Source organism: Apis mellifera, linkage group LG3 (genome assembly GCF_003254395.2).
Source record: "Apis mellifera strain DH4 linkage group LG3, Amel_HAv3.1, whole genome shotgun sequence".
Lineage (NCBI taxonomy): Eukaryota > Metazoa > Arthropoda > Insecta > Hymenoptera > Apidae > Apis > Apis mellifera.
Window position 1 is genome coordinate 1,386,077 of NC_037640.1, and position 144,179 is coordinate 1,530,255.

The window sequence follows — 144,179 nt, forward strand, 5'->3', positions numbered from 1 at the left end:
ATAGGGTTATTTTATTCTAATATTTCTATTTCTAGTTGTTTAAATATAAAGGATAAAATATGAATATAGCATATCCATTTTATTTTTTAATCAAGAGATAAATAGAAAAATCGAAAAGTTGAAGAATTTTACATGAAATATATTGCATAAATATAAATATTATGAATCTTGTTAAAACTTTTTTACAAAGATAAAATCAGATTAGTACAAATTGTTTTTTGAAGAAAATAAGTTATAAAACAATGTTAAACATTATTTAATGGAAAAGTTTTATTAAACACAAACTTGTACAAGTGTAATAGATAATATCAGATAAAACAATGACAAATAATTTATTTGTTTTGCAATAATCGTATATATAAATTGTGCTTTCTGGAACTATATAATAATGATGCATAATTAATGCATAAACATATCCATAAAGTCTTTAAAAAAAAATCTTCAAGAAATTTTAGTTAAAAATCAAATACCTTATATTTCTCTTATTTAATTTAATTTATCATTTCTCTTATTATATTATTATCAAAAATAGAAATAAAATCTTTATTAATATATTAAATCTTCAAATTTTCATTTTTAATAATAGTAATAATTATATAATTTAACATTTTTATTTTTTAAAAATCATAAAATAAATTTCACTTTAATAAAAAATAGAAATTTTCTAAAAACTTTAAAACTATTAAAATTGAAGTATAAAAAGTCTATTAAATAAAAAAAAAACAGAATTATCAATAATAATTGCTACAAGAGAATCATCATAATTAAAATATCAATCATTATCAAAATATTATATACAAAAAACGTAAAAATATATTTGTTTTTATGAAAATTAAAGAAAAATAATATTATTTTATAAAATAAATATATTTATTAATATATAATTAAATCATGTATCAGAATTACAATGTGCAAGAATTACTTTCCAATTAAAAATATTAATTTTAAATGAAAAATAATAAAATAAATTAATTAAATTTCAGTATTTGATTCTTTTTGGAAATATTTTCTTCATTTCTGAACACAAGAATTCATTACATTCACTCTATTTAAAAAATTTCTTTTTTTCGAAATGTTCATGAAAATTTCGATTGTTCTTTAATATTCGAATTAATTTACAATTTACTATTATAAGATCGATTAATTATATCATAAATGTTCAAAATATTCTGTGATAAAGAAAAAGTTGGTAAAAATTTGTCATGCCAAAATACGATTTTTCTTTTAGAAAACAAAAGAGAAATCGTGTCTTTCTTTTCTTCTTCGTTTTTCCTTTCGTCCTGCTTATACTTTTCTCATTTTTTTTCTTGTTTTTCTTCTTCACAGTTGTTTCGAGAGCAACCCTTGGAAATTCACACGGGATGTAAACGTGGAGTATCGTCTTCGCAGTAGTTCTATCTTTAGATACTTGCGAGGACAAAGTACGCGTGTGTCTCGCAAGAATTATTTATGCAGAACATATGCAACCAAAAAGAATCAAGCATTCCTCTATGTGAGCTGTCGCTTCGTTATTTTGGCTAATATTATCTTGCTTGGGGGATGCTAATTTTGTTAACTTGGACCAAAAGATAAACGTTGTATCTGTCTTATTGGAAATCATAAATTTAACATCGCATAATTTATTATAATTTACGTGGCAAGCTGTAATAAATGAAACATGTCGTTCATTTGTTTCATTTGTTTGAGCTCGATAGTAATGACACTAGCTATATTGTCACCAACTCAATATTCAATTTATTTCTTATCTGTATGTACTGTACCATAATGATACGAATCTATTTTTCTATTTGTATTACGTTGAAAGTACAGATACTCGACAAAAATAAATAAGTAATGGATAAGAAAATGTTTTCTAAAAGAGGTGGGATTTAAGACTAAAATTTTAATTTTAACTATTATTAATTTTATTAATTTCTGAAATATTAATTAACAACTTTTGTACTGTATGTATGATGTTATATCTAGTTATATAATCTTCTTAATAATCATCAAATAATAAATAATATCTAATTAATTTCATATTTATAAGTTATAAGTATAATTCATCTGATTATTCACTCTCAAGAAATTAAATATATTTGACTTACAAATAAACAAATAAATCAATGATATCAAGTATAAAAGAGAATAAAAAAAATAATAATTTGGAGATAGAAGTATTTGATGTGTAGATATAATGATTGATTTTCTGTATTGTATTATGTTAAAATTTAAAAACAATTTTTGTAAGCAACAATTTTTAGTCAATCATATTAATGATTTTTTAATGATTTTTTTGGAAGCAATTGAAGAAATACTTCATAGATAAGATTATATTTTTACAAACTTCAATAGAATGTGATCAATTAAGAAATATGAGAACGTTCGTTTGGATTTGTTTGGAAAATTGATTCTAGAAATTAAAATAAAAGTTGGTTGATATACAAAAAGATATATAAAAATTAATAATAAAATAATAAAATAAAATGCATGTTTTTTTAATTCAAAAACGATAATCAGCTTTTAATGGCTTGAATTTCAATAATTTTTAACATAATTGTACTACATTTATAAGTAATAATAAATTTAATGAATCATTCATTTTGATCGTAAATTCATAATGTATTACGTATCGAAATTATACGGTAATATTGAAGTAACATAACACTAATATTAAAAACGATATTATTTAAAATTATTAAAATGAAAATTGACAAAAATAAAAAGTTTTTTATAACATTATCTCATTTATTTAATTTGCAAAATATTAAATTAAAAAAAGACCATTTCTCAGTTTAAGATATTCCTTTTAATTCTTCTATTATTCATTAATTCTTCGTATTTCGATAAATTATTGCAATACCCCGTTAATAATTTACAAACATATTAGTAACACACTTAGTAAATCATAAAATTGGATATAAAATACTCGGAAAAGGAGAATATCTGAAGGAACGCCCATTATCGAAAGTGGTGCTCAATTACGGTCTCACGTTTTGGAAAATCGTATCAGAAGGGATGAAGGAATTTCGAGGGATGCAACGACAAGTCATTCCGTTTCTCGAGAGGATCGAGGTGATATGGGGGATGGCACAAAAACCACCACCCTAACGAACCTATTTACATTCGATAATTAAACGAATGCCCACGCAGCGAAGCGTGCACGAGCAAACTCGAAAACAAATCTGCACCCCAAACTCGACTCGTAGCTTTGACGTCTATCTCGACTAATAATGCAACTTTAAAACCCTCGCCCCCGTTTTCGTTGTCTAAGAAGTTTGAATGGACGAGTATGACTCAGGACCCATTGGTGGAGCGTACGAAATACAAGCTGTATTGTCCTGACACCCCGCTCGATTACTGTGAGCGACGTAAGCGCGAGAAGAATAAAAGAAAGAGATAAAAAAAAAAAATACGCACAAGTTTGTTTGAACATGTCTCTTCTTCCTCTTCTTTTCGCTATTGATCTTGGTGATGATTTAAGTATACAGTTTGATTTATTTTTCATCGATATTATGATATTTAATTTTTCTTTAATTTTTTTAAGGAAATATTTATATAATTTTCACTATTAAATATGTTAAATTTTTTCAGAAAATAAATAAGGAAATGACAGTGTTAGAAAATTAACAAATTATAAATTGTTCTGTTACACGTCAAATGAGTTGATGATTATCTATAAGAAAATTTATTTTTTCGATAATATTAAAAATCTAGAATATCATTCAAATATCATTTTGGAAAAGTAGAATAATAAATATTTTATCAGTAAAATAATATTAAAATATGACTTGCTATTCTAAAAAAATGAAATCATGATAATTTCAAAAAATCTAAAATTAGATTTTTCTTTTAACATTCATAAATATCTTTAAAAGATTGATTCTAAAAGGCATAATAAACACAAAAGTTGAAAAGATAATATTTGTTGAAATTTACTTATTAAATTATTAAGTAATTGAAACTTTTGAATGAAGTGAGATAGAACAAGACTATTCTATATTCCTCTTATTCTATTTCCGCTTCATCGAATACAAACTTAAATTAAATTGTTCATATAATTCAACAGATAAGCTTTAATTAACATTTTTATATATGTACAGTAGCTTCTGGTCTCTAAAATTGATCATTGAAAAATAATCCAATATACAGGATGCAAATCTGCAAACAAACAAAAATAAAAGAAGAAGAAAAAAAAACAGAGTAGGTAAATAAAAAATTGTTTAGAAAAAGAATACATTATGTACAGTTTTTTTTGCAAATTGGTGCATAAAATCATATGAATGTGAATTTTAATTTTTTAAACAAAATTATATAATTTTTAATATTAATCGATGCAACACATTATAGTTTATAAAGAATAATATTAATCTATTTACGTCAAAAAATTAATTTAAAATACATTTTAATTTGAAGTTTATAAAACTTATTGTAATATAAAAGGCAAGGAAAGCTTTATCCTCGTGTTTCATATGATAAATTTTAAATAAATTTATTGCTTTTTTATTGCTCATCATTTATTATTTCATTGAAGTAATTAATTATTCTTTTTATTTGTTTCTCCATTTCAGATAAAAAAAAGTCTTTAATCCTGTAGGAGAGACATGGGATAAACTCCAGATAAACATTTGACTAATGACCAACAGCAGTCAATTATTCCATACTAAGCCTTCCAAAATACCAACAGGAATTTACGACAGGATTAAATACTTTTTATTTAAATGAAAATAAGAAATAAAAATCCGAATTATTTTAAATGAAATAAAAAATCAATCAATTTTTATTTAAAATAAAAATATTTGTAAATGAATTTTAATATCTATTTAACAAATATATTATTTTGAATGATTTATTAAATTTGACTATTTCAAATAATAATATAAAATAAAAAATAATAAATAATAAAATTCTTTGCAAATATGTACATATATATGTATATATCAAAAATTATAGATTAAAAAAAAATTATTGAAAAATAAAAATACTATAAAAAAAATATATGCTTTATATTTTTCTAATAAAATCAAATTAATAAATTAATAATAAATGCTAAATAAAATAATAAATATTAAAATTAAATTTATTCATTATGTGCATTATTATTCAAATATTATTATAAATAAAATAAGAATTTTATTTCAATAATTATTTAAATAATAGTTTATTTCAACAGTGCTTTATTATGTTTATAATATATTTACATTATTTAAAATGATGTATCGATCATTTTCCACTTGATTAGCCCGTTGCTTGCTAATTATCACAGAAATGTCTCCAAATTCACTCTGCCAGCGAACACCGTTCGCAAACTGCCGCGAGCAATTCGTAAGCAATAGTATGGATCTGTTTTCTATAAACGAACTGTTTGCAAGATCGTCAATTAGTTGTAAACTGTATTCTGTGGACATTTGTGCGAACACTGCACAACTAGATCCACATTCATTGGATTTTCTATCCATATAATAAAAAATGGCGGATCAGATTGGATTGAAAATTATTGTCGAGATTTCTTAAAAATTCAACGAAATCCTTAAAAATTTCGAAAATTAAAATATTTCTGAACTACATTCGTAACTTTTGATTAAAAATCGAAGGAACGCTCAATTTTATTAAAATTTAATAAAAAAAAAATAATCAATGAATTATTCATAGTAATTATTCAACTTCGTATATTTAATTATTATTTTGTTTTATAATATTCCATCTCTAATGATCTTATCGATTATAACTCTCAAGAATCTTCTGAAATTCACAAGAATCTCGAAATTCTTGAAAATTCCAACATTCTCGAATTTTCTAAGATATTTTCGGATCTCGACTCGACCTGATTCCATCTTTCTACTATTGAATTTCCAATATTTTCGGATTCTCGTATATCTCCACTGTATTTTAATTTTATTCGCAACAACGAACTAACAATATGAATATTCTTTGCGTATACGACAAATTGATCAGCGAATAACCTTTGCACATATTGTTCGCCTGTGAATCTTATACCATTTTTAGACTGCTATTCGAGTGAACAGCTTGCGAACTATTCATGAAACAGCTCGTAGGTAGCGTAGATACTTCAGCAAATTGCAACTGGTAATAAATTCGCCTGGAAAACAAAAACAATTTTTACTCGAGAGAATAAGCAATGCGCAAGAAATATACAGAGAATCAAATAATCATTATCCAATTGTGTGCGAAACAATTCATACGTTATTTCATTCATTCTTTTACGAAATATCGTGAATAACGAATTAACCAATAAATAATGTTTGCCAACAATCTTCGTGAACTGTTTTCGTTAATGAATAGATGCTTCATCTATACACGTTGCAACAGCTTGCAAATAGTTCGTAAGCAGCTTTAGCCAATGCATACGCAACATTACAGAGAGATAATCGGTAAACAACGAACTGGTTCGCGACTGGCCAGTGTAGATCTGATCCATAAATCACGAAAATTAAATTTTTAAAGAGCAAAAATAGTCTATCTATTTATATACCCTTTCCTTATATTCTTTCCATCTTGTTGATTAGTGAAATCGAGAGGGAGGGACAAACTGGAGATAGAACAATATCCCTTCTATACGATAAGAATCAAAAATCGGAAATTGGATACGCGAAAGTTTCGGATTATAGGAGGAGAAGACGGTATAGCCGTTTCCATTGGTTCGAACATTCGAGATTCGGACGCGCTTAACGACGAAACTTTTCGTAGGGATAGGCGAGCTTCGCGAGAAACCCGCTCGAGAAAAGGAAAAGTGGAAGGAAGACGGAGAACGATGAGCCACGAGAAAAAGAAAGAGAGAAAGAGGACGAGGAGGAGGAGGATAGGGCAGAGTTGTTTCAGGGCCGCTTGTAACTCGTTGCATTGGCAAACGAATAAACGAGAAAATAGGCAGGAAGAAATGAAAAGAATATAAAGTCAGGCAGAAGCGATGTAACGCGATGGAACAGCATTGGCCGTGTTCCAGATTTCCCTAAAATCCCCACGGGAAAGCTATTTGCTGAAGTTATGGGGGAAAGGGGGGAAGAGGGAGGGGGAGAGGGGGAGGGGCAGGGTCGATACTCGGTTTCGCCGAGGATATAAGCGGATTTTTTTACACGCGCGATAATTGAAGCGCGCTCATTGTTTCCCTCGGCCGTGAGACCCTTTCCCGAGACCCCTCTTTATCCGCGCCCACCTTTCATCCGTGCCGGTCATTTTTCCTAAACAACGGCCACCGTTAATGGATAAACAGTCGACATAATGGTGTCTGGCGATTTCGAGCATTGTTTCAATTTATAGGTGCGTATTATACGTTCTCAAAGCTCGGACGACAAGCAATTTCGCTGTTCGATAGACCGGACGTAACTCGAACGATGCCCCTACTGATTAATAAAATACACTCGTTTTCTCTCCTCTTGCGATGCGTCGACGCACGTTCTACATTATACCGTGCGCAAGTTTTGTATCACTCTGCGAATGATCTGATAGTACGTTCGAATACGATATCGGTGTATAGAGATAGTTTAACGTTAGAACAATCGTATCTAGTTATTTCACGTGTAAATCATTGTAATAAAAGCGATGTTAGGAAGATATGTAATCACATTTTTAAGTTAGAATAATTTATTAATTAATTTTCGAAAGAACGTTTTCACGTTCTTAGGAATTGTAAAAGAAAAAATGTGAAATCCATTATTTTTGATGGGTTTGATTATTCAGAGATGATTGGCAGTCAATGTACGTGTCTTTAATACGAAATTTTTCTGGAGAATGTTATTTGATATGAAAAAAATGAAGGGAAAGAAGAATTCAAAATATAAAATTTTAGTTTTGGGAATATATGTGTTCATAAGATGTGTAAGATCCTTTTTCACGAATAAAGTAGTAAATAGAAAATTTAAGAGATCCTAGAAACTAATGCAGAAAATTGGTATGCAAAAATGTCCCTTGAAACTCGTATTCCAAGTTATATGCAATTTAATTTTACACTAGATGAAGCGAGACAAAGATGGAGTATAATGGAAATAGAAATGTCTCACCATTGTGTCATTTCATTCAATGTGAAATTAAATTGAAAATAAATTTTAACGGATATTTTTGCACAGTAATTTTTATGCTTCTTTTTACAATTAAATTCTAGAATCACTTTTTTAAATTTTCTACTTTGTCCAAAAATCTTAAACACGTTTATATTTAATAATGATCATTGCGTTAGATCAGATTTTATCTTTATAAAATTTGAAAAATTTTTCAAATATAGAAAATATATAAAATAAATATTTAAATATTGTAAATGTTATTTTTAATATAAAAAATCGATACTTTTGGTATTAACTTTACAATAATAAATCAAAATATGCATATACTTTTTTTTCATTTTTTTATTTTATATAATATATATTTTATAAAATTTCATATTTATGAATATTTAAAATAGCATAAAATAGATAATACTTTATCGCTTTACAAATATATAGTACGTGAAATACTTTTGGAGATTAAAATAAAAATAAAAATTGACTTTTAAAAATATTGATATTAATTTATTAAGTTATAAATAGTTATAAATATTATATACAAAACTTAGAGAATACATGTGACATACAAACGAATATAAAAAATTCAAAATATAGTGCCTATCATTATATTTAAATAACGAAACAAATTTCTATTTAAATTCCAATTTTATGTTCAAAATTTCATAAGCAATCATTAAAATTTTTATCAAGCCTCTCTCGTTCAATCTAACTCAAACTTCAATCGCCTGTAACTCAATAAGTCGACATTTTTGCATACGAAGTTTTCTCTTTGCTTTAGAACCTTTCAAAAACATCTCACAAACACATTTAACGTCTCGCAGAATTCTCACTTTTCCATCTATAAAAATATAAAAACATATATCTCCCGTATACACAAATTATTCTAAAAATTCTCTATTTTGAGCCTCTATTCTTCATCGTCGCTTCGTCTAAGTTTTATCAAATTTCGAATCGACCGCCAATGCTGTTCGCCCCAACGTTTCAAGGGTAACGAAGGAAGGAACAGAGTTAAGAACATTGCTCAATCGAAAATTCGATTCGGTATCTTTGGAAAGCGACCGGTCATTGTTTCGTTATTAGGTTTTCCTTGGCTTCGAAGGGGTCGAATCCGCGGTCGCGCTCAGCTCGATTCGCGTAATTGAATTTCAACCGTTCGCTTAGGGTCGACCAGTTACGTCTTATTGGGTCAGGCGTAAGAAGGATCCTCCTTCCTCCTGCATTATCCATGTAAATTGCGCGCCTAGAGGATGATTACGCTTCTCAACTGTTTCCTACTACTTCCATTTTCCGATACGCCTCTGTCCATCGATTGCATTGCGTCGTGACTGCATCGTGAGATCTTATATCAACGTCCATAATTTGAAAAGTAACTGGTTTTATTTCTTTATACCGGCTTTTTTGGATACCGTGCTTATCCATTGTTTATTGTAATATTTTGTAGATCGTGTAATCATGCAATTTGTTTTTAGATATAAAGGTTATAATGATTGAGATTGTACAGTAGAATCTTGATTATTCGAATATTTATTATGAATTTGTACTGAATATTAAACATAGAATAATTTTTTGAAAAAATAAAATATAGTGAAAATAGACGAAATTAAATTTTGATAATGGTTTAACTTGAGGATTATGATAAAAAATGAAACTGATAAAAAAATCAACAGAAATAATCTTTAATGATAATATGAAACATAAAAAGAGAAAATAATCTTACAGGAATAATTTTAAAAAAGATTTTTATTTTAGGAAAAAAAATTAAAAAAATAATTATATATTATACATAAATATTATATAATAATACGATAATAAATTTTCATATTTCAATCGTTCCATTATTCAAAAAAATTCGATCATCCAATTTTTTTACACGTATTAATTAAGTTAATTGAGTATGTTTCTATATTTTCTCATGAAAATATAATCAGAAAACTAAGGGAGTTATTTTATACTGCACAATAATGTACTTGCCTATCAGACCATGACTCTGAATTTTCATCTGAAAACAAGTATCATAGAATCTCAGATTATCAAAATTAATTGATGAACAAATTATTTTCTTGATGTTCATCTTATAAATGTTATTAATAGCAATGATGAAATATGAATTAATTAAATGATTTTGTTAAAGATTTATGAGTTTCAAATTTTTTTATCTATATATTAAAATACTTTTCAATTTAAAGATTAAATTTAATTCGGCAAAGTGCCTTACATCTTTCACTTCAAATATTGAAGTATGTCATATTTATCATAATTTTCATGATTCAATTCATTATTCGAAGCAAACTTAATATTACTATCTCGATCGAAGTAATGAAGTTTCATCGTATTGAAGGCAATCTGTAATATTAGTGTAATTGCTTTTATCACGTTCTACAATTATTTCTTCGCTCTTATAATTGATATATACTTGTTATAATGTGGTGTAAATAATTATAGTGTTAGATTAAATTCTAAATGAATAATAAGTCACATATCGTTTCAAATAAAATTGTTCACATGCAAATAATGTAGTTTTCAACAATATTCAACAGGATAATAAAAAAGAAAAAAGGAGATAATAAAAATTCTACTGAACTCAGCTGCTATATTTGATTTCGTTCACTGTAATTATTTTTTATTTCTAAAACTAAAATTAAAAAGTAGGAAAAAGACTTATTATAATGATATTTCAATCATCAAGTAATTATAATAAAAATATTCAAAATAATTTCGACTTTCATTAATTCTGTAATGTTTGTCTATGATCATGTTTAACGATTTAAGAAGTATATCTATTTTATGAATATAAATAAATAGATACACATATTTTTATATTGAATTTAATTGTATTTTCAATTTTGATAATTGAAAAATTTTGAATAATATGAAGAACCTATTCTATCTTGCGATTTTTTTGTTTCAATAATTTAATCAATAATAACAAAAAATTATTTTTACATAATATTATTAAATTTTAATGCATGTACAAATATTATTAGTTTTATTTTCTTACATTTAATCGAATATTTAACCTTTAGTCAATCAACAATATTAAACTAAATCTTTAAATTTACATTTAAATAAAGAGTAAATTACATTCACTTTCATCCTTTTATTTTTTTCACATTTAGACAAAAAGAAAATTTTCACAACATGCAGATAACACACGTTGAACACAACTATTCGGACGAAACGCGTAAACGCTCCCTCCCCCCTCCCTCTCACCCCGTCCCTTCTTCGAAGTATTCTCAGTTCCCATTTTCATTTCTAGTTCGAGACGGAAAGGAACAGCCGCTCGAGCGTTACACGTTTGTTTCGAAACTTTGGACAAGCGGAAAAAGTGACGGTAAAAAGGAGAAGGCGAATTCCGGTGCCGTCAAGTTTCGCGATTCGAGAAACCCCTCTTGGCGGTAGCCCCGTTCGGGATTACGAGTCGTCGAGAGAAAGTTTGCAAGAGCCGAATCGAACAAAGCTTCGAAAGCGAGCCCCGGTATTAACGGTGGTCGTAGCTTCGCGTTAACTCGCCCCACATTCTCTCCTCTCTTCCTCCGCCGAGGATACACACGCGGTGGTCTGGAATTTCCAGATTCTCGGATGTCGGGCTGTTCAGAGCTTTGCGCGCGATTTACCTTTCGCTTCTCCTACCCATCCCATAACATCATCCCATCATCCACCTCGTCCCCCCCACTCGACACGATCCCCTCCCAAGCTTCCCTTCCCCCCGAAACCTCGAAAACGTCATCGACTTATCCGCGCGCTGTTCACTGGCTGCGAGCAGATTTCCAGATTTCCAGGACAATCGCCGTTTCGGTGCAAAATACCTTCGGTATTCGCCGCTGTATAAAAGTGTGCGGACGAGGCGGGGTTGTATTTACGCGGCGGGGCGGATCGGGGAATCGGCGATAACGATACTTCACTCGACCGGAATCGGCAGAGACGTCGCTCGACTAAATTCGAAGCTGCCTCGTAAGCTCCCTTTATTCCCTGCTTCGCAACTCCGTCCAACCGTTCTATTCCACGCGCGATTTATTGATCCACGCACAATTCTACCTCGACCGCCGACTCAAACTCGATTCCGACCAGTGGCGCTCAGTTACGCGGTGATGGTCTCGACCGTCTCTCTTCTTCTCTCCCCCCTTTCTTTCTTTCCTCGATCAGAGAATTCGAAATTGTTTGCATCCGTCCGCCGCAGCTCGTGTCGCGTACGAGCTTGTCTGTCGGGAAATGGCAAAGGATGATTGAAGAATGTTGGCGGGGAATTCGGGGGAAAAAAAAAACGGTGAAAATTCGGCCGTTTCCCGTAATTGCAGCCAGACGTTTCCATTACGAATTTAAATATTGATTCCTCTGCCTCCGCCCGCGGCGCCGTAATGGAATCTCAAAAGGTTGGAAACTGGGCTTTGGAGAGTATCGGTTGGCCGGAGCTCCGAACTCTAACCGAGAGCTCCCTTCTGCCCGTGTGTCGGAACCATCCACTTTCTGCCTCTTCCAACACATTTCGAATGGTAGATCAAAGTTGGCGGTAACTAAGCGGGAGTCGAGAGCTGTGAATCGGTTAATCTACGCTCTGTCGTTCGAATCGATTGGATTCGTTATTATTTTCAAATCGACTGGATGCGTGTCTCCGCGAGTTTCTTTGTTTTCTTTATTCTTTTTTTTTTTTTTTTTTTTACGGTTTCTCTTGCTTTGAATGGGGAAAACAAGGAAAGAGAACAAAAAAAGAAAAGGGGGAGGAATGTGTATCGATCGAAACGAGCATCCAGATTTCGTGTCCGTGAAAATCATCTTTTTTTCTCTCTTATTGACATTCGATATTTGGGTTAAACCAATGCATACAAGTGAGAGAAAGAAGGAGAGAAAGGGAGAGAGAGAGAAAAATAGCGATATGCGGATAAGTTATTTAAGTTTCTCGATATTTTTTTCCTATGTAAAATTAAAGTAATAATTTGTTAGAAATTGAGAAATATCGATTATCCGAATTTACAATGAGTCATGAATGTGTAAAATTGTGTATATTTACATTTTGAAATATGCTTCAAATGCTCGAGTTTAATATCTCATGTTAATTTAATGTTAATAATAATTTAATGTAAAAATTTTTATATCGTGATTAAAAAGAAGAATAATAAATTGAAAGATAAATTAAATATTATTAAAAAAAAATAATAAAAGTGTATTTAATTTAATAATAACAAAGTATAATATTGAAAAGTCTATATTAGTGAAAATAATAAATCAAAATTATTAGAATTTCAAAAAAATAATGAAAGCAATTTTCATTTCTGTAAAACTTTGAAAACAGTAAATAATGATAAGAAAAATGGAATGGAATCAAATGGATTTTACATTTAAATTTATTTAAAAAAATTGATATATATCAGTATCAAATTCATTAATTCAAAATATTTACTGAATAAGTAAATATACTTTTAAGTGTATTACTTTTAAGTGTATTTATTTTATGTCATATCAAACATATATCATAAACATTTAGAAATTGTAATTTAATTTCATATTTGATTCATATTCCTTCAGATTGATTATCTAAAAAACTGTTCATTTAAATGGATTATGATTTTTCTGAAATATTTTAGTATTTTTATATTATACGTATGTTTTGCATATTTTCATGTACAATATAAACAATAAAAAATTTTAAATTGTAATTGACATTGTAATAATTACAATTTGTCTAAAATATTATAATATTTTTATATTACGTTTTGCATATTTTAATGTACAATATACATAATAAAAATTCTAACTGATTATTAAAAGATATAAAAGTTTTAATTCAAGAACTAAAAAAATCCAAATACAATATCCAAGAGAATTTGAATATACAAGGTATTAATATATTTGTGAAATACTTTTGGAAAATTGATTCTTGATAGCTTGAAATAAACACAAATGTTAGTTGACTTGATTTATTAAATTACAAATTTATATAAAAAACATGGAAATAAAATATAACAATAGTTTTTACGCAAATAACAAACAAATGTAATAAATTGACATTTGTCATTTTATCATAAAATCCTGTAGAATATTATTTTATATTATGCTTCATTTAAAATATTGCGTGTAAAATAATTTTTTATGAATACTGAAATTTCATTTATTCTATCCTTAAATATAAATAATTTAGAACAAGTAAATTAATCTAGATCTCTATAAAATATGTAGACCTTTTAATATTATTTAAAAGAAATATCGAATATTTTAACAAAATATTTTAAAAATGAGAAAATTCTAGAATGAAGAATTTTAATTGAGAATAGTATTGCAATGCAAATTAAGATAAATGTAAATTCATAATACAATTCTACTGATATTTCTTTTACATAAAATATATAACGTAACATATATTTCTACCCATTAATTATTCTTTTATTGAATATCTAAATATTTTAATTTCTTAAGAATTAAAATATAGTGTAGATTTTTAAAATCCTTTTGTTTAAAGATAGTGTAAATCTCTTTTTGTTTAAAAGATATTATATTATTCTTTCCCAAAGTATTTATTAAATATTTTATTATAATGTCGTTAAATTGTAAATTAATAAAGAGATAATGAAGAAATTGCATTTGAATATCTTGTAAAGAAAAAATTTTAAATCTTTGATAGTGAAACAAAGTTTTAAGAGGAATTCCAAATGATGAAATCGATATCGAATATCGATTGAAACTTATTTATCAAGTTATAAAGCTTAAATTCACGTTAAATAAAACGAAACGAGAACTGTTTCATTCTGTTCCAATCTTATTTCTAATGCATACTTTAATTGTTTGTAACTTAATAAATAAACCGATTCTTTTCTATATTAAATCTTAGATAATAGAGAATGATAGAATAATAGAAATAAATAATATTGATATGTCCAAACAAGCTTATCAATTAATTCATATGCAAAAATGTATCGATATTTTTAAATATATTCTTAAATAAAATATATTCTTAAATATCAAATATATTTTTCTTAGATCTCAATTAGATTTTAACAATTCTAACCTATCCTAACCTGTAAATTACAAAGAATTTTTCTTTATTTTGAAATCAATTAGATATAGAAATATCAATTATTCATCAATTAATTCAACTTTTGCTATACCATTATATTTATTTTATTTTTTTTTTTTTTTATTCTAAGATTGTTATTTCTCCACCGAAAAAATCGCAAGTTTTTCATTTGCACTGAACTATCACAGAAAAGAGACAAAAATTCCGATCGCTTTGATACCATGCTACTTGTAGTACAGAAATCCCCAACACAGTTAAAAAGAAAAATAAGGCTGCAACATTGCTATATCTTCCAATTCAAAATTCGAAAGGATTTTCTACAGCTTATTCCCGCGACAATCGGATCACACCACCGCATCAATGTTTATTCGTTCGTATTCGATGAACGACTGCAAAATCGCGAGATTCATTGATACCTGTTTCCAATTCGCTTTCCGGACTTATTGAAATCTTCCCCTGCCTTCGATACCTGGAACTGTTCGTGAAATCATCTCGATCTCGTAATTTTTCCTCTCCGATCATATTGAATTCTAAACCGCGCAAACTCTGCAACCTTCGATTTCCGGCCAACTGGTAATCCTTTCCACCGATCCCTCGTATATTCTTAATATTCTGATAGCCGATAGAGAAGTGGTCATGCTTTTGTGGCGTCGTTTTTTTTTTTTTGTTCGTGTATGAGTATTTCATACGAATCAAAAGTTTTTGGTATGGAAACTTGTCGAATTATGTGAATGCAGTGATAATCCAAGAAAATCAAAACGAATCGATATCCGTTCCCATTTCATTATCAAATATTCATGAATATTTTGATTCTTGTAATATATAATAATAATAATAATAAAAATAATATTTAAATTTGATTAAAGTGTATAAAATAAATGGATTAAAAAGTATAAGAAATTTTTAAAAAATAAATTTTTGAATAATGGGTTATATGGAGCAATTTTTTTTTCTAGTAAAAAATTATTTTAAAAAGATTAGATTAAAAAGATAGAATCAATCGCAAGTTTTAATGAATTTAAGTTTTAATTCTTAAATTGTTAAACTATTCAAAATTGATTTTATTTCTTTAGATTTGCTATCGAAAAATTGTATATATTCATAAATTTTCATTCAAAGTTAAATTCTTCTTATAGCGTTCATTTTTGCGAGCTAGTGTATATCAAATAATTTTCCAGAGGATCAAAATAAGTTCAGTGATATACTAAACTTGTAACTGGATATCACTTTTTTTTACTTAAGATTGAAAATAAATTTTTTGTTTTCTTTATTTTAAAAATTTTTTAAATTCAAATATATCTTAATAATAAAAATCTGCTATTGACTTGATTTTTTTTTTAAACTTCAAACTTACTGCATTATTAAATAATTATTATAATCAAAAATTGAATGATATGAACAATTTTTGATATAAACAAAAGAGTTGATTGTAATCTCTTGACTTCGATACTAAATTTGTCAAAATTTTAGTTGGAATTATAAACAATAGGAAATAATTTATTATAATATATTAATATATCTTTGAAAATTCTAAAAAGAATGAAAAAATAAACGTAGAAGCTCTCGTAATCGAGAGCAACGCTTTACATAGTAAACAGACATTTCCATGCCAAACGCGTTCCCTGTGGAATCATTCGCGTGCACCGAGATCAGAAAAATTGCAAGTTCGCGTCGGATGAATTGAATCTACTATCCTCCCTCTAACTGATCGATCACGATCAGTCGACTTGTTTCCAAACTTTCTCATTTCTCATCGTGAACGCCAAGAGTTATACGATTATGCGGGTTACCAATGAGCCACGTCCTTATCCTTTCGTTTCCGATATATCGCTATATCAATCTCTATAAACGGAACTTTTCTTACTTATAAAAAAATCAATACTAAATAATCATCATTTTTAGGTTTCATTTGAATACTTAGAAATTAATGATTATTTTACATTCTACACGTTAGACAATATGGACCAATGGAATTCAATTCGGATATTAATATATTTGACAACAAGTATCATTTATCCACATATGCGTTTATGAATCATTGATCATGGCGAATGTTGAAACGATAGCAACCTCTGCATTACACAATAGAACCTTCATTAATCAATTCGCGATTATCGGACATCTTCTGTTTATTAAAGATACGAATACGTTAAAAGAATTATTACTTTATAACAAAGAATTTTATTTACAATTATTCGATAACAACCTTCAGATAATCTCAATATATTATTTACAAAAAATAATTTTCAAGAGTTATAATTCGAATTTTAATATAAGAGTTAATATAAACATTAATATAAATTTTTTATTTCTCTTTTAAACTTCTATTTTTCTTTCTACACTTATTTTCATAATTACTCTTTTTCCATCAGACTTGTCATCGTTACTTTTTAAGATTGTAACTGTTAACCAATATAACTGATACATTACAATTAATTGGGAATATTCAAAATATAAAAATCAATTATAAAAAAAAGTAGAAACATACAGCTTGGGAACAACGAGTATTGTTCGTTTTCTTTTTCTACCTCCTCATGTATATTATGTATTTCATTAATATTTATAATTTCTACACTCTTATATGTTGTCTTACATATTATGATTTTTTTTCATACATTGAATATTATAAATTTCGTTAAAAAAATATATTGCACAATGCGATATTATTTAAATCAATTAAATCTGCAAATCTTATTACTTTTTGAATCATTTCAGTGTTCCACAATTTAAGAATAAAGGAACTATTTCTAGAGAGATCTCTAGAAATCGAATTTTTTTTCCTTCTCATGTATTTTATCAATATTTATTAATTTTTATCATTTTCTATGCTGTCTCATACATTGTAAATTCTTTTTCATTCCTTGAATTATACAAATTTCATTAAAAAAATATATTGTACAATAATATTATTGAAATCGATGCGATTGCTTGTAAATCTTATTCCTTTTCCAATACTTTAATGTTCCACAACTTAACAATAAAAGAAGTATTTCTAGAGAGAGATAAGTTAAACAATCGCCAACGACCATACCACGTAGGAACTACTGGTTCTCGTTCGATCACCAAAGTCAAGCTACGTCGGGCACGGTTAGTACTTGGATGGGTGACCGCTTGGGAACACCGTGTGTTGTTGGTTTCTTTTTTTTTATCTTCTCATGTATTTTATCAATATATATTTATTTTTATCATTTTCTATGCTGTCTCATATATTGTAAATTCTTTTTCATTCCTTGAATTTTACAAATTTCGTTATAAAAATATATTGTACAATAATATTATTGAAATCGATGCGATTGCTTGTAAATCTTATTATTATTCCAAACATTTTAGTGTTCCACAAGTTAACAGTAAAAGAAATATTTCTAGAGAGAGATAAGTTAAACAATCGCCAACGACCATACCACGTAGGAACTACTGGTTCTCGTTCGATCACCAAAGTCAAGCTACGTCGGGCACGGTTAGTACTTGGATGGGTGACCGCTTGGGAACACCGTGTGTTGTTGGTTTCTTTTTTTTTCTTCTCATGTATTTTATCATTATTTATTAATTTTTATGCTATCTCGTATATTGTGAATTTTTTTTCATTCCTTGAATTTTACAAATTTCGTTAAAAAAGTATATTGTACAATAATATTATTGAAATCGATGCGATTGCTTGTAAATCTTATTCCTTTTCCAATACTTTAATGTTCCACAACTTAACAATAAAAGAAGTATTTCTAGAGAGAGATAAGTTAAACAATCGCCAACGACCATACCACGTAGGAAGTACTGGTTCTCGTTCGATCACCAAAGTCAAGCTACGTCGGGCACGGTTAGTACTTGGATGGGTGACCGCTTGGGAACACCGTGTGTTGTTGGCTTCTTTTTTTTTCTTCTCATGTATTTTATCAATATTTATTAATTTTTATCATTTTCTATGCTGTCTCATACATTGTAAATTCTTTTTCATTCCTTGAATTATACAAATTTCATTAAAAAAATATATTGTACAATAATATTATTGAAATCGATGCGATTGCTTGTAAATCTTATTCCTTTTCCAATACTTTAATGTTCCACAACTTAACAATAAAAGAAGTATTTCTAGAGAGAGATAAGTTAAACAATCGCCAACGACCATACCACGTAGGAACTACTGGTTCTCGTTCGATCACCAAAGTCAAGCTACGTCGGGCACGGTTAGTACTTGGATGGGTGACCGCTTGGGAACACCGTGTGTTTGTTGGTTTCTTTTTTTTTATCTTCTCATGTATTTTATCAATATATATTTATTTTTATCATTTTCTATGCTGTCTCATATATTGTAAATTCTTTTTCATTCCTTGAATTTTACAAATTTCGTTATAAAAATATATTGTACAATAATATTATTGAAATCGATGCGATTGCTTGTAAATCTTATTATTATTCCAAACATTTTAGTGTTCCACAAGTTAACAGTAAAAGAAATATTTCTAGAGAGAGATAAGTTAAACAATCGCCAACGACCATACCACGTAGGAACTACTGGTTCTCGTTCGATCACCAAAGTCAAGCTACGTCGGGCACGGTTAGTACTTGGATGGGTGACCGCTTGGGAACACCGTGTGTTGTTGGTTTCTTTTTTTTTATCTTCTCATGTATTTTATCAATATATATTTATTTTTATCATTTTCTATGCTGTCTTATACATTGTAAATTCTTTTTCATTCTTTGAATTATACAAATTTCGTTAAAAAAATATATTGTAAAATGTGATATTTTTCAAATCGATGCGATTGCTTGTAAATCTTATTACTTTTACAAACATTTTAATGTTTCACAACTTAAGAATAAAAGAAGTATTTCTAGAGAGAGATAAGTTAAAGAATCGCCAACGACCATACCACGTAGGAACTACTGGTTCTCGTTCGATCACCAAAGTCAAGCTACGTCGGGCACGGTTAGTACTTGGATGGGTGACCGCTTGGGAACACCGTGTGTTGTTGGTTTCTTTTTTTTTATCTTCTCATGTATTTTATCAATATATATTTATTTTTATCATTTTCTATGCTGTCTCATACATTGTAAATTCTTTTTCATTCCTTGAATTTTACAAATTTCATTAAAAAAATATATTGTACAATAATATTATTGAAATCGATGCGACTGCTTGTAAATCTTATTCCTTTTCCAATACTTTAATGTTCCACAACTTAACAATAAAAGAAGTATTTCTAGAGAGAGATAAGTTAAACAATCGCCAACGACCATACCACGTAGGAACTACTGGTTCTCGTTCGATCACCAAAGTCAAGCTACGTCGGGCACGGTTAGTACTTGGATGGGTGACCGCTTGGGAACACCGTGTGTTGTTGATTTCTTTTTTTTTTCTTCTCATGTATTTTATCAATATTTATTAATAATTTTTATTATTTCACTATTATTCTTCTTTTTTTTTAATAATGTGTAATTAATAATTTTTTTATAAATTTTGCATTAATTTATTTCATTATTCACGTACTAACCTATTGCCATCTATTGTCATCTATGATATATGTATATATATATATATGTATATATATATTTATATATATATAATATATATTATATGTATATAATATTATATATATGTATATATATATGTATATATATATATATATATATATATATATATATATATATATATATATATATATATATATAATATATATTATATGTATATAATATTATATATATGTATATATATTTCTGAACATCGTATAGAGCAGAAAACAGCTGTTAGAATTTGTGATGGAAAATATTTTATATATGGAATAATCGGTGAAAATAATAATAAAAATTAGTAGGAATTTTATAACTCATGGTAGATAACCATATTAGTTAGTTTATATCAGATTTAATAATAAGAATATATTTAAAAATTTTAAAAATGTGAAACGAAAAATTATTTATATAAAAAGGAAATTATTCGTTGTCTTATTGTATCTTCTTATAATTTTTATTTATTACGCTCGAATATAATATATTTGCGTATTAATTCAACGTCCTTCGATTCAAGAAATGAAAATCGATAGCAAGGCAAATTGTGGCTAACATTGGCCAGTACTGATAAATTACATATCTATTCTTTGGCGTTGGCATACATTCGAGCACATTAATCTAATATATAGAATAATATTAAAAGTAAATCATGCGATATCTGCATAATAAAAAAGTAAAAATGCGTACTCATATTTCGATTATTAATTCGAATCTTGAAGGAAAAAGCTAAAATCTTTGTGTTATTAATATTTCGATTTATCAAAATTTTCAAATAAAAGAGCTTTAACAAAAGAAAATTTTACTTATAGAAGTTTTATATAAAAGTTAATATTTTTTATTAAATATAAACTGTAAACATATGGTAAAATATGAAATAATAAAAAACTGTAAGATTAAAACAGAAAATTTTCAATAGTTAAAAATTATATTTGTGATTTTTGCAAATTAACAAAAATATTTTAAAGTTTATTCTAAATCAGTTATTTTATTTTAAAATATTATTTTAATTTTCTTTATAAAAAATATTTATATAAGATACTTTAAATATTGAGAGTAAATTAGAAATAGATGCGACTTTAAGGTATTTTTTTTAAACTATCTTTTTTCTTTTTCATAAATTAATACTTTTCTGTAATATTTACAATTTTTAGATAATTAATCAAAAAATTTTTTCCATTAAAAATTTCATTTTAACATTAACTTTAAGAAAACTATACAAAAAAAAATCAATTGGAAATTCAATTTTAATTATTTATATTTTTTAAATATTTTTTGTGGAGTTTTTTCTTTTATTTTTCTTTCAGTATAAACTTTTATATTTTTTTATATTTTATAAAAAATGAGAAATATTTTTTAATATTTACAAAATTTTAAGTTTTTTCAACAATACTTGCTAAATTAATTCTTCTAACTTTTCAATCTAGTCGTATATCATAATCGTCTATTTTTTTTAACATGTTCCATTGATTAATAACGTGTTAATTCCTTCTGATGCATCGTGGTAATTTATCATGGATAGATATAGAAATGGAATAGTGAAAATTTTAATACTATTAGATATGCAAAAAAAAATTAAATTATATCTATGTAAAATATTCTCAATTAAATTGTATAAATAATTTATAATAATTTTGAAAATTTTTAATTTATATTAATTTTAATGATAATTTTGAGCGAATAATTTTTAATAATTTGTATTCAATTACTTAAATAGTAATATAAGTAATGTTTAATATAATGGTAATATAAATAGAATAATAATAAATATAAATATAAATATAAATTAGTTTGTTGAAGATTCATAGATATTTTTACATATATTATACTGAAAAAGATAGGCGAAATATTTTGATTTTACATCTGTCAACAAGGACTTTTTAAGAAAAGTGTAAATAATTATATTTTTAATTCGTACTAATCTTTTTTTAATTTTTCTACATAAAGTATAAAAATTTTTTACTAAATTTACTTGTGAAAAAGGTGTTTTTTTTTTCAATTCTTATTATTCATAATACATTATATTATATTTCTAATATTTAAGCATATTATTATAAATTGTTTTAATACAAGGTTTTCATGGTGGATTACAGATGTTTTTGCATGATAAATATGCAAAAAGCATATAATATTTGTGCATGAAAAATATGCAAATATGCATGAAAAATAATATGAATATGAAAAAAAAAATATATAATATATTACAATATAAAATACGGTATATCAATACATTGATATCTATGTAATCAATATATTTTTTTTATTTTTTTCTACTATTTATTTTTTTAACTAATAATACATAATTCATTGAAAATCTGTAATTTATAATTATTAGAATAATTAGAATTATTAGAATAATTCTTATATAGCAATATTCAATTGCAACAATATTTTGTTTCTTAAAAATTTGAATTATTTATAATTAACTACTTGAATATCTTTAAATATATAAAATAAAATAGATATAGATTTATTCAATTTAAAATAAGTTCATCTTATTAATATGTGAAATAAACTCTATAAATCTTTTTAATTTTTTGAAAATTTTCAAAATAAAAAAATATTGCACTAAAAGGATTCTTTTTAAATATTTTTTGACAATTTTTAATGCAAAATAAAACAAATCTTTTTTATTAATACAATATTATTAATACAAACAATATTAATATATCGACAGTACATTAAATATTAATAAGTTATTATTAGATGTTATTCGATATATTTTCATATATGTATAAACATGCCATATATTGTTATAAAAAATAATATAAAATAAAATAAAAAATATATTCTTAGAATTTTTCAATTATAAAAATATATTCTATTCATTTATTTATTTATTCTCTCTTACTTTAGTTATTTCTTATAATATTGTAAAAATATACATTTATACAATTTGTATATTTGGACATTTTATTAATAATCATTAATTTATTTTTATTTTCATTTGATCTTTATTATCTTTACATATTTTATATCTTTATATGTATAATTTTCTAATTCAAGAAATATCGATTACATAATATATTATCGAAATTGAAAAGTCGAAAATAAATTTTATTAACAAAAACGCAATAAAAATTGTGATGCTTTTTTTATGAATAAAACTATATATATATATAGTTATTTGTATTCCAAAGATATGATTGCGATTCAATAATTTATGACATTTTATACTTTAAACGTGTATGATATAAAAAAACAACGAGATCAATATTTTTGACATGTTAGTATTTATTTCAGAATTTAATTTGATTATAAAATATTCATCATTGAAGTTCAAAATAAAAAAATAATATTTATTTTACATACTTATTCAAACAGAGAATTTATATATTCGTGCCTCTGGTATAAATTTTATGTGATGTTTCATATATATAATTTTATTCATAGAAAAGAGTCAATTGTAATCTTTATTGTAATCTTATTATTGATAAAATTTATTTTCAAAGATTAAACGTATTTATTTACTTAATAAATGTATTTTACTTACTTAAAAATTCGTTTTAGCTTTTCGTTTAAATCTTATCACAACCCTTCTCTGCTCATCGAATATCTTTGGCAAACCGTAGGTTGACTTCGACAAACGACTAGACGATAACTCAGCGCTGACATTGGCACTGACACTTGGAACACTTATCGTGTATGCGACCACTAAAGCTATTGTCTATTCAACAACTAAAGGCCATATTATTCTTATTCCTCTATTGTGTGTATTGTTGGGTTAAAACGAAAATTAAAATTGTATAATCATTTATTGTTTAACATTAATTATTAATAAAAAAAATTTATTTCTTATTTTCAAAATTTAATGTGCAAAAGATAGTTTCTATAAAATTAATTTTTAAAATTCCATAAGAATTTTGAAATTTTTATTTTTTTTCTTAAATATATTTTTTAATTTTTTAATTCTAATCTTTATTATATTATTAGTCATAATATTCTTCCATCTCCAATCCTATATTAAAATAAATACATGAAATGATATACACAACAAATTAAAAATATTTGCGAAATAATTTATATTAATATAAAGATAATTTTATTAATATAAATATATTATAAATATATTTATAAATATATATTTATAATATATATTTATAAATATAATATATATTTATATATATTATAAATATAAATATATTATTAATATTAATATAAAGATAATTTTCTCTAATCTTTTTCAAATCGTTTCGTATATAGAAAGAAAAATTATTTCCTGAAAACAAAAATTAAATTATAAATTATCAAAGAAAAATATGATATAATCAATTTTTCAAATAATTTTGAAGTTTGTTGATCAAATTTTAACAGCAATTATAAAAAAAAAATCTTTCCTATTTTGTCCCATTTCATCTATTTCTTTCGTGAATCACAATGTTTGCATTCCCTTCTATCAAAGCAGAAAATCATTCTTCGATCTTTACATTTCCCTCCTCTCCTCCATCCCTCGAAATTATATTGGCTTTCGAATAATCCCTCGACCCTCGTTAATAATCGTTCAGATCAGATTAACAAGAAGATCGTATTAGATTATTAATGGAGTAATCGTATCTACGAGATCGTAGCGATCGCTGTGAAAGACAATTTAGACAGACGTTAACAGACTGAACTAGTCAGGCAAACTGGAAACGAAGGATTCGAACGAGGATTCAAATATTATGTATACGTAGAAAAACCGGGAATCGGTTTCTGACAAATAGAATAAATTTGAAAAGTCTCGGTATTAGACTGAGACGATTTTATCTGAGAGAAGTCGTATAATACGATCCTCGTTCGAGGAAGGGGCAGAGGGAAAGTTTGAGAACGGATCGAATGAAATTTGAATAAAAATACCGTCTTTCCATGGCCTCCCCAAGAAGGCAAAATAAAGCACGGTCTTAGCCCCCCGAGGGGTCAGCCGAGTCTATTCCTGAGAGGAGGACGCGACGCGACGCGACGCGATGCATCGTATAATAGCTAGATTTTCCAATAGGTGATACGTACTAGGTTCCGGATCACGTACTTCCTCTCTGCCTAGCTATTTCCTCGGCTATCTATCCTCCCCCCTCCCCTCCTCTTGACCACGATTCACAGGAATCTCGTGAAAACGCGTTCTCAACCCTTTATCGATTATTCCCCTTCACCCAACTTCCCTTTTATCTATCGCTTCTTTTCTTTTTCGTTTGCCTCCCTCCTTCGCCTCCCCCCCCTCCTCCCCTTTTGTTTGCCTCTTCGTTTATTTCAGCATTTAGAAAGGTAACGATTCTCCCGTTAGTCGATTACACACCTCTTATCGTTAAGCTTTTATCTGGCACTTCAACGTTTCTCTAACTTTTACGAGTTCACAGGTAATCGCGTTAACGATTTTAGTATTGGGTTTGGTTGTTGTTGATTGTTACACGGTGGGATGAAAATATTCTTGATAAGACTTTATTTAACATTTTTTTTTAGCTTCATTTATGAAATATGTAACGTTGATCGAAAATTGATTCGATAAATTCAATAGATTTTATTGGTCGGAAAGCAGAGTTAAAATTATTAGGATCAAGATCTTTCTTTGCCAAATTTGTTTCAATATTACAGAAGCCAAATATATTCTTTATACGAAACTTAAATTAAACTTCTTTCATTATTTCATCAAATTTTTAATAATTTGATGTTAAATTAATTAATTTTATTAATTTATTATATCGTTTAATATTTAGTTCCATATATAAACTATATTAGTTCATATGCAAAAATGGTGATTTATATATGATAATAGAAAAAAAGAAAATAGCAGTCATCATCATGATCCTTATACTATTCAACAACAGCTTGATCATTCAATTTAAAATGGTATTTCTGAAATCGATCACTCTAATATGTGATAATTTAATAATAAAAAATTGAAAAAAGATAATTTCTAAAGGTGAAATTTTATATTACATCTAATGATTTTCACTTTAACCATCAATAAATATATTCCAAAAACCAGTAAGCTTATAATAAATAACATTTGAATAATTTTAAATAATTTTGCAAAAAATTCTCTAATTTTGCAAAAATTTTTATTTCAGTTTTGTTAATGTGAATTATTAACAAATAACATTGGCCAATCGCAGAACACGTAGACTTGTCGCGCTATTATTTGATATGAACGTTTTGTGTTTGGCTAATGTTTTTCATTGATAACTCGTTAATAAAACAAAAATGAAAATCTTCGAAGGAAAAAGTTGCTTGAAATCATCTCACAAATTACCAATTAAGTCGATTAATTTTTAGGACATTCTATATAATCGTTTGTCATATCTTTGTGAGAAAGTTCTTTTGATATACATATATATGTGTATATTATGGAAATGATAGTGAGACTATAAATTTTACTGATTAGACAAGAAGAAGGATGGAGACTTTAAAAAACATTTGGCTATCTTTGGATATTCCTGAAGATTTACGAAGCTAGAAACGATTTCGGTCGAATACCAGGTGATAGCAAGCTCACAAATCTCTTTTGTTCTTTCTTTTTCCTTCTACTTTCGTAGTGGTTTACTTTCTTCTCGTTATTCCTTTACTCTCGCTATCCTTATTACCTCAGTTTTACCGCTCGTTTCGTTCTTTCGTGCTCCTAGAAAGCTTTGAGGAAATTTTTTTCCCTTTCGATATAAGTTAAGCGATTCCCTATAAAACGAAAGATCGAATTTTCTATGAATTTTATTGCAGTATGCAAATTGAATTTCTCGAGAATTTTTATCCTGATATTACCACGTTTAGTTTCATTTATATTTTAAAAGGGTATTAAGTCACACACATTTCGCATGTAATTAACTTGTATTTATAAATATTGAAATTAATTATTTTGTCGAAATTAAAGGAAACCAATCAAGAAATTAGTATTGCAATAAATTCAATTTTTAATTTATTCCTTCGGTATCGAACAAAAAATCAATCCATTGTTATTTTATATTTTTATTTTTAAAAGGAACTCATATATTTATATAAAATTTTGTTGTATTTTTATTCACAGATATATTCATAAAGTTTTTCAAAAAAATTTAAATCTTCCTACATATATATTTCAAAAAATAAAACAAGAAAATATCAAATCATTATTTTAAGAATCTTTTAAGAATTTTTTAAAAATTATTTTAAAAAGCGCACATCAATAATTTTGTCAATATTGATCAATAGTATGTTAATATACATGATTTATAATATTATCAATAATATCATTGTGTGCAATTTTAAAAAAGTTAAAAAAATTTAAAACTGTACTGACAATATTATTATTAATATTTTTAATTATATTGCAGATTTTAAAATGTATATTTGCAGTTTTTAAATTATCAAAAAGAAAAAATTATTATTACTTATATCTTTACAGATAGAATGTAATTGTAAACTTGATTCTTAATTGTGAACTTTAATTTGATATCTTGATACTTTGATATCTTCTTATATAGACCCAATGACATTACAATAGATTGAACAATTGATCTATTGAATGATGTGACGATTGATTGATTGAATGATTGATTGAACGCATTATGTCACTGATTACGCACCCGAATTGCTCTTGCACAGAATCTGCGCGTGCAGAGAACGATGAAATACGTCAGCAACGAAATATATTAGAAATTACGATTAATTTTATATTATAATAAATTCTGAGCAAATTTTAATAAGATTTGCTTTTTCATTTATTTCAATTTTTATAAAAAAAATAGAATCTGTTCAACATTTAACATTTAAAATGATAAAGTCATTTGAAAGTTTTTAAATAATTAGAAGATATTTGATGATACTTTTTAAAACTATTAGTCGATAATTTAATATTTGTCTCCTCATTAAACAAACAAAACATATTGTTTTAATTAGACTCAAATACAATGTTGGGATATATTCGTGGGATATTTTTGGAGAATCAATTTTAAAAGTCAAAACAAATATTAAAGTTGATATTAAAGTTGCAAGAATATGGATTGAAACTTATTTATTAAGTTATTGAATTAAAGTTTTTGTTAAATGAAAGGAAATAGAGAAAAATTGTTCTATTATCATATATTATCCATTTTCAGCTAATGCAAACTTCAATAGTCTGGTTATCCAATAATTTAACATTGGATAACCAAACTTATTAAAATAAAGGATTTCAAATTTTTTGTTTTATGATTAAAACAATAAAATGTTTTTAATAAAATTAATATTGTATTTTATTAAAGATAGAAATATAATTTATTAATTACATATATATATCTATTTATTTTCATGATATAACTTTAATTATAATCATTTATATTTAAAATAAATATTTAAGAATTATATGTCTACTTCTAATGTTAATAAATAAATTTCAATCAATATTTTTATATCAACATCCATGTTTATTTTGATCTCTTTCAAAATTGATCTATCAAACATATTGGTCTTTCCACAAATATATCAATAGAAATATTTTGTACAAATAACATTTTACATAAATCACAATATATTTTGATTTTTTATTATAATATATTGTTTATGTAAGATACACTTTTAATATTAAATTGGAATAAATATATCATAAATATAATACAATAATGTGTGTGTGTGTGTGTGTGTGTGTATTTGACTGTCACAAAATTTCAATTTTTAAGATACACACATGTTTTCAGAATGTTTTACACATCGTATTGTACCAAAATAAGATCTTGGATGACTGTTTTACGGATGTTTTACAAGCTATGTTTTCTAGATCAATCACGTTTTTACTCTTCGCTTTTCTACAATCAAGTAAATATTGAAAAATTGCGTTAAAACACGATGTATAACAAATGGTGTGTAAAATATTGATCCTTGACCTAAAATACGCGTTAACAAAACAAAACGGATTTTTCTATTTCGCTCATAAAAAAAATGTTCCTCTCCCATTTTCCAATAGCCAGTGAACGAAATCGAGAGAAAAGCCGTTAGCTTATTCTCAGAACGTTTTTATCTCCCAGGATAACTGATGCGTTCCATTCCCGATCGTGTGACCATTAACCGGACACTGTATTGTACACATAATACCTCGAGGACAAAAGAGTCAATGTCATTCAATACGATTACTCAAAGAATCATTCGTGGAGAATGGATCACGTTTCTTTCCATTTGTAATGCATTTTCCATCAATGACTAATTCCAATTGGACTTTATCTTCTGTTTTCTTAACTATTGAATCATCATCTTTATTATTCTTCTTCGATCAGCATATCCTCGTCCTAAGTATTTTTTATAATTTTGAAAACTTAATTAATCATTATAAGAAAAATTTAGCTTGTATGATATGATATTTCAAGGATCTTTTATAAATAATTATCAATTTTTTAATCGGTTATTCAAAGTCATGTTCCCTTATTTCAAGATCATCAAAATCGATGAAGAGGATCCTTTCGTAAATAATTATTTTTTAATCTCTCTCCAAAGCTTGAAAACTTGCAACTTCTCCCGACAAACAAGATTCTCCCTTTTGATCTGTCCATCTATAGTAATAATCAACGCATCAATTATCAACATGTAAACATTAAAATAAAAATTTCTTATAACAATCGATCTTTCTATTATATGTATTGAAACAAATGTAGAAATAAGCAAATCGGCCCTGGCAACGGATTCGAAGAGATTACGAGGTTATCTCATAAATACATTAGCCGCGCTAATTGACGAATCGTTAATCTTGCTACGTGTTACATCCGGAATGGTAACGGATGCGAACAATAATGTCTCGGAGGACCGCAAAATCGGTTCGGACACGCTTCGCTCTCCCACGCTCGAAATTGCATCGACCTATACGCGCAACGAGTTCCTACTAAATCCTCCCCTACGATGGTCACAATATACCAGGCAGTTCGCCAAACGACCGCGTTTCTCTACCTTTCTCTGCTTTCTTTGGTTTCTTTAGTTTCTACCCTCATCCCTACTGTTACCACACTTTTGCTTATTTACTCTTTATTCTATTTTACGTTCTATTTTAGTAGAAATAGTGTTACGTTCGACAACGACGAGGAAAACAATCTATTCAAATTTTCATCACTTTAATATATACTATTTTTTCTCAGTTTCATTTTTTACTTTCCTCGATTATTTTTTTATTATGTATTTACGATTTTTCTTCACTCATGATATATACGCATTTATATCACATACAAAGATAATGTGCAGGATGTTCATATTGCATGCATTCGAGTAATCAATCGATTGATAAATAAAGTAATTTTAATGGTTATATTTCGATTTGACCTGTTCTACATTGATAGATAAATCGGCGAAATTCGTTCGAATTCGACATATAGTGTGTGTAAATGCACGTCCAATGTCCATACATCAGGGAACGAATGTACATCGAATAAATAAATAACGTCATATGAACACATGATATATATATCTGAGTTATGAATGATTAACTCTTTCACAACTGCAGATGAGATATATATCCATGATGTAATATAATGCAATAGACCAAGAATTTTGACATCGTATAGTTACAAATTGCAATTTTTATTCGACTTTGTTTGTATCGTTTTATGGTATTATGAATTTTACAAATCCTTCATATATAACGAAAAATTATAACTTCGAAAAAAAATCCAATTTATTTTCATTTTCCTTTTTAGACATCTTATTTTTTTTTGTATCTTCTTTTTTTGAGAAACATTGTATATTATACCATTGCATACATACATCATATTCACAAATAACAAAAAATAAAACAAAAACAAATTATAAAAAAATTCTAGAACAAATAAAATACATTTTTTATTGATGTAAAAAACTTGAATAAAAAAAAGAATATCGATCAAACATAATATTAGAGAATATAGAATATTCTATGTCAATATAACTAAAAAATTATACAGGTTACAAAACAATATATAAAACGGAAGAAATTAATAAATATTGATAAAATATATGAGAAAATGAAAAAAAAAAGAAACCAACAACACACGGTGTTCCCAAGCGGTCACCCATCCAAGTACTAACCATGCCCGACGTAGCTTGACTTTGGTGATCGAACGAGAACCAGTAGTTCCTACGTGGTATGGTCGTTGGCGATTGTTTAACTTATCTCTCTCTAGAAATATTTCTTTTACTGTTAACTTGTGGAACACTAAAATGTTTGGAATAATAATAAGATTTACAAGCAATCGCATCGATATCAATAATATTATTGTACAATATATTTTTATAACGAAATTTGTAAAATTCAAGGAATGAAAAAGAATTTACAATATATGAGACAGCATAGAAAATGATAAAAATTAATAAATATTGATAAAATACATGAGAAGAAAAAAAAAAAAGAAACCAACAACACACGGTGTTCCCAAGCGGTCACCCATCCAAGTACTAACCGTGCCCGACGTAGCTTGACTTTGGTGATCGAACGAGAACCAGTAGTTCCTACGTGGTATGGTCGTTGGCGATTGTTTAACTTATCTCTCTCTAGAAATACTTCTTTTATTCTTAAGTTGTGAAACATTAAAATGTTTGTAAAAGTAATAAGATTTACAAGCAATCGCATCGATTTGAAAAATATCGCATTTTACAATATATTTTTTTAACGAAATTTGTATAATTCAAAGAATGAAAAAGAATTTACAATGTATAAGACAGCATAGAAAATGATAAAAATAAATATATATTGATAAAATACATGAGAAGATAAAAAAAAAGAAACCAACAACACACGGTGTTCCCAAGCGGTCACCCATCCAAGTACTAACCGTGCCCGACGTAGCTTGACTTTGGTGATCGAACGAGAACCAGTAGTTCCTACGTGGTATGGTCGTTGGCGATTGTTTAACTTATCTCTCTCTAGAAATATTTCTTTTACTGTTAACTTGTGGAACACTAAAATGTTTGGAATAATAATAAGATTTACAAGCAATCGCATCGATATCAATAATATTATTGTACAATATATTTTTATAACGAAATTTTTAAAATTCAAGGAATGAAAAAGAATTTACAATGTATGAGACAGCATAGAAAGTAATAAAAATTAATAAATATTGATAAAATACATGAGAAAAAAAAAAAAGAAACCAACAACACACGGTGTTCCCAAGCGGTCACCCATTCAAGTATTAACCGTGCCCGACGTAGCTTGATTTTGGTGATCGAACGAGAACCAGTAGTTCCTACGTGGTATGGTCGTTGGCGATTGTTCAACTTATCTCTCTCTAGAAATACTTCTTTTATTCTTAAGTTGTGAAACATTAAAATGTTTGTAAAAGTAATAAGATTTACAAGCAATCGCATCGATTTGAAAAATATCGCATTTTACAATATATTTTTTTAACGAAATTTGTATAATTCAAAGAATGAAAAAGAATTTACAATGTATAAGACAGCATAGAAAATGATAAAAATAAATATATATTGATAAAATACATGAGAAGATAAAAAAAAAGAAACCAACAACACACGGTGTTCCCAAGCGGTCACCCATCAAAGTACTAACCGTGCCCGACGTAGCTTGACTTTGGTGATCGAACGAGAACCAGTAGTTCCTACGTGGTATGGTCGTTGGCGATTGTTTAACTTATCTCTCTCTAGAAATACTTCTTTTATTCTTAAGTTGTGAAACACTGAAATATTTGGAACAATAATAAGATTTACAAGCAATCGCATCGATTTCAATAATATTATTGTACAATATATTTTTTTGACGAAATTTTTAAAATTCAAGGAATGAAAAAGAATTTACAATGTATGAGACAGCATAGAAAGTAATAAAAATTAATAAATATTGATAAAATACATGAGAAAAAAAAAAAAGAAACCAACAACACACGGTGTTCCCAAGCGGTCACCCATCCAAGTACTAACCGTGCCCGACGTAGCTTGATTTTGGTGATCGAACGAGAACCAGTAGTTCCTACGTGGTATGGTCGTTGGCGATTGTTTAACTTATCTCTCTCTAGAAATACTTCTTTTATTCTTAAGTTGTGAAACATTAAAATGTTTGTAAAAGTAATAAGATTTACAAGCAATCGCATCGATTTGAAAAATATCGCATTTTACAATATATTTTTTTAACGAAATTTGTATAATTCAAAGAATGAAAAAGAATTTACAATGTATAAGACAGCATAGAAAATGATAAAAATAAATATATATTGATAAAATACATGAGAAGATAAAAAAAAAGAAACCAACAACACACGGTGTTCCCAAGCGGTCACCCATCCAAGTACTAACCGTGCCCGACGTAGCTTGACTTTGGTGATCGAACGAGAACCAGTAGTTCCTACGTGGTATGGTCGTTGGCGATTGTTTAACTTATCTCTCTCTAGAAATATTTCTTTTACTGTTAACTTGTGGAACACTAAAATGTTTGGAATAATAATAAGATTTACAAGCAATCGCATCGATTTCAATAATATTATTGTACAATATATTTTTATAACGAAATTTGTAAAATTCAAGGAATGAAAAAGAATTTACAATATATGAGACAGCATAGAAAATGATAAAAATAAATATATATTGATAAAATACATGAGAAGATAAAAAAAAAGAAACCAACAACACACGGTGTTCCCAAGCGGTCACCCATCCAAGTACTAACCGTGCCCGACGTAGCTTGACTTTGGTGATCGAACGAGAACCAGTAGTTCCTACGTGGTATGGTCGTTGGCGATTGTTTAACTTATCTCTCTCTAGAAATATTTCTTTTACTGTTAACTTGTGGAACACTAAAATGTTTGGAATAATAATAAGATTTACAAGCAATCGCATCGATTTCAATAATATTATTGTACAATATATTTTATAACGAAATTTGTAAAATTCAAGGAATGAAAAAGAATTTACAATATATGAGACAGCATAGAAAATGATAAAAATAAATATATATTGATAAAATACATGAGAAGATAAAAAAAAAGAAACCAACAACACACGGTGTTCCCAAGCGGTCACCCATCCAAGTACTAACCGTGCCCGACGTAGCTTGACTTTGGTGATCGAACGAGAACCAGTAGTTCCTACGTGGTATGGTCGTTGGCGATTGTTTAACTTATCTCTCTCTAGAAATATTTCTTTTACTGTTAACTTGTGGATCACTAAAATGTTTGGAATAATAATAAGATTTGCAAGCAATCGCATCGATATCAATAATATTATTGTACAATATATTTTTATAACGAAATTTGTAAAATTCAAGGAATGAAAAAGAATTTACAATATATGAGACAGCATAGAAAATGATAAAAATTAATAAATATTGATAAAATACATGAGAAGAAAAAAAAAAAGAAACCAACAACACACGGTGTTCCCAAGCGGTCACCCATCCAAGTACTACTAACCGTGCCCGACGTAGCTTGACTTTGGTGATCGAACGAGAACCAGTAGTTCCTACGTGGTATGGTCGTTGGCGATTGTTTAACTTATCTCTCTCTAGAAATATTTCTTTTACTGTTAACTTGTGGATCACTAAAATGTTTGGAATAATAATAAGATTTGCAAGCAATCGCATCGATTTCAATAATATTATTGTACAATATATTTTTATAACGAAATTTGTAAAATTCAAGGAATGAAAAAGAATTTACAATATATAAGACAGCATAGAAAATGATAAAAATAAATATATATTGATAAAATACATGAGAAGATAAAAAAAAAGAAACCAACAACACACGGTGTTCCCAAGCGGTCACCCATCCAAGTACTAACCGTGCCCGACGTAGCTTGACTTTGGTGATCGAACGAGAACCAGTAGTTCCTACGTGGTATGGTCGTTGGCGATTGTTTAACTTATCTCTCTCTAGAAATACTTCTTTTCTTGTTAAATTGTGAAACATTAAAGTATTGGAAAAGGAATAAGATTTACAAACAATAGTATCGATTTGAATAATATCACATTGTGCAGTGTGTTTGTAGCGAAATCTATCTAATTTAAAGAATGAGGAAATATTCAATAAAACATCGATTTATCGGGAAATACTTAGCTCAAATAAATCCAACAGAAAATTATTAGAATTGTATTTTTTTATTCAAATTTCTTTCTTACTTTCCTTTAGAACTAATTTTTACGTTTCACTTTTATTTTATACATATATCTATCATGTTATTAATAATATTATCATCAATTGATTACGTATAAAATTCTGATAATTGGCGGAGTAAAAGTTCGAAAGCAAAGTATGATTTTTATGAAATTGTGAATACATTTAAGATTAAATTTTTTGAAAATTATTATCAAATTACATTGTATTAATGACATTGAAATTGAAAATTATTATCAAAAATCACTCTGAACACAGTCTTTTCTAATGAATAGATAACTTTTGATAATAATTCTCGAGTATTTGATTTTTAAATATATTTGTATCCTTAATAAATAAGAAACGTCACGTAATCAAAATTTTGAATGATGAAATGTAGATATTAACAAATCGATTAATCAAGGTTTCATTGTACATTTTTTTCTTATGTACATGCTCTTTAAGATTTTATAATTTTTCTATAATTACAAATATTTCAAATACATAGTATATTCTTTATCTATTTCTTTTAAAATATCTTATAAATAAATTTTTTATTTTAAATTGTTAGAAATATTTTTATATTCTAAAAAATTTTTATATTCTCAAAATATTTTATATTCTAAGAGAGATATATAAAATAACTTTGATAATGAAATGGAATTGAAAAAATGTTAGCATAATCTTCTGATTCTCAATTATTATAAGGTTTCTAATTTTGGAAATTAAAATTGTATATTTGCATATTTTTTTTGTGCTGAATATGTAAAAAAGAAAAATAAATTAAAAATGAATTTAAGATTATTAGAAAAATACATGTCTATGTATTTATTTTTTGATATTTTCAAATAAAAAGTGGAAAATTTAATACTAATATATATAATAACACAATTAAAACACGTAAAGATATTTCAAATATTTTCTTTTATTATTGATTATTATTTAAAAATTAGAAAAAAGATATATGGAAAATATATTTATATGACATTTTTTTTATTTTAATAAAAAAAAAATAAAAATTTTAATGTAAATATGTAAATATTTAAATGTATTATTTTACAACTATTTTATTCATTAAAATACTTTTAAATAATTTTAAGTGAAAAAAAGAATGAATTTTTAAAAAAATGATTTGTTCTAATTTTTTTCTATAATTATTTGAATAATCGATAAAATTTTAATCATTTGGTAAATTTAATTTAAAAATGAAACTTTTATGTAAAAATTTCTTTTCTACCTTTCATACTTTACGAGTTACAAAATAAAATTTTTAAAGATCAATTTCAACGTGTCTTAAAATTTCCTCACTGAAAGGAATTAATATAATATAATATCTAAAATTTTATAAAGTATTTAAATTTCCGGCTTGAAGATCTTCCCTCATAAATCGCGCGTTATAATAAAACTAATAACATTTTCAGAGACAATAATTTGGAAAATAAATGTATATAATGATAATTCCACGGTAAATAATGATAATTTCACGCCAACTGCAAAAGTCTAGAATGGCAAAATAACTTGAAATGGGGCAAGAAAGCGAAAGAAAACGTTGAAACAGCGAGGGATAGAACAAGCCGCGAGCATTCATTGCGACAGTAGTTGCAGCACGAGGAGAGTTGCTAATGATTCGCTAACGAGATACGTGCTCGGTCTGTTTCATACCGAAACGAAAGAAAAACCGACTACCTTAGAAATAAGAGAGAAGATCTCTTCCTCTCGAGATTTCCTCTCTACTTCCCCCTTCACCGCTATATCGCCCTGACGAGCTTCGTCTTTGTCTTTATTTTGTCGTCTCCTCCTACGATGTCTTTTCTCTCGTCCTCTTCTTGTTTTATCGCACTATCTGTAGTTTCGTGCTCCTTTCGTCGCTGTGAATTCTAAATCTCGCTGCTCCTTAATAGATAAAATGTATTAAAATCAATAAAAACCATTTCGCGTTTCTGTTTATCTGACTTTAGTGCAACGATTTTCAATTGGTCCTAATGGCATATTTCCGTGTCATAAAAAGTTGGAACATAATTTTGTAATTGTAATTATTATACGTTAAATTAAAAGAAAGTAATAAATAATTTTGAGTTTTATTTTCGTTTTTTTTTTTTTTTTTTTAGAATATGAAGATATATTACAAAGAAAGTTGGACAAAATTTTCTTTGTATTTAAATATCATTTAATGTAGAAGAGATAGTAAAAGAAATAATTATTTTATTGCCACTTTGAAACGAAAATGAACAAAATTATTGAAAGACTCTAAAACTCAATTGATAGATTATATTTATTATCAATTGATAGATAATATTTCTAATAATAAGAAAATGGTCGAAAGTTGTAATATATTGACATTCTAATACTGACAGTAGCTATTTATTTTATTATATTCAAAAATATAGTTTTGAGAAATTTTTTTCTTCTTTTTCTCTATCTATATTTCTAAAAAAATTAAACTTTTTAGATGCCTATTTGATACATTCTCTTGAGAATATATGCTTTCAGTCCAAATTACAAAGCTTATAATAATATAATATTATATGTTACTATTTATTTATTTTTTGAACTTTAATGATAATCAAAAATCTTTAATAAATTTATTTCTTATGAAATTTCTTTTCTGAATCTACACTTAACTCATATATTAATGAATTTTTTTTTTTTATATATACTTAATAAGTAAAAATTATCAAAAAATTATTATTTGTTACAAGATTCTTAATTTATAATAAATACTAAAATTGTGAAAAAATGTAATTATGGAAAGAAATATATATTTACCATATCGAAAATTTTATTGTTTGAAGCAAGAGATTTCAAGGATGGCAAGTGATTCAAATCTTGAATAATTAGAATATAATTTCTATGAGAATTTGATCACATATCAAATATCCCAAAATTAGGACGCATGTGCATATAACACATCATCGATCATCGTTCATTCGTTACACATTGAATTTTTAATATTTTTAGTAATATTTGCCTGTTCATATTGATACATAATATACGAGAATATATATATATAATAATACATTAAAAATGGATACGGATCTTTATAATTGTACGCGTCATTGAATGATTAAAATTTTATATCCTGATAAAAAAAAATATTTTCAACGTGTCAATTGTTCTCCCCTTCAAACCCACCGCACCCTAATCTAGGCTAGTTCTATTTCCAACCGCTTTACCTTCGAACTTTTATTTACGTGTCACCGGAAAAGCGTTCTCGTGTCTCGACATCGTCGATACCCATCCCTGACTCCGCATCTGCACGGATATTCCAATGCTTGAAATTTTTCCAAGTGTCGCGATTCCAATAAAATTTTTCACCAACCGAAGAATCTATCGACTTGGTTTTCGTTTGCAAATAACGTATCCACGTTCGATAAATCACCATCTTTCTTTCATTACAGGTTACGATATCTTTTCGAATAGATCAACATTTAACATTCACGACATTTTTCATCATCGCTATAAATAGTTTTAACTGATAATTGGTTTTCTTTTTTTTTTTTTTTTTTTTTTGTAAAAAAACGGATGGACGCGAAACTTTTCGTAGAATCTCTGACATCTCTTAAATTTACGCTCCTCCGGGATAAATGACAAATGTGTCGATGAACGATCAGCAATCATTCATATATTCGCCAATATCGTTCGATGGATATTCGTATTCATTTGTCATACCGTGCAGTAAAAATGATTTTCATTCGACGTTACGACCGAATTGCATTGCTCCGTGATTTTACTATCTTCAATTATTCAATTATTCAATTATATTTCAAATTGAAATTCGTCGCTCGTTAATTAGCAAAATAAGTATTCTTTTCTTTTTCTATTTTTTTATCTTTTTGTCTATGCATGTTTTATTGAAACTATCGTTCAAACCATAAGATGTATTTAAGATAAAAATTATTTTTAGTATATAGTATAGTTGAAAAAAACATTGTTATTGTTTCAACAATGCAAACTTGTTTCTCTTATTGTATTTTATAACGTGAAATTGTAAAAGTAAATTTTATAACAATTCTGAATAAAATGATAATTTATTTTGATTTTGAATATTCATACACTATGATTTTCGATATTTTTCGAAGCTTTTTGCATTACTTTGTGCATCTACTTTTTCAATCCTTTAATATCGTCCTCTATGCATCCTATATACATAGGATATACATAGTTTATCGTTTTTTTACACTCCGTCGTTCTCTGTACACAGTATGAATTTAATTTCTTTTATTATATCTCTTCATTAAATTAATATCAACAAGTATATATATATATATATATATATATATGTATATATATATATGTATATATATATATATATATATATATATATATATATATATATATGTATATATATATATATATCAGAAGTAAATTGTACGAAAAATCTTCTATTTCAAGATAAATTTTTGTTTAAAAAAAAATCTTAATATACTGTGCAAAGCTGGAAAGATGATTACTAGGATCTATCTAGTTAACTCAGAGTAACTAGATAGTACGTAAAGAGATGGTAATTTGTACGATGTATATAAAGACTGACGACATGTGAAATGACAGTCTATACGATATATATCTGTACGTCCTAGTGATTCTAAGCAAAAAAAAAAAAAAAAAAGAGTTTCATACAGTTGCGTAAAATCTTTTCATGAAAAGAAAATTCCAATTTAATCTGCGATATTAAAGGATTAAAGGATTAATGTTATTAATGTTATTAATTTTTTAATATTGATTGAGATGGAATTTTCTTTGCAAATAATATAAAATTTGTAGATTAAAATTTTTTTCTATAAATTTGATCTTTTTCAATAAAAAATAGATATGATGAAATGATAGCACAAATATTATAAAACTCATAAAAATCAACGAATTTTTATTATTTAAAAATGAAAAAATTTCTTATATATTTCTGTAAAATAGAAAAAAAGATATCAATTTTTGATAAATTTATGGATATTATATATAATATATAATATTTCAAAGAAAGTAATTTTTTTTAATATTTTTTTCAACTATATCCTTTCTGATACTATTTTTCTTCTGTAACATCAATTTTGATTTATCGCTTCAAAACGATTTATTTTGACAAAAAAAAAATCCTATGATAATAAATTAAAGTTGATTTTACAGAGGAACGATAACACTGTATGATTGAATTGATAAAAATGTTAAAAAATATTTTTTTTTAAATATATTTATAAATATAATAAAAATTGATATTTTTTAATTATTTATTATTTATAAATCCAATTAAAATTTTCAAGATTCCAAAGATAATCAAGATTTCCACAAAACTTTAAAACTAAACTTAAAACTTTTTTTTCGAAATTTTTTAAACTTCAAATTAGATTCAATATGATTCGAATTTCATTTGTCATTTCAAATTGTTATTAAGATTCAAATCGATTCCATATGTTCCAAATTCCATTACTACTTGCAATATGATGTTATTTATGATATTTGTCTTTTTATTAATTTTGATTTTTTCATTTACGATATTGTTTCGCATAGTTTTCCATCAATCTGCAAGCAGCATCATCTTTTTATTGTTTCTGCAGTTGCTCAGAATTTAATTTCCTTTGTTGTCAATATTAAGTTATGCTACAATAGATAATAAATTAACCACTAAATTGTAAGTATAAAGCAGCTTTATTGGTTTATAAAGCTAATTTACAATTGATGTTTAATTATCATAATTTCAGTAATTACAATTTCGTCATTTGCGATAAGAATTGTTTTATATTTTATCTTCGTATTCAATTTGATTTGTAAAATACTGAAGTTCATTATGAACAAAAATTAATAATGATGATATTAAAACTATTATTATGATGATATTAATTTATATTAATTATTAGTCAAAATAATAAAAATGTTTCAATATTAAACATTGAATGCTGGTTATATATATTCATGATAATGGTGCATTAATACGCAGCATCATTGCTTATTTACTGCTTCTATAAACATATATATGTCAATTGGTAATCAATATTTAAAATGTAATAAATATTAAAATTTAAAGTAATTTTATTCTTAATTTTAACCATTAAAATTTTGCCTATCTTTGCAATTGATATAATAATAGTTTTATTGTTTAACAATTTCTCAAAATGACAAATGAATTATTAATAATTGTTTATTATTTTTATTCATAATAATTAGAAAATAAAGATTTTTAAAATAATAATTATTTAATCTCAAATTGATAAAAATACAATTTAATTATGAAAATTTTTGAAAACATATTCTCTTAAAAATAAGAAAATAAGAAAAATATATTTATTTAGTAAATATTGAAGAAAAATAACCTTTTTTTTTATTTTATTTTATAAATAGGTAATAATTTAATTCATATCGATAAATTTAAAAGATTAAAAGAAAAATTGATAATATTACATCCAATTTGAAGTTATAAAATATTATTAGTTTCGAAAATTTATATGAATAAATTTTATATGAAGGAATTGAAACCATTGTTATCAATATAATAGAAATACTGATCTTAAAGATTTGTATAGAGTAAATAAAATTTGATAAAGAAAAGAATATCTCTGTAAAATATGAAAAATCAAACATAGCTGATACATTATATTAAAATAATATATCCAATATAGTGTTTTTATTTGTAAAAAATTGTTTTTTTTTTTTTGAAATATTTTATTCAATTTTTTTCAACATGTTTATCATTATTAATTTGATTATTAATTTATATATTTCAATGAATTTATTATTCAAATTAATTTTTAAAAGGAACGGTAGATGGCGGTAAGTTATTATATAAGATGATATAAGTCTGCATCCAGTACCAGAATTATAGATGTTTCTAAATAAGATGTTTATAAAAATGGTATACATTGAGAAGAATGTTCGAAAATTCTTACAATAGAGCACCAATTTTTGCGATATACATCTTATTGATTTTTAGTATTTTAATTTTTTTTTTAAGATATATATATATATATATATATATATCTTATATAACAACATATATAATGATATTTTATATAAATTTATGCTTAAGATCAATATGAAGCTATTTTATTTAACAAAACAAAAAAATAATAAATTAAAAATAATTAAAAATATATTTTTTTATATTAAAAATATTACGATTAAATATATTATAATGAATAAAAGAACTCTTTTATTATATATATTATTCTTATGATTTTTATTATTCATATTATGTAATTCTTATTTTATATAATATATTTTATTTATTTTCTATTAAATTTAATTTATAATTTTATATACAATTCAATATTATATAATATTATTATAATATTTATATTATTGTTTTATTATGTAAAAAATACACACAAACAACGATATTATTATAATTTTATTATTAACATAATTTTTTTTTCATCATTTTATATTTTTGATTTCTCCATCATTTTTTGAATATTACTAATTATAAATTTTAACGACGTAAAATTATATTTCATTAATTATTAAATGATTACATACAATATATATATTATTATATATTATTATATATATATTATTCATTTTAAGAAAAAATTTTGAATTAAACTATATACGTATGAAATGTATTATAATCTTTGTTTGAAGTAATATTATTTCAATTATAAAAGATTATATTAATAAATAAAAAACAATCAAATGAAATTATATTCTATATAAGAAATCATTATATATATATATATATATATATATATATATATATATATATATATATATATATAATTACTCATATATTATGCAATACGCATTCTCATATATATTCTCATATATATTTTTAAATCTCAAATCATTTTTAATATATTAATAATTATCGCAGGGAATTTTATATTAAAACTATTAATACTCATTTTTTATACACTTTTATACATTGTACATCTTAATGACTTGCGCATGCTTACGTTTCCCTCTCTTTCCATTGTGTACAACTATTCTTTCTTTTGTAAATGTTCAAGTTAAGAATTTGAGCACAGTTTAAAGTGGCATGTAATATTAGTAAAAGAATTAATATTTAGTACGCTGGACAGAGAAATTTACCGATAAAATTGAAACAAAATATAAGAAACAATGAATATTGCGGATGGAGTTGGATATACCAGATCAGAAATATTCGTACTTGTGGCAAGAGTATCATTTATTGCGGCTTTTGGATTTTTTAGTATGAAATGGATTATGAATCAACTTGATCCTACGAATAATGCAAAGAAAAAAGCCAGAAAAAAGGTTATTGATTTAATATTTTCAAAAATTAAATCTTACATAACCTTTGTAGTCCATGCACATTTGAAAAGCAACCTTATTTTTCATATATTTTTTATTAAAAATCATTTTACATATTTTATAGGCACGAGAACAATTACGAAAACTGGCTAAAACAGATAATTTATTATGGTCAGTAGACATGGATCAATTGACAGATTATGAAATGATAATAGCTAATCATATAGTGGATCCCAAAGATATTCGGGTTTCATGGGAAAATATTGCAGGTCTTGAACATGTTATACAAGAATTAAAAGAAACTGTTATATTGCCTATACAAAGAAAGGAATTATTTGAAGATTCTCAATTAACACAAGCACCAAAGGTTTTCATACAAATATATACAAATATAATTATATAACAATTTTATATCACAATTTATATTTTAATTTTAGGGTGTCCTCTTACATGGACCACCAGGCTGTGGTAAAACTATGATTGCCAAAGCAACTGCTAAAGAGACTAAAACATGTTTCATTAATTTAGATGTAAGCATTCTAACTGATAAATGGTATGGTGAAAGTCAAAAATTAACTGCAGCTGTGTTTTCACTAGCTGTAAAACTTCAACCATGTATAATCTTTATTGATGAAATAGGTTAGTAGGAAAAAAATATATGAATATATTTCACATTAATGTCATTATTTTAAAATATATTGTGTTATAGATTCATTTTTAAGAGCACGCAATTCGCAAGATCATGAAGCAACTGCAATGATGAAAGCACAATTCATGTCTCTTTGGGATGGATTAATCACAGATCCTTCTTGCATAGTTATAATAATGGGTGCTACTAATAGGCCACAGGACTTAGATAGAGCTATTCTTAGACGTATGCCAGCTACTTTTCACATTGGTTTGCCAGTAAATAAAATTTATACAAAAGTTTATTTGTTAAATATCATATATATTATATATAAAATGTATAATATATATCTTTATAGAATTAATATTATTAATATATTCATAGATTAAGACATTTCTTAAAAGTCAATTCTAAAAGTCAGAACAGATATAAAAGTTAAAGCAATTTTCGCTAAGATTTATTTATTAAATTATAAGCAATTGAAATTTATATTGAGATGAAGCAATAAGTGAAATCATTTTATCTCAATTAGTTACTATATCGATTTGAAATTTTGATATATCAATTTTTATGTTTATTTTGATCTTTAAAATTGGATAAATATTTTATAAATATATTGACATTACATATATGTGAAATACTGAATTTCCATTGTATATGTATATAAATGTACTTGTACTAAATGTACTGATACAAGGTATCCCTATAATGTTGGAATATCTGTTCATATAACACTGTTCACATAAATTGCAGATTCCTGAAATAATTTCAAACAATATTTTCTTTTACGGATAGACTTTTGTAGCTTTGTTAACGATTTGTTAATAAAAAATACTAGCCAATCATGAAGAGTATAACTGCTCAATAGTAACATCATTAATTATGTGTCGCCAACTAAACATGAATAAATCCAAGCAACATATCTCGAAGAAAGTGTGTTGAATATTATATTTATTTATTTATTTATTTATTGTTCATGATATAATTCGATATAATTTTTATCGATAAATATTTGTTATATTCAATATATTTTTTCGAGATATATTGTTTAGTTTTATTCATGTTTGATCTTTTACTATTAATGCACAATTCGATTAGGTTATGCGCTCCGTGATTGACCAGTCTTTTTTGTTAACAAAATCGTAATGAAAGTTTTTATAAAAAAATTGTTGCTTAAAATTACCTCAGAAATCTCCAATTTATGGATATTCCAACATTTTTGGAATATTTATATACATATATGTATATATATATATATATTTTTTTTTTTTTTTTCAGAATGAAGAGCAACGAGTGCGAGTCTTGAAATTGATATTAGATCATGAACCAATAGCTGAAAATGTAGATATAGCAAAATTAGCAAAAGTAACAGAAGGTTTTTCTGGATCGGATTTGCAAGAACTTTGTAGAAATGCATCTATTTATCGTGTTCGAGATTATTTACGAACTCATACACAGTTAATATTTTTGTCTTATTATTTATTTACGCAAAAGTTGAAATCAAACTTTATAATTAATCTTTTTATTACAGAGATACAAGTGCTACCAGCAGTACTGATGATGAAGAATATCATGATGCAGTACGACCTATAACAATGGAAGATCTTCTTACATCATATAAAAAGATAAAAACATCTAAAATACATACTGGTACTTTAAGTACACTTAAATCCGATATAGATTAAACAAAAAATTATAGTATGTATTAATTTACTTTGAAATTTTTTATTTTAAAAAAAAATTAGAAAACAATTTTATAATAATGTTTCTCGTTTTCAAATATTTAAAAGAAAAATATTTAAAAAAAGAATTTATTATTGCAAAATTTCACAACTGGCGAATAATTATCAATACCAACAGTACAATGCATGAGAAAGAGTGTATATATGCATATATGTGTATAATATAAAATAGATACAAAACTATGTTTGTATCTAACTTGTATTTAATCTCTCAAAGACCGAGATCAAGTTGAAATTTTCTTTCCATGTAGACAAAAAGATTTTACAGAGAATTTTATGAAAAATTGTTTTGGTTTTTTTATTTAGAATTATTAGAATGTTCTCTATATGTTGTATTGACTGTTGTTTTTATCCTATCATTTAATTATCCTAGAAATAGCAGTAGAAAATTTCTTCTTCTTCATTTCTCATATAAAATTTCATATTTAGATTTTTTAATATTATATTTGTTGAAGAGATAAAATAAAAGAAATTGAATCTTTATAGCATAACAACTGTAAAATGTGAAGAAATGACAATCTATGTGATACATAAAAAGAGTATAAGAAAACAACAGTCTGCGATGCATAGAGAATGATACTGATGGATTAAAGAAAAAAGAAAAATTTCATCACAATTTAAATTATCTTATAGTATAAAACACAAATTCAAGATTTATAATATAAAAGTATTGTAAAAAATCTAATCTTTTCAAACATAAGTCGATAAATTTATTTTGATGATTAAACAATTTAAATCTTCTGATATTTATATTTTACTATTTTAATTCATTAAATATTTTATTGAATATCATAATAAGAAGTTTCTCCTACATATATGTATAAGTTTTTTTGAAAGTAACCTCTGTATGTGTGTATGTATGATGAATGAGTGTATACAAATCCGAGTAATATAAGAAAATAATTGATTATATCCTGATCACTGTTGTGTAAATTAATTCGTTAATTAATTGTTATATTTAAATGTATAAACTTTTGTATTTATCATTGTACAGATAAGAATTCATAATTGGTGTTCATAAATAAGCAAATATTTCGAATATTATTTTTAATTGCGTTTTTTATAATTAATATATAAACAAAATTAATACAATTGAAAAAAAAAAAGATATTGTAAATCTAGTACTCAAATAATTTAAATTTTATAAGATTAAAACATCCATATAAAACTTATAACGTGTAAAACAATTAACTTAAAAGTAATTTGATATAAAAAGCAAATAGCAATGCAAGTTTTAAAAATGCAAAAATTACAATCTTTTTAAGTATTCTATTTAAGTAATTGAAGAAAAATTACAATAAATTTTTTACAATCTATTTTATAACAAATAATAAATACAAATAAAATTTAATTTATAGTTTTAAAAAATTGGCACAAATGATAATTTATACAAAAAAATTTGAAAAGAAAATCTTTATAGTTTAGTAGTACGAATATTTGGTAAAAAAACAAAAGAAAAAACGCATGCGCAAAAAAGAAAAGAATAAGAATAAAGTATTTTAAAGAATAGTAACAAAAGTTTCCATAATTAAAAAAACTTCTAGATTAATAAATTCTTTTATCCTATTCTCTTTTTTTTTTAATTGGGAAGTAATAAAATCGAAAACTCAAGAATAAATGAATTAGTAGATTTTCTAGAGGAAATACACATAAATGTTGCCAACAGTAGTAGTTAGAAGCACAAATAGACGTGATGCAAATGCGTCATTGTGAATGGTGCTTTTAGTGATAAAGGTGGCTGTGGAGACTTTCCATTTCACATCAGATGTAAACTGTGTTTGTAAAATGGATGTTATAACGAATACTTCTGTTCGTTAATTAAGATTAACTATTTCTTCATTTTTTTAACTGACCTTCGTTAATAATAACGAAGAAATGGAGATAAATAGGAAAATAAGAATGTTAGTTTTGATCGAATCCCGGTACGAGCGTCTGTAAAATCCTGCGTAGCATCACGACGGTTCGTTCGCAGAGTGAACAACCATTCCGCAACAATCGCGATGCATGATCTTATACGTTAGTGGTGAGTGTCCGTATCGCGTGTGCGTGTTTATCCATGTTGGCAAATTGAGGATGCAACATAGAGATTATGTTGTTCCTCACGGCCGTATTCATGAATATGTGCGTTTATTACATCTGTATAAGTTCTTTATCCAAAAACCACTGTACTTTCGTGATAGAATGTGGTTTGAGTTCATGTTACTACTTTGACACGATGACAAGATTACACCATCAAAACGTGATTCTTCTGTGAACAAAAAAACGAGTTTATATTTTTATTGATCTGATTAAATGAAAATTATTAATTGTAAAGAAATTATATCAACAAATTCTATGGATCAAGGGATTTTTATCGATACTAACTTTATTCTTTAGAAATTCACCGTAACTGGGAGTGCCGCTAGATCGCAGTTGAACATGCTCCGAAAGGATTGGAGTGAATTTTACGTTATATGCGAAAAAAGATTGCTTTTTTATTTTTCAAAAGTAATATGGTATCTCGAACGATTTCTTTAAAATCTTATGCAAATCTTCTATAAACGATATGTGAACATTAGATTAAGAAGAAGACAAACAATGTATCGGTGAAACTGGCATGAAAATGTACAGCGGTGTTAAGTGGCCTCTGTGATGTATTGCGAACGGTGCTTAACCTAACTTTTCATCGACGCTTCTACACGGCGTTTTCTTGCGAGTAATGTTCTTTCTATAGCGAACTTGTAACCAAGTGGTCATAAATCGCGAATGTTAATCGTTTATCATTTCTTTTTTTTTTTTTTCTTTTTTCATGTACCAAGTGCTATTCTTTTTTACTGCTTCCATATACGATTTTAATTTATCGTAAAACATGAGACTGTGATCGTTATTTTATAAAATTCTGAAAATACTTTGTATTAATTATATTTCTGATTTTATTAAGAATTATATGAAGATTGAGTATTCACAGTATTTATGCAAGTATGTTTTTTTAAATCATCGTTTATCGTTTATATTCAAATCGACATATATTGAAACTTTTTTTCTTTCTTGTTTTTTCTTTCTTTGATGTTCTTTCGTCGTGATTTTCATAAAACTTGCCAGTGCTTGTATAATATATTACTTGATCATTTTTAAGATATAAATCCAATGTATGAATGTATATAAATATGTTATATTTATTATAATTGGTGATGTATCATCAAATTTTTGTAATTTTTCTCTAGTAATGGTCATGGACAATCTTGTCATTTTATAATCATTTTTATGTGAAAAATTAATTTGAATGATGTGACAAATGTTTTTTTTTGCTTCATATTTCTGAAGCTTCTTAATAAATTTATGATTATTGATCATAAATTAAACTGTTATGTTGAGCACTTATGTAGTGTTCATTAGTGTATTGTGTTGTGTATAGTGTTCAGATTGTACAAAGTTTTACCTTTTGTGCAAATTATAATTGTTATATTGAACTTGTGATGGTCATGGTGACATCAAATTATAACTGTGACAATTGAAAAGGAAGATAACTTAATGAGATGGATAATAGAAAGAACACATGCTTTGGGAATTAATGGGTATATGCTTTTCCTGCAGGAGACCTACAGGCAGCAGGCTGAATAATAAAATCTCAGAACATATCTCAGCATCAGTAACACCCCTCCATGTTTGTCTGGAGGAACAAAGAGGACCAGAACTGGGCTCTTGTGACGCCTCGGCTTATAAGCCACAGGTAAATCTTATTATTTTCATTATAGAGTATAATATAAATAGAAAAAAAAAAAACAATAATTTTTTGTTCAGGCAAAAAAGTTATTTGAAAAGCAGAAAACAAAAGAAAGGAGTAGTAAAGAAGAAGTGGAAACTGAAATTATTGCAATCAAAGCAGGAGATTTGAAATTCAGTCAGCCAAGTATGTCCAATACTATCAGTAATATGAAGATGACCAACCGTATTAAAGGAATGGTGAGCAAACGTCGTAGGCGTTTCACAGAAGATGGTTTTGATCTTGATCTCACATGTATCCTTTTTTTATAACTTTTTATGTTGAAATATATGCAAATATATACACAGATGACATATAATATATAATTTTTTGATGTTAATAAATTTGTTTATATTTAAATTTATTAATATTCCTTAACCATAACTATATTAATAATAGACATAAGAGATAATTTAATAGCAATGGGATTTCCAGCTGAAAAGTTAGAAGGAGTATATAGAAATCACATAGATGATGTTGTCAAATTGTTGGAATCTAGACATAAAGATCACTATAAAATTTACAATCTGTAAGCATTTTGAATATTATTTTATATATAAATTTTTTTTTGAAAGTTAAAACATTAATAAAGATAGATTCTTAAATATTCTAAAACATTCTAAAACATTCTAAAACAAGTATATTTTTCAGATGTTCAGAAAGATCTTATGATTTTAAAAAATTTAAACAAAGGGTAGCTACATATGCGTTTGATGATCATAATCCACCAATGTTGGATCAAATTAGACCATTTTGTGAAGATGTACATGAATGGCTTTCTCGGCATCAAGAAAATGTAGCTGTAGTTCATTGTAAAGCGGGTAAAGGTCGAACAGGTGTAATGGTGTGTTGTTACCTTCTTCATATTAAACAATTTCCCACTGCCACAGAAGCCCTTAATTACTATGGAACTAAAAGAACGCACGATAGGTGATTATATTACATTTTATTTTTACCATGTACAAATAGTGCTCTTATCAATATTGTTTATTATTCAGAAAGGGTGTAACAATACCTTCACAGAGGAGGTATGTGGATTATTATGCTACTCTTGTACAAGAAGGATTAAATTATCAACCTGTTACATTATTGTTACGGAAAATACAATTGGATCCGGCACCCATTTTCCATGGAGGTCAAGGATGTAAGAAAAATAAAATATTCAAAATATATTCAAAAAATAAAATACAATTATATATGTTTATATATAATTTTTATATTTTAGACTTACATTGTGTAATATCTGAATCTAAAAAGAAGATATTTAGCTCTGAAATAGTAGAAGTACGCAAAGGAATGCATACGATTAGTATTCCTTTAAAACACAGTGTAGCATTGACAGGAGATATACGAGTGGATTTCTTTAACAGACCAAAAATGAAACGAAAGGTATTTATTTATATAGGTTTGAAAATGAGATAATTAATTGTTTTTAATGATTTAAATAATCAATATTTTTTTTTTATTTCGTATTTAGGAAAAATTGTTCCATTTTTGGTTCAATACATTTTTTGTACGGGATTATTTATCGCCAGAATATGATAACGGAGAGTTACCAGTTGAGCGTTCAACTAGGGCATTGAGTTGCGATGGTACAACCATGGAATTACCAATGGTTATGTCGCATATGAAATCCCGGGCCGGATCGCTGGCTAGTCTCGGACCTATGCCACCTACTCTTGTTTTAAGTATAGATAAATGGGGTTTGGATGACGCACATAAAGATAAACATCACAAAGTATATAGTGCTGATTTTAAAGTAAGTATATGTGTATGCTTATGTATATACATATATATATTAGATGCATTAAATATATTTTTATTATATGAATTGAAATAAATTTTGATGAATCTTATTTAATCAATTGAATGTTGTAGGTTAGTTTATTTATGCATCGAATGGGTGGTACTATATCGCAAGCTGTATCAGCAACAACAAATAGAACAGGAGAGGGTATACAAATAGGAATGGGAGGACAAGACACTCCGAGCGAATCAAGTGAAGCGGACAGCAGTGAATGCGATACGACCGGAGATACAACGGGTGATGAAGATGGGGAATCTGGTGAGTCTTCTGCATCTCTGGTGGTGAATCACCATCCTCTTACACACAGCAGTAGCCGTACACACGTTAGTATTCACCAAAGAGCTAGTCTCAGAGAAACTGCAAAGGGTTTACTCTCACGTGGGGATAAAAATAGAAGTAGTCATCGGCAAACCACAAGCAATGTGAAACGTTCTTCAGCTCTTGTACGTTCAGCCACGTTTGATACATAAAAAAATTATATATGTATATATGTATTATTATTATATATGTATATATATGTATAATTTTTTTATTTTATGTACATATTGTGTGTATATATATAAATAGCGCACACGCGCACTATATATACACATAACGCACACATATGCACGTCCTCACACACAGAGTATTTTGTACTTAATGAGTTGAGTTCTTTGAACTGATATACGATTTTTACAAGTTTATATAAAACTAGATCGTGCTACTAGTTTTTCTTTGTTATGCCAGCATGAAAAGTTTTAGTAAGTTCTTAAATGCATCAATTTTATCTATGTTTTTTGCTATTGAACATTATGAACGTATATATAAAAAGATTTTGTTCAGTTTTAAGATAAGAGGAATTAAAAGATATTTTGAGAAAAAACTTTTTTTAAATGAAAAGAATATGAAAATATGTATTTTAATATTATTCCTTTAATAAGATATTAGCTGAATAAATTTTTAATGTTTTTTTTTTTTAGTTTCAAATTTATCTATTAATCAAAATAATAGAATCTATCTCCGCGATATATTAACAAAATTCTAATTAATATTCAAAACTAAAAGAATTGTAAATTAAGAAACAACTGTATATTTTTGCATAACAGATATTATTTGCAAAATATTAAGATGTTCCAGTATTTGATGTTATGATTTTTTTCTTTTTTTCTTCTTTTTTTAAAATGAAAATTATTGGATATTTATTATTAAAAATTATTTTTAAAAAACGAATCTTATAATATGACTATTGTATATGTTCCATTTATTATATTAGATTTCACGTATTTTGTTGATGATGACTGTTTATAATTGTTCGAAATAGTAAAATTTGTATGTGTATATATATTGAATAAGAGAAGTCTCTTAGTGGTGAAAAGAAAGTGCCGTCTTTTGCGTTTATGCAATTATGTAATAACGTACTATGTACGAAACTAGTATTTGTTTTGTAATTGTATGACAAAGCCAATTTGTAGAGAATAATTGACTAAAAGTACAGAATAAGAAACGCGACAATTTGTAATTGTAATATTTTATCGTTTGTATTTGTATTCTTTGTGGCATTATGAAGAAAACAGATGAATCAAATGTATCCTGATTGCCTTATACTTTGTGATGGTCGTAACAAAATAGCAAAGTTGATTTACATAGATTGGAGAGCAATAGTAAAAATTTAATACACATGTACAGAAAATTTAACGTTTCGATTTCACAATTGAAATATGTTACACATATATTAACAGGCTGTGCAATGTCTCCAAATTTGATTTCCTTGATATCTAGCAAACATGATTTTCATGTCGATGACAAGATATATTTCATTTCAATTAAGTTATTGTGTTTTATCGTATAAATTATCACGAATTTTTATTAATATAATACAAAGGTTATATTCGCGTATAATCATTTAGAATCTAATCGAGTAACATTATCTTAAGAATATTAATATTTTCTTTTATATATATATTATACTATTTCAGACAAGTAACTGTTTATTTCTTTTTAATTTCTGTCTTTTAAATCAATTTTTATTTTATTAGTATTATTAATATTATTAATACAAAATTAAAGAAAATTTGCATCAAGTATATTCAAAAATTTGGCAAAACCACGTAAAATTTCGTTTTAAAAAAGCGGTCTTAAAACTGATATTTTACGTGTGTTGAGCTGAAATGAAAAGAATTTAGAGAAAGTTTTAATATTGATTTTATTATTTAATTTTTTTTTTCTTTTTATTCATTATTACTTCATTACATTATCAGATATTCTAGAAATGAATAAGTGTATTATTAAATAAAAATAAGCTATCGATAAATAAAGTTAAAAGGTTGTTACTCGATACACGAAATTACCTTATGCGCATATTCCTCTATGAGGGATTATTCGCTCCGTTTTTATTTCTCGCTATTATTAGTTTTCGAAGATATATGGATATTTTTCTGGTTCATTTTCGATTACATACATATTCAGGTATTTTACTTATTGTTAAATGTAAACAAATTTTTAATCCTTTTGCTTATTATGGAGGGATTAAATTTTTTTAAAGATTATATATAGATATTTTTTTTTTTTTTACATACTAACAGAAAAACGCAATTAGAAAATATAAAATTTACAAATTATAAATTTAATTTTCTCTTTATTGATCTGCGCATTTAAACATGTGATGAGAGAGAGAGAGAAAGAGAGAAAGAGAGAAAGAGAGAAAGCGAGAGCGAGAGCGAGAGAGAAAGAGAGAGAGAAAGTTGTACTATCTTATAATTTAAAAGTGTAACAATTATAAAAATAAGATTATAGATATTAGAAAAAATTAGGAAAGTTAGAAATGTTTTGATAAAATTTATATGTGATTGTTATTAATATAATTTCATTAGCGAGGAAAACAATGGAGGTACAAAGTTTCAAACGACATGGAAATTTAATTACGAAATGCCGTGTTAATGGTATAAGTAGAAAAATATCTCGAAGCTGTTAATATATGATGAATAGACTTTTATACGTGTTAGTTTTTTGTAAATATGTAGTAAATATTGTAATAATTGGACAATTCAACCATACAGGAATTGGATATTCAGATAATTTTCATTTTTTTGAAAATTGTATCACCTTTTGTCGAATAGATTTTTTGTGAATCGTTCACATTATAGATTCTAGTACTTGTAAGTACGTGCTTAATAATTTTCGTGAATTTAACGTGTCATGCATGAGAATGCGAAAGTTAGGAAAGCCTAGCGATTATTGTTTAAAATATAAATTTCTATATCCTTTTTCGGTATATATCTAGAAATATGAAATGTCATCAAAATCTTGATATATCCTAATTTTACTCTGTTTTTTGTATCGCTGCATGTTGGTAGTTCATAATCGGATATTTATAATAGTTGAAATTCATAAAACTGATACACATCTCTACTACATATTTTGTAACGATTATTTTGTGATACTATTATACTTATGATTATTAATTATATCGTTGCTATATCTTTATATGTATTCTTATTATTAATCATTATTATTATTATTATTATATTATTATTATTATCATCATCATCATTATCATCATCATCATTATCATCATCATCATTATTATTATTATTTTATTATTACTACTACTATTACTAGTATTACTATTACTACTACTATTACTACTACTACTACTACTACTACTACTACTACTACTACTACTACTACTACTACTACTACTACTACTACTACTACTACTACTACTACTACTATTACTACTACTACTACTACTATTACTACTACTACTACTACTACTATTACTACTACTATTACTATTACTACTATTACTATTGCTACTGCTATTACTACTACTACTACTACTACTATTACTACTACTACTACTACTATTACTACTACTACTACTACTACTATTATTATTATTATTATTATTATTATTATTATTATTATCATAATAATAGTAACTAATAAGTTACTATTGTTGTTGTTATTATTATTGTTATTATTGTTGTTGTTGTTGTTGTCGCCGTTAATGTTCTTAGTCTATTATTACAACTACTATTATCACTGTCATTTTTGTCGTCATCATCAATCACTTATCATTGTCATCGACGTAATCATCATCATTATCTCCACCATTTATTATTACTATTATTATTATTATTTTTATAACTATAATTTTTAATACTACAAGTGCTACTGCTGTTTTATTGTTATGTTAATATCACCATCAGAGACATCATTATCATCATCATTTTCATTATTATTATTATTATTACTATTATTTAATAATATTATAATTATTATTTTTATTTTTATTATTAATGACATCATCATTATCATCATCACAATCGTCATCATCGTGAATAAAATGTTAGTGGTTATACCTAGTTTTATATTATAAATATATTTCTGTAAAAAATACTTTATGGACAATGTTATACACACGCATTGCAATTTTAAAACAGTACAATTTTAGAATACTTTCTTACGTCTTCCGATTTCTTTGTAACGTGCAAAGTTCACTTTCAAATTCTTATGCCAACAAATTTTTTTTTTTTATCTATGCTTATTGGTTCCTGGCCCATTTGTTTTTACCTATGTACTATTTTTTCTTTCTACTGATAAAAAATAAAATGTATACATGGTTTGTAACGCTTTCTCTTTGTAGTTCCTTATTCAGGGGAGGACTGTGAAGAGCTTGGTCCATTTATTTAAGTTCAAATATTGTATTCATATTTGAGTCATATTCAAATACTTTGTTCAATATTTTGTTAAATTCTTGTTAAAACAAACAAATTTATACATATATCTTTTTTCTTTTTAACGCATAACGTAATAAAAGTAACCATTTTATAAATTATATTCATTTATCGTTTAAACTCGAAATTTTTATATTGTCTTGTACAAATGTAACAGAATATATTTCGAATACAAGATTTGAACTTAATAAATTATATTATTGTCATATAGTGTTCAGAATTCGTATGCTGATCACGAAAATTTTTCTATTTTGTTCGCTATGTAGATTATTGTTATTTTGCATGTTAATTTTTTCTTCCGTTTACACATATTTCAAATAATTTCGGATTTCGAACACTTTCTTTTCTCTTTTTTTTATCGATTCAGAGAATGCTTTCTCTATTTATAACTATAACGAATCTGTATTTTTTCATTTCGCATGTTGGAATGCAATATCACATATTTTTTTTTCCTTTTTTTTTCTTTCTTTCGTTATCACGCTAAATCTTTTCTCATAAATTGAATACGGTGTGAGTACGAGTGTTGGGTGATTTGTTAAATTGCTTATCACTAATAATATTTGCCTTGTTTCGAATATTCATCATCGATGGTGATTATCAATTTATCAAAAAAAAATAGTGAAATTTGATCATTTGAAAATGCGTGCGAGTAAGAAAGAAAAAGAAAGAGAAGGGGAAGGGGAAGAGAGAAAAAGAGAGAGAGAGAGAGAGATTTTAACTTGAAAAAATAGGAAAGAAGAGGAAGAGAAATATATGTATATTCGATCATGATCTCATTTTTCTCCTCCACCGCACTGCACCGTATTTAGATGTAGAATCATTCTAAGAGTTGATATTACACTATATTGACCAACTTGTCTCTCTATATGTCTGTTCACCATTAGTGGACATGGACCAGCGTGTTGGACGATACCGCCTTCTCTCAGACGGAGGAATGATAGATGTTTTGTGAGTTCATCGCCAGTCATCCCTCTACATTCTTCGACATTGCTGTCGTTTGCATGCATATTAACACGCGGGGATTAGAAACTCGACACTTACCGTGTGTGTCCTTAATCATCAAAGACATCCGATTGAAATGTTATGTGCTCGAACAAAATGATCCTTTTTTTTTTTTTTATGATTCTATGTAAAGTGTTGTTGAACGACGCATTGATTGATTCCGACAAGCCAAAGAAACGATTTAAAATATCGATACAAAAATTTTTTTTTTTTTTTTTTTTTTTTTATATTCAAAAGGTTGGAAAGTTTTCAAAATATTCGTCGCTTTTGATCTCAATTCCCTTGAAGAAATCGCGCCCATCCATTTTGCGCGACCACGTGCTACACTGCTCTTTTCCCTCTTTGAATACGTTCTTTCGTCTTAGAATTTATATTACGACTATAGACGAATTTTTTTTTACTTTTTTTTTTTTTTTTTTTTTTATAGAGAACAAATTTTATATTTATTATCGACGAGCTGGAAATTCTCTAGAAGAAAAAATAGAGTCACGAAATTAGTTTTTAAAAAACATTAGGGGAAGCGAAAGAGGAAAGGGAAAATGTTGTACATTGTACATAAAAAAAGAACAGAACAAACGTAAATATAAAAGAGAAGTTCCATGCTCAGTGTACTAAAAGAATAATATTAGGTACATATGATGCGGCTTGTGTAACGTTTATCCCATTTTGTCGGTGAAATTGTGCGGATTCTCGCGAATACGAAACAATGGTGTTTGATTGATTGAAAACCCGCCATATTGGACTGTAGAGACCGACGAAAGAAAGTGTGTTTATATAGATTATGAATCCAGATGGGAGAATAATGCTGTAAAAAAAAAAAAAAAAAAAAAGAAAAAAGAAAAAAAAAGCAAGATTATTTTCGTATAACGTTAATAAATTGTAAGTCAATAAGTACAGCAACAAGAACGATAACGACAAGAACAACATCAGTAACGCCAATATTCGAGCAAGAGTTATAACGACATTGGTAACGACGATCGCCGACGACGAACATGTTACTTGCCCTCCTCCTCGTTCAATGATGACGACGTTTATCGTATAATTGTACATTAATTTCTTTTCCTCTGTAAAAACGATTGAATCGATACATGTTGCATCACTATATATAGCTAAAAAAAGAAGAAGAAGAAAAAATACGTAAAATTATGTTCTTCTACGACATAACTTGAGCGAAAATCCTTTTTTTTTTTTTTTTTTTTTCACTAAATATTTATCAAATTTCGTTCAAAGAGAATAAAAGAAAAAAGAAAAAAAGAGAGTAACGAGAAGAAAAGGAGCGAGTGATGTATAATGTATCGTCCCTGAGTTCGTCGGAGTATCATATAAGTATACATATGTAGTTATCGAAAAAAAATCTGGCCGTGTAACGTGTTTCGTGATCACAGGCCGCATAAAAATCTTTACCTTCGCTCAGGATAAAGATATTTATGAAAAAAGTTTGCGACTTGCATTGTGTAAGGGAAAAAAAAAAAAAAGAAAAAAAAAAAAATTAGAAATGTATTACACTACTCGGCAAATTGCGATCTCTTTGCCGTCGAATAGATATTACACTGAGATGATCGTGAAAATCGATTACTCGCGAATATTTACGATCTTTGTTCGTTTATGTAATTTCACGGTAAAAGCAAGATTGAAAAAAACAAAGAGAGAAAGAGCGAAAGAGAGAGAAAGAGGGAGGGAAGGAGAGAGAGAGAGAGAGAGAGAGAGAAGGTGTAAATATCAGACTTGAAAGTTATATGCGGTTTTGCTCTGTTGCGGTCGAAAAAAAAAAACCGATCACGATGTAACGTTACGATGTTTGCGGTTTAGAAAAAATTGCGACCATCGTAACGTGCAATATAGATAAAATTTTTTTTAAGGGAATTTTATTCGAATAAAAGTTATAAGTACAGTTATTTCCTCGGTACTTGCGAAGTAGGCTAACTTTTTTAGGTTTCTTTTTTTTTTTTTTTTTTTTCTTAAACGGACAAAATAAATGTCCGTTTTTTGGTCGAGCCAATGATTGAAGAAGATACACGAAAGAATTTCGAGAACGCAACAAGTATCGTTTCTGACGCCGTCCTTTTCTAACTCAGCTTGTACGTTGCGATACGATAGTCTGTGTAACTCGGTGCAACTAGATGACGATGATGATGATGGCGAGCGATCAATTCGCCTTCATGCATCGATTTAATTGGCGTTTCTTCTAGTTTCACTGATATTCTTTTCCTTTTATTCTTTCCGTTCACTTATACGCGTAACCATAAGCGAGTCTCGTCTTGTACAGAGAGTGATCCGAAATTCATGGGAGCACAAGCATCAGAGAGACTTTATGATTCGAAATGAAACGAAAATCAAGAATAATGAAAATTTTCTTGCATTTGCATTGCTTGGTAAGAAAATCTAAATTGAATATATTACAATAAATTTTTAAATTTGATTTTTTTAAAAATTAAATTTTAAACGAAAAAAAAACGTTTAAAATAATCCTTTATTAACAGCTCATATTCAATCAGGAATTAGATAATTTCACTTGTGTTTGAAACATTTTCAAACTTGACTTACTCGTCAAGTGAAAAAATTTTATTCTACATTTTCGTTTAATTTGAACCATAAAATCTCTCTGGACTTCGTTTGTACCGTGAAACACGAACCACTCTACAATACAATCCTCATGGAATGATAACACAAATCGAATGAAGTGCGCGCGCGTGCGAAAGAAAATTCAAGATCGATCGAGCCCGCATGCGCAATGAAATGATACAGCAAAAGCTTCTGTTTCCTCTAACGAGAACGTATTGGAACGCTTTCTCTCTTTCGCTACTTTGAGCGAGTAGATCATTTGTATAGATTTCAGTCGCGGAAACTTAAAACTTTAAGGCGTCTTATATCGTCCGTTCGTGCATCTTTTTGTTCGTATCTTGTCGTTCGTTGATATAAACGTAACTATCGTCAGGTTATGAAAATGTTTGATAGAATTAATTACGGTACGGATAAATAAATACGTTGACACGCGTAATTTTTTGATCGCGGTCTGAGAATCTACCTTTATTCTTGTATTCGAGTTTCTTTTCGTCTAATTGAGACTAAATTTTATGATTGATGGAATGAATATAGAAAAAAGAAAAAAAAATAGAAAGGGAGAAAGAGAAAGAGAGAGAGAGAGAGAATGCGCGTGTATATGCGTGAGTGTGTTATGTGCGTGTGTGTATGCGTGCAGTGATTAAAAAAAAGCGCGAAAGCGAACGAAATATATGTAAGTATATACATATTCGCGTTATCGGGTAGCGAGTTTTTGGATTATCTCGAACGAATTAGTAAATTTACCTCGCTCGAGCTATTTTAATCGCACCTATAGTTCTATTCGAACTAAAACGTTGACTCGCTAGCAATCGTTGCGATACCTCAGTTTTTTTACCCTCTAAAACTAAGGAAGGAAGGTAAACTTACTAAATACGTTTTTACGTATCGATAATTGTGGCATACGTATGTACCATATCGTTACTTCTTGTAACGTACACGCTTCTCGGACATATTTTTTCTCATACGAAGCTCATGGAATATCGTTTTATAAGTGACCATCTCTTAAAATTAACTTTTATATGATTCATGCGGAATGTTCAAAATATAAATAAGATGCATTATTTTTTTTTGTGATATTGTATACAAATACAACTCTCCAACTTTCGTATCCTCCAATTATCTTCTTTTTTTTTCTTTTTTTTTTTTTTTTTTAATCGAATACGGGAGAAGGAATTCTCCTCTCCTCTCCCCCCCCCCCGTTCGTCTTCTTATTTATTTTTATTTATTTTTTATTTTTTTTTCTTTCTTCTTTTCCCTTTTTGAATTTCACACACGAAAACGCGAGTTTGTTGTTTTTTAACGATGATTTTTGTTTGTTCCTATGAAATACGCTAGGAGACACCATGCATACAATAGGAAATGGGGAAAATCGGGAACCTTGCCAATCGCATTCACAGAAATTAACATTTTTTTACACAGGTACGCATATTCATATTCGACCGCGATACTTTTGAGTTTGTATTCCCTTTAATATATGAGCATAAAATCAAAGTTTTCACGAAATTTACCTTGGCTCTGCTTACAGGGGAGTCGACCTATTTGTGACTTTGTGAAACTGTAGACCAATGCGATGGAGACAGATCAGAGCTAAACTTCACTCAAAAACGGTTCTCATCCGACTACTACAACCCATCATTTGCTCACAAATGAATCGATCAGTAATATAATCAACGAGTTTCGCCTGTGCCTGCCAGTTCATTGCTATACGTTACATATCCATATTCTTAATTGCTGTTAGAATTTCCTATTTTTTTTCTCTCTCTCTCTTTCTCTTTCTCTCTCTCTATCTCTCTCTCTCTTGCTTACGATTTTATCACTCATAAGATGTTTCTTTAACAACGTGTATTGAACGTTTATGATGTTTAGAAAAGATAGGAAAAAAAAAAAAAGTAATCATTTCCAGTGAATTGAGATTTACGAAAAATTGTGTGAGAAGAAACGAGTGATACGATTTTTAACGACGATTTAATGATTGCCATTTATGCTTTCAACGACCGATGCTGTATTATTATCGATTGATTTTTAATTTATAAATATTCGTTTCTAGTTATTAATTCGAACGAAATATATATCTTATATCGTATATGTTGACGATACATTTTCGTCATTCATATTTTTATTCAATATCAATAACGATTGTCTTTAAGTAGCGTGTTATTTTTCTTCTTTCGGTAATTTTATTCGAATGATAAGTTTGTATCCCGCAGAATCTTTCTTTCTTCTTCTTCTTCTTCTTCTTTTTTTTTTCTCCATCAAATTTCAACGATCGGAATCAATAATCGATTAATCTTCATATCTTTTGTAAAAATAAGATAAGAATATTTTCGGTCTTCGAAAGTTCTATCGTATTAGCATATTCAAATATTTTGTATTATTTATTACCGACAAGATTTAATTTGATTTTCTCTTTTTATTATTATATTCACCGAAAAATATACATTTGCGAATTATATGAATTAACGTGCGACGAATATGCTTCACGAAATTTTCAAGGATGTGTGAACGTTATTTGATGGAACATGTATAAAATCTAAAAAACACGTGTAAACTTGAAAACTTCGTAGATTGATCGTCAAACAATGATCGGTTCCTCTTCGTTTCGTTCAAAGTGAGTGTGTACAGTTTTTAGATTACGAAGAAAGATGAAAGAGATAAAAGATGATTCGCGAACCATCCATGAATTGAAACGTATTCTATCATACTACTCGAAGCTTTACTGGGGCCAAGAAATTTGTTCGTAAGTTTGATCGCGGATCATATAAAAGGTGTAAAAATGTAGCTATCGTATATAAGTTGTATTTATAGAAATTTTAATATTTTCAAGACACAAAGTACAAAGTAACACGACCGGATCTCAAACCGTTTCGAAATATTACCGCGTTTGCTTTTTAAGAATGCGTATATAACTTAAGATATTTTATATTGTCGTTGTTAAGTGAATTAGTGAAAATTAATAAGTGTTTGCGACAAATTGTGCCGTCGTTTCCTCGCTCTTTTCCAACATTTTGCGAGCAAAGATAATCGATCGAATGTATTCTTAAACGATCTATAACACGAAAAGAATAGACGTGAAAATTGAATTAAAATTCTTGATCATCGATTCGACTGAACTTTATTTCAAATATTATTGTATCCGCGTCGCAAAATATTCCATAAATGCTGTCCAAATTGAAATGAAAAAAAAAAGAGATATGTTGTGTAACTATACATATTTACACGTAATTTGGAAAGAATTTTTGGAATATTTGGTAACGCGGTGTATTGAAAACAAATTATAAGATATCACAATATATAAGAAAGAATATCAGTAGTTTACAAAAGTACAAGTTTCTCTTGATGTTGTTTTCTTCTCGAATTTTTTCACGAAGAAAATATTCGGATTGCCAATATATGGTAATGTTTGATATTATACACGATGATTATTATTTGAAGAAAGGAGTTGTTGAAACACGAGCATCAAGGTGGCCGTTTTACCTTCCTCTGCCACGTCCTCGATTGAAACCACCTCTACCCCGACCTGCAACTTTTCCCTTAGGTGGTGGTGACTTTGGTCTAAGAGCTTCGATACGTTCTGTGCAACCAGTGGTGATTTGTCCATTGGCAAAATAACTACTGTAAAGATCTGCGTTGAAATTCGTGTTGGTCAGCTCGGGTCCAACAGTGAGCCATCCTGGTCGAATAGTGGTGTCTCGACCGAACAAGTGCAGACTATGTAAAACGAGAAAAATTTATTGATTAACAGATTTTCATATATTGCTTTTTATCATATATATATATATTTCAATCTTCTCACCGTCGCCTACCAAGACAAAAGTGTTCTATTATATGAAAAATCTCGACAGGCTTTTCTATAGAACCATACTCGGGCTCCTCTGAAATAATCAGATCGATATCGACATTGGCGTGAATGAAATCTCCGTCTGTGGATCGTCTAACAGTTCCTTTGATACCCATCAGACAATGTTCTTTGGTTCTTTGAAGAACGGCTTTGCTGTCCAGATTTTTACTGTGTCCCGGATTATTGATATTGGTTCGAATCCAGCATATATCTTCGCATCGTCTGAAACCCCATTTTCGAAGACAAAAGCGTCCCATGTCTAATCCATCGCTACTGCCGCACCAGAGAAATACGAAACTTCGATTAGCCGCTACTTCGCCGATATCTAATTCCATTATCTACAAATGTCGATTGTTTTTAATAAGCAAGCACTACGAATATTTACACAACAATTCTGCCTTCGTTAAATAATAATTAATTAAAATGTCTTAGAATTCCGAAATATTCGAGAAATTTGAAACTTTACTATTTTTTTTATTTTAATATTAGAATTAAATTACTTGTAGTTTTCTATAAAATTCTTATAAACTTTCTGATTTTATTTAAGAGGCAAAAGGAAATTTCAAATATTGCAATATATCTTAAAAAATGAAAAAGTGTTTGAATTTTAATTAAGAAGGGCAGAATTATTTTATGACATCCGTATAAACTACGATTTTTATTAACCTGGTCCCAATTCCAAAGTTGTACGTTTGTAGCGCCACAGGTGCGTTGATACTCTTCCAACGGGGGCTCGATCAAAATTACATCAAATTTGCAATTCAATTCTTTCAAATTGTATGAGAGCAAATCAGTTTTAAGATACATGGGTGGTGTTGCAGTTTCCGCGATTAAATCGTCCTTTAACTTGATCAATTCTCGTAATTTTGGATATTCTTCGAATCTATCCGCCAAACCCACATCCCTGATAAAATTCTGCGGTCGTTGACCCGTATCGATGAAGTGTTGACAATAATCATTATGCGGATTTGACGATTGTGTTCCCTTAAATGATAAAGTAATATGTAAATAAGAAATTTTCGATTGTAGTTCGATTTGTCTACCTTTAAAAACGTCGACGAGTCTTTGTAAACGATTTCATCGGTCGTAACCACCTCGTTTTTCGAATCTTTTATTCCATTTTCCGACTTTTCTGCCACCGATTTTAATTTTTTCTTCTGCGTATCATTGACATCTGTTCCGAGAATTTGTCGTAATTCGTCCACACTCGAAACACCTAGCTAAGTAGAAGAAACAAATATGTATCTTTTATAAACTCTTGATTGGAATGAACATAACCTCAACAACACAAAATCAGGTTGGAATTATTCTTACCGTCTGAGCAAGTAATTTCTTGCGTTTTTGCGAACGTTCACGTAATGTCTGAAGCATTTTTTATATAAATTCTTTGGAATTGTTTGCAAAATTTTAGATTATCATTCATTTCCGTTTACATATATACTATTTTTCATTTTGATGAATCAAAAAATGAAAAGAAAAATTACTAAAATATAATTTTTTTCAATTCTTTTTATCATATAATTTATCGTTTTAAATTGAAACAAGATTGTAAAATTTAATACTAGATAAACGATACGTGACACAATTCTTCAAACTAAAAACAAAATATATCTATATCTGCACGCCATCTTGTAGCAAAATCAATTTTCATTGCTGGAACGAGCTACAATGGCGCATAAGTGACCTCTTGCGGAAAATTATACAACGAGCAATGTAGTTATTTCGCGGCTGATCAAAATTTAAAATTATTCGTACGAAAACAAAACAATATACATATTTATTTATTCTAAAAAAGATCGTATATAAAAAAATTTTGCAAATCAAACGTTTCGAAAATATTACTGAATCTTTTTACATTGTGCTTTCCGGGGTAAAAGCAGTCATTGAAAACGGTAAATGCAAGCCCGATACTCAACGCACACTCAAGATTAAGGATAAAGGACACATTTGAAATCTTTTAAGACATTTAAATCTTTGAATTTTTCAAAATCTTCCAAAAGATTTTTTAGCAAAATAAAAATAACCAAAGAGAAGAAAAAGATATATTTGAATATATAAAAGTTAAGAAATTCGTTAAAAAGAACGATATATTTGTGAAATAAAATAGATTTGATTCGAAGAAATAAAATAAACTATATGAATAATAATAGATGGTTATAAATACGAAAGCTTTTATGATCGAATATTATTTTATTTTCTTTAAAATCATTATAATTCATTACAAATGGTCACATAAAGAATATCGATACAAAATATTATATAAAATATAACGATAATATAATAACGATCATAAATTTAATTTTTTGTGAGATATAAAATTTCTAATAATCACGACAGACCGTTTGAGACAAGACGTTTTTCGTAAACGACTGCGTATAGAACATCTTATAACGAACATCTTATAACACCCTATATAACTAACCAAATTTGATTCTTGACGAATTCGTAGCGAACAAATTCATTTCGAAAATCATATAAAAATACAAATGATTCAATTTACGATAAATATTTCACGCTTAACCTTTCGAATATAGGAAATAGTACGATAAATCAGAGTAATAATCTATATCATCTAGATTTATAGTTTTATTTTCTAATTATATAATGGATCAAAAATGAATTATATGACTGATATATTGCCTTAGATAAATAGGAATGCATTTTTTGTTAAATTCTCTTAAAAGATTCTCTTATTGGATTCGATCTTTACATAAAAATCAACAAAAAGGAAGAAAAATTATACAAATGTATACATTATATATATATAAAGGTAAACAGAAAAGAGATAAAGAAATGAAAGATATTCGAGTTGTTTTTCCACGAGGGTTGATTGGCGAATTAGGCGGAACGAAAAACTGGACGATTTTCGTAGACGTCCTCTACACAAACGATAGACGATGAATCGGCATTGATCGGCGAGGATCGGTATTAACCGGTGTCGACAACAGAGACGAGATCCTCTTTGACCCAGTCCATCGCGACGGTATCAAGGTAACGGTCGTAGGAAGCAGGTGGTGAAAGACTGTGCCGTCGTCGCATCGCTTCCTCGTTGGTCATCTCGTCGTTGCGATCGTCTTTCCGTCGTCTTCGTCTCCGCAAAAATAGATCGTTTTTAAATCGTAACCCCCATCGGCCTGCCTCGGGATTTCGGCCTTTGGATTTTCAACGAAGTCGAAAAGAATCCCCCCGTAAAAGAAAATAAAACCGAGTACGTGCTCCTGTGTGTGTACGTGAGTTCGATCAATGGGGAATTAGAATTTTCTCTGACAAGGAAATTCTCTTCTCTGATCTTTCAACAACCGAATGTATAAAATGAAATCCGGTTTCGAATTCCTCTTGACGCGGATCCACAAGCGGAAGCCCGGTCGAAGGAGGAAGCACACGATCGAATCGAGTGATACCGAGTGAAAATCGATCCCCCGTCGTCATTTTTCGTCGGCCAAGTTCGATCGAGCGTAACGGTTTCGATTGTCGCACGGCCTTCCAACCATCGTGATCCATCCAAGTTCGAATCGTGGTGCAAGCAATCCGCAATCCGGATAGGTTACGCAAAGGATATAATACGCGAAAGTCGAGTATGAGAGATATATAATACATACGTAAATTATGTTTGCCGATGTCGGGCCAGGTTGGCAAAGTCACGTACACGCGACACATCGCGCGTTGGCGAAAACAATTTTTTGCAGCCGAGCGCGTTCGTTGGCACAACAGGTGTCGTGGAAACCTGGAGGGGGGAGGTGGGGCAGGGGGAGGGTAGATGACAGAGGTGGTCCCTCGGCCCCGTGCCCGTGCGGAGGGGAGGCGGGGTTAAGAAAAACCACAAGTCGAGTGAATCATCGGCAGCGCTGTTACCGTTCCGATTGGTCGATTGGCCGAGCCTCTTCCACGAAATCCGCCGCGAATTCCGAGAAATCGGCCGGTGGCGCTACACTCACCGTTATCCCTTTGCCTATTATTTACGGTGCTCGGTGCCGGCAAACAAGCGTCCCATAATCGTCGGCCCTGGATGGTCGCGGCGGACGGAAACACGCGGAGGAAACAGAGAGAAAAAACGAAGAGACGACGACGAGAACGACGACGACGACGACGACGACGCGCCGAGATTCGGGAATCAGGGTTAGATAATTGGAAAGATATAAAAGTCCGACGAGAAAGCGAGACAAGTTGTCTAAAATTAGTTGGAATTAAAACGTGGGGGGTTGACGTGCTCGGCTATACGTACGCGTTTCTATATATGACATTCGCTTTATCGACGCGTATCGATGAACACGTTATCGTTCTTTTTCCTTTTCTTCTTCTTCTTCTTCTTCTTCTTCTTCTTTTCATTTCTTCAAGGAAATACATGTCGATACACTCCTTATTTTTCGATTGGCCCTCGAATAATTATTATTATGGCGCATCGCGGATATTGGACAGTTGATTAGTTGATTAAATCCGTTCCGTTTCCTTATTTTTGTTTCCGCAGGATAGAATTCGAATTTGGAGAGAGGCGAGATCGAAGTAAGTTTGGACAAGATGAGACCCGACGAGGTGATACAAAACGAGAGAAGAGCGATGGAGACGATGTCCGAGACATCGGAGGGCACAATGACGACTAGTATTTCCGGAAAATCTGGCTTCGAGAGTCGTGACGAGTTGTGCGACATCGCGGCCGTGCTTGGCATCGGAAATCCGGATGACCTGCTGCAGGAAAGATTTCGTGTTGATCGCCGTAAATTGGAACAGATGCTTCTAGGTGAGTCTAGCGCACAGTCGCCGTTTACAGTCATTCGATTCTCCATCCTTGTCCGCCCTCCTCGATACCCTCATCCTCGCTCCTTGTCCGGTACACGTGTTCCATCCTTCCTTCGATGCCTATGTGTTGCGCTTACGATTTAAATATATCGACTCTCTGTTTGTAAACGGAATTAGAGGGACTGTCAAATGCTAATTGGCCGCGATTAGTAACGTTTATATTTTGATCGAGATGGATTGGGTAGATGTTTATGATGGGAATCAAGGGAATCGCGTAAATACGGTGAATTTATCCGTTTACGTATCGAAGATGGGAATCGAATCAGTGTCAAACGAGGATCAGGCGAAATTTCCTTTTTCCCCGTTAAATCAGGCAAAATAGTGCAATTTTCTCGCACATATGATTTAATTTATCTATCGAAAAGATTACGTTTAAAATATGGACGCGTGGAATTATGGATTACGATATAATTAATCGCTTGTTTTATTATTTTTTAAATGTACTACAAGAAATAAGAATAATGTAAAGAAATATATTAAATTAAATCAGAAAAGAAATTCTTATTTTAAAGAAAAATAAAAGGTTCGTCATGCTGGATATTTATAGTTTAATTTTTTCAAATTTTATATATACGATTTATAATTATATGGAAATATTAAATGAAATATTTACAAGTAACGATAATTGAAGTTCGGGAATAAATATAAATTGTTGTTAAAGAAACTTTTTTAAACGATAATTTTGTCGAAATGAAACGTTTATCTGATTTCTCGGTTCTAAAATCTTTCCAAGTATAATTAATTTGCGAAATATATAAATAAATATAATATCTATCCAAGAAATACATATAGAATAGAAAAATGCAATAATTATAAAAAAATATATAAAACGAGTTTTTTTAATATTTTTAAATAGTTATTAATATTTTATGTCTTATTTATACTTACTTATTTTGATGCTAAGAGTAACATAATATTTTGCTAAAAATATTAAGAAAAAAAGCATTCAAACATTGCCTTTGGACAAAACTTTAGTAGATACGATGAGAAGAATAGTAACTAATTACGAAACTCTTTAAAATGTTAATATCTAAACTCGTGAAAATTTGTATAAATTTGTTACGAATTTGCATCCTTCTAAAATGGATACTGCTTCCATCCATAATTAGAAATTTATTTTACAAAACAATAAAAACGGCACAAAAGATGTTTCCACGTTTCATTTTCAATTTATGCAATATAATAAATGGAATTTTAATATACATTGTATAGAAGAGGAAAGTATGACAAAAATATTAAATAAATTTTTAAAATTGTACATATAATTCTCGTTTAAAAAAAAAAAAAATGATACTTTTGATCATTGAATGGCAAACAGAATTATAAATGAAACGTCGGATTAACGTAACGCTTGGCCTTAATGGATTGATTAACATTCGCGCGTTCTTCCGAATTTTTTCGCGTCCTCCATCGGGTCAATCCATCCTCAAAGGTGGAACGACCGAGGGAAAGAAAAAAAAAAAAAAAAAAAAAAGAACGGACAAGAGTTCGTTGTATCCTGACAATTATTTTCTTTGTTTACAGGTGATAATAACGTACCAAAACCAGCGGACACATTTTTTCATAACGTAAGTTGCGTTTTGTCCTTATTGTCGACATTTTGATGCCACCTTAGTATAGTAGGCAATAAAGCTCGTTTTTCGCGCTCATTTCTATTAATTTTCTCTCCACATTCTGATTATTAAATTTTTCTTCACTATCTAATTTTTCGTCGAAAGCAAATATTACAAATAAAGCATTAAATGAGTGGAAGAAATTTTTGCATTATCTATAAAAATTAATTCTAAATGGTAACTGATTATATATATATAATATAAAATGGTGATTTTTTTCGTTTATTTCATGTTATCAATTGAAAATATACTTATTTGAATCTCACGATTACTCAAGCTTAAGCGATTAGGAACTTTGAATGATGGACGTGTTTTATCGTACATTTTCTCCTTATTCTCCTGATCTTATGTATTTTTATTTATCAGGTTATTACAGAACTTTTTAAACGACTGTAATTATTAGAATATTTATAAATTTCATAGATTTTTAGATAAGGATTAGTCAATTCTTTACAAGAGATAGATATTAATTTGTTGATTAATAAGGAATCATTCCATCCCTTTATAATTAATAATTTATATATACATATATTTATACTTTAAATAGGAAATAAGATTAAATTTTCTAATTTTTTCTTCCAATATTCACTTTTTATAGTTCAATTTCACTATAAAACATCATTTTATCGTTAAGCTCTGAGATTAAGAATAAAAAAATTATGTTCATCCGGTATGCTTATCTAAAAAGAGGATTTATATTTGTATATTTATCATAATATGGTTAATCAGAAAAATCTGCTTATACTATTTTATAAGGAAATTTATTCGTTTAATTAGAAAATTTTTATTTTAATGAAAGTTTTGTATGTAGAACATGATATAGTAATTTTTACATTTTATAATTTTGTTGTATCTTGCAATATTACAATCTTATATTCAAAAAAGCGAAAAGAATAATAAAATTTTAAGATTAATTTTACTTTCTTGAAAAATGTGATTCAAAAATAGAAATTGTTCTGTGTATAAAGTATATCATTATGTTTTACATATTCACAAAATTTCATTGAAATTTCTTTTGTTGATAACATAATTTATTAATTGGATCTCGCATAATATCAGTGCCGTTTCTGGATTATTGGTCGCTAATAATTATTAAAAATATCTAGTCATTTTTAGTTTAATATTATTCAATTAAAAATTTAATATACAAATTAATATTTTATATCTAAACATACATAATTTTAATGTTATCGTGCGAAATAAATATTCTTTAATTTTTGTTTCCATTAAATAAGACAAAGATCTTTAAAAAAGAATAAATATTTTTTTTAAAAATACATTTCATACAACAAATACAAAACTAATGACAGCTATTATTTATGAAAATAATGAATTTTTCATTTAACGAAAGTAAAGTGAATTCGTTAGAAACTTATTCTTCTTGCTTTCTCTGATAATCAATTCATTTTCGACAAATCTAAACTTTCTATGAATGATGATATATTTATTAATCAAAACATGATATACGATAAACGATCCTGATTCTGAGGTGCCAAGGTGCAGGGGTTCCTTTTGCACCCCCGCTAGAAACGGCACTGACAAAGAGTCATATATGACTCACTGCGAAAAAAAAAAAGATAAAGATATTACATCGATTATTAATTCTATTACGTGAAATGGACAGAACTTTTACACTCGTTTAATATTGAATGATACCAATAATTAATCGTTAATCGTTAAATTCTCGTTTGGAAATTTAATTTTAATCACTTAAAAAAAATATTACGCGCGAATTACGTACATATAATGTCGGACAAAATTATAATTTCACTACTCTTTTATAATTATTTTGATCAATAAATAGTAGAAATTTATAAATACTTATTATTTATAATAACTTTTGTCAATTTATAATAGAATTATTTTTATAATATAATAAATAAATAGCAAATTATTAAACATAATATTCCTTCAAATTCTGGAAATGGAAATCTAAAATATTTCTGTATTTAATATTTATTTTTTATATTGTAATAAAAAAAATCTTACTGTAATCTAAAATAATTATGAATATACAGATATACTAAACAAATATAAAAATAATAAATATATATTATTTTCAATCGTTGTTTACCGATCGAAATAATTATAACGAACTTACAACTTTGTCCAATATTGCAAGTCACTTACCAATCGTTTCAATCAGACTTTTGAATATTTTCTTCGTGTTAGGATTTGAACGTTTCTGTAAATTTACCTTTTGACTCGAAAAATTAGAATCGGAAACGTGGAAAGAATGATAGTGCAAAATATCGGCAGTTTTGCGCTCCTGACGCAGCGTGTTACGACCTTGCGATTATACAAAACTAAACATAAAGTTATTTCCATACTATTTTCTTCAATTCCTTTTCTCAATTTGCTGGACCGGCAGATGATATGTCGTTTTAACATCACAACGTATCTTCTCGAATCCTCTTTTTCTGCTCGTCGATGATGCTTTGATCGTTGAAAATATCGAGATTATTAATTTAGGAGAAAAGTTTACATTTCGGAAGACGTGTAAAATAAACGTTTCGATTTATAATAAAATAAATATAAATAAAAAAATTCACAGATATAGAAAATAGAATAGGTGAGATTTATCGTCGAAACAACACAGAATTGAGCTTAATTTCAGTTATATAAGTACTATTTGCATTTTTTTTTTATAATACTAGCTACTTAATTCATCGAAAAACAATTTTATATATAAGTGTCAATATGATAGGAAAGAGCACAAGGTTGAAATTATGTTTTCAATAAGACAGGAAGTAATCATAATTCTAAATGTATGATTAAAAATCATAATCTTTTAATCTTTTGTACTATACAAGATCGTGTATATATATATATATATATATATACAAAATCACTATTTTTTACTTTGAATTTTTAAATAAATTTTATTATCATTATTTAATTATTTTGATCATTCGATGAATTATTTTAATCATTCGATATTGTGAAAATAATTCTTGCTTAGTGTTTGAAATTATAGATATAATTATTCTTTGTATAAATATATTTTTTTTCTTTTTTCTAATCTGATCTTTTGAATTTTTAAATAAATTTCATTATCATTATTTAATTATTTTGATCATTCGATGAATTATTTTAATCATCCGATATTATGAAAATAATTCTTGTTTAGAGTTTGAAATTATAGATATAATTATTTTTTGTATTAATATATTTTTTTCTTTTTTCTAATCTGATCTTTTATAAAAGTGATTTAAATTGAAAAACATTGATTGATGGTAATATCAATGGTCAAGGTTGAAAGTAACATAATATAATAAATGGAAATAATAAAAGAAATATTATTGCTTTGATTGTCTGTTAAAAGAAAAATAGATGCAATAATCATTTATTTCAAACATATAAATATTTTGAAAACTGGAATTATATTACAATTGATCAAATTTTCTTCCAATTTGTATCAATAATTTTTTTATTGTTCATTATAGAATGAAACAATTTGATTTAATAAATATTTAGATTGTTGTATCTCAGATAAATATGTAAAATTGTTATGTAACAATTTCTATTACGTTTATAAATATATTAGTTTATAAACGTAGAGATTATCATAAGTCAAAGTATTATTTTGATCTTGTTCTCCCTTATACTCATGTTCATATTTCTAAAACACAAAAATATCTAATTCTTGATGATAATCATAATCAAATTACATTTAAAAAAAAGTAATTAATTAATAAATGATATAATGAAATTAGACACAATTAAATAAAAGTAATCAATTTTTTATTGTAAATTTTTAAATTTACAAGTTTTTCCAAAATTAATTACAACATTATGAATCACTATTATATTCTATTTTAAAATATTCTGAATAGATATATTGATTTTCTATTGAAAATTGAGTGTCTGAAAATTCTATTTTTAAATCGAATATTGCAATGAATATTGTTAAAAGTTTATTTTTTTATATTCTGTTTTCGTTTCCATAAATGTGCAATTTACATTGATTAAAAAATAGCAATTGAAAAATAATTAAAACGATTTATCATAGGAGTTGTTCGATTATTTATCTAGTTATGAAAAAAAAAAAAAAGTTAAAAAATATCTTTCAAATTATTTAAAAAAGTCATTTTGTAAAATTAATCATTTACTCTGTACTCATTTCGTGTCATCCATGATGATACGATGTGATTTTCTATCTATATTATTTCTGCATATTCGTATCAAAACAGAATTGGTTAGGCATAGTCGTCAACGACAAAAATAAGCAGCAAATAATGAATCAAATAGATTCAGTTATATCACACACGTACGCACACACACGCACGCACGTGTGTCTCGTTTAACTGGAAACGCTATAATATCTGAAAAAAATATGAATAATACGAAAAAATGTTTCAGACAAAATTTGTATGGTATCGAGAAAGATACGCTTTTATCTATTTGATCTTGATGCTGACATTGAAACTACCAGGTGACATTACAATTTTTAAATGGATACCTCCATTTTTTATTACATTCTCGTAGCTGACATTCAGATGTTTTCGAAACACTATAAATACACGTCTCTTGCATCACCCGTTATCGAGATATGAATTTTAAAATTTGATGTGCCGTCGGCATTATTGTAATTTTTTTTTCTTTTTTTTTTCTTTTTTTTCTTTTTTTTTACGATTCTTTAAAGCAAACGGTATTTAATACACTTGTCCATGCTATCGACAATTGAATTAAAAGCAAAAATAACAAATGCATGTAAAACAATATAACGTCGGATACTGAAAAAAAAAAAAAAAAAAAGAAAAAAAGAAAATGAAAAAATGAAAAATAATTGTCGGGCGCCCGTGTATGTATTTTTCCAAATATTTGAGTGTTTTCAATTAAACAGGATATACTGTATATCATTTGTTTGATGGCGTGAAATGTTGATGAAAAATCGATCCGTATTCATATCTTCTAATAATAAGTTTTGACACGTGACAGTGAAACGTGTGTGAATATTTTTTTCAAAAAAAAATATTGACACAGGATATGAATATTTAAAAAATTGTGATGTGGAATAGAATGAATAGAAAATTTTAATTTAGAAAATTTATGATTTATGACAGATGTAAATCTATTATTATTATTTATTAACAATTTATCACTATTATCTGATTATATATTGAATAATTATTTAGAAAAGATCCTTCTCACCGATTTTGATAATTTTTGAATATGTTGATAAGATTTTAAACAATCTTTTCTTATCCTATCTTGCATATAATCATCCACTTTTAATTTTCTATATTTACAAGAAAAGATTACTTCACATTTTCAAATGCAAAAATATAAAATAATTCTTGGCTGAGCCAAAATATTGATATTACAATGATAGAAATAATAGAATTTTAATAGTATCTATTGTATCTATTATATATATTTAAAAAATGAAAAAAAAAAAAATTTTTTTTACAAATACATATGAAAAAATCGTTCGAAATATTCCATTACAATAATCCAAAAATCATTATTCTACGATGTATCATAATCAATAGATAAAAATATTATTCAATCCAATCTCAAATTCAATACATAAATTAAAACATTAGCACAAATTTCCTTTTATATTTCTTCCAATGCCATTAAAACACAATAAGCTTATTTAATTATTTATTTTCCTCGATATCGTAATATCATTGTTACATTTATTATTGATCGTAGATCGCGAAATTTAATAGCAACAAATACGCAATAAATTATGCGTACAGATTCGTATTTTTTAAGAATTCCTGAAATTTTATATTTTGACTTTTCACGTTATGGAGCACGCCTCCTCCATCGAGTTTCCTTTCGATCGATTATTGGAGCCGTTCAAAGGCAAATCCAAACTCTTTTTCTCTACTCTGATACGCAATAGTGATACGGTACGCGCAAAAGAAACAAATGAATATCCACCTTTAAAGAGTGCAGAGAACAGTCTACGAAGGCAACGTTCTTATCCTTATCGTTGACATATTGCGTAAAAGCTGCTCTCGTGCTCTTATTTATAGACCGATTGTACTCCAACTCGCATTCTATCTCGCTCCCTTGAAATTCTGCGTCGAAACGTTTTTTTTCTTTTTTTTCTGTTGTGTCATGATTGATGAAAATACATATACATACGTAAAGATATTAATACACAAGTTATTCGTTGGATATCGTTTGGAGGGCCGGTTTTAGAAGCCAAAACAAACATGAAAGTCGATATATAGAGAGAATAAATAAGTTATAAGCAATTTGACTTAATAAATAAATAAGTTGTACAGCAATTGAAGAAGAAGTTGGACGAAGCGAGACGGAAATAGAGTGAGACATTACATCGTTGTTGCACTCTATTTCCACTTTGCTTCATTTAACGCGAATTTAAGTTGTTTATAACTCAATAAATAAGCCTCAACCTACATTCTCGTATACAAACTTTTGTGTTTGTTTTGGCTTCTATAATCGACCCTCTGAAGGTGTTTCTATCTCTGTATATACATACAGGGTGTTAATATATTCTCGAGACACCTTTAGAGGATCAATTTTAGAGGCCAAAATAAATACAAAAATATGTTGGTATATAAAAATATGTCGATCGAGGCTTGTTTATTATTATTATTATTATTATATATATTTAATGTTATTTATTTTATTGCAATTGAAGTTCAATTTCATTTGTCGTTTCTATTTTCTTCGTCTCATCACTTCATAAATTACGACTTAATAAATAAATGTTAAAATTGATTATTTTTACACAAATGTGTTCTATTTTGGTTTCCAGAATCGATAAATTTAAATGTTCTAGGAATATTAACACCCTGTATATTCATTCGTCTTCGAATTTTTCGTTTTCAAACGAATTTCGAACGAAAATGCTCGTTATTATTAACGCTATTATTTCTTGCTTTATCGAGACAATACGCTGACTTATCCTTTATGCGAACGTTTTGAATTTGTGATTATCGATGATTATTCCTATCGAAAAGATAGGATATTACGTCATGTTCAATTTCTTATTTGAACAAGTGTCACGCGAAATTGTACATAGAGTGTCTCACGATGAATGTTTCTCATGTAAAAATGAGAGAATAACGGATAAAATTAATTTCTGTTGTTAAAAATTTATTTTCCGAAAATATGAGAAATTGGCAATAATTTATTTTATGTGAAAAAAAAAAGAAATTAAAAATATAGAAAGAATAAGAGATTAATTAGTTTTAAAGAAAATTAAATTTGAAAATTCATCGAGAAGATAATCTGATTATTTTTTGGATAGAAAGATGAAAAGAATCAAAATTGATTTTATTTTCTAATATTAAAAAAACAATTTAATACGTGAAATATTATTTTTATAAAATTAAATGACATTTTTTTTAAATTTATTTTTAAATATATCTTTGATATTGTAATTCTTATTTTTATCATTATTAATTACAATATTTTTTTCTTAGACTTATATTATGAATTAATATTGATATTTCAAAATGAATACATAAAATAATGATCACATTATAAATGACCAAATTCTTGCAAAATATAATTATAATTTTCTTTAATCTATTCAAACAAAAATTAATAATTTTTCTTTTAAAATTATTTGTATTAAAAAGAAACATTATTTTCCAAATACAAAAAGAAAATGATAAATTTTATTATCGAACAAAAATGATAAATTTTATTATCGAACAAAAATTGGAACTTAAATTGATGAAAATAGTATTGCAACGAATAATTTTTAAAAAATTAATTATTTTCGTTGAATATTAGAAATTATTTTTTATCCGTAAGAAATTATATATAATCGAAGAGAATTTTTGTTTCATCCTGTCTTAATGTACATATTCATTTTTTTTAAACTTAAACAATTCAATTTCATTCTATACTTTTTAGCTATTTCCATATGTAGAATAACTTGTCATAAATAATTCACTATTATCCAAATTCACTTCACATTTGAAAAAAAAATTTCAATTTCGATTTATTCAAAAACAAAAAAAATTCATTTTTTTATATTAATTTTTGCTCGTAAAATTGGACTCTGCATCATTTATTCTGGATATCTTGTAATCTTTCGTATGGATTACACGTTTTTATGCTTGTTGTGAAAATTGATTTTAATCTATTTGCATATTTTCATATATATATATATATATATATATATATATATATATACATATACATATATATTCACGTGTATCGATCGTTGTGGTTGGTTTTTCGCAGGATTAGGAAAATAGAATGATTAGTTAAAGAAGTGTCGCGTGCCAGTGTCAATTAATGTTGTGATAGGTCTTCTCGAAATACCATGTTACACGCAGCGGTATGTAATTTTAGCGAGAGTCACTGGACGCCGTGCTCGATTTATCCTCAAAGATCGTTGCCAACTTTTACGAATATGCGCCACGATAATCAAGTTATTCGATCGTATAAACGTGAGACGTAACGTATCCGATTTTGCCAAATAGGACTGGGATTTTTCACGAAACTGATCAGTTTTGTGGTGAAACTAGGATAAACGGCCCATTTAACGAATTGAAAGTTTGAAAGTTTTTAAATAATTTGAAAGTATTATTTAAATTTTTTTATATTTATATCAAGATTTATAATTATTAGCTGTTCATTTTACGTTTTTTTTTGTTAACAAATTGATAAAAAATTAAAGAAATATTAATTAAAATATAAAATAAGTTTTTTTTCTTATTTATTAAATGCTCGTAATATAGAGATTTAATTTATAATAAACTTTTGATATTTGTAATATTTTATATCTTAATGCAATGAAATCTTTTTTGCATCAATCTTCAATTTTTACTTTATTAACTTTCTATAAACAAAATAAATAAATTATATTGTTTCGTATATTATTTATTTATAATATTTTTAGCAAATATTATTGTAATAATTTATATAGATGAATAAAATTTAAAGTTTATTTTAATAAATTCAATTAAAAATTCAATTATTTTATGCTTCTTTTTTAATTATTAAAAATTAATTCATAATATTTAGGGAATTGCAGTAAACAAGCCGTTTATTCTAGTAGCTTTTTATTTAAATTTTTTTGTAAATTGAATTTTATTGAATTTGTGGGAAAGCAATGATTTCAATAACAGCAAATGTAAATTCATATATTTAAATATTCGTATAAATAATTGAAAACAATAATATCTTTTAAAATTTATAAAATATTATACTATAATAATAATTCGTAAAATTAATTTATTATAAATAAATAGCATACAAGTAAACTAATTTAAAATTTGTTGTATCTAAACAGAATTAAAAAATATATAATTTCTTCATCAATCCAATAATTTAATTCATTAATTATGCTGATGCTAATTCGTGCGCGTACCTGAGACTCGATAATATCATTAGCTAGCAATGTAATCCGAGCGCCATCCTCATGTAGAAATGAAAAATTAGTCGGTGCTTTATGAATTTCACTGGGTAGTAGCGCTAAAAACAACCGTCACGCGACATTGCGTTTCACGTATTCACCCTAGATTCGTATGGTACCACCTAAAACGACAAGAATACGCGAGAGATTGAGTTTAAAGAAGAAATATCATAGTTTGGTGGAATAGATCTGTATTCGTGTGTATATATATATATCGAAAACATTTTTACCTTTGTAAATCGAGTTACCATTTCGATTTTCACGAGTAGTATCTGCTCACATTTTCAGGTATGTAACCAAATTTGCAGAAGATTCCATCGAACGACTGACCGTAAAAAAACGTTACAGCCGTTATTTCCACGTATTTGTCTGATCTCGTTTAACTTTGGTATACCAATACCACTCGCATTTCCTCGCACTCATTTAACCTAATTCGTTTAATCAACACACGTACGTCGATTTGTTTTTTCAAATCATTCGCTTCCGTTGATCGATTCACAATACATAATTTCCATTGCGTAAAGCGATCGATGAACGAACTCGATCGAATCATGTCTTATATACTCTAGGTATATATTAGAAATAGATGTGATTCGAGTTGAAGTTTGCGATGAATCGTGCGGGCAAGCTGTGTAGAAAACTACCTGTTCTCGTGTTCGGTTCTTTAAATTGTCGCGGTCACGAAGAGAACCGCGTGGAGAGGGAAGCAGCGGAGAATAGAGTGGAGGGGATAGGGCTAATGGTGGCGGGCGGAAACAGACGAGATGTTCTGGTGCGTGGTTGGAGTGTAGTTGTGGTCGAGTTGCGTTGCTCGGGTCGTTTCTGTTCTGTCGTTTCTGCCGAGACTGTCTGGTAGAGGGAGAGACGGAACCACAAAGGAACAGAGAGGGCTAGAGTCGCGACAGCGACGAGTGGGAGGCAGTTCACCGAGCCGTCCCGTTACATTATCTGCTGTTAGTCAGTCAGTCGTGCCAGTGATCCGGACGCGGTAAAAACGAGAGAGACGACGACGTGGCCGTTCCGGAAAAGATCGTTTCTAGACAGCCGGTCACCGTGAAAATCAGAGTGTTTCGTTACAATCTCGTTATCGTTTCCGTCGTCCTCCTCGATCGTAATTTCTTTTCTAAAACTGTACCGAATCAATAAATACGAAAATTCGAAAATAATAAAGTAAAATATACTTATCGCCAAACGTCGTTACCAAACGCTGTGAAACGTTTTACGCTGCGTGTGTGCGAAAAGTGCGCGCGAATATTGGCTCGATTAGCCGGCAGCCGATCCAAAGAACGAGCCGAGTCCCCGATCGATTCGATTTCCACGATTGGATTCGTAGGATCGGTATTATTTTTACTTGAACCAAAGAGGAAGATAAGAAAAGAATTTTTAGTGGTAAAAAAAAGTTCGAAGAAGATATTGTCGATCGTCATCGATGTATCAACTCGACGATTCATCGATCACTCGTATCGAATAGCAGCGATGAAGTGAACGGATAACGCGGCGGGACGTTCCGCGGTTCCCGACAGTCGTGGCAGTGAAAGTACGTCACCCGGAGCTGTCTCCGCTTATTCGAGATTCTTTCTATCAGAGCGGGTTTCCTCGACATCAAAGAGATCGGGTGACGATCATGCTTCTCGCTTAACATTTCGCATACGTACACCGTATACGAACAGTGACCGTGATAAAAGTGTCCTCTTCTTCCTTCCGTGTTCCGTTTTCGTCTTCTTTTTTATTTTTTTTTTTCCTTACTACTGATTCATTGACGATTCATCGACATCTCGATACCGCGACCGGAAAGCGAATCTAGCAGGATCGATACCGATCGAGATATTATCATCACCAGTTGGCAACGATGACCGTGGTAATATTCAATGTTCGAATGTTTTCGATAAATTTGTCGCGCAATTTCACATACGTATACGTATATTTATATATACGAAAGTATGCTCATACACTCGGTTAAATGCACATTTTCGATTTATTACAGATTATGGAGGAAACAAACACGTTTGTTACGTGGCCGTCCCGTCTGAAGATTGGAGCAAAGTCGAAGAAAGGTAAGACCGCGCCTGCGCAAACACATTCTTTAAATCACATTCACTGCTTGCTCGTTATTTATTTGGCGGATTGAAATATTAAGAGAATCAAGAAATATATATATATATATAACTAAGTTGGAAGTCGTGAACGTGTGTTAGTAAAATGCCGATAGAAAGTATGGATTTAGCAAGAGCCAAACATCCGAAAACAACACGCAATGAAAGACACGACGCGACGTGACGTAGGCTTTGGGTTCGACAACACTCTCGACCTTCGAGGGACTGATCCACATCGATTGTTTCTTGCTTCGTCTCTACACTTCTCTCTCTCTCTCTCTCTCTCTCTTTTTCTCTACTCGGTTCGATCTCGTCTAATGTTTATCGTCGCTTACCGACCGAACTTCGATGCATATACCGCACGGCACGCGATTACGTCAGTGGTAGGTTGCGTTGCCTTGGTTTACCAGCTGACGCTGCCTGCTGTATCGTGTATTTTCTTACGTCTATTTGCGGTTCGATCTTCTACCGTGTGGCACACGCGTGTCGCATTTTCGGAGCCAAATACAAATCTTCAATTTCATTCCTCTTAGGGACACGAGCTTTCTCTCTTTCCTCTACTCTCTAGAATCAAACAAGAATATATTGACCTCGTTATCGGTTCGACATCGTTCGTGGAAACTCGCGTGATCTCGATTCCCCACGACTTCGAGGAAATAGCATCGTGATTATCGTCTTGTTCCCGAACGTAGCCTCGATAATTAGAGCGCACCCATTAATCGAAAGTGATTACGAAACGATTCCGTGGTGCTTGCTCTCGCGCAGCAACGTGTATCGGTGAAGTGAAACGCGTATCGGCCGTATCTACGAAACAAGATCGAGCGGAAATGTTTTGAACGTTCCATCGAATATTCCATGGTCCGGTAGCCTTTCTTTACGCCCGGCATGGAAATTTTTCGGTGATTCATTCCTTCCTTTGGATCCGAACAGCTGTTTACCGCCTCTTCTCCGTGTAACCTGCTATGCCCACGAAGGAATCTATTGTATATGACAAACCGCGTAATCGGGTATAAATAGGCCTCGTCTCTCTTACCTCCTACTGATTTTCTTTACCTCCTACGATTCTCCCGGTCCTGGAGAAGACTTCATCGCATTTTGATAATTCTTCAGTTTTAAAGATTTTTGAATCTTTTTTTTTTCTTCTTCTTCTTCTTCTTTTAAGAAGCTTTATCTTATCAAAAAAATGAGTCGATGAAGTTTGAAAAAATATATATGGAACAAACATATTTTTTGGAATGATCGTAGACAAGTTGGGTTTAATATTCTCAGATCTTCTCTAAGTTTCGAAAAAAATATGAAAAATTTTTTTTAATTTAATAGTAATAAATAATTAAGTAATAATTAAGAAATGTTTAAAACTTTTTTCAATAAGAATAAAAATTGATTTCGGAGAAATTTAACAATGGAATTTTCCCCCAATCTTCAGCATTGCCATACAGAGGTATTTGATGACCTTGCAAAATAATAAAAGTCTATAAAGATTTCAATGTGTTATTATATACTTTTTCATGAATTGAACATTATTTTTTTTTTTTTATCATTTTGTTATAGCATACAAATAATGGAAAAAATAATCTTAAGTTTAATTAGTATTCAATTTGAATTGGATTAGAATCTCTAATAATGATAGTATAAATTATTTATTAAATAATTTTTCCACGATTATTACGATTTGAGAATAATTGAAAAGAACATATTTTATCGGAAGAATATTTTCTATCTATAATATATTTATACTTACTTAATTTAGTATTTTTTAAAAATTAATAAATAATTCCTTTTTTTAAAGTTTAAAATAAAAATTGAAGTCAAAAAGTTAAAAATCATTAAACTGAATCATCTTTTTTATTAACTTTTTTTCCAAGCTATGCACTTGATTAATTTCATTGTCAATGTCAGTTTTGATTTATCACGATTATTGCTAACGTTATTTACTAATAAACTAAGTGATTTATGTAATAAAATTTTTCAATTTTTATTCATCCAAATAAATTCAATCGAATAGCACGCGATACTCGACGGTATATAATTATTTCCAAAAATATTCACACAGATGTAACTTTAATCTTTCTGTTTTATATTTAGAAGAAACATATGCAAAAAAAGTTTTGCAGCAGATATATTAAAGAATAATGTATACCTATGAGAAAATAAAAAATTGTTAACTTATTATCGAATGTTTGAACATTCAAAAGAAAGTAAAAAAATTAATTCATACGTTATGTTAAAAATATTCAAAATTTTAACAAATTCAAAATAAAAATGAATTTGATATAATTATGATTATTATGATTAAATAATTTTTAATTTTTTAAAAGTTAATACTTTTTAAAACTTTGATACATTTAAAACTAGGAATTATTTTTTATTAACGAAGAAAGCTATTTTTCATCTTTCTATTAAATCTTTTTATCATTTTTTTTAATTTTATTTCTTTTATTATTGCTTTTTGCCACTTTTACATTTCAACGTACATTTCAACTCACGTCTTCGCGTAAAAAATTTGTCACTCTAATTTCATAACATAAATTTAATAAATGCCCGAATATTTTTACAGATTGAAAATGCATTTTTCTTCAATCCGTCTTATAAATTGCACTAGTGTCCGAATATTTTTGGAAACAACTATAAAATTATTCCACTTTCGCGCATGCGCACGCACCAGTCTTCAAAAGGTCGAGTACGAGGTCAACTGTATCCGTATTCACGTATATATATAAATATATATATATATATATATATATATCGTATGCGTATCTCCTATCACCGAATGTGAAATTATGCAAAGATTTCTTCACCATGAATTTTTTCCTTTGATAAATCTACCGACGTGGTCGGTGGTGATACACTGTAATCGTATAACCACATCATGTTTTCGTTTTACCGATCGACAAACAAACGGCCAACTGCTCAACCTTGGCAAATCGTATTACGATTAAACGGAACGTTCTTTTTTCCATTACGATAAAACGCCAACGTTGCGATTAATCATCAATATCGTCGGAAAGCAATCGCTCTGAGTAGTTTCCTAATCGCGAAAAGCTGGATAGATTCTCGACAATCAGACAAATCTAAATTTCAATTCGTGACTGCTCCCGAGGCAGGAGAAAAATTCCAAAACATAATAACGGAAGGCATAAAGATACACGAGTACACAAAGTTACGAAAACATTGGTGCGCGATGAACGCGCGCGATGTTTATCGTCGATTGGTCGTCAAGATATCTTTATTACAACCGAGGAACGCTCCCTGCCGTTCTTTCCAGCAAACGTAACGCGTGTCGTAGGTAACGATTTTAAAATTCCGCGATCCTTTTCCTTTCCGTTTCGAAACGAACGTTCGTTCTCCTTGAACGAACCGCGGGGAATATCGCGGAATATCGTCGCGGATCGACATTTAACGCAGAGACAAAAAAAACGTGGTGTGGAACGTACGTTTTATCGGTGTGTACGGTTACGTAACACCGCGCGAGGAATTACATCGGTTTAAAATGGTCCGTGGCAGCGGCGGTTGCCTGGCGTGTCCCGATAATCGATCGTTTGTTTCTCTCGGAACCGGGCAACTGGCCGATCCCGATCGAACGTGTTATCTTTGCCGTTTATGAGAGAGAGCGCGTGCAACAGAGATCCGCGAAGGTCGTTCGCGCGGTCATTCGCGATCTATTTCTGGGTCACTGTTTCGATTCGGGTTTTCTCCTCTTAGCAACCGGCTTGATTCTTATATCCTCTTTGTATATCCTCCGCTATTTTTATGTCAGATTCGCCGCCTCTATCGATCTTCTTCGTAATATTCGAAATGCAATCTTCTCTTCTTCTCAGCCAGAATGGAACGATTCTGGAGAAATACACGAGGGGGCAATACACGCGAGTAAATAAAAAAGAAAATGAAATGAAATGCGCGATAATCAACGACGACGACGACGACGACGACGAGGCCCAGTTTCTTTTTACTCTTTCTTCCACTGAAAGACGAAACACAATTGCGAAATACAAGTACTCGTATAGTTTACACGCCACGCTTGATAAAGTTTCCATTCCGTCTCCGCGCTTTTTCGCTTCCCTCGCTCTTTATTCACTTCTCTCTCAGCTCAGCTTTTTCAAAAGGAGAATAAATATCGAGCAGGAGTCTGATGGCTGCGCGATTTCGATTCATGGATCGATTCGATCCAAGGTGTCGTGTCTGCGTCATTGTCCTCGGATTCGTTCCATACGCGGGAGGAGGAGGGGGGCGGAGAAAAAAATAGCATATTCGAATAGGCGGCGTATAAAGAATATTAATTGAAAGACGGCCGATGTAATCGGTGGTTCGGTGTCTCTGTTATGGCATTCTGTCGGCGTTCAGCCGGTTCTGGTGGCACGGTGTCGATGTACCAGATGCTCGCCGATCGCGTTCTATCAGAACCTGTACTGCTCGAAAGGATAGCGTATTTGTCGCGTTGTTGAGTAATTCGTATCTTTTCACAGATCCGCATATAAAGGTCGCGGGTCGACCCGATGACGTGCGAGCTGCAAAGGAAAAAATAATGGAAATTTTAGATACAAGGGTAAGCAGTAACCTTTTTGTCTTACGTTTTTCTTTATTTTAATCGTATTTACGTATGTGGGGTTCAGATGTGAACTCTATTAAAAGTGATTCTAAAGTATTTGTACTTTGATTAAAAAATTTGGTACTGAGGAAAATTAAGAAACGAATTGAATCGTTTGTGAATTTATTTACACAGGAGATAAAAATTCGACGATAAATTTTAAAATATGATTAATTTCTTAATTTTTGTCAGGAAACGTTCGTATGTAAAAATGTTCGTCATTTTTCAAACATATATATAATTTTATTTTAGAAAAGTGAGACAATGATTGAGTTTCATAGTTTATTAAAATTGTTTATAAATTTATCCATAAAAAACAAACTTCAATGGACATTTTTACATATATACAATTTTTGCATTTAATTCGTTTTAATTTTTAAATTATACGTTAAATTTTCTACATAATTGGTTCAAATTCATCCTATCTTTAAAAACTGGATATATAAAAGCGGATCGCGATTGTGAAATTGGTGTTATGGGTGATTTGTTGTTTTTTACCAAATACATTACATCATTCACGAGCAACAAGATTAATGGTGACCTTGTCAATCGAATTTCGACTTTAGCGGTAAACATAGAATCGATCGGATCCGCATGCCGAGCAAACATTTCTCTACTCTTATCAGAGATAATTCATCGAATGATAAAAGGTGGAATACGCTTTGAAACGTCGATGTAATCGATATTGCGATATTTATTTTTTTTTTTCGAAGCGCAGCAGGTGTTTCTCTTATTTTTCCCTCAAGGGGAAGACGTATTTAATTTGACATTGAAGTATTCTTCAAATATGTATAACTTTTTTTTTTTAAATTATTATTATAACAGAGTTGTAGAGTTTACCAATAATTTTAATAAATAAAGTTGGACACATATGTAGAGAGAGATATCTACTCTATGTACTCTTTTCTTCTTTTTTTCCAAACATAAAATAGTTTGATAATAATTAAAATAAAATGTGTTTTCTTAATTTTTTTAAACTTTCGACAAAATTAAGACATTTCGTGCCAAATAATATATAGAAGATTTGTAAAAAAATCAATAAATATTTATAGATAATAATAAAGAAGAATAATAAAGTTAAATATTTATTCAAGTAATTTACGCTTTCTTTATGCAATAGAATAAGATAGATCCAGATATAAGATAGATTTTCTTTTTTAATTTTTTTTTTCAACAATCGATTTTACATTGAATTATAAATAATCAATAATCATGTTACTGTTTAAAATATTATATGCTATATAAAATATTTCATCAAAATTAAAAGAAATAAATATCTTTTGATATTATATTTATAAATAATAAAGATTAAATTGTTCGTAATAATTGCTTAATTTAATAAATTTTTCTTAATCTTAATAAATAACATCTCTTAAGAACTATATTTTTTAATGTAAGAAACTTTATAATGTAATTTTGTAAAAGACAAGAAATCATTTTTGGAAATTAGAAAAAAATGTTACATTTTTATTTTTACGAAATAAGAATAAATTGTACATTTAATTAAATTAGACATTTATGTGATTAATGTCTATGCAATTTGTTGTTTACAAATATACAGTCAATATAGTTTGCAAATTATTTAAAATATTATTGAACTTACAAAACTAATATGTCAAGGCCGATTTTCAATTTTAATTAACAAAATTATATGTACTATTTAAAAACAATAGTTTAAAAATTGACTTATTACGTGAATATTTTCTGTTAAATAGAAACAAAAAAAAACTTAATTTCAAGACTCATATTCAAGATAATTCTTTACACTAAATTTAGAAAATAGGAAAAATGATCATAAATCGTGATATCAATAATCATAAAAAAAAATACGTTCGAAGAGAAATGCGTTCAAACTTATATTATTATCAGTTCCGTTTAATATCGATTTTTTGAATCAAACAAGGATACGTCCCCCCCCTATTGTCCCCTCTCTAAACACGGAGTCAATCGTATCCGAGGTTATTGCACTATAGTTTCCACGGAACCACGACGGGAAGTCGTGCCACTGAGTTTAATTTTTTCCTTTATCTCGAATCGCGAAACTTTCGCCGGCTTCTACCTCGACAAGAACTTCTATCTTTGGCACTTGCGAGTCCTTCTCATTCTATTACGATCGTACGTACCCGTCTGGCGGCGGGTTTCCCCTTTTTTTTTTTTTTTTTTTTTGTTTTTTTTCTCAATCGTCGGTCGCGTGAACGGTACATACGTACTCGCGTATATGGATATACCACGAGTGAGGGGAGAAGGGTGATCGGCGGAGAGAAAGGGATGCAACCACGGATGCATGGAATAAGGCATTCTATTTATACAAACGGACCCGAGGGCCGCGAATTCCACGCCGGGAAAGCGAGTCGTCGTGCGAACCAGTCTCGCTCGCGTTAACCGACCGGCCGAATCGGCCGCCTTGTATTTCCTTCCCGCGTACCGTTATCTCCAACGTAACGCAGTCCTTGTTCACCGACCGTGCAAATTGCTCCTCTCTCCTCGCGACTCGCCGCCATCCCCACCTATTCTCCATCCATCCCCACTCCTATCCCCACCATGCGCGCTACCTCGTCCTGCACCACATCTCGCCACATCTCGCCACATTTCACCGCGTGATACGTCGCACCGTCGTATCGACTTTGCCCGATTTCGAATGACAATTTCGATCAACGAAATGAAAAGTAAAAAAAAAAAAAGAAAAAATGAAAGTTCTGATGTATCTGCGTGAAAACCGGTCATTTGGAATAAGGCTTCTAAAGAACGTGCGCGGGATTAATGATAATATTGTTAAAAATATTGACAATGATAGAGAAGAAAATAGTAATATAGAATCCTAGTTTGTTTTTCGAACGCATTAGTGCATTTATTAATTTAATTAAATTATTCTTTTATATTGAAGAATTTTATATGTAATTTTTCATGTTTGAGTGAATATTAAAAAAAATATTGAAGAATAATGACATTGGCAATAATATTATTAAAAATACTAGATAATAACATCTAGTTTAAATCTAGTTTATTTTTTGGAAATTACTGCATTTATTGAATTTGATTCAATTTTCATGAATTTTTCTTGTATATAATTTTAAAAAACAACGAAAGATTTGGCTTTAATTAGGATATTTTATTTTTATTTTGAAAAGTGTATTTTTCTATTTTATATCTATTATTTTAGTAAAATATTGATATTAAATAAAATAAACATACTTAATATATTTAATTGTTCATATATTTAATAAATAACGTTACATAAGAGATAATTATTGTTTAAAAAAATATTAAAAATATGATATTCATTTTTATCATAATGATCCTTTCGTTATATTTATTAGATAATATTACATATAAGATACAATTATTTAAAAAAATATCAGAAATATAATATTTATTTTTATCTTAATGACCTTGTGAATATTTATAAGAACATGATATACGTGTATATAATATCTTTGACATGCCTTTTTCTTCGAAATAACGAAATCATTAAAAAAGTAAGGTATCTAAATGAAGTGATAAATAATTCCTTATTATCTTCGTATATACGCATATAGGATTCCATTATAACATCAGAGACAAGTTACACATTTCTTTTATTACACTTACAACCAATAGAAAAATTCCATAAATTTTTACATAAATTGATAAAAATTGTTTCCAAATAAATAAATAAAAATAATTTCGTAAATCAAGAATATTAAAAGAAAACTAGTCTAGAAGAATAGATAGAAGATTAAAATTCATACTTTTAATTTTCCTGTCGATTAACTCTTTACATTAAAAGTAGATTGTTGTTACGACATTAATTTTACTCGAATTTATCAGCATACGTTCTATATTATTACTTTCTTTTCTATCCATTATCGATACAAATTCACAATAACAGTTTAAATATACATCAATCTTTTCGAGACAAATAAAATCGTCAACAAATAGTCGATTTACTTATCTTTACTACTCATTACAATATTACCACTATATTACTTTCCTTACATTCCTTTCTTTAATTAATTAATCCCTAAATTATCAATCAAAATTTCTTTTATTATTTTTTTTTTTTCTATAATTTCATTTCTACCGCAATTTTAGCTGCAACAAACGTGCTCTTTCCATCGAAGTGACACGTAACGATTCCATAAGTAGCTGCCGTTCCTTCCTACATCCTATATCTTCGAATCGCCGCGATTTTTTAGCAAATCCAGCATTCTCCGCAGCATTCTCTCTGTCGTCATAAATGTCGCATGGTATCCGAGAATGCGCAGGGAGCGTTCACCTTTCCGCTACTCGCAACCTGAACGAATTCGATCGACGATGACGATGACGGCGACGCAACGTACCGGGAATTACTTTGAGCGAGGCTTTTACATAACGTTCGATAGCCGATTGAACGGTCGTGTGCATATTCCAAGTGTCGAGTGCAAAAGTCAACATGCTGCACGGAAAGTCTAACGGTTCCCTAACGTCGCAGCCGAGAATGGTGCGTATTTTTCCATTGCTCGCTCTAAACAGGAATAACGCGGTGCCGCTCTTTATCGAAATTTATCTCCTCGCATTTGTAATTCGCTCGCTTTTTCGACTCGGCCTCGACGAGTTCGAGCACGTAGCTTCTTCTAACGCTTCCGGTTACACACACACACAGTCGAACGCATTACGTCGATCTTTCACGTGTTCGTTTCGATTGCAGCAAAGCAACAGGGTAACCATGAAGCTGGACGTTAGCTACACGGACCATTCGCACATCATTGGGAAAGGTGGGCTAACGATTAAACGGGTGATGGAGGAGACCGGATGCCATATCCATTTTCCGGATAGTAATCGGAGCAATCATCAGGAGAAAAGCAATCAGGTCTCCATCGCGGGAGAAATGGAGGGTGTCGAGCGTGCCCGTGCTCGTGTCAGGGTAAAGAAGAGAGATTTTATTTTCGATTTTATTTTTTTGCGTTACGTTGAATGATAATCAAATATAAAATTATTCAACTATTATATGGAATGTATGTTAAACTATTTATTTGGAAAATATTAGAAATTTTACTATATTAACGATATATATAATTTTTTCTTTCTAACAAATTATTATATTTCTTTATCTGAAAAAATTGGACTAAAGTTCTATATCACGAATATGGATAAACTATTCAAAATTTTTTTAATTGTTAATATTATATGATTGAAAATTCTGTTTACAATATAATTCAATTTGCCTATAAATATTATGCAAAATAAAACATATGAAAAATATTATATATATATATATTTTTATAAAAGTTTTTAATTTACTATAATTTTATTTATATATTATTAGTTCAAAAAACAATCGGATACAGATTTAGAAAATTCATTTTTACAAAAAATTTTTAAAATCTTTACGTGATTAGTATTATATGTATAAGAAAAGTTAGGATTATTTGAATTAATTTCAATATTACGTGTTAAATTATGATATACATGTAGATTTAAAATTTCATATCTAGTTTCTCGGTAATAGCTAAACAAATAATAAACTAATAATTTTAATAAACTGTAAAATAAATAAATAATTATTTGTATTAAGTAATCAAGAGAGTTTTGTCGTTCTTTTTATGATAGAAAAATAAACATATTATAGAATAAAGATCTATTTATAAAATTTACGTAATACTGTTTTATAAATGTTTGTTGAGACTTAGATTAAATCTGTTAAATTACACGTTTCTGCGCATATCAGAATTATAACGAATTCAATTCAAAGTATATCCAAAAAAAAAGTTATCATAAATTTTTTGAATAAAAATTTTAATTTTCGTGAGATTCTGTTTTTTGAATTATTATATATAGATATAATGATATTTAATATGATAGCTTTTGAAATATAAATTTTCACAATATCATCAATTATAAAGTATAAAATAAATTATTAAAATCACTTTTTTATTGAATTAGTTAAATATGTAGAAATATATATACTGAAATTGTATTATGTAACCAATAATTAGCGAAGAAATTATTTTACCAAGTGTAAAATTTGTTGGATAATTTTGAATATCAAATTCAAAAAAAACAAATCTGAAAATTCTATTAATGTATGTACATCTATTAGAAATATCTGATTAATAATGTATCTAAATAGTTTAAAGATTCAAAAAATTTTCATTTTGAAGGCATAAATTTCTGTAATATAATTTACTTACAATTTCAATATGACATTTAGTACATTTACAGATAGAATACAAATTTTGTTTAAAAAATAAATTTTGTTTCTCTAGTATGTAAATATAAACGTTTCAACAAAAAATAACTTAAAAATATATTTATTTTTTAAAAAATAAAATGGTATTAAAACGTAAAAAATATACTAAATAAAAAAATTGTTTAAAAATATTTATGTAGTAATAAAAAGATATATATACTTGTAGCAATGTAGATGGAGATACATGGAAAAAATTATTTTTTTTAAAGTATGCTGATTTATTGTATACATAATTTGATTTCATCAATATTTTTTGTAAGTAAGATATATTATATACATTTTTTTCGAATTCTCTTTTTGGATATATTAAATTTTTAATAATTCTATGAAATATGAATAATTTCTTTTTATTTAGAAAGAAATTATTTTTCTTATTATTTCAAAATTATTTTTGAATTCAGAACCATTTAACTTTTGTTAACTTGTATTAGCCTTAATTTTTTACCTTTATTTTGTTAAATTATTTCTAAAATTAAAAATAGAAAGTGTTGAAGAAGAGTTTTTTGTTTTCCAAATTGTGACTTTTAAAATTTCTATTTATAATTTTTCTCCTTATTAAACAGATTTAATAATAGTCATTTTAATATTATTTTGAATAAAAATCTATTTTCTTGAATTTTTTCTTCATCATAAAAAAATAAAATGAAAATTTTTCAATTATCTAATATCAAAATTTGAATATATATTTGATACAAATAATTCTATTTTTATTAGATGTATTGTTAGATGTAATTTGATATTAAAGTGGCAATTACATCTTGTTATTTAATAGTTAATTGATATTTATATTAAAAAATAATATTGCCTAACATGCCTAATTTTGCTTTCCTGTAATTTTTGTTTCCTTATCAGTTTTAATTTCGTTTCAAAAACGAAAACGAAACATCAAACAATAATTATCGGACATGAAAAATATGTTTTCTGTTATTGCAATTGTAAAAACTTGAAAAGAAGTTTCGGTTATTGCAAATTTTACTTTTTATATTCGTTTTATTTTTACCTTAAAATAATATTAATTTTATATTTTTATAAGTAAAACATTCGATAAATTTAAAATCAACTATAAAATTTACTTCTTTTTTATTCACTAAAAAAGTATTTAATTGTATTAAAACTAAAAAATTAGGAATTTTTTTACATTTCTATTTCTGATATTATTTATATGAATAAAAATTAAAAATTCGTTCAAAGAATTTTCTAACTTGAAAGTTTTCAAATTATTTTTTTATTTTTAAATTTTTAAACTAAATCTTTTTTTTTTAACTAAATAAAATTTTGATCTTTTATTATTTTATTACACGTGTAGCTAACTATTTCTTCGGTTGTTACCTTTTCAGAATTTTCAAATTATTTTTTTATTTTTAAATTTTTAAACTAAACCTTTTTTTTTAGCTAAATAAAATTTTGATCTTTTATTATCATTACACGAGTAGCTAACTATTGCCTCGATTGTTACCTTTTCAGAATCTTACACCTCTGATCTTTTCGTTCGAATTGCCAATAATGAGCTCGTCGCAAGCCTTGCCGGACTCCACGACGCCCTATCTGGTGAAAATCCAAGAGAAGTACAACGTACAAGTAATGTTCCGCACGAGACCGAAATTGCACGCCACCTTGGTTGTGGTGAAGGGTTGCGAATGGGAGGTATCTCAAGTGAAAGAAGCGACTGTCCTTCTTATCCACTACATGTGCCAAAACTTAGCTGTAAGTAACGTTTCGCCGACGCACATTTGTCTCGTTCCCAACTTTTCTTTTTAATTTCGAATAATCGAAATTACATTTAAGTCAAATCTCGATTCTTTTGTCTCTCTCTCTCTCTCTCTGTGTGTCTCCCACCCGCCGTTAGAGTCAAATACAAGTACAAATATCGATGGAGATTTCGCCTCAACATCACAGCATCGTGTTGGGGAAACAGAGCAGTAATTTGAAGATGATAATGCAACGCACGGGCACGCAGATAATGTTCCCAGACGCTGGTGATCCAAATATCCCCAGCTTAAAGAAGAGCAACGTTACGATCACAGGTGGCATTCACAACGTCTACTTGGCCCGGCAACAGTTAGTGGTAGGTCATGTTTGTTCGATTTTTCTTATCTCGAATCAGCCAACCTCTCTTATCTGTTTGCCTTTGTTTTTTCTTTTCTCTCTCTCTCTCTCCGTATCATCCCTCTCCTTTCTTCTTCTCTCTCTCTCTCTCGTACGCGTATGCATACGTGCATAAGTGTAGCTATCAGTTGTCCTGTGCGTTAATGACATCGAGCAGATAATTTTCATTCCTTGTTTATAGATTCAGTTTTAACGTGGCGTAAAAATCGTATGTTGTAAAAAAACAAAGGAAATTTTTCAAATTCAGGGATCTCTGCCTCTGGTCCTCATGTTCGATCTACCGGAGGACTCGATGTCCTCGGTCGACACAGACAATATATCTCAACTGATGCAATCCTTGGATGTGTTCATAAACGTGAGGCACAAACCGAAACAGAACACACTGTCTGTGATTATAAAAGGGATCGAACGTAACGCCAGTAACATCTACGAAGCGAGAAAACAGCTTTTGGGCTTGGACGAACCCCGAGTTTACGCAGAGATACCGAATACTTATTGCATCCCAAACGTTGGAAATATTTTTCAAGGAAACGGTTCCAGCAATGGATCCAGTGAGTATTAAACGTGTTTCCCAACACAATCGTTCGAGTCGTTGAAAAAAGAGAGAGGAAAAAAAAAAGAAGAAGAAGAAAAAGAAAAATTACTATGAATTCTCAATATGGGTCGTAGAGTTATCGGTACAGTTTTATCAATAATTATATGTAGATAATATTTACAAAATGTTAATGTGCTTGTGGAATGTCTTTGAAAGGTCAATTCTAGAGGTTAAAATAAATAGAAAAGTTAGTGTACAAAAATGTTAATTGAGATTTTTTTTTTTACTTTAAATTATAAACAATTTAAATTCGTTAAACGAAATGAGAATGCAACAATGTAACGATATAGATATTGCTAATTGTTTATAATTTAATAAATAAATCTTAATTGATATTATTGTACATCAATTATTCGTTTCAAATTCTGATAAATTTTTAACTTAAAAATGAGCCTCAAAAGTATTCTATCAACACATTGTATATATTATCAATAATATCATTAAAATATTGACAATGAAAGAAAATAATTAAAGTTTTAATTTTTTCTTTTTCAAAGTTATTATAAAATATTATTAATGATTATCAACAAATAGTTAATATTTCATTGAATTAAATATTAATCTATAATAACAGAAATGCTTATTTATTTTTATTACAATTTATTGCATTATGTTAATTTTGAACAATGATAGAAACTCTAATTTTTATTTGTAAACGATATCTTAATGATATTATCAATTTTATATATATATATAAAATAAAAATTATCAATAACCGATAATCACAACTATAACAGATTATAGTTCAAAAGAATAATGCAAATTGGTTTTTTAAAAAATTATAATAAAAATTTTAAACAATTCTTTGTTAGTGATTTAGTTTACTATTTATCAAATAGTAGTGATTTATATTCTTCCAAATATTGAAAAAAATATTACATTTTATTCACGATCATGAATAGAATACACACATTTCATATTAAAATTGAAAAACTTTGACAATATATTTGAAATATCCTAACCATAAAATGTTATATATATTATGCATTGAATTTGTTCTCGAGATAAGTGATATAATCTATAAAAAGAAATCAGATGCATTCATGAATTACTCAAGTTTTAATAATAATTAAATAATATTGATTTACATTGATATATTTCCAATTTCAATCCACCTTGAATATTAAATATATCATATTTATTACAGTTTGCAATAAATATTTATTTTTTATATATACTTTCTATTGAAAATACATTTTCAGAAATACACAATTATGAAAAAGTGAGGTTATTGACTGCTATAGAATGTGCATCGTACATTTCAAAGATATTGAAAAACGCTCGAATTAAATCAAATATAATTCAATTATATAATTTGAAATCAATTATATAAATCAATTTATACAACTGTATTGCATAATTCGCAGGTCCTCCCAGCAGTCTGGTCACCAGCCTCTCGGACAATTTGTCGAACATACTAACGATAAATACGCAGACTTCTCCTTATTGCATGTCACCTATTTCTCACTCGCCAAGTCCTCTCGGCTTGTCGCCTCATTGGGGTTTACCACCGATACCGTCCATGTTTTCACCATTGCCACTCCACCACACTTACACGTATCAGCAGCACCTTAATCATTTGCTGACAACGCAGCACGTGATGCATAACAACGCAATACCTCCTCATACTCATGCACAACAGAATCACGGTTTTTCCGGTATCGCACAACTTCACTCGAACGTGCCTCCTGGCTTTCACAGTATTCATGGATTGAACGGTAATTCGTTGACAGACAGCAAGGAAGGTAGTGGTAAGTTTTACACTCTCGTCTTAATTTTTTTTTTTTTCTTTTTCATAACGCGATATCGCGAATATTTTTTGATTAGATAACAAAATTTAACTTTCTTTTTTTTTATTAAAAATTAGATAATATCTAGAAATGGATCGATCATCGTTCAATATCGTTAACAATAACGAATAATTTGAATTAATGTTTTTTTCCCACATAAATTAAAAATTAAAGAAATGTTAATCAAAATATGGAACGAAATCTTTTTCGTTAGTTTCATTATAAGTAGAAACTCAATATTTTATATTTAAATTTTATCTTAAAAGTAGTAACAATAATATAGTAATAATTTAATAATTTAATTTTTTCATAACATTATATATGATTTCCTTTTTTTGTAAAAAATAATATTTCTTCATTATATTAATACAAATATGGATAACAGGATTTTCGAATACCATTTTTAATATGAAATCGATTTCGTACATACAAACAAATTTCATTAATTATAATTATACTAAATTGATAAAGTATTTGGTATACTAATGATTTCGAAATATTATATTCGCAATTGAAGTAAAATTAGAAAAACATTTTTAACCTCTTCTTCTCTTGTAATCGCAGCATACTCGTCGTTGAGCAGCATGTCCAGTTCTCTATCTAGTCCAGCTATCAGTCCTCGTAACATATCTCCGGTTAATCCAACGGAGAATAGTCCTAATATAGGTGAGCGATTCGAATCTTCCAGAAACCATCATATCCTGATACACTTCCGTTCCGTACAGATTTATCCAGCATGCTATCCGATCTCACGGTACCCGATCGTCGTGCACCGGGCTGCGAGAAGAAATCGCTGGAAATGGCTGTGCAACAGAATCTTGTTCCTTTCGATTACGAGCAGAAAAAGCTGTTGGCTACGAAAGCGATACAAACGAAGCCGGCCACCAACGATTATCGCGTTCCTACTTCCGCTTGGTCTGGCTACGGTCTCAGTCAAACCATCCCTCCTATAAGTGCGACTGATTTGAACAAGGTAAAGGGATCTTATCCTGCGATTCTCTTTTTAAAATTCAATATCATGAGAAAATGTTTCGAAAACGTAGGAATTGACCACCTCTCATCCATCCGATTTGTGGAAGGAACCAACAGCGTCGGTATTTAGCAGAGACATTGACTTTGGAATCAATTCCGGCAAAGACCGTGTCGGCCAGATCGGCATAAATTCAAACTACTTGGAGCACACGCCCAGCGCCCACCTCAAGAATATCACGTCTAATCGGTACGACGACTTGACCAGCATGCTGACTTCCGTTGGATTGGAAAAATATATTCGTACGTATACGACACTTTCGACTTTTCGGCTTTTGCTTTGTTGTTCGTACATACGCATGTCACTTAATATCTATCACTCGCTGTGACGTAACTGAAAATTTGCAGTTTTATTCTTTATTGTAATACGATTTCATGATTTTCCACGTACGAGCCTCCAAAAATTTGACCTTACTTAAACCTCATAATCTCATCATTTTTTGGGGTCGGAGACTTGACAGTCGGAGAGGACGTTAATTAGATAACGAAGAATTAGATAAGTTGGATCTATTGATATGGGGATACTTTTAACCATTATATATATTCAGTGGCTCTTACTCAATGTTTGAATCGAATTTTATAAAACCTCTAATTATGCTTTATTTCTTCCCTCTTTTTATTCTGGAAAGATTTCGAGAATAAAAGAATCGAAATCTAAAATTTAAATACAAACTCACTTATTCATTATTTCCTAGTTTTTTTATTTCTATATAATAATTTAAACTCTGTTGATGTTTTTCTTCGTCATGCCGAAACTATTGCACAACAAAACGAACAAGCATATACGTGTCACGTACGCAATCCAGCTTATCCGCTTGCTTGTTTTTCTGTTTGCCAGGCCTGTTCACATCTCACGAAGTGGACATGGCTACCTTTCCTTCGCTGACGGAAAAAGATCTGTGCGAAATTGGGATAACCGCTTGGGGTGCGAGGCGTAAAATAATGCTGTTAATCGCTGGTACGTAAACGGGCGTAATAAACGTTGCAAACGATGGCCACGATTCACAACACTTTTCATTTTTCCAGAAATGAACAAGCGGACTAGTCCATTCTGCGGTAGCGCCGCGCCTGGCGCGGAGCGTAAAACGACCGCATCGTCTACGACCTCGTCGTCAATGGAGAAGTGCAATCTGGATACCAAATGGTAGCGAAGAGGACGAAGAAGAATTGTTGTCACGAGTCTCGCGAGAGTTCTTCGCAAGAGGACGAAATCGGACAGGAATCCCCGCGTTGTACTTAAAAAAAAGTTCACGGCATCGTCGCGCATCATCAGATCCTCCACAAAATCCTCCTCCCCTCCTTCGGAGATCGAGAAATCACGAGGAAATCACGCGGGCCATTTTCGCCGACTCGACAGTAGGATCAAAGTGGTATAATTGATATGTTAATTTTAGCGATAATTCCAGGCACCGAAAGAATAGGCGGTTGGTTCTTTTTTTGTGGTCGAGGATCGAGATTTTTTTTTTTATTATTGTTTTTTTTTTTTTTTTTTTTTTCTCTCTCTCTCCCCCTCCCCTCCTCGATTCACGCGGTCAGAAGGTGTCTTAGGTTAAGGAAGCTCGTTGCTACTTTCGTTTCGTTAGCTTTTTTTTTATGTTATGCTAGTAAATGGTCTTTCTATCGTGGTCGCGCGATACATAATTCGACGAATCGATGATTTTTTTCGTATCGTATTTTTTTTGTAATAAAACGGAGCGGTGGAACGCGATGCTCCGACTTGTTGTGTCGTTTCGACGCGTTGTATCGTATGTGTTTTTGTGTAAAGAAAGAAAGAAAGAAAGAAAAAAAAAAACGGTGAAAAGTTCGTGATACGACTGAATGATGAGGCGTACGGTATGAATTAGTGATAACGGTTAAATTAGTACAACGAAATGCGTAAAAAAAAAAAAAAAGAAAAAAAAAAGAAAAAAAGAAAAAAAAAAAAGAAAAAAGGAAAAAAAGCAGAAGACTTCGAAACTGTTGTTTACGCGCGATGGGCGAGGGATGTCCAGCGTACGTTCGGGGCGGTCTTTCGCTTTAAGTAATGTTAAAAATATTTAATCTCGACTAAGCTCGAAATTCGGCAAAAACGCGGAGTTGTAATTTGCAGTTTTCCTCGCAGCGGCCGCGTTTTCGAGTTTTACATTGTAATAAAGTATTTATTGTTCACTCGCGAAAGACGACGAATGCACGTCGATTTATTGCAAATGAATTCTTCCACGAAGCGAATAGAAGGAGGCGGTTGAACGAAACGTCTGGGGAATATTTCGAATCGAGTCTTTATCTTTAATAGTAATAATCTTTGGAGAAAAGTTTTTTTTTTTTTCTTTGAAACATCGCTTCGAAAATATCCTGATTCGAGTTAATAATAATCGTAACATTTAATTTATATTAAATTTGCCTGCCGAACAAATTTGCAGCCAAAAATAATCTTTCGATAAATAATCTTCGGTCATCGTAATAATTTCTTTTCTCTTTCTTCTTTTATTTTTTTTTTTTTTCTTTTTTCCTTTCCTAGCATGCATGTACTCTCGATAAAAAAATTCGAGGAGCGATATTTTTGTCGCGTAAAGCTGCATATTCTGTGTTTCTGGTTCATATATCATTGCGCAATAATTATTTTACGAAGGTAAAATTATTCGCTCTACATAAATTAATTTAATATTTTATATCTTTTTCTTCCGTGTCATCGATATATGAACTATGAATTCGTTCTTTGCCCGTCATACAAAACCGTGTAAAGAATATCCACTCCGCAATTTAGGTGATCGATGGCGGCCTCGCGATAAAAAGTTACATCTTGTTTGTCGAATAACTGGATACATCGCCCTCAAGTCGAATTTATCGAGAAACAAGCAATTTTAATTACCGTTAAAAAGTTTTTGACCGAGCTATTCTCTATTGTGGATAAAAATTCACAATAAAAATTCACGATTAATTAAAACGATTTAAGCGTAAATTGTCTCTTCTTTATGGTATCTTTTTTATGCTTCGAAAAATGATCGAAATATTAGAAAAGAAATAGGACGTTACGTGTTTCTTCAATTCGTGCAAGTATATATATGCGCATGCGCATGTAAGTGAGACTGTGTGTCCAATCGTCGTTCTCGTTACTAATGTATATGTGTATATGTAAAACCGTTTCATTGATAAACGAAAACACATTCGGTCGAAATTCGATTTTCCTTGTCCGATCCTTGTTACAATGAAGATCGAATAATGAAAATTGCAATTTGTTATGCCTTCGTAACGAAGAATAATATATCGTTTTTGTTTTTGCGATAGCGATGCGAACGTTTGATAGAGATCATGTTTGATCGTAACATCGATCGTCGTTTCTCAAAGAAAACTTGATCGATGATGATGATCCACAAGATTTATTCGGCGCGAGTTTATTATTAATTTGTTTCCTTTGTATATTTTTTTTTTTTTTTTTTTTTTTTCTCTCGTTTCGCTCGAAAGTCTTAAAATATCGATCGATCGATCTGCTATTTCTCAAATAAATGCGTTAAACTATTCGTCGATGTTCCTATCTACAGAAAAAAAAAAAAAAAGTTATATAATGTATATATGTATATTTACACGCACGCATACACACATATGTATGGGCACGTACGTATGTATGTATGTATGGGAATTTTGATTTTGATTTTGCGCGATTCAATCGATTAAATTAATTAATGGTCGCGAGAAATTAGAATTAAAAAGAAGGAAAAGAAGAAGAAGAAGAAGAAGAAAAGATGAAAAAGAAAAAAAAAAGGGAAACGATGATAGGCGACAATGAAATGTACGTGTACAATACCTAACTATTCGGACATTGCGAAGCAAGGCCGATGGTTCATCCTGTTTCCTGTCATCTTTAAAAAAAAAAAAAAAAATGGCAATTTTCTTGACGTATCACTCTTTCTCTTTCTCTCTTTCTCGATCTGTCTCACACGCTTGGAAAAAAAATTTTTTTTTAAATTGACATTTTCTTTAATTTTTTTTTTTTTTCTCTCTTTTATTTTTTCTCTTTTCTGTGCATACGAACGAAAAAAGAAAAAAAGAAGAAACGAAGAAGAGGAAGAGAGAGCGAAAGATGTATATAATGTAAAAAAAAAAAGGAAAAAAAATTGAACAGGATCACTCGACTGACCGAACATGCCTTTCTGGAGCATGCTTCTACGCGCAGAATAATAATAAATATTGTCGATATATTACCGAGGATGGTGCGTATTCGCGACGCGTAATATATTGATAAGATGCGTTGTTTTTGTAAAAAAAAAAAAAAAAAAAATATATGTATATGTGTATATATATATATATATATATATATTTATATATCTATCTATCAAGATGGCAATTTGATCGTGCACCATCGTCGTATGTTTTTTCACAATCCGCATTGAAACGATAAAAACAATATGAAATACGATTCGAAGGAATCGTGTTATCGGAAGGTAACGAATAAAACGGAATGCAACGTTTCCGACTCCGTTTCGTAACGTTACGCGTTTTATCTCGTATACCTTGTCGATGCGATCTCGTATTTCTTTCTCTCGACCAAAAACAAAAAGAAAGAATAATACGTTTATCTAACAATGTGATTCGATGTAGCTTTCATTAGTGCCTATATATATGTATATATATATATATATATAAAAAAAAAAAAAAAAAGAAAGGAAAAGTCAAGAGATACTACGATTTAACAGAGACTTAGTATTAGCGGGATGCGGTTAGAATTATTTATATATCTATGTAAATATCTCAGGTCGTACAAGAATGAAATCGCGCTCGAGATTTTTTTTTCTTTTTTTTAAATCGACGAAACAATGAAATAGGCGTGGCTATATAAGCATCCCTTGATACGTGCAATTTGATAAATTTTTTTTTGAATCGTTGGAACGGCGATCGCATGCTCGCAAAATACGCACGTATTATCGAAGAGGGAGAGAAAAAAAAAGAAAAGGAAAAAAAAAAAAGAAACATTCCAACAAGAGAGTTAGAGCCCAAACGAATTGAGATGTTCAAGAAAAAAAAAAAAAAAGAAAGAAAAGAAAAGAAAAAAAAAAAGAAAAGAAAAAATGAAGCAAAAAATAAATAAAAGTTCTAATTCTGTGTTGTTAAAATTTTTCGTCCATTATTTTCCTCTTGAATGGCTTGATTCGTTTGCGTTCATTCAAGTATTGCCAGAAAAAACCAGAAGGACGTCCCCGCCCATTAAGCAAGTAAAACGATAATAGATAAATCAACGATCGATATACGTAATGCGTGTTGCCGGGATTTACGAAACGAGAAACGATTTACTATAAAGCGGCATGATATTTTTATACGATAATCCAATTATTCCGATAGGCGACGAATATATGTATTGTATACCTGATCCATTATCGATTCGTTTCGAAGGAAACGCCGAATAAATTGAAATGTTGTATCAAAGCAAATCAAGAAAAATTTTGTATTGCTATTTTTAATAAAAAAAAAGGAACACAATGCTTGTACAAATGTATGTAATATAAATACAGATATATACACATATATGTATGTACACACATAAGGTCAAAAAGTTAAATAGATAATGCATTCGGTTCGTATATTTTCATATTACCAACGTAGAGTCTTACGTCACATTCGAAACACTGGAATTCACTCATTGCGGTAAAATGAGCGCTCAAGCAATAATAACAAAATATATGCTGGCAACCAGCGTGAACAGGTAAAATAGGAGTATCGCCGCAATAGGCACATTTGGTAGATAAATTCATAGTTGGAAAAGTACGTAACAAATTGGCGGATTTTGACCGTGTAAACAATCTCTTCAATGCGTGCTTTATATAATGGAAATTAATCATAGGTACACCGATAGTAAATAATTCCATTAAACTGTGCCACAGTAATTCCCTTGTCATGTACGAATATCCGATATTTCTCGGTTTGTGAGTTGTTGTAGAAGAGTTTACAATTCCGAGGATATATTCCACAATGCGAGGCTGTGTCCCTCGATGCAGAAAGATCAACAAGTTGATAAATTCGAGCAATTTTACGATATCCTCGATACGATCGAATAAGATGTTCAAATTACGATTTTTACTGTTTCCTTTAAATTTATCTCGCACGTACGCAGGCACGATCATTGAAATCAAATACAGAACGGATTTTGCGCTGTTGATATTTTCGTAATGCAAATTGAGCAGTTGCTGACCAAAGGTTGATTTTCCATGGCGCAGCGAGAAATTCCATATAAAGTATTTGAGAATTGCATCTATTTCGGGTTGCCATCGATCGATTTTTTCTATTGATTGATACTTGCTAATTTTCTTGGCTTGATTTCTAAGCACTTTATAAATTTCCTCATCTAGTTGAACAGCGTCGATTTGATTAATCCGAGAGACATAAGGCGATGTCGGCATCTGGCCGGTTGAATATATATATATATATATATATATATCCAGAGTGTGTGCGATTATTCGCGAAACGATGGAAACTGAGTATCACTGAGTACGAAGTAGCGCGTCGCGCGACGGAATGGCACAAGGTCGTGGTCGACGGTCGATCGAGGAAGCGATTATTTTCGTCGTGCCACGATCGTGTAGCCGCGCGCGCGCATTCAGAAAGCAAAGTGGGCGAACAAGTCGATTCGAGCCAGTCGAATCGAGCGTTTAGTTTGGTCGGTAATCAGAGACACGAAAGTTCTGTAAAAGTTACAAAAAAATTGCGTACAAGGTGAACGCGAATGCGAACATGAACGCGAATGCGAACATGAACGCGAATGCAAATTGAGACACACAAATATAGGCTGAATAATTGTATTCGAACGATAAAAAAAGGATTCGAGATTCTCCGATTTTAACGTAAATTCGTATCGTATTTGTGAAAAAGAAACTAGTGTACAAGAGAAAGCGAGGTTAGGAAAAATAGGACGGTGGCGTTGTTGAAGCGACGCGACACGACACGACACGACGTAACACGACGAAAAACGACCCGGCACGATTCGTCACGACTCCCGACGACGAAACACGACTCGACGTATCGGCTTTATTCGGCTTCGACGACGTCCTCTGTAGGAGAAGCGGAGGAGGTAGCACAATGCGCAGCTTCGATTTCGAATCTCTAGTTTCCCGCAGTGAAGGAATCGCAGTCGTGGGGGGTGCGCACGCGACTGCCCTCTGTTAGCGGTTTGGAAATCACGTGGAAAAAGGAGCGGAGCGAAGCGGATTTTAGTCGCGAACGGTGTGCCTCGCAGCACAGCTTCGAGAGAAAGAGTAAGAGGAAAAGAAAAAGAGAAGCGGTGAGAGGAGTGGTGAGGGACGGTGAGGTGCGGTGAGGAGAGAAGAGGAGAGGTGTCGGTGTACGGGAGTTGGTCGTTGTCAACCGGTGGTGATCGAAGGGTTTGCGTATTCGCGAGTAACAACCAAGCAATTTGAGGTTAGCTCGAGGGATAGCTCGGAGCGAGCGCGATCTAACTCGAGTCTCTCGAGCCCGCGTCCTATCGCGTTTCGGGCTCCATGTTGCCGCTGGTGGAATGACGTCATCGAGTGTTGGTGCTTCGAGAGTGAGCTCCTTCCTTACCCGTTCTATCAAAGTTACCCGATCATGTTTTCGTGATAAATTCTAAGATATTTTGGTGCGGGAGACTCGGTGAACTCGGTGAACTCGCAGTGATTAGCGACGGTCGCCGATTACTGTGCTCGGCTGCCACGCATCCACCACCAGAGGTGAGTACTACCAATTATTATATAATGTCCGGTTTTTTCGTTTTCATTGCTCTCGATTCATTACATTCGCCCGAACCATCGATCCCGTCAACTGTCAGGTTAACCTCCGAACCGACCTTCCGATCTCTTCTCTCTCCTCCCTTCCGCCCTCGTTCGTCGTCTCTTTTTCGCTCTGTCCCCCCTTACGTTATTCAGTCTCCCGTTTTTGCTCTTTCCTTTTTTCCCTTATTACATATCGTGTATATAGCTCTGTTTCTTTTTCACCGATTTCCCGGTTCCATATTTATTCTACTCGCCTACTATCTTTCTCAGTTTCGAGTCTTTCGAGGAAAAAGGCAAGTTAATTCGACAAAGTATAACCTCTTATGGTGTTCCTGTTGCGAGCACATTGCCTTAAAGCGCATTAGCTGCGGTGCGCGTCGCACGCGTTATTTTTGTGTCGGCCACTTGTTCGCAACCACTGATCGCTCGGACACGATGCGACGTGATGGTTATATCCGCCCCGAGTAATTTGTTCAAAGGAACGAATCGGGCTTCCTCGATTATCACGATTCCCGATCGATATCGAAAGTATTATGTTTCGCTTGCGAACGTGTTCGAGAGTCATTAACCTTTTCATTCCCCGTTCTTCGATAACGTGTATTCGCGATTCCTTCTTATGTTTTTTTTCGAATTCGGTCCACGCAGCTTGCTCGCGAATGTTTTTATCGACTAGTAGCATTAGCTTTTGCTACTTTTTCGATTTTGTCACACAATTTCCGACGCAAAACACGTTTCTTTGTTCTTTCTTACCACATAGCAAAACTGTCATCGCGTATGTGTCTACGATTGTTCAACGAGCGTGACAAAAACATACGGGTATGCTTGTTTACGCATGGCGCAAAGCGACACGCGCCACGCGTTTTCCAACCACAGATTCGATCCGGTTGTATCTTTATTTTCTTTCTCCAAACGAATGTGATTTTTTTTATCTTTTATATATTTTTTACGTTATTTTTTCAGAATAACAAAAAAAAAAAAAATAATAATTTACAAACATAGTGTACCGCGTAAATGGTTTCGGTAGAAAGTGGGCGTGGCGTGCAAAAATTTTGGTTCGACGATCGTATTTAGACTTTCTCGCTTCGTCACACGTCGTTCATCACAAAGAATATTTATTTGAACGCGGAGAGTAATTCAAATTAATATTTACTCGTATATTATTAATGCGTTTATTTTTTCGATAAAATAAATTATTTAAAACATTTTTCGTCTCAACAATATATAACAATTATTCTTATTTTTATACCATAAATAAATTCATAAAAAGAAGAGTTTGTGATACACAATGATGATAATGCGATTACATCCGTATCTTTCATATCTAATATGCATTTAACATGATCAATATATTTCCTGGATACAATTTCGTTCTTTCTTCGCATTGGCGGTTTCTTTGTCGATGAATCGAATTCGTATATCGATTACAATCCAAAAATATTTTCGTTTTTTTTTTATCACGGTTTTGGCTACGATCTTAATTTATAAGTTATGGCTCGTGCTAATGTATTCATATTTGTAAAATTTTTCTTTGTCGTTACTTTTTTCTTATCACTTCGATTAAGTTTCCAATAACGATAACTTGCCAACTTTTATTACTTTTCCCGTTATATCACAATATCGCTGACGTTTTCTTTATACGTTCTTATCGAGTCTCTAGACAGTTCGTTGAATGGACCACGTGAGTGCTGAACGATCTAAGTGTTTGCTAATAAAAATATTCTTTTCAATGTCGAGTCGTTCGATATATGTATTTTAATTTCATCCGTTCATTAGTTTTGTAAATAACGGATTTTTCTATATTTGAATTTTTTATATTATATTTGTGTATTTTTGCGTATTATGTTTATTTTTACGTTATTATTTTTTCACATTGTGCTACAATGTGACACTTTTGCGTTTTTTCCTTTCTTATTTTGTTTATCTTTTTTTCGTATCATGCTGTGTTATTTTATTCGAAATAATATTAATTTTTCACGCCGGTTTGCTAAATTTTTCGATTTTTATTCAATATCCTAAATGAGATTCCAAAGTAGGTGAATTATGAGCATGCATATTACTACATCACTGGCATTCGTCGTGGCAATCGCTCGATCGTAAACCGATCAATGCTTACTCACAGATTCTCGAAATTCAGGCCAAATATACGCGTAAGTTCCGTTCAATAAAATTTGAATACAACGTGTAAAAGAGATTGATATAACCGATTAAATTTCTTCCTCGTTGTCGATATTTTAAGAAATTATGTTTATAACCAATACGTTGTAAAAATTATCAAAAAAAAAATAAAATATACAAAGGCAAGAGTGTTTGTGTTTGCCCGTAACGTGCTGCCATCTTGTGATTTTCGCACATCCCCGTATCGTGACCCCATGGAACGGGGTCATGTGTACCTAACCGCTTCTCTGTAGCGTTTCTCCGCATACACGGATCGTTTTGCCCCGTTTTTCAATTTTTTCCTTCGACGTACAGAAAAATTAGAATGACGTTGATTTTACGTTTCGTACAAATGATCGTCTGGATAAAAGATACATCGAAAACTAACTCTCTTCGTCGGTTCTCGGAACCATGAACGAAGAAAGCTGAGCTCTCGTTTGCGTTCCGTTTTTATAATCGATGAATCGCGGAGATTAAAAAAATAAAGTGACACTATAATCGTAATATATATATAGAGAACGTTGTTCCATTCTTGACCGAGAGACGAAATGGTTGGATAAGTGAAGCTTCGCTTCAGCGGAATAGGTGGTGGCGCGAGGCGTGGCGAGGTATTGATCGTCGTTGCGATTTCCCTTCCTTCTTCACCCCCGACCAACGTCATCCACCGTTTCGAACCCTCTCGCTTTCTCCTCCTCCCGCTCTAACTGCCGCTTTGTCTCTCTCGCTCCATCGCTCTTTCGGCCGACCCACCTTCACCCTCCGACTCTGTCTCTCCGCTGTCGTTCCAGCGTTGCTACTTTCGCCTACCTTCGCCTCTTGCCGACGGCATTCACCCTTCAGCCCACCAAACGAATCCACACGCGTCCGCATCTCCGCTCCTCTCTCTCTCTCTCTCTCTCTCTCTCTCTCTCTCTCTCTCTCTCTCTCTCTCTCTCTCTCTCTCTCTCTCTCTCTCTCTCTCTCTCTCTCTCTCCCCTTCTTTTCTTCTCGTTTCCCCGCTGGTGATCTCGCTATCTTTTAACTGTACTTACATCTCTCCTCCATGTATCTTTGCTTTTGTTCAAAATTTTATCAATCGATCGATCGAAATTACCATTACATCTTTTTTTTTTTATTTTTGTTTGGTTTTTCTCTCATCTTTCTCTTCAGTTATTATTATCTATTTTCTTTTCTTTTTTTATTCTTATCGTTAATAACGGAACAATGGATGGTCGATTTTTCGAAATTTTCTCGATCGAGGATCGATTCGAATATTGTTTAACGATTGGTTAATCGTTAATTTTAGAATCGGTTTGTTTTATGGCACCTTCTTTACCGATATTAAACGATGAAAGTTATCGCAAGCTGTATCGCCATGCTTTTATTCAAAATTTTATCAATCGATCGATCGAAATTACCATTATATTTTTTTTTTTATTTTTGTTTGGTTTTTCTCTCATCTTTCTCTTCAGTCATTTCTTCTCTGGATTTTTTTCTTTGTTCTTTTTTTATTCTTATCATAAAAACAACGAATGGTCGATTTTTCGAAATTTTCTCGATCGAGGATCGATTCGAATATTGTTTAACGATTGGTTAATCGTTAATTTTTAGAATCGGTTTGTTTTATGGCACCTTCTTTACCGATATTAAACGATGAAAGTTATCGCAAGCTGTATCGCCATGTTTTTGTTCAAAATTTTATCAATCGATCGATCGAAATTACCATTATATTTTTTTTTTATTTTTGTTTGGTTTTTCTCTCATCTTTCTCTTCAGTCATTATTATCTATTTTCTTCTCTGGATTTTTTTCTTGTTCTTTTTTTATTCTTATCGTTGTAATAACGGAACAACGAATGGTCGATTTTTCGAAATTTTCTCGATCGAGGATCGATTCGAATATTGTTTAACGATTGGTTAATCGTTAATTTTTAGAATCGGTTTGTTTTATGGCACCTTCTTTACCGATATTAAACGATGAAAGTTATCGCAGGCTGGGTGTATCGCCATCTGTGAAAGGGTAGCTCAGTTACACGAGTTTCAAGAAACTCGCCAATCTTGTTAATGCTGTTAATCCCAACTCGGTTTTCAGAATAAAGGAAAGTAGAAAGTTGGTTTTGTCGAGTTTAACTTCTTCTTCAATCCTCGTCTTTATCAAAGGTTAATCCTCGGTGTATAACTGAATCTACAAATCTAAAGCGATAGATTCGTATTTATCTAATTTTCGCTATCTAATTGGCGTTATTATCGATCGCTAATTCAATTGGTTTAAAAATGACCCGGCTGCTGGACCGTAGATAATAATAAATCTCTTTGAAGCTTGTGATCTATTGATGCCTATTATATTTTTTAAAATTTACATTCGTATATATTGATTTATTTTAATCCGAAATGAATCTGAAATTATTTCTCGAAAATGTTTATTAATATTCGAATAATATTTCAAATGAAATGTTTAAAATATATATTTTAATATAAAAACTATTCTAAATTTGTTAACATATTTTTTGAATAAAAAATTCATTTGAAAGATAATTTATTATGCTATAGTATTATTATAATTGTATTTATAAATTATTATAATTATATCTATAGATTACGAAACGTCATAATAAATAGGATTAATTGTTTGAAAGTCATAATAGCCGTGTTTTTATATCTCTCGATTTAATCGAGAAGTTATATTTTTAGAATAAAGCTTTTTCTCCAATTTTTCACCTCTTTTACTCAACTGAGCTTTCAATGTTGAATTTTAGTTCTTAAATCTCGGATTAATCAAAGTGCTCGTTAAGCGATTGCGAATTGTAGATTGTTTTAGGAACAACTTTTTTCCGTTAACGTTTTTAATCGTTACCGTTTGTCGATATTTACTTACTAAATGAAATTTGATGTAAGAGAAAAATCTGTGGAATCTATCTTTGCTTTTTATAGATTTTTTCGAATATTCTTTCGATAAAGATATCTCTGCGGTTTGATTATATTATTCATACGATAGATTTATTCAACGAAATTTGCCGGTTTACGAGGCAAGTTCGCGTTGCTCAAGCTTGTGATTGGAATTGCTAATACAAAATTTCGTCCCATTGGATATTCTTACCACGTGTCGGTATCGCGTTGAAAACTTCAACGATGCGCTACATTCAGATACTCTACAGTTCTTGTAGAAAAATTCGCAAGTTTTTATTTACTCGATTAAAATGATCCGTAAGTAGCTCTTATTAAAAATTTAACTTAACTTCTCGGAAGTAAAGCGTATTTATACGATGCGTGTAGATATATATATATATATATAGGTGTAATTCGATCTTTCAAAGGAATTCCAATCAAACAGTGAATTAAAACTTTCGAATAATTGCAGAGGGAAAGTTTGTTACTTGTTTTTTAAAACGATCGTGTTTTTTCAGTCGAATGGATAAGGTTGGTAAGAAGCTCGTGAACTCGATAGTTGCGTCACAGTTACGTCACATCCAGGTAAATCTTTGAGGAAGTAATAAATTTAGAACGTCGATGATCCTTCGTGGTTAACGAGAAATTTGTAACGCTTCGTAATTGATATTCAGTTACGATAGATGTGATAGCCGCTATATCTGTTAATTATGTTTGACGAGTATATTCGTCGTGAAGGAATGTTTCGCGTTATGACGCGTATATTCGTCATGAGAATTTGTTACTCAAATTTTATCATTTTTAAAGGATCAAAAATATTTGAAATATTTCTTCGAGAAAATAGCGGAATAAAAAAAATAAAAAGGTTTATTCGAAAAATTACATAGTGTGATTAATGTGAAGTTTAAATACAGGAGAATATTTATTTTCTTTCTTTGAATTTTTAATTTATTATTTTTTTCTCCATTTCTTGATAATTGATTTTTCTTATTTTCTTGAAATAGAAGAAATTTATATGTAAGTTAATGTGTAAGTTTTGTCAATAATCAATAAATTTAAACAGTTAATTGATTTTTTAAAAATTGACATTTCGTTATAATTTAATTCAATTTTAGAGTGCAAGTGTCTTTACTATTTTTTTTATAAATTTTTGAATATTTTATAAATTCTAAAACATTTTGTTTATTTATTTAATATAACTGCATTTTATTTCCATAACTTTTATGATTATATACTACAATAATATTTGAATCATTACATTTACATGTTATTTATTAATTTAATTTTGTAAAATGTTATCTCTCTGAAACTTATATTATTTTATTTTTTTATTTACAAAATATTCAAAATAGCTTTTAATATCATTTGAAGAATCTTTTTTTTTATGGAGAATTATCAAATTAATCAAATAATCTGATTATTTTATTTGATATACGATTATAAAAGATTAATTTACAATCAAATCAACTCGTTCATTTTCTAATATTAGTGTTAATAAATTTTGCAAAGGAAATATGTAATTATCTATATATCTCTTTTTGGAATTCTAAAGAGAAATTAAATATCCAAACATTATTGAAAAATAATATTAAGATAATACATATTTCTTAAATCATAGCTAAAATTGTATAAAACAAAAAAATAAATAAAATATTTTTTGGAATAACTTATCTTAAGAATACATCGATGATTGGTCAAATATCTATTTTTAATATTTTCGAAAACAATATTTCGAACATTTACAATAAACAAAAATTACAATAAAAAAATTATAATAAATGTAAATATGATTTTTATGCAGAAACAATAAAGAATTATTAGTTGCGTGTAAATTTTTTTAAAAATAGATACACAATATTTACTATAAACAATCGATATATATTTTACTAATTTTATAAATATATAAATTATTTAAATACAAGAAATTCTCGTTACATGATACATCTTCGTTATATTATTTCTTTTCGATTTATTTCCAATATAGAAATTTCTTAAAATTAAATAAGTCTTGTAATTCTTTTTATATAAAGAATATTTATCAAATTATATATTAGATTTTTCTTTTTTTCATATTTAGCATGTCTTGTGCATATTTATATTTATGATACTTATACATTTTTGAACATCTATTTTTAAATTATAATAAATAATTCTTCAAAGAAATAAAATTAAATAAATTTTATTTGCAATAATTTCATAATAATAAAAATGAATATCTTACAAATAATAAAGTACTTGAGTATGCCATTGTTTGATCAATCAAGTCAAATTTCTGAAGTTCTTTATCTTCCTTCCATTTTCCCTTCAATCTTTCTTTTTGACTTTGCAAAAATGTTTGATTTGAGATAAAGAATACTATTCCAACTTTGTTTCTCGTTTCTTTTATTATCACCTTAAGAATGAAAAGAAGATTGTTTAAATTGAAAGGCTCGGTGCGAGGTTAATTTTGTTACTAAAAATTTTACAATATTAAGAAAAAACCAGTTAAATAAGAAAATTGTGCAAAAATTGTGTATGTGAAAATTGTATTATTAATTCTTAAATAAACAGAAGACTCTGATAAAGATAATTTAATTTTTCAAATATAAAAATCAAATATACAAAGTATTTCAATATTGTTAATTGCAATTTCAATTAAGATTATTTAATTCTTAAATAAAAATAGTTTGATTGCTAGTTTTTCTTAAAATTGAAAATTGAACTGAAACTGAAATTAAAACCAGAGAAATAACAATCTCTCAAATACAGTTTTATTTATCAATAAATAAAAGTAAGAAAAATTATATATTTATATATATATATATATATATATATATATATATATATATATATATAGCATTCAATAATTAGGGAAAAACAAAATGAACATTTTATTTCACTTTGAAAAAGAAAATCAATAAAACGGATATTTTTGAGCAATTCTTTATTTTCTTTTTAAAATCATATTAAATTTATTCTTAATATATTTTTACTTATGAAGAAAACATCAGAGAAAATGATAAAAAATAATTATTAACATTATATAAGTCATATTATAACATATAATTTACATTTTTAAAATAAAATATTACAAAGTTTCAAATTCACAAATAATCGAATTAAAAATAAAAATAAACTAATTTTCTGTAAAATTATCATATTATTTCTTAACTATTTCACTTTTTGCTTTTCAACCGAAACGAATTGTAAATAAGATTATGCAAAAACTCGTTTAACCATGCAAAGTATAATTCATAAGTATATCTAATATCTAGTTTCTCTATGAATAGATTATGAATTATATTATATAATATGTCATAATTTATAAATAATAAGTAAAAAATATAGTTTTTTAGATAAGGATTATATATTATAAATTCTTTTATATATAATAAAAAATATTGGCAAGAATATTGTTAACAAAAAAATTGTTGATTAATAAAATAGAATTTCTTTATAATTATTTAAAACCTAAAAATCTCATTATTTTGTCACTTTATGAATAAAAAAACTTATTAATTTATCGCTTGATATTTATATGATTAAAACAATAAAAGATCATTTTATTAATATATAAGAACATATCATTTACTTTTCTTCTATTACTTTCTCTACTATTTTTACATCTAATTCTACATCATTGATCACATCATATTGCAATAATAAAAATTTCACACTATCTGGTTAACAATCTTGTGATTTATTTTTATTTAATTCATAATGAATGAAGTATTTATTTTCTTAATTAAAATTGCAATTAACAAATAATAAATGAAATACTTTGTACATTCGATTTTTATATTTGAAAAGTTAAATTATCTTTATCAGAGCCTTCTGTTTATTACAATTAACAATAATCCGATTATCAGTATCATTGCTATAGCCTATTATATGTCACAATTATGATAATATTCATAAATTATTTGATGTGTACGCTCTTAAATGGAGAAGGATGATAATCGATTTTATGTATATAGCCAATCCTCGTACAATATGGTTAATTTGTTTTGTATTGAAATGACGCGAAGCGAACAAATCAGAGAACTGTACAAATATCAACAAAAACAGTACGGTGAAAACGTTTGTGTTATACGAGGTTATTTGGGTTATTTAAGTTTGTTTTTGTTGAAGATTATTGAGATTCATTAAATGTTATATAAATGTCATATAAGAAGGATTGTTGCAATTTTTAAAGTATTTTCAAAATTCATTTTGTAATATTAAAACTATATAAATTTTATGCACTTGCAATATTTTTATATTATTTCCTATTAATCTTTTTTTAGAACTTACTTATGACAACATTTCAAATTTAAATATTATTGATAATATTATTGATATATTATTTGATTCCAAATAATTATATCCATAAATAAAGCATTACTGTATTATTACTATTATAATTATGAAAAGTTAATATTCTCTAAGCGAAACTTACACTAAACTCTTTAATTATTCCAACAATACGGATTGCAACTGATATACATTTATTATGTTATTCATCCTATATTATAAGACAATATATAATTTACAATATTATATTCAATGTAACAGCATTATTATTCTATAATAATATTAACCAAATTGTGAAACGAAGCGTCGTAAAGATGCGTTTATCGGTTTCATTGATTTCCATACATGGATTTGGCTTACGATAGAGTTCTCCTGTTGCAGAATCGATTATCCCTTATTTATATATCCTCTATCCTCCGGTGTTTATCGGTTCACTAAGCTTTTTCAGCGATGGTCAGAAGCTTCCTATAGTCGCAAGAATTTTACAACGTCTACCTTTTTTTTTTTTTTTTTTTTTTTTTTTATATACGTAATAACGTCTATTATATGCAGATTTCGCGTGATCGTTATTATGCCAAAGACAGCTATGATATTCAACTGCTTGGTGATAGTTTTCGTGTCCCTGAACGCAGGTGATGCGTGGTAATCTTGATAGAACGTGCTCGACGTAACGTAACGGTCGATGTACAGGGTGTTACCAAAATTTTGGCACGATCGAAGGAACGATCTTTGATCTGAAAATGTAGAATAAAATTTTTTTGGTATGTAAAATGTGATGTAAAATTAATGGAATAAAATGTTTTGTTGAAAAAATTAACGTTATTACGTATTTGTAAATTGATTTCAGAAATATATATATATATTTCTTTAACATTTTATTAGAAATTAATCACAAGAAAATAATACATATTAAGATTAATTAATAATATATAATATAATATAATAAAGTTATTATAATTAGTAATTCTTATACTATAGTTAGATAGTTTATTTATAGTAGAGTATAATATTGAAAATTAATATTAATAATGATAATAATCCATTAGTTTTTGAAAAAAAGTTATAATATTTAATTAATATTTCTATTAATAATAATCCAATAATTTAAAAAAAAGATACAACAATTATAATTCACAATGATTTCATAACTTGATTTTTAAAAATAAAAATTCATAATACAATAATTGAAAAAAAAAATTATATTATCTTTATAATATTAATAATGAAAATAATTCAATAGTTTTTGAAAAAAAGTTATAATATTTAATTAATACTCCTATTAATAATAATTCAATAATTAAAAAAAAATACAATAATTATAATTGACAATGGTTTCATAATTTGACTTTTAAAGATAAAAATTCATAATACAATAATTGAAAAAAAAATAATTATATAAATAATTCACGAATAAAAAATTTCAAAATATTCAAAGTTAATAGATATAAATAATCAAAGTTTTTACATCGATAGATATTTTTTACAATTTTATCGATGTAATATTTTCTTCAATTGACTAAAAATTCGTTGATTGTGCATGTACATTTACAATTAGACACAATTTATTTCGTTCTCATTCAATGTGACTAGTCATTGCCATTTCGTCGTTGTATTTATAAACAATTTAATGTCAAGTTTGTGAAGTCATAAAAGGAGTAGTTAATTAAAAAAAAAATATAACCGTATCTAATCATCATAAATTAAAAGATAATATCGTTCAAATATTTAAACAAGCAAAGAATTTGAATAAATTATAATCAATTCACGATATTTTAATTCATTGTCTAAACCTTGTCTAGAATGTCAGAGTTGATATTTTTAACTTGTTGCTTATCGATCCTTAAAATTAATTAAACTAACATAAATAACATATTTATAAACAACACATATAAATATTAATGGAGTTACGAAGGAAATTTTGTATCTTACTACATGCCAATAAATTTTCAAACTTTATTTAATTTTTCTAAAAAAATTAAATTTCTCATATCAATAAATATTACTCTAAACTATCGTTTCAATATTTTAGAGACAAAAATTTTTTCTTCTCATGGTTTTATCACGATTTTTAATATTTGATTTTTAATATTTTGCGAACTGAATAAATTCCTAAAATTTATTTATTAATATTATTTTATAAAATTGTGATATTCTATATTTAAGCACGTGTTATTTTCATACGTAATTTAATCTCACATTAAAAATTTTTATTTTATTTTTGTTAGAAATTTTTATTATTTTTATTATTTTTTTGTTAAAAATTATCTCTTTTTCGGTTACACTATTATTTCGAAAACATTTTGTATAAATCTAAGTATTCGAAAATGATAAAAATTCTTGATTGAATTCATTGATTCAAATAATTATAATAATTTTTGAATTTGCTAATTCGTTAGAAAAGGATTCGTTCCTCGTTTTAAAATCGTTATAATTGTGTTTCTTTTTAGATTATAGTTAATCAATTCGCATAAATTTCAATATAAATACGGCAAAATTTTGAGAAGCAAGATAATTAAATTTTAGCTTTGTCAACGTTGATGTGAGATTAGAATTATTCATGTAAGAAAATAATTTGAATAATTTTTAATAAGTGACTGACGTGATGAATAATTAATTCAACCGAAAATAAAATTAATTCCATATTTTCCAATTTAATTTTTCAAAAATTATATCGATTCCTAGTGAAAATGAGAAATGTAAGTAAATAATTATATTCAATATAATATATTTCTCTCATTTTCTTTTATAACACAGATATATAAAACGACTTTGGTTCATCTTATACTTCACTATCGTATCATATCATATCATATTATATACCATCGATTATATATTATATTTCTTTATATCTTTTTCTATTGCAAATTCCATACTTTCAAATCAACTTAATAATTTTAAGTTATTAGTCACGTTTGTATAGATAGAATTCAATTTAAATTTTTCACCAGATTATAAAATAAATAAAGTTAAAATTTTATATTTTCCTTTCTCTTCAAAATTTCATGTTAACCTTTCAGAAACATTATTTAAACATTCACAACCATTCATACAGGGTGTTTCTGAAATCGTGATACGAGTGATTGGCTGCTTTATCAAAATTTTATATATAAAAATAAACAAATCGAAAAATTTTTTATTTAAGATTTCGTTACTCGATTAATTTGAATAATTTTTAAGCCCAAATAAGAAATTGGCTAATAATAATAACAAGATAATTCTATCTAATCTTTCTTTATTTAAAAATTAATTTTAGAAAATAACGAATTTAAAAATTCGTGATCTCGATCGATTTTTCAAAAACAAGCATCAAAATTTTATTTCATCTTTCTTTTATTACTTCCATACATAAGATTTTTTGATAGAAAATTAGCCAATTTGGCTTATATGTGAAAAATTTCCAAGCTCTATTTATTCAAAAACGGGGCCTTAAAAAAAAATTCCTTTTCAAATTAATTTTTCACGTATATACCTTTATATAATTTTAAATATATCTATTTCAAGTTATTACTTATTTATGTAATGCCGAGAGTCAATGTTAAGCGAATAGTCGAAACGTGAATAGTTCACGTTCTTTTTATCTTATTCAAACTTATTGTCTCTCTATTTTCGCTAAAGAACGTGACTCCAATTCTCAGAATTCTATCTACCTCCGTTAGACTCGACGCAGTCTCGACATGTGTTTACTATCAAACCACTTACTATACCTTAAGTACTTACCTATCTACCGTTCCACCGTTGGAAAAAAAAGTTTCACGAAGGGGAATAATCGTGTGTCTGATTGCTCAAAGTCGAGAGGGGGATATCTATTTTCAAATATCATTTTTCTCTTTAACGTACCTATTTGTCAACTTATATGGCCATACTAGTCTTGTTGACAATGAAATTTTTCATAGGACTTTGAAAATTCAAAAGATAATATTCAAAAGAATCTCTTTGCGAATTTTTTTTTCTCATTTAAAAGCGAACGATAGACAGAGTAAAGAGATCTTAAAGAGAAAAATGACACATTTGGAGGAATTGGGAACAACAATAAGCCAATCTATTACGAAAATAAACGGCACGGATGCACGAAGGTCGTATCGAGTACTGGAAAACAGGTTACGTATCTACTTAAGAAATGATAATATTTGGAGGAACGAGCGAGACTCGTCGAAACTAACAAGTAGGCACGTTCCTGCCCTATTTGACGCGAGCGTCGAACAACTTTCAATTAAAGAGCACGCAACGGGAGGAGGAATAGGTACAGGAATACAACGGTGTATGGAAAGGACTCTCTCTCTCTCCACCACTTCTCTCCCTATGGAGTAGGAATCTTCCCTAACGAGCGAAGAAAACCGCGCACGCGAAAACAATATCCCGGTTGCTTGTGTTGGAAGATGCACGATGGGGAGTCGAGACTAAATCCTGCCGGTCGGGAAACAAACGGTCGAGTCTTCGCTCGATATGCGTCTACGAGGGTGACGAAGCCTCCGAGTACCCTCTTTTTTCTTTTTTCTTTTTTTCTCTCCCCCTTTTTCATTCGCGGAGAAACCGATTCATCCGCATCCCCTTCCGTTCTTTTCCTTCCTCCCTTTATTTCTCTCTCTCTTTCTCTCTCTCCCCCGCCACAATTATACGATTTCACCGCTTTTGCATCTCGAGTGTCTCGTTAATTATATTGTTTCGCTTTGACTTTTTTATTACAGAGATCACTTGCGAGGGACATGGAACTTGTTGTCGTAGCTTCCTGAATCGGTGAGTGAGTGCTCCTAATCCTCTTTTTTGTATCTTGGAAAATCGTTGGTGCGTTAAGTTGGATGTACAGTCTCTCTCTCTTTCTTTCTCCTTCTAATTTTATTTATTTAAGAACCGTGGTGGCCGGTTCTTTCTCTTCATTTTTCTCTCTTCCTCTCTCGTTTCATCTCGAATTATTTAATCCTCGCGACAATTTCCTCTTTGTTCGAATTGAGTGTGCTTTTTTTTTTTTAAATACGTGGGATTTTTATGGTGTATGGGGAAAAAAAAGAAAATATTCCTTTGGAATTTATCTAATTCGAAAATGATTAATTTTGAAATGTTATTATTGAAATTTCCACAAATATGAGGAAAAACATGTTGATTTAACAAATAATATTAATCAAAATTTGATGTAATTCGTTCGATATTTATAAAAAAAAAACAAAATTAAAATTATTACCTGCGTTTATTATTATTATTTTTTTTTTGCAAAACTTTTTTCGAAGGAATGAAATCAATCCCCAAAATTGCAGTGACTTTTTATATTTCGAGTAAAATTTTGCCTGGAAATTTTTTTTTAGATTGATAGAATGTTAAATTCCGAATATTTTCTAGATTTAAAATTTTGCTCCATCTCACACTGTTATTTAAAAAAAAAAAAAAAATGAAAAACGCACGCACTGGAAATTTGAGCGTTGATTTTTTACCAAGCGAAAACTGTATTTGAAAAGAAGCATTGATCTCATCCCTCCTCAAAGAGATTTTCCATCGACGAAAATATCCGTTTATACTTCATGTATTAAACTTTTTTTAAAATTAGAATTTTTTATTTATATGTTTTTTCTTTTTTGTAAATAATTTAGGAAATCTTTTGTTGTTTACAATTCATTGTAGAAGTAAGTATTTATATAACGTGTGACCATATCAGCGTCATAGAAACACGGTGAGAATATTTGACAATGCAGTGGAACTTTGTTTTTATATAGACAGGATAGACAAAGCATTTTGAAATAATTTTAAAGTATGCGAGAACATTTTATATATTTCTTGTTCGAAATTCATTTCACATATTCTTGTATGTTTAAATAAAAAAAAAAAAATAAATCGAAATTTGTACAATGCATACTTTATTTTAGAAATTATTCAAAAATATAAAAATTGGATTTATCTTAATTATTGCTGTTTTATTTCCAAGATTCTTTTAGAAAATTCGAAATATCGATTAAACACGCGTAAATATATTAATAATTAACATTGCCATGTAATATGCCGGCGTCAACAATTTTTAGATTTTTTAATTTGGACACGATGCATCAGAAAAATAGCATAATTTAAAATTTCATTCGTTAACATATTTTGAAATAAGTTAATTTTCGAAATTTCAAATTCATATACGAGGAAGACATGTTAATTTAGACGTGACAGTGAAAGATAATATTATTTTACTAAAAAGTAACATTAAAACTTGTAATTGATTATTATTAATAATTTTTTCGACTCTTTTCTACGCTAAAACAGAGTTATTAATTGTAATAACTAATTTATTTTTACTTTATTTATAATAAAATAATAAAATACGGTTATTAAATTACGTTCAGCCATCTTCGAATTTCAAATTCAAGCGCGCAATTCAAATACATTGATTTAACTACGTTTCAAATAATCAATAATTTAATACGAAGAAGGTAGATAAAAATATCTTTTACCAGCGTTTTCGCTGATCGATATTAAAAGAGATCGAAATTAATAGTAAGCTTCCCGAACGAAGAGCAACAGTTTAATATATTATGAAACGAGCAACAAGATTTTTCACGTGTTTCTGCGAGGAGAAACGGTTTCGGTAATCGGTGGAAAAGAGTATAGCAGCGGGAATGGACCGTTAGATGTAGCGTTTCCTTCGATATCGAAATTGCGCATGCGCGATACTTGGCAACTGTAATGGGGACGGTTATGGATTTTCGGATTGCATGACCTTTTCATTTCGCACTCTTTCACATTATTCGCGTTTCGAATATTATCGTGGATTCAACCCTATTAGGATATAATCCCGATATTTTACACTTTAAGAGAAATTAGATAATGTATAATTTGTGACATTTTGTAAATGTCCACGAGAAGGATATTCCAGAGAAAGGATAATTTTTCAATATAACATCACGACATTTCGATAAAATTATGTTATTTAAATAACATAATTTTTTTTTCGCTTTTTTTCGTCGTATATTCCAATTTCTTATAGCTCTCAAGGAAAAAAATTGATATGAAGATGGCGTTAAGGAAGTGAAAATATGAAATTTGTTATAATTAATATTTTTCCTTTCGTTTTCTGGGTTTTCTTATCGATTGTAAAAATTAATTTAGTGATTTTACATTAAAATGAATAGTGAAATATGTAACAGGTAATATATTATATCGTGAATTAATATTTGGATACTGGAATATGTGAAAGATTATTATTGCAGCGTATATTTATATTATTGAATTTGATTGTTTTTTAATATCGTTTCAAATTTAATATTTTAGCTAGTGTGGAAATAAATTTTATTTATTTGATTTATTTGTTTAACAATTTTCATACGACGAGTCGAATAACAAAGAAATTCAATTTTATAAAAATATCCGAACACAACGAGTTTTAGATTGGTTGTAATGAATCGTTCATTTCTTTCTAATACATATGGTTTGTGAATTAATATTGAATATTTTTGGGATGATAAACTTTCTCCATTATTCAATTTATTCTAAAAAAAAAACATGCGCATTAAAGAATAAAATTTATGCTCTTATTAATTACGATCTGATATTTTGTTATTCAAAAAAACAATTGATCAAATAACATAAATATAAATTGAAAAGATCTTTGTCAACTTTTCGTTTGTTTCAAAGAACAGAATTTACGATAAATCTCTCCCTGTAAGTATATGTTGCTCGAAGCAATATTCTCCAACTGCGAATTTTTGCGAGTCGATTTTCGAGTTGTTTTCGGTACTTTTTTCGTATCTCAAGATATTTTTTTTTTCTTAATACATCTTTGAAAAAAGCTAATTGATTATTATTCCAATGAATAGAATAATTACAGATAGCGTATTTTGTGCTTGGAAAAATTTTTGAATTATATGATAAAAGTAAATAAAAATTATTAAATTAGCAAGATTTATTAAAAAAAAAAATTGAAATTATATCAATATTATTTTAAAATCACAAATTTAAAATTTAATTTTAAAATAAACAAACTTTATTCATATAATCTTATTTATAATTATAGATATTAATATAAATTTTTAAGTTAATTTAATAATAAATTATAAAAATTTTTTAAAAAAATTTTATTTATAATTATTTGTTAATATAATATATATATATAAATTTATAAATATATATATATATATATTTTTATATAATTATATATAAATTTATGACTTCAAAATATTGTAAAAATGCATTCGCAAGTTAAAAATAATATTTTGAAGGAAATTTATTATAAACGATTGATTTTGCGAATTAAACAATTCGTGATTTTTTTGTCAAATGCACATTTCAAAAGATTGAGAATCACAGAGATGTAAATTCAATCGATCGAAAATGAAATAGTTATTTGATATTAATTATGCATTAATTAAACACAATTTAAAAACTAACACGATACTAAAACTAGAGAATATAAAAATTTTCCCATAAACAATAATTTCTCACGTATCATATTACTCCAATCTGATTAAAATTTGAGAAGAAAAGACAGTTTATTGATCATGGAACGCTGCAAGTCTTTCAATCATACTTTTTAAGAGACAAAGAAATCATTTATTCTTCATTTAAATCATCTAAATTATAATCAATATTAACTTTAAGTTCGAGACAATTCATTGTGACCAATTTCAGAAAATGACTCGAATATAATTTTATGAGAATAAATATATAAAATATTGATAAATATTTCTAGAATTTTGAAAAGTCAATTTTACAAATCGGTGAAAATAAATAAAAATTGATATACAATAACATCGATTATTAAGTTACAAACTGGAAATGGAAATAGAATAGGATTGCTTTGTACATTACTTTATCTAGCACGAACTTGAACTTGTTTATAATTTAATAAATAAACTTCAATTATAATTTTTTATACATCAACTTTTTCAGCATTCGTTAAATTAGCTCTTGAAAGATGATCTCGGAATATATTAACACGTATTGCGTGCAACTAGAGATAAATGTACGGTTAAAAGAATGACAGAAAAAAATGGATGAGAGAGAAAAATAATAATACAAAAATAGAGAACATTATTCTCACAAGTTTCGACGAAAATCTTTCAATTGAAATTGAGTCTAAAACGTGACGTAAATCGAATTAGTTTTTATTACCAATTAACTTTATCATAGGTAATTATAGATAACGTTGATTAGTTACTAGATCACTAGTAAAATTAGACCAATTTACGTCGTGTTTATTTTAATTACGTACGAATCTCAACAAGTCATTGAAAATTTGTAAAATTTGTGAAATTTTTTTTTTTTTTATATTAATTTCTCCTTTCAAAATAACCTATCCATCTCCTCTTCCTCGCAATACATCTATTTTTTCCTCGTAGATCTAACATGCCCAGCATCATCATTAAGCGATAGAAAATACGAGAATGGATTGTGCAAATGTAATCCCGCGTATTTTACTCAAATTTAACCAAACCATTCAGAATTGTTGTTTGCCTGCCACACTTTTCTCTTTAAGCGCTCTACCCTGATGTCATTAAATCGGTAGAGCCAATCCGTTCACCCATTAAATCACACGTTTCTTGGACGATTGATTTTGATAATAAATTTTTATATAACAATAACACGTTCCATAAATAGACTGTGCGGATACTTGCTGTAAAGTAAGACGAAGCTCGAATAAAGAACTTTTCATCCTTCAAAACGTCGTGATACGTATATCATATACTTTGAATATATTTTGCATATATTTTGAATATATCATCGATATAATAAAATCGCCGTCCAAATGAAAACAGTTGAAAAGGAAAAAAGAGAAAAAAATTGACAAGAAAAGAGGAGAAGCTCTCCTTCCACGATCAAAAGCGTTCCATAATTTCGGAAAGGTCAAGTACCACTTAATCTAAAGATAATATTGATATTTCCTCGAACGGGAAACGATCGTTTTCCTTTTGCCACGCTTTTGCTTATACGTGGCAAACTGAAATATTGTATCAAAGTTGTAGCTCCGCTTTAATACTCACGTTCCATCGCGTGACCGAGACGCATTCGTTCAAGAAGTTTACGGTTATTCTCGTCAGAAAGAAAGAGTCACCGACTTTCAAGCTTTGCCTTAACTCGATCGAAAAGACGTGTCGTGTCGCTCGATTTCTTTTTCCATTTACGAATACCGCGCTTCGCTTCGTATCTCGCGAGAAATAATATATATATATATATATATATATATATATATATATATATATATATTGAAAGGAAGGAAGAAAGAAAGGGGGAGAAAGAAAAATAAAAAATAGTCCGGTTTATCGTTATACAATTAACGCTATATCGCTCGTCGAACCTGTTTTTAACGTAGCGAAACGTAAGAAGTGAGAAATAAAAGTTGGAGAAAGGGAAATCTCCATTGGTAGCGTGACATTAGTTCGATATCGAAAGTAAGTGTATACAGTGTGGAACGAAAGTTATATTTAAAATATAACGATTTTTTTTCCTCTCTTTCTTTAAAATCTAATTTTAAAAATAATAAATTTAAATAATTTATGATTGGTAAGTAAGCTGTACCAATATAAAGATATAAATATTAAGAAACGTATAAAGAAATTGTTTTACGCATTATTTTATGATGTAAATAATTGCAGCATTAAATATTCTCTTAACTTTATTATTTGAAGATTATATCTTCACAAAAATTTGCAATGAAAATTCTATGTGTCGAAGATTTTATTGTAAAGAGTGTCGTTGGAAAAATTATGGTAATGGAGGAAATATTTTTTTGTTTGCATATCGCGTAACAATTGCTGCAACAATACATTTATTGAGAAAGAAATAAAGTGATCGTTTACGAATTTCTTTGTATTTCTTCTATTCTCTGGGATGAGAATATATTTGAAAAATAATCTTATCGTTTATTAATGTAATGAGCTGTCTTATCTGTCTATTTTACTTTAAGCTTCATACATTGGAAATGCATTCATAAACAATAAGATTATTTTTCAAATGTATTTGAAATAACAAAGAATAAATAAAGATAAGAAATATAAAGAATCTCGCTTAATTTTTATCAGTAACTATACATATACTCTCTATATTCTTAACAATACGTTTTAGAATTATGATTGCAATATAATATCGACATTATTAAATTAATATAAATAATTACTTTAAACTAATATTAATGAAAAATATTGAATATTATTATAAAAAAAAACATATTAAAATATTAGAGAACTTTTCTTCTTTAAAATATAGTTTATTATAATGTTATAAATTTTTAAGTTTCTAATTTACAATTAGATAAAAAAAGGAATACTTATAAAAAAGATTAAATAAAAACTTATTATTAGGTATGAAAAAAATAATTTCATAAATTAACATTTAATCATTTATAACTTACTTATTTAAAATTGTTGGTTGAGAGAATATTAATTCAAGATTTGCAAGATTTTTATTAATAAAAAAAACATTGTTGTTTTTATTCCAATTTTTAATGCGATATTATTACACGTTCTTAATGATTTAAATTATTCAAAGTCGTTCTTTTTAATTCATAGTTATATCATTGTTGCATCAAGTGCATGGATACGTATTTTCTAACGTTACATAAGATATTGCGAACGTAAAACTGTTCTGCAAATATCAAATTACATCAATTTTGCAGCTACTCGAACTACTCGATTTTTAATTTCTTTGAAATTTTTTCTTCTTATTAATGCATTAAAAAAATACAAATATATAAGGAGATAAATTTTGTATAATTGCAATCAAACAGACAAATTTTTGTAATTTTCATCGACCTTGAATATAATCTGAAATAATATTGTTACATTTATGTCATCATGTGACCTTTAAATATTAGTTCTTTTTGTAACTTTCAATTAAATATATAATGATATACCTTTAATTACCGAAGCATTTGCATTTGCTTCGAATATCTCACTGTAGCATTACATTCTTTTTTGTTACAAATTTTATTGCAAATAATAAATTTTTCCATTTTTCCATTTATTGTTAATCTCGTTAACGACTCGTTTCTAATGTAAAGATAAACATGAGTCGCGATTGAAACAAATATTTAATCTATTTAAATAAATAAATAAGCTTTGAAAGCGGAATCTTTTCAAAATGTCAAGGGAAATAAAAAAAACAATATGAGAAAAATGAAAATAAACACGAATAAATTAATCCTTAATAAATTAAGGATTACAGCATATATTGTGAAGAACGAACGAATAACAAAAGAAAGAAAATATGAATTAACGAATTGATTTTATGTAAACGATATCAATAAATTTCATTAATAATTACATGCATCTTTGATTCTTTCGTCGTAAACATTTCTTCAATCCTGATTATTACAGAACTTTTTACTACATCCTTCGATTTTCGATCTAATTTTATTATTGAAATTAAGTAATAAAATAAATATGAAAAAGCCATTATCGATATATATAATTTGTTTATGCTAAAATTTTTTCTGAAGGCATTTATAATTTTTATATTCGTTGAAACGAAGATGAATTTGAAATATAAAATTTCGAAGATCGTAGCAGAAAAGTCAAGGTTATCTCAATGCATGTATATGAAAAGCAATTGCCCAAAGATATTCATAAATCTTGTGAACTTTAAGTATATCGATTATAAACAGATACAAAGAAAAATATATAATTTCCATTATCTGAAAATTTTGTTAAATGACATCCTATCCAAACTATCCAAATTTATTCTATTATATACATATTTATTTGTAACAATTTAACAAGCACAATATAGAATTTAACTTAACAGCAAATAAAAATTGACAGTATACATTGTAGCATTGAAACGTAAATATGTACTTACTTAACGTTAAGTAAGTATTGAAATTGAAAACATTAAAAAAATTAGTGCTAAAAGAATTAGCAAAGCTATACACGATAATGGAATGTCTACAAGTATTGGCATTAAAAAATAGAAGGAAATTTGCAAGATGCACATTAAGTTCCATATTAAAAAATTTGCTATAAAAAAGTGTAATATTTTATACAATATTATATTATCTTAATTCTATTGTAAATAAATGTATTATTATTTTCCTCGAACTATAAAATAATTCATCTGTGTTCTATCTGTATTCTTATCTGAAAATTTCTTTATTGAAATGATCTTTGCTCTCTCTGTTAGTTCATAATGGAGTATATATATATATAGTTTGGGAATAACTATACATTGCTTTGTTCGTAGAGAGACGAAAATAATATTAATTGTAAATAATTCAAAATTTATTATAATTACACTTACTTTTCACTAATGAACAATTGCAATTTAAATTCTAAAGATTGGAACATTGATTGTCATGATCAATAATATTCGATAAAAAATATTATTATTTTTTCTACATATTTTTCCAAATAAAAAATTGACGAACGTATTTTAAGTATATGAAAAATCCATCAAAAAATAATTTTAATTAATATATACCATAATTATATAAAATAATTCTTAATCCAAAAAAAATCTTACTATTTCATTTTAATATATTATAATATATATTTCAATAAATGCTTTGATTTTTTAAAAATTTTAAAATTCATACTATCCTGACTGATTGTTATACTTTTTCCGATTTTTCCGAAATTTGAAATTATTACTTGATACGAAATGATAAAATAAATTACTACGACTGCAAAATTTTTTATTACAATCATAATCACAATTCAAATTCAAATCACTCTCATCCTGATCTATAATTAAAAACTTCAATTTAAAAATATCGTGTGAAATATACTAACAGAATAACAGAATAAGAATATTACTTATTCATACATTACAGTTTCGTATCGGTAAAAAAAATCGCTTATCCTCTGCAGCCATCTATGCAACGCGGTGAAAATTTGTAAATTTGCCTGATCGCAACCACGAATCGATCACTGTTGCTGGATACATGTATCAACGTTTCAGTAGTACAGCTAGCGAGTAGCGCGCGACCCGTTTCATTATGGCCATTTACGCTATAACTACTGTGTACAGTGCCGTATGGGATACAGATCTACGTACGATGCAGCCAGCTTCGTATTGATATTGCTATATACCGTACATTTATAACTAGTGACTAGTAGGTAAGGCTAGTAACTAAGCGCATAAATGGATAGGTAGGTTGGTAGGTAGGTAGGTTGGTGGGTTGTTAGGTAGATAGACAGATAGGTTGGTAGGTTGGTAGGTTGGTAGGTAGGTTAGACAGGTAGGTAGGTAAGCAGTCAGGCACGCAGGTAAGTAGGTAGGAGTAGTAGGATAATCTTGTGGAAAGCTAGGCTGCGGTACTCTGCGGTACTGTATGCCGCCATCTTGCTTTATCGATTTTAACTCCTACCCTCGGACTCGCTACCAATTCCCACATGTCTCTTCCCTCTCTTTTTCATTAACAATTTTTTTCTTTTTTCCTCCAATATTCTCATATCGAACGGACGCTCTTGAAGCAAGATTTATACATATATATATATATTTTTTTCTTTCAATTTTATTATATCGAATATCGCGTTTATATTACATTGCAGTGGGATCGTAATCGCATGGAAATCTTTGACGATAATTAACTGCAAACGAATAGTACGTGGGGAAAATAGATAACGAAGAATTGAAATTGGGACGGTATCAAGGGAATATTTTATTGATTAACTAACGAAATATACCGATGCATGAGCTGAATTGAAAATAACTCGTGGCTTAATTCTGGGATAGTTACAGAGAAAGAATCGAGCACGAAAATTGACTCTATGTTAAATAGTTTTTTTTTTTTTTTTTATTTCAATCAAGCAGGTGATTTTGAATTATCCTAGCATCGATTGAAAATGTAATTTGACTTCTCTACGTTTGTTCTTTCGATTACCAACCATGGTATGATCGATCGGGATGATATTTTCGAGATTTGATATTCTTGAAACGGTAAAAGGTGTTCGTTTTAATCCGTAGGGGAAATCGGTAGAGGGTGAAAGCGGAGATTCGTGGTAGATGTACGCAGCATAAATTGAACTCGATGAGACCCGAGGTCTCCCTTTATAAGTGGATAAGCTTGTTGTAGTGGGTTTACCGAGTCTGGTTTGAATGTTCGATTGCAATAATTTCAGCTTTGAGAATTGAAACGGTGTTCCTAACTTTGAATAACGTTGTTTTATACTTTGTAAAATTATAAACAATTTTCAAAAAAAAAAGAAATAAAAGTCTTATGGAATAATATATGAAATAAAACTTTTAAAAAACGAGAATATTTTACTTTTCGATTTTAAATCTTTTGTTTTTGAAATGTAAATAATTGAGATTCATTTTATTATTTAATAATAAACTTCATTTTTTCATTATGTATTATTTTATAGTCATACAATATATCAAATTTGCATTAATATTCGCATAACATTTCGATTATTATATTATATCTTTTTTTGAAAATCGCAAAAAAAAAATAGAAAAATTTCTCATTTTAATGGAAAGAAGAAATTTTCATTTTCTTAATCGTTATTAAAAATTTTATTATTACGTAAATTTAGATCAAAAATGGTATTTCGTATTTATATTATATTTCCTATACATATTTAAACCCATGGAAACCAGCTTTCAGATTTTAATATTAAACTCGCACTCTCTCACTCGATGAAATTATTTAATCGTAACAATTGGTCATAATACTTAGTTACGATAGTGTACGTAGTTGGTTACCATATCAGTGCTATATCCCAGAGCGTGTGACGTATTTCGCCCCCTTCCCTCTCCCTTTTCTTTTCACGAGGGTGAAACTCGGTTCAAAGGGGTTATTTTAGGAACAGGAAGGTGGCTGGCCAACCACGCACCGACACGAATATTTAGAATCACATTCTCTCGTTTCTTCTTCTTTTATCTTCGTTTCCTCTTTTTTTTTTTGTCATCTCCCGCGATATTTTTTTTTTCCTTTCCCGATATTTCTTGATTCTTATGAATCGCAAGTCATTTATTCTTGTTTTAACTTTCATTCGTAAGGGTTGTCGCTAAAAAAAGGTAGCGAACGAAGATGAATATCTTAAAAAGTAAAAAATTTCATTCCTCGTCTCCCTATATTCCTTTCATTTTCCGATATATTTTCTCGTTTTCATTATTTTTGTTCCTTTTTCTTTTTTCTCATTCATAAGAATTGTTATTAAAATGAATGTAGAAACTCAAAAAGTAGAAATTCAATATTGAAAATAAATATCACGATATAATAACAAAGATTTTGCTTTTTCTTTTCTTTATCTTGTGTCGAAAGCAAATTATAGAATTTGATTTTTAGATTAAAAAGAAACACAGTGAATATAATGTTATTCATTATTCTTCTTCAATTCAAATCTCGTGAAACTGTTTATTATCTCTCTTGGTTATCTATTTTATCAAATATTAGGATAAATCGGGATTAAAAAATTAAATAATTTAAAATGTGTTACACTCATAATCACAATTTTTATGATAGAAAATAAACAAATAAAAATTCCTAATAATAAAAACATGCATGTTGAATTCGTTTGATTTCATTCTTTATCAAAAAAGAAAAAAAATTATTCTGTACATAACTTCATTACACATTACATATTCAAGTTTCATTAAAATTAAAATCTTTCTTTCTGATATAATATAAATAATATGTGAAAACTTGTTGATTTTACTATGTTAATACTATACTATTGTACAATATTACTATAGAGTATAATATATTGTATAAAGTAATAGCAATATGTATACTAATAATAACGAGTTCGCATTTCTGATCATATTTCAACGTCAGAGTGTTAATTTCGACTCTGTTTTAACCTCACTCTCGTGCTGAGGTTAAGAAAAAACGAGATTAATCCAAGAGTCCGATATTTGGCACGTGTCGCAACTTCATTTCTCTATATAGCTCGTTTCTTTATATAGTTTCTTTTATCGTGCATTATACATAAATGCAGCATGATACATATTTGCATAAATGGATTAATAAAATTTTGAATAAATAAGCCAATGAAAGATTGAATTTAATAGATTTAATCAAATAAATTTCTTATTTCTTTCTCAACTTTTTACAACATTACATATATATAGTTTTTATCTTTTGATTTTCCTAAAACTTAATCTTATATTATCTCATATAATTAAAACAATAAATGTAAAAAATTCATTTAAATTCATTTTTATACATTTTTATTTCTCTAAAAATTTCAATTTACCGTGCAATCTTTGGACACGAAAAAAATCGGTTTGTAAAGAATTCACACACATAAAAAGAAACACACTGCGATTTCTCTATGGATACTTAAATTTTACAGTGAGTATTGCATATGTGAACTGGTATCGATATCAAATACGACTTACACCGATACACGAATCGGTTGTTATATCGTTCTGGTCAAGCAAGTGAGCAAGGATTTACGTTTCAGTGTATGCAGACTGTTTGAAACCGATGCGCAATTTGAAACTATGATACTTGGGAGCCGTGTATTTTAACATGTTGTAGCGCATGTAAGCCAGTTTCAGGGACATATACCGTGTTGCTAATATCACGAATTCGTGGAAACACGTAAGTCGGTCAAAAAAAAAAAAAAAAATTAAAAGAGGATCGAGATCATTCGAGATGTTTGAAAAATTTCAAGTTTTTTATCGATTCTTTCGAAACTCGGGTAAATTTATGAGTATTCTGTGACGATGTGAATGTATTTTTATTTAATTATTAACATTGACAGTGTAGATTTTAAATTCATTTTAATTACGATTTTTATTATTAATTCATATTATTAAACGTGAAGGAAAAATCAAATATAAAAATTCAATTTTTTTCGGCTGTCTTTAAAATTGAGTTTCAAAAAAAATTTCAAAATTCAAGATTTTTTAATAGAATATAATTTCTTAGATTTTTTAAGAAAAAAAAAGAAGAAGAAGAAAAAAGCAATCTAAGTTTCGATTGTATTTAATATTTCTTCCCTAGACGAATTATTGTTATGGATAAGATAGCAATAATTTATCAAGCTATAATAATAAATAAGCATATAAAACACTGGGACAAACAAAGTATGATTATTGCGCGAATGTGTTATATTCTGATCAGTTTTATGCCATAAAAGTGTTTTATGCGTTTTAAATAGCTAATAAGGTATTTAAAATATGTTCAAAATTAATAATTTCTTGCTATAATGGTTCGATAATAACTTTATGCATTTCATATATAATCATTTACATCGATTAATGTATTAAAAAGTATAATTTAAAAATAAAACTGACCTTCGTGTGTCCTTCATATATCCATCTGTGGAAAAATAACATCAAATTGTGTTTTCTTCTACATCATGTACGAGTTATTTAAAATGGTCACGTTATAAGACCCTATATAACATGTATATAAAAAACAATACACACATCTGCATGCAACATAATCCGACATATTTTCCATTCGTGTTCATTTTTCTCATTGTAATCGTAATCTAATATATACGCTTCAATTTTTGTATACCAACTTTTATGTTTGTTTTGACCCCCAGAATTGATATTTCAAAATATCCCAGTTTGATTATATTGATCCATTTTTTTTTTTTTTTAATTTTATAATTTAATTTCGTCTTTACGCTTGTAATTTTTTTTTGTCAATAAGCGATAAATGATATCTTTTATTAAACATTTGTTCACGTTTAAAATATATCTTACGATATACCTCTACGTCTATATCATTTTTTATTTTCTCTCTAAATAAATATTAGAGAAATATTTAATATCTTTCTAACGTATTTCGCTTACTTTTTCTTTTTTTTTTTAAATAAAATCTATTAAAAAACAGACTAAATTCAAAAAAAAAAAAAGGTAAACGAAAATTTCATTTTATTTAAACGATTAATCTTTGTAAAATTTTTTATTGCAGATATAGTATCGATTTTTAGAATATGTTATCACGATATATGTGCAAGTATACACCTTAAAGTTATTTATATTTTTATCAACATATAACAGCATAGAAATATAGTCTTGTCTCATAAGAGTGATAACGATATAATATCGTAATATCGTTTCAATGATAAAGATACAGGTTAATAAATTTGTAATGTATATTTCGTCTAGCATATTTTATTATTAGTTTCAATCGCGTGTAAAAGTGAGATTTTTTTATAAATATCAGTCGTAAATATTCAATTATGTACATATTCAATGCTGATCTTGTCAGGAATGCAATAGCCCTTGCACCTGGACGACCAAAGGCAGCTGCAGATCGCTTGTTATATGTAAAATTTTAATAAGTACATCATTAAAAAAAAAAAAGATATTTGCGAAAATTTCTTGAAAATAATAATCGGTAAATTTACATTAAATTTGTGATGAAATCAATTTTACTTTTATTAAAAATTGAATATTAATGAATATTAATAATTACCTTTGCTACGTATTAATTTTGTGAAATAATTTATTTGTGGAAAATATTCAATATCTTAAAAATATTCATTTTTCATTTTATGGAAGTAAAATTAAAAATTAATTTTTTTTTATAATAATTCCTTAAAATGCATGTATAAATATAAAATTAAATATTTTGTATATGAAACATATACAAATTACAGATGTTTGTATCTAAGATTTAAATTTTGTATATATGTATTCGTTTTACATGCTCTTTTTATGGAAGCGAATAATTACTTTATAAATTCGAAACAATACTTCAAAAATTTATTTAAGCGCTTCAGCTTTTAATCCCTCTTTGTTTTTTATTACCTATCATACTATACGATCATCGATTCTTGATAAAAGTGAAGCGATATTAAAATTTTATGCTGCAACAATTATTGTATTATCAGCTGGTTTCGAGTTTATAATAAATAAATATATTTCTGTTAACCTGTGTTTTTGTATATACGCGTTGATATCATTTTTAAGAAAGAATAAAAAATGTATGACTTATCTGACCTAGAACGTAAAAAAGAAACGAAAAACATTTATGTACGATGAAACAGGAAAAGAAAGAAGAACGGTCATAAACACGGCGTGAACGTGTTTTCAGTTCAAGGGAGCGCTCTCCGGTGCGACGCGACGCGGTAAGAGAATATCGCGAATCGTCCTGCTCGGAGGGTGGATGGCCGTAATGGTGGGGGTGCGTCGACCGCGAGCGAGTACGATAAACGTGTACAAGAGAAGGATAGAAACGAAGGAGTGGGGGAAGGTCAGATCGCGCAGGCGCCAGCCCCAAACTTACCACGGGCGATCAGTCGTGCGTGGCACTTGACACGCGTTACGTCTTTTCGTTTCTTTACCTTGGATTCTTTTATGGATCGCATCGCTTTCATCCATTCGCTTGTACTCTGCTTTTCTTTCGCTTTTGCACTGTCTTTCTCCCGTTTCTCTCCTGCCTTACCTCATTCTATTTCTTTCATTTTTGCCCTTGTTGCTACGCCCTTTTATACTTTCGTACTTCGTTTTTGTTTTTTCCCCACTTTTTCCTCCCTCCTTTTCTCTCCTCACTTCTCTCTTCCTCTCTCCCCCTTTTCTTCTGTTTGAAAGGATCCAACTCGATTCGACTCGTTCGGTGTTGCGTTAACCAGAATAATAACAGAATAACAGATTCGATCGTTCCGGATGGAAATCGTGCTCCTGTCGTCACATTATATTGTAAGTGGCATTCAAAGAAAAATTTATGACGCTTTTCATGCTATCTTTGTGTAAACTTAATATGGTGTTGTGTCCTTCAAGTTCGAACTTGTTAAAAATTGTAACTTTTTGTTCAGTGGTTCATACTGACAGGTGTTGCAAATACGAATCTAGTCATATCGAAGAAACAGCAAGTCGGCCATGATTTCAGTGATTCGGTGAACGAATGAAACTTGTATACGGTCATATTTTTTTTGCTCGTGTTTTTCGATATCGTCTTTGGTGAAGTTTTTCTCTGTGATAAGTGTAATATTTGTAATATTTGAACTTTGGAAACATTATGTGCGGACCAACCACGTGTCTTCGAACGACGAACAACGAATATCAGGCAATAGAATTTCGAGTCCCAACAGAACCGTCCATATATCGTTTCATCTCGTATTTTTGAAACTGGATATTCCATTTATGTATTTTTTTTGTCACAATTATTCTCGAAAACATCATTGATGAACAATATTATCACCATTTAATATTATATTTTTTTACATTAGTTGCTTTTGATTCGATGCTAGTGGAATTTTTATGGGAAAGACAAGGATCGATAATAACAAGGTAGGTAACACTGTTTTGTTACGAAAAATTCGTCGTGTTTAGTTACGTCTAAGAGATCAATCGAATGTTGAATCGGCCATGAAACAGATTACGAAAAATCCTATATACTCGAAGCAATCTGTTCTTGGTTTTCTTTTTGATCGTAAATATATAGACAATTTTATGTTTGCTCTTCTCGCTCACATTTTTATAGATAAGCTTGTAAATGTTTTCTTGCTCTTTTTAAATTTTCGAAATTAAAAATGTTCTTTTTTTTTTTCTTGAGAAATATCTCTTTTGTCAAAAAAATAAGAAATCTTAACAAATTTTAATTCCTTTAAACTAAATTCCATAGTTTACGTATAATAGAATTAATTTATCGATTATTCTCTTCATAATAATCCATAGTGAGTTTGAAATATCATTAAAAGCAAATTTCTTTTTTTATATATAACCAGTTATATATTAATTTTTGAATTATTTTCAAAATATTTTTAGCAATATATGAATTCTGTCTTTACATGTGCATGCACTTATTAATTGTTTATATAAACAATCAGATAACAATCAATATATATTATACTGTATTATAATGTACAATGGATGAACTTTTCGAAAAACTTTTTTATGGATTTGAACGAGAATGATTTTAAAAATTTTTTTTGTAATAAATACAATAGGAAAACTAATTATGAGATTGATGTTGCTATCATTAACTTCATTGATTAATCATTGATTAATATATTATAATTTTATTCAATTCGTGCTAATAATATTAAAATGCTAATAAAATTATCTCAATCGTTCAAGTATTGTTTTATTATATATTTTATTTAAAATCTGAAATCCTCTTTCTAAACAAATACTAACAACAATATGATGATTTCTGCCAAAATGGAATATTTCAAAAAAAGATTCAATTTTTTAATCGAATTTCTCGTTATATGTATTGCGGCGTGTTTATATTAAAAGATAAATAAATAATAATAAATATACTTAACATAAATTATTCTGAACTTATACATATAAATGAATTCTAATAATTTTTTGCAAATATTTCGAAAATTAAGGCCGATTGCTTAAAATTTTTCAAAACGTTGATTTTTATAACATATTTAAAAATCATTGAAATTGAAGATAAACTAGCTTTTTCACAATTTTATTTCAAATAATAATTATTAAAATCGGTGAAGAAGAAGATAATTCAAAATAATTATCTTTTTGATTTTCGAAAAATTTTTTACTATATATATAATTACGATGTTTAATTAGTATAATTAATTTAATTAATATAATTGGCGAAATGGTACTAATTAAAATGAATTTAAATGTAAATATAAATTTAATTTGATTATTGTTAATTAAATAAAAATATTCATATCGTTATGATATTGTTATAAATCATTTTACACAATTTTATTATATTTCGCGAGTTTCGAAATCATAAAATTAATAAAAAATTTTAAAGTTTTAGGATTTTGAAAGTTTGAATTTCAAAGAGTTTCGAAAATTTCAATTCTATATAGATGTTATGTCATAGATCATAATCATAATAGATCATAAATAAAATAAACTTGATAAAACATAAATCATGTACTGAAATTTCATATTTGATTACTTATAGTTTTTTAAACTTAGTAGAATATTCTATTGCATTTTGCTAAATCTTTTCTATAGAATTGGAAAAAATTTGAAATGGCAAATACAAAAAAATTTATACTATTTTCATAAAATAAATATTATTTGAAGGTATCATTTGATATTCAAATGTTATATATAAAAAACATATTTATTTTTCATTTTTTATCTTTTAATTCTTTGAAAATATATTGAATTATTATATTGTTATATTTATATATAAGCTAAAAATTTATTGGAAATATTATAATATTATATTATTTAAAATATTATTTTCTTATATTTCAATGAAATAATTATTTCAAAATAATATTTATACGAATTTTTATTAAAATGTATGCAAGAAATATTATTTCTTTATTATATAATCATTATTTAAAAAAAAAATTTATTTCCAAAATCTTATTAGAAAAAATAAAAGTTTTTATTATATTTATTATATCTATTCCATACCTATTTCTTTTTATGAGATATAATCTCTTATGAAATAAATATGTAAATATTTATTATCTTTTATTTTATGTTATTTATTCTTACAAAAGGAAGATTTGTTGGCATGCATTCCGCGTTAGTAGATTCTTCGTCTCCTGCAGTGTTTCGCAACTTATGGATCATAAAATAATTTCTGAGATGCTATAATTATTTTTATTTACAATTATTTATTTAGAAAGAATTTTTCAAAATTTATTCATATCGATATAAAGAAATAAATGAAGAATTAAATTTTAATAGATAAAAATAAGTATCTTTCAACAAAAGTTTAATTATAATAAATGGAAGTAATTTATACATTGATAACAATTTCAACATTTATTATTATAAGATCATGTATTAAATAAATATTTTATATTTGCCAAAATTAAGGTAAGTTTTTAATTTTTATTTATTCAAATTTTCTTCCTAATTTTTCTAAATATCAAAAGATTAAATTTTTTTTATAATAAACTAAAATTAACAGTGAAAATAAACTGTTTCTTTTATATAAGATGTAATTTTTGAATCCATAAAGATTAATAGGAAAAAAATATATAAATTAAATGGCAAGTTTATTTATTATATTCATATATTTTTAATATATAACATGATCATTAAAATTCAATGAATACTTCGCATATATTTTTATTAAATCTCAATTTATTTTTAAAAACAAAATTGATTTTATTTTATTACCAAGCATATCAAATCTTTTGAAGACTTCATTAAGTTCAGTACTTGTTAACTCTTAATATACAAAACAAATTAAAAATAAATTAAATATTCAATTATTATTTAATACAATAATATAAGATTTAACTATTTTTAATAATTTTTTTATATATCTTATTATCAGTTTCAATTGGTAAATATTAAAAAAAGTTAAAAATCATTAAAAAATTATATGGAATCTTCGAATATTGCATTTTCATATATTAATTTATTTTTCTTTTTATTTTTTTTTTTTCACTTTTTACTAAAATAATCATCATAATAAATATTACTTTTGCCATAATCTGTTGTAAATACGCTGTTACAACTTTTTTTTTTATAAAAATATCCTTTTTATTTTATGTGTATTAACATTAAAATAGAAATTATGACATTAAACACAAAACCCTTATCTTTTTATAATTCTCATTAAATTCAACAGAAACATTATAATATGAACAAACATAAAAATAAAAACATATGAATTATAGAATTTTGATTCTAATTGATAAAAAAAATCGACTATCGACTTGATATGTTACGAAAAATACATTGTTATATAATTATGAGTTGCAACTGATTTGTCTATTAAAAAAAAAAAAAAAAAATGTTCGTGAGAAAGATTGGGTCGCTGAAGCCATATGGCTGTTCGCGGAAATTTAATAAAATTTTACAAATGATTGGCGATAGGAAAGCATTGAATCGCGTAAAACGATCATTTTAACGCAAATCGGTCGCGCACATATGCCATATGTTGAAGAAAAGCATTATGGAAGGGAGGCCGGTCGCTTCTCTCAAATAATACTAGCACATATACTTGGGTATTGATTTTCCAGCGACTAGTGCTGTTGTAAACTCGCCCGAGACACTCGTGTCCAGTAATGGTAATTAACTATTGTTCCTTCTATTCACCGTCAGTTGTCCGTTCGTATGTGATTGTATCGCAAATATATAGTGCGTTTTACATGATAAAGCATTCAACAAATGCATCGTTGTAGAGTATATTTTATATATATATATATATATAATATATATGTTTCGTTTAAATTATAAATTAGAAAATGTAATTGCGTTAAAACTATCTTATTAGAAGAATTTCATCATCTTCAGCAAGCATTATTCGAAAAGAGAATAGAAATATGAAGCTCTCTTTGTTTTAGATAATCTTGGAATATTTGTAATTAAGATATTTCATGTAAAAAATGATACACAAATATAAATATTGTAAATTATCTAATGTAACTCTTACATTTTTTATTTTAATGTTTTATGAATTAAGATAAAATCAAATAAGTAAATATTAAATAAAAGGACTTTTTCTTAAAATTTAATTTTTCAAAAGAGACAAGTTATAAAGTGGCGTTGATTCATGAAATATTAAATTTCATTCTATATGCATAATTACAATGGCATTATTACAATAAACTAGACTCACATACTTTTAAATTTTAATTTTTTCTTTTTTCAAATTCTTTGAATAATTGAAATTCTATTATTTATTCTTATAATAAAAATGTATTATATTTATATATATTTTTTTTAATTAAAAATTATGTTAAATTATTTCTTGTCATTAAATCACTCTCATTTGATTTATCTTAAAAACAATTAATCTTAGCAAAAATTATAAAAAAACAATTCTTTAATAACATTTTTATTATTCATAAAGAAAAATCACATATATTAGAGAAGAAAAAAAATTAAAATTAAAATTTTGATGATAAATATCGTGTATGTATAATGTGAATTTGAAAATTGGAGATTTGATTAATAAATATCAAAATATTTGTCATCGGAATATTGTCATAAAAATAAAACTTTTATCACGAAACATTTTAAATCATCTTTGCAATTCTAAAAAAATATTTGCAATTCTTTTATTCAAGATTTCTCAGGAATCTTTTCATCGTTATTTTTACAAAAATAAAAAATACAATTGCATAGAAATATTCATTGTATTCGTGTTTTTATTTTCGAATCAAAATCATTATTTTTTTTTTTTGAAGTTATAGTCTCAACTTTTAAGCTATACAAGCGTTTTATAGATTTATATAAAATTATCTTTTGTTTTCAAAACAACAATCTCGTACAGAAAAACATCGCTTATTGGCCAATCCAATATAATACTAATTTTCGCACGATGTATACTTGCCATATGTCCATGATTCACAAAATAGAAATATTTCATCTATATTTCATCATATTGGTCGATAGAATAACATGCACATTCCGTCCAACATGTTATCACAAGTAACATGAAGAATCTCGAGGTGTGAAATATCATAAGATAAGTCTTTTGAGCTCTTATATTTATTTCTGACTCACGATCAAGAATTCTTGCGACATCGTTTAACAATATTTCTTAAGTGTCCTTTTTTCTATGCAAAAATCGTAATGAGTTGCACGTGGAAAAATTTGTTTGTCGATAAAAATATCCCTTTGAGAGAAGTTGGAAACCGTATCTCCAAAATCTCAACGTTCTTTCGTAGCTTTTTTAATACTAATTTTAAAGTATTAAATTTCGAACATTTTGTTCTATTTCAGTCTACATATATTTATTACAAAGTTCAAATTTCAAATAACAAAAACACAGTGAAACTTTGGAAAACAAAAAGTTGTTCCATGTGCAACTCATTATCCTCTACGTGTTCACAAAGTTTCGTTAAAAATAAAAAATTGTTTAGCTATTTTCGCGGATGTTATATTATGACGGCCAATAATATCAATAATACACGCATAATTTTCGAAAAAAAAAACTTTTAATTGTACTTGAAAATATGAAAGATCAAGTAAATTTATTTATAAATATTAATTTTCAAACTTTGCATCACGTCTCCATTTGTAACATCGAAACCAAAAAATTAGGAACATCTATGCTGAAATAAAGAAGAAAAATTTCATTAAGAAAAATGTATAAATGAATAAATCGATTAAATATTTTCTATATTCATTCACAGAAATTTTAGACCAAACGTGATGTAAAATTATCATTGAATCCTTTCTTCTTTTTTGCCAATTATCGATCACAGAATGCTATAATTTCTTGTATATCTTCTTACACATGCTATTAATTCGTTAGAAAAACGATAAATTCAATGTATCTTTGTTATCAATTATAGATTATATTAAGTACCTTCATACATTTTTTATTATTGAACTTAACAATCTAATTCTGATCCAATCAACGAATCCTTGCTTGTCAAAACTATTTATTATTATTAAGTAAAATAATAAAAATGGCGCTAGAGAAGCGCTCGAGTTTAAAAAGATGGTAGAAAAGATTGATGGTACGAGGAAGGAATCTCTCTGAAAAAAAAAGAGAGATGGAAAAGAGCAGGATGATTTTGGCAAGGTACCTAGTACTTTGAGCGATAACTCGAATTAAATAGCCCGTGATACTAGAACGAGCTTCGATGCGCATCGTCACGCACGAGCTCGTACCGTTTGTGGATTATTATACACGCAAATGTATATAACCAATCTCCTAACACGGCTCGTTTCCGTTATATTCGTTTACATATTCGTTTACATCTGTGCTCATATTGGACTTGCTCGTTTGGAACGCGTGAAAAGATATATCTTTCATTAAAAAATCATGAGATACATATCTATTCTTGATAGATAGAATTCAAGTTTTAAAGATTATATACTTTGGTCGAATAATCGTGTTTCTTTGGTTATTAAGTGTGCAAATAATTTTATTTTTTAGAAATCTAGTTTCAGTTGCAAAGAATCATATATGCATTGATTATAAAAATTATTATTATAATATATATATTTTATATATATTATATTATATATATTATATATATTATATTATATTATATATATATTATATTATATAATATATATATATATATATATATATATATATATATATATTATATATAAAATTATTATAATTATTATAATTTCTAATATTTGTAAATTTCATACTTCAATCTCATAGGTTTAAAAAGAATTTAATGTTGATAGAAATATGACATGAAATTAAAAATGAAAAATCATATACACATATATGTTATAAAATTATTATAATTGCAACTTGTAATATTTGTAAATTTCATGCTTCAATCTCATAGGTTTAAAAAGAATTTAATGTTGATAAAGATATGACATGAAATTAAAAATGAGGAATCATATACATATATATATTATAAAATTATTATAATTGCAATTTGTAATATTTGTAAATTTTATGCTTCAATCTCATAGGTTTAAAAAAAATTTACTGTTGATAGAGATATGATATGAAATTAAAATATGTTATTCATTATTATTATTATTAATAAAGAATCATATACATATATATTATAAAATTATTATAATTGCAACTTGTAGTATTTATAAATTTCATGCTTCAATCTCATAAGTTTAAAAAGAATTTAATGTTGATAGAGATATGATATGAAATTAAAAATGAAAAATCATATACACATATATGTTATAAAATTATTATAATTGCAACTTGTAATATTTGTAAATTTCATGCTTCAATCTCATAGATTTAAAAAGAGGTTTAAATTTAATAAAGAATCATATACATATATATTATAAAATTATTATAATTGCAACTTGTAGTATTTGTAAATTTCAATTTCATAAGTTTACAAAGAATTTAATATTAGATATAAAATTAAAACATGTTTATTTATTCTTAATAATATATTTCTCATGTTAAGTTTTGTTAACTATAATATAAATAAGTATTATAGTAGAAGAATTGAATGTAAGAATCTGTATACAAAAAAATTACAATCTTTTTTAATGTAAATTTAAAATGAAATGCATCTAGGAAAATGTTTTATTTTTTATTTTTATTTGTATTTTTATTTTAATGTATTTGAAAATTTGAAAATAGGATCAGAATTGAAACATTTATAAAAACTATTTTTATCACAAAATATTTTATTTAAAATTATTCTACTTGATGAAATGTATTTTTATATATTTTCTTTGCATTAAATTATATGAAGAAATTTTTCCATCGAAAAATTTTATATAGATAATTAATGAAAAATAAGCAGCACTAAATCTTATTTTAATATATCTTTTGTTATTATTGTCTTCTTAAAAAACATTTGAGCTTCTTGTAAACATCATAAGTAAACAATGATATAGATATCATTCTTTATAACAATTAATAATTATATTAGATAAAAATTTTGTGGAATAGCTCTCACAGAAATTAAAATACAAGAAAGAAAATTCACATATTGTATGCAATTATAATAATACAGATTTTCCTATATATTATAAATAATAAAATTATTTTTCAATATTTCGAGTAGAATTCTATTTCATGCATTAGATCTATTGATTAAATAGATTACATTGATAAACAAACTATTTGCAAAAAAATAAATCGCAAGGAAATTC

General features: G+C 28.2%; 6 protein-coding genes, 1 long non-coding RNA gene, 18 other non-coding genes and 1 pseudogene across 36 annotated transcripts in view; 12 read left to right on the top strand and 14 right to left on the bottom strand.

Moving 5' to 3' along the window:
• Positions 1-18,020: 18,020 nt before the first annotated feature.
• Positions 18,021-18,139, top strand: LOC113218682. Its single transcript, XR_003304464.1, has one exon. It is a non-coding gene; the product is annotated as a 5S ribosomal RNA (ribosomal RNA).
• Positions 18,140-18,390: 251 nt separating this feature from the next.
• Positions 18,391-18,509, top strand: LOC113218683. Its single transcript, XR_003304465.1, has one exon. It is a non-coding gene; the product is annotated as a 5S ribosomal RNA (ribosomal RNA).
• Positions 18,510-18,747: 238 nt separating this feature from the next.
• Positions 18,748-18,866, top strand: LOC113218677. Its single transcript, XR_003304458.1, has one exon. It is a non-coding gene; the product is annotated as a 5S ribosomal RNA (ribosomal RNA).
• Positions 18,867-19,114: 248 nt separating this feature from the next.
• On the top strand, positions 19,115-19,234 carry LOC113218699. The gene has a single exon (XR_003304481.1). It is a non-coding gene; the product is annotated as a 5S ribosomal RNA (ribosomal RNA).
• A 251-nt stretch (positions 19,235-19,485) lies between these two features.
• Positions 19,486-19,604, top strand: LOC113218684. Its single transcript, XR_003304466.1, has one exon. It is a non-coding gene; the product is annotated as a 5S ribosomal RNA (ribosomal RNA).
• Positions 19,605-19,857: 253 nt separating this feature from the next.
• On the top strand, positions 19,858-19,976 carry LOC113218685. Its single transcript, XR_003304467.1, has one exon. It is a non-coding gene; the product is annotated as a 5S ribosomal RNA (ribosomal RNA).
• A 250-nt stretch (positions 19,977-20,226) lies between these two features.
• On the top strand, positions 20,227-20,345 carry LOC113218695. The gene has a single exon (XR_003304477.1). It is a non-coding gene; the product is annotated as a 5S ribosomal RNA (ribosomal RNA).
• Positions 20,346-31,415: 11,070 nt separating this feature from the next.
• Positions 31,416-31,534, bottom strand: LOC113218698. Its single transcript, XR_003304480.1, has one exon. It is a non-coding gene; the product is annotated as a 5S ribosomal RNA (ribosomal RNA).
• A 252-nt stretch (positions 31,535-31,786) lies between these two features.
• LOC113218686 lies at positions 31,787-31,905 on the bottom strand. Its single transcript, XR_003304468.1, has one exon. It is a non-coding gene; the product is annotated as a 5S ribosomal RNA (ribosomal RNA).
• Positions 31,906-32,158: 253 nt separating this feature from the next.
• Positions 32,159-32,277, bottom strand: LOC113218688. The gene has a single exon (XR_003304470.1). It is a non-coding gene; the product is annotated as a 5S ribosomal RNA (ribosomal RNA).
• Positions 32,278-32,526: 249 nt separating this feature from the next.
• Positions 32,527-32,645, bottom strand: LOC113218697. Its single transcript, XR_003304479.1, has one exon. It is a non-coding gene; the product is annotated as a 5S ribosomal RNA (ribosomal RNA).
• A 253-nt stretch (positions 32,646-32,898) lies between these two features.
• LOC113218693 lies at positions 32,899-33,017 on the bottom strand. The gene has a single exon (XR_003304475.1). It is a non-coding gene; the product is annotated as a 5S ribosomal RNA (ribosomal RNA).
• Positions 33,018-33,266: 249 nt separating this feature from the next.
• On the bottom strand, positions 33,267-33,385 carry LOC113218705. Its single transcript, XR_003304486.1, has one exon. It is a non-coding gene; the product is annotated as a 5S ribosomal RNA (ribosomal RNA).
• A 253-nt stretch (positions 33,386-33,638) lies between these two features.
• On the bottom strand, positions 33,639-33,757 carry LOC113218689. The gene has a single exon (XR_003304471.1). It is a non-coding gene; the product is annotated as a 5S ribosomal RNA (ribosomal RNA).
• A 251-nt stretch (positions 33,758-34,008) lies between these two features.
• Positions 34,009-34,127, bottom strand: LOC113218690. The gene has a single exon (XR_003304472.1). It is a non-coding gene; the product is annotated as a 5S ribosomal RNA (ribosomal RNA).
• A 250-nt stretch (positions 34,128-34,377) lies between these two features.
• LOC113218691 lies at positions 34,378-34,496 on the bottom strand. Its single transcript, XR_003304473.1, has one exon. It is a non-coding gene; the product is annotated as a 5S ribosomal RNA (ribosomal RNA).
• Positions 34,497-34,747: 251 nt separating this feature from the next.
• LOC107964142 lies at positions 34,748-34,869 on the bottom strand (annotated as a pseudogene).
• Positions 34,870-35,120: 251 nt separating this feature from the next.
• Positions 35,121-35,239, bottom strand: LOC113218692. Its single transcript, XR_003304474.1, has one exon. It is a non-coding gene; the product is annotated as a 5S ribosomal RNA (ribosomal RNA).
• Positions 35,240-43,337: 8,098 nt separating this feature from the next.
• LOC411858 (ATPase family AAA domain-containing protein 1-B) lies at positions 43,338-47,090 on the top strand. Its single transcript, XM_395325.6, has 6 exons — positions 43,338-43,679; positions 43,801-44,043; positions 44,114-44,315; positions 44,386-44,582; positions 45,583-45,761; positions 45,836-47,090. The coding sequence occupies exons 1-6, from the start codon at positions 43,524-43,526 to the stop codon at positions 45,987-45,989; spliced, it is 1,131 nt and encodes a 376-aa protein (XP_395325.3). The 5' UTR covers positions 43,338-43,523; the 3' UTR covers positions 45,990-47,090.
• Positions 47,091-47,605: 515 nt separating this feature from the next.
• On the top strand, positions 47,606-55,057 carry Pten (phosphatase and tensin-like). Of its 5 annotated transcripts, none has more exons than XM_026439339.1 (9): positions 47,606-48,069; positions 49,620-49,755; positions 49,827-50,043; positions 50,188-50,317; positions 50,440-50,718; positions 50,787-50,932; positions 51,014-51,177; positions 51,266-51,547; positions 51,667-55,057. In XM_026439339.1, the coding sequence occupies exons 3-9, from the start codon at positions 49,938-49,940 to the stop codon at positions 52,063-52,065; spliced, it is 1,506 nt and encodes a 501-aa protein (XP_026295124.1). In that variant the 5' UTR covers positions 47,606-48,069; positions 49,620-49,755; positions 49,827-49,937; the 3' UTR covers positions 52,066-55,057.
• On the bottom strand, positions 47,661-48,537 carry LOC100577264. The gene is made up of 2 exons (XR_119705.4): positions 48,411-48,537; positions 47,661-48,294 (listed from the first exon to the last, which is right to left on the bottom strand). It is a non-coding gene; the product is annotated as an uncharacterized LOC100577264 (long non-coding RNA).
• Positions 55,058-61,617: 6,560 nt separating the features above from the next.
• Positions 61,618-65,385, bottom strand: LOC409900 (N6-adenosine-methyltransferase non-catalytic subunit). The gene is made up of 5 exons (XM_393391.7): positions 65,030-65,385; positions 64,759-64,935; positions 64,382-64,699; positions 63,671-64,053; positions 61,618-63,585 (listed from the first exon to the last, which is right to left on the bottom strand). Exons 1-5 carry the CDS (start codon positions 65,084-65,086, stop codon positions 63,348-63,350), a joined length of 1,173 nt encoding a protein of 390 aa, XP_393391.1. The 5' UTR covers positions 65,087-65,385; the 3' UTR covers positions 61,618-63,347.
• Positions 65,386-80,300: 14,915 nt separating this feature from the next.
• Mir6059 (microRNA 6059) lies at positions 80,301-80,366 on the top strand. The gene has a single exon (NR_127334.1). It is a non-coding gene; the product is annotated as a microRNA 6059 (primary transcript).
• Positions 80,367-81,197: 831 nt separating this feature from the next.
• LOC413416 (protein bicaudal C homolog 1-B) lies at positions 81,198-102,144 on the top strand. Of its 4 annotated transcripts, none has more exons than XM_026439399.1 (13): positions 81,198-81,338; positions 81,468-81,537; positions 86,040-86,119; positions 90,828-91,043; positions 93,834-94,073; positions 94,216-94,434; positions 94,723-95,026; positions 96,438-96,821; positions 97,425-97,526; positions 97,586-97,833; positions 97,904-98,132; positions 98,728-98,847; positions 98,916-102,144. In XM_026439399.1, the coding sequence occupies exons 1-13, from the start codon at positions 81,333-81,335 to the stop codon at positions 99,035-99,037; spliced, it is 2,340 nt and encodes a 779-aa protein (XP_026295184.1). In that variant the 5' UTR covers positions 81,198-81,332; the 3' UTR covers positions 99,038-102,144. The 4 variants fall into 4 exon arrangements, with proteins under 4 accessions (XP_026295184.1, XP_026295183.1, XP_026295185.1 ...); XM_026439398.1 differs by having other exon boundaries at positions 81,199-81,341; XM_026439400.1 differs by lacking the exons at positions 81,198-81,338; positions 86,040-86,119 and having other exon boundaries at positions 81,513-81,537.
• Positions 102,145-102,474: 330 nt separating this feature from the next.
• On the bottom strand, positions 102,475-105,561 carry LOC102655950 (peroxisome biogenesis factor 2). Its single transcript, XM_016911129.2, has one exon. The coding sequence runs from the start codon at positions 104,255-104,257 to the stop codon at positions 103,415-103,417; it is 843 nt and encodes a 280-aa protein (XP_016766618.2). The 5' UTR covers positions 104,258-105,561; the 3' UTR covers positions 102,475-103,414.
• Positions 105,562-119,578: 14,017 nt separating this feature from the next.
• LOC409286 (stress-activated protein kinase JNK) overlaps positions 119,579-144,179 on the top strand; it is a 128,091-nt gene continuing 103,490 nt past the window's right edge. Inside the window, exons 1-2 of one of the 5 annotated variants that reach the window (XM_006557237.3) lie at positions 135,002-135,407; positions 135,524-135,998. In XM_006557237.3, coding sequence (XP_006557300.1) covers positions 135,952-135,998 — 47 coding nt within the window. In that variant the 5' untranslated portion in view covers positions 135,002-135,407; positions 135,524-135,951. The other 4 variants (XM_006557239.3, XM_006557238.3, XM_016911128.2 and 1 more) reach the window with 4 other exon arrangements.

Coding starts and splice junctions, on each gene's coding strand:
- LOC102655950 (XM_016911129.2), bottom strand. CDS start 104,257: ATGCCGACATCGCCTTATGTCTCTCGGATTAATCAAATCGACGCTGTT.
- Pten (XM_026439337.1), top strand. CDS start 49,582: ATGCTTTGGGAATTAATGGGTATATGCTTTTCCTGCAGGAGACCTACA. Junction 50,318..50,439: donor CACTATAAAATTTACAATCT/GTAAGCATTTTG, acceptor TATATTTTTCAG/ATGTTCAGAAAGATCTTATG. Junction 50,719..50,786: donor ACTAAAAGAACGCACGATAG/GTGATTATATTA, acceptor TTTATTATTCAG/AAAGGGTGTAACAATACCTT.
- LOC409900 (XM_393391.7), bottom strand. CDS start 65,086: ATGCTTCAGACATTACGTGAACGTTCGCAAAAACGCAAGAAATTACTT. Junction 64,936..65,029: donor AGAAATTACTTGCTCAGACG/GTAAGAATAATT, acceptor TCTTCTACTTAG/CTAGGTGTTTCGAGTGTGGA. Junction 64,700..64,758: donor ACTCGTCGACGTTTTTAAAG/GTAGACAAATCG, acceptor TTATCATTTAAG/GGAACACAATCGTCAAATCC.
- LOC411858 (XM_395325.6), top strand. CDS start 43,524: ATGAATATTGCGGATGGAGTTGGATATACCAGATCAGAAATATTCGTA. Junction 44,044..44,113: donor AATTAACACAAGCACCAAAG/GTTTTCATACAA, acceptor TTTTAATTTTAG/GGTGTCCTCTTACATGGACC. Junction 45,762..45,835: donor TATTTACGAACTCATACACA/GTTAATATTTTT, acceptor TTTTTATTACAG/AGATACAAGTGCTACCAGCA.
- LOC413416 (XM_026439398.1), top strand. Junction 81,538..86,039: donor TGGAGCAAAGTCGAAGAAAG/GTAAGACCGCGC, acceptor ATCTTTTCACAG/ATCCGCATATAAAGGTCGCG. Junction 97,527..97,585: donor GGAGAATAGTCCTAATATAG/GTGAGCGATTCG, acceptor CGTTCCGTACAG/ATTTATCCAGCATGCTATCC.